The sequence below is a fragment of the Engystomops pustulosus genome, unplaced genomic scaffold (assembly GCF_040894005.1).
Source record: "Engystomops pustulosus unplaced genomic scaffold, aEngPut4.maternal MAT_SCAFFOLD_26, whole genome shotgun sequence".
In the NCBI taxonomy this organism is placed as follows: Eukaryota; Metazoa; Chordata; class Amphibia; order Anura; family Leptodactylidae; genus Engystomops; species Engystomops pustulosus.
Window position 1 is genome coordinate 234,014 of NW_027284962.1, and position 144,179 is coordinate 378,192.

At 45.5% G+C, this 144,179-nt stretch overlaps 2 protein-coding genes across 4 annotated transcripts; one reads left to right on the plus strand and one right to left on the minus strand.

The window, feature by feature from the left end:
* Positions 1–8,837: 8,837 nt before the first annotated feature.
* LOC140106869 (guanylate-binding protein 7-like) lies at positions 8,838–30,753 on the minus strand. 2 transcript variants are annotated; one of them, XM_072131494.1, is made up of 11 exons: positions 30,694–30,753; positions 23,601–23,787; positions 23,032–23,159; positions 21,625–21,734; positions 20,788–20,984; positions 20,342–20,584; positions 19,989–20,272; positions 18,290–18,502; positions 17,764–17,866; positions 10,153–10,346; positions 8,838–9,547 (listed from the first exon to the last, which is right to left on the minus strand). In XM_072131494.1, exons 2-11 carry the CDS (start codon positions 23,773–23,775, stop codon positions 9,377–9,379), a joined length of 1,818 nt encoding a protein of 605 aa, XP_071987595.1. In that variant the 5' UTR covers positions 23,776–23,787; positions 30,694–30,753; the 3' UTR covers positions 8,838–9,376. The 2 variants fall into 2 exon arrangements, with proteins under 2 accessions (XP_071987595.1, XP_071987594.1); XM_072131493.1 differs by lacking the exon at positions 30,694–30,753 and adding an exon at positions 29,155–29,246.
* On the plus strand, positions 29,354–83,406 carry LOC140106868 (guanylate-binding protein 7-like). 2 transcript variants are annotated; one of them, XM_072131491.1, is made up of 12 exons: positions 29,401–29,422; positions 56,772–56,820; positions 58,702–58,903; positions 59,691–59,818; positions 63,644–63,753; positions 66,171–66,358; positions 66,481–66,717; positions 73,864–74,147; positions 74,455–74,667; positions 75,842–75,944; positions 77,096–77,289; positions 83,020–83,406. In XM_072131491.1, coding segments are annotated over exons 1-12 (1,848 nt in total). In that variant the 5' UTR covers positions 29,401–29,420; the 3' UTR covers positions 83,158–83,406. The 2 variants fall into 2 exon arrangements, with proteins under 2 accessions (XP_071987593.1, XP_071987592.1); XM_072131492.1 differs by lacking the exon at positions 56,772–56,820 and having other exon boundaries at positions 29,354–29,422.
* Positions 83,407–144,179: the final 60,773 nt, after the last annotated feature.

The window sequence follows — 144,179 nt, forward strand, 5'->3', positions numbered from 1 at the left end:
GTCCATAAAAAGGAGGCCCTGGAGCTGGAGAGGGTTCAATGTAGAGCCACAAAAATGACAAGGGGTGCGGAGGGTCTTAGTTATCGGGAAAGATTAAAGCAACTAGATTTATTTAGTCTGGAAAAGAGATGACTACGAGGGAACATGATTAATTTATATAAATATATGAATGGTCCATACAAAAAATATGGTGGTAAGTTGTTTCAGATTAAATCAAATCAAAAGACGAGGGGGGCACTGTCTCTGTTTGGAGAAATCAAGGTTTAATCACCGGAGGCGACACCGAGGCTTCTATACTATGAGAACTGTCAATCTGTGGAATAGCCGAGCTCAGGCGCTGGTCACAGCAGGGACAGCAGAGAGCTCAGGCGCTGGACACAGCAGGGACAGCAGAGAGCTCAGGCGCTGGTCACAGCAGGGACAGCAGAGAGCTCAGGCGCTGGTCACAGCAGGGACAGCAGAGAGCTCAGGCGCTGGTCACAGCAGGGACAGCAGAGAGCTCAGGCGCTGGTCACAGCAGGGACAGCAGAGAGCTCAGGCGCTGGTCACAGCAGGGACAGCAGAGAGCTCAGGCGCTAGTCACAGCAGGGACAGCAGAGAGCTCAGGCGCTGGTCATAGCAGGGACAGCAGAGAGCTCAGGCGCTGGTCACAGCAGGGACAGCAGAGAGCTCAGGAGCAGAGCACAGCAGGGACAGCAGAGAGCTCAGGCGCTGGTCGCAGCAGGGACAGCAGAGAGCTCAGGCGCTGGTCACAGCAGGGACAGCAGAGAGCTCAGGCACTGGTCACAGCAGTGACAGCAGAGAGCTCAGGTGCTGGTCACAGCAGGGACAGCAGAGAGCTCAGGCGCTGGTCACAGCAGGGACAGCAGAGAGCTCAGGCGCTGGTCACAGCAGGGACGGCAGAGAGCTCAGGAGCAGAGCACAGCAGGGACAGCAGAGAGCTCAAGCGCTGGACACAGCAGGGACAGCAGAGAGCTCAGGCGCTGGTCACAGCAGAGACAGCAGAGAGCTCAGGCGCTGGTCACAGCAGGGACTGCAGAGAGCTCAGGCGCCGGTCACAGCAGGGACAGCAGAGAGCTCAGGCGCTGGTCACAGCAGGGACAGTAGAGAGCTCAGGAGCAGAGCGCAGTAGGGACAGCAGAGAGCTCAGGCGCTGGTCACAGCAGGGACAGCAGAGAGCTCAGGCGCTGGTCACAGCAGGGACAGCAGAGAGCTCAGGCGCTGGTCGCAGCAGGGACAGCAGAGAGCTCAGGCGCTGGTCACAGCAGGGACAGCAGAGAGCTCAGGCACTGGTCACAGCAGTGACAGCAGAGAGCTCAGGTGCTGGTCACAGCAGGGACAGCAGAGAGCTCAGGCGCTGGTCACAGCAGGGACAGCAGAGAGCTCAGGCGCTGGTCACAGCAGGGACGGCAGAGAGCTCAGGAGCAGAGCACAGCAGGGACAGCAGAGAGCTCAAGCGCTGGACACAGCAGGGACAGCAGAGAGCTCAGGCGCTGGTCACAGCAGAGACAGCAGAGAGCTCAGGCGCTGGTCACAGCAGGGACTGCAGAGAGCTCAGGCGCCGGTCAAAGCAGGGACAGCAGAGAGCTCAGGCGCTGGTCACAGCAGGGACAGTAGAGAGCTCAGGAGCAGAGCACAGTAGGGACAGCAGAGAGCTCAGGCGCTGGTCACAGCAGGGACAGCAGAGAGCTCAGGCGCTGGTCACAGCAGGGACAGCAGAGAGCTCAGGCGCTGGTCACAGCAGGGAAAGCAGAGAGCTCAGGCGCAGAGCACAGCAGGGACAGCAGAGAGCTCAGGCGCTGGTCACAGCAGGGACAGCAGAGAGCTCAGGCGCTGGTCACAGAAGGGACAGCAGAGAGCTCAGGCGCTGGTCACAGCAGGGACAGTAGAGACCTCAGGCGCTGGTCACAGCAGGGACAGCAGAGAGCTCAGGCGCTGGTAACAGCAGGGACAGCAGAGAGCTCAGGCGCTGGTCACAGCAGGGACAGTAGAGAGCTCAGGAGCAGAGCGCAGTAGGGACAGCAGAGAGCTCAGGCGCTGGTCACAGCAGGGACAGCAGAGAGCTCAGGTGCTGGTCACAGCAGGGAAAGCAGAGAGCTCAGGAGCAGAGCACAGCAGGGACAGCAGAGAGCTCAGGCGCTTGTCACAGCAGGGACAGCAGAGAGCTCAGGCGCTGGTCACAGCAGGGACAGCAGAGAGCTCAGGTGCTGGTCACAGCAGGGACAGTAGAGACCTCAGGCGCTGGTCACAGCAGGGACAGCAGAGAGCTCAGGAGCAGAGCACAGCAGGGACAGCAGAGAGCTCAGGCGCTGGTCACAGCAGGGACAGCAGAGAGCTCAGGCGCTGGTCACAGCGGGACAGCAGAGAGCTCAGGCGCTGGTCACAGCAGGGACAGCAGAGAGCTCAGGCGCTGACCACAGCAGGGACAGCAGAGAGCTCAGGCGCTGGTCACAGCAGGGACAGCAGAGAGCTTCAAGAAGGGTCTAGATGCCTTTTTACACCTAAATAACATTGATGGTTATGTTATATAGAATTGTTTCCCCTAAATCCCTTCCTCATCCAATCCCTACCCTTCCCTGGTTGAACTTGATGGACAAGTGTCTTTTTTCAACCGTATAAACTATGAAAGTTATGTATTACCCCATGATTCTCTGCCTCCCGGGGGTGTCCTAGTCCTTGGACTCCAGGCATCACAGTTCTGTATTACCCCATGATACTCTACATCCCAGGGGTGTCCTAGTCCTTGGACTCCAGGCATCACAGTTATGTATTACCCCATGATTCTCTGTCCCCTGGGGTGTCCTAGTCCTTGGGCTCCAGGTATCACAGTTATGTATTATCCCATGATTCCCTGTCCCCTGGGGTGTCCTAGTCCTTGGACTCCAGGCATTACAGTTATGTATTATCCCATGATACTCTACATCCCGGGGGTGTCCTAGTCCTTGGGCTCCAGGCATCACAGTTCTGTATTACCCCATGATACTCTACATCCCGGGGGTGTCCTAGTCCTTGGGCTCCAGGCATCACAGTTATGTATTATCCCATGATTCTCTGTCCCCTGGGGTGTCCTAGTCCTTGGACTCCAGGCATCACAGTTATGTATTACCCCATGATTCCCTGTCCCCTGGGGTGTCCTAGTCCTTGGACTCCAGGCATTACAGTTATGTATTATCCCATGATACTCTACATCCCGGGGGTGTCCTAGTCCTTTGACTCCAGGCATCACAGTTCTGTATTACCCCATGATTCTCTGTCCCCTGGGGTGTCCTAGTCCTTGGACTCCAGGCATCACAGTTATGTATTACCCCATGATTCTCTGCCTCCCTGGGGTGTCCTAGTCCTTGGACTCCAGGCATTACAGTTATGTATTATCCCATGATTCTCTGCATCCCGGGGGTGTCCTAGTCCTTGGACTCCAGGCATCACAGTTATGTATTACCCCATGATTCTCTGCCTCCCGGGGGTGTCCTAGTCCTTGGACTCCAGGCATCACAGTTATGTATTACCCCATGATTCTCTGCCTCCCTGGGGTGTCCTAGTCCTTGGGCTCCAGGCATTACAGTTATGTATTACCCCATGATACTCTACATCCCGGGGGTGTCCTAGTCCTTGGACTCCAGGCATTACAGTTATGTATTATCCCATGATTCTCTGCATCCCGGGGGTGTCCTGGTCCTTGGGCTCCAGGCATTACAGTTATGTATTATCCCATGATTCTCTGCATCCCGGGGGTGTCCTAGTCCTTGGGCTCCAGGCATCACAGTTCTGTATTACCCCATGATACTCTACATCCCGGGGGTGTCCTAGTCCTTGGGCTCCAGGCATCACAGTTATGTATTATCCCATGATTCTCTGTCCCCTGGGGTGTCCTAGTCCTTGGGCTCCAGGCATCACAGTTATGTATTATCCCATGATTCTATGTCCCCTGGGGTGTCCTAGTCCTTGGACTCCAGGCATCACAGTTATGTATTGCCCCATGATTCCCTGTCCCCTGGGGTGTCCTAGTCCTTGGGCTCAGGCATCACAGTTCTGTATTATCCCATGATTCTCTGCATCCCGGGGGTGTCCTAGTCCTTGGGCTCCAGGCATCACAGTTATGTATTACCCCATGATTCTCTGCCTTCCTGGGGTGTCCTAGTCCTTGGACTCCAGGCATCACAGTTATGTATTATCCCATGATTCTCTGCCTCCCGGGGTGTCCTAGTCCTTGGACTCCAGGCATCACAGTTCTGTATTACCCCATGATTCTCTGCATCCCCTGGGGTGTCCTAGTCCTTGGACTCCAGGCATCACAGTTATGTATTATCCCATGATTCTCTGCATCCCGGGGGTGTCCTAGTCCTTGGGCTCCAGGCATTACAGTTATGTATTACCCCATGATTCTCTGTCCCCTGGGGTGTCCTAGTCCTTGGACTCCAGGCATCACAGTTATGTATTACCCCATGATTCTCTGTCCCCTGGGGTGTCCTAGTCCTTGGGCTCCAGGCATCACAGTTATGTATTATCCCATGATTCTCTGCATCCCGGGGGTGTCCTAGTCCTTGGGCTCCAGGCATCACAGTTATGTATTATCCCATGATTCTCTGCATCCCGGGGGTGTCCTAGTCCTTGGACTCCAGGCATCACAGTTATGTATTACCCCATGATTCTCTGCCTCCCGGGGGTGTCCTAGTCCTTGGACTCCAGGTATCACAGTTATGTATTACCCCATGATTCTCTGTCCCCTGGGGTGTCCTAGTCCATGGACTCCAGGCATCACAGTTATGTATTATCCCATGATTCCCTGTCCCCTGGGGTGTCCTAGTCCTTGGACTCCAGGCATCAGTTATGTATAACCTTACGATCCCCCTAAGCCACACCCCCAATCACTCCCTGGCCACGCCCCAAATTTTAACCATATTATAATAATAAAAATCATCTCAATAAAAAAAAAAAAAAATTATCCTGACTGGGACTTGAACCTAAACAATTGTCCATGAACAATAATGACACAGCGCCCCAACCCACCGTGATATGACCTCTGTGACTATCTAGTTCTAGAATTTTGGCAGCTAAGCCCTGTGACTGCTACTGTTACACTGACACAGTTTTACTGCCTTGGTATATAGGGAGGGATCTTCTCAGAGATTATTGTAATTATTGCGACTATTATTATTATTATGGAGATGATTATTATTATTATTATGGAGATTATTATTATTATTATTATTATTGAGATGATTATTATTATTTTTACCATTATTAATAATCATCTCCATAATAATAAAAATAATAAAATTTATAATAATAATAATAATAGTCTCAATAATTACAATAATAACCTCTGAGAAGATCCCTTCCTATATATCAGTGCATTAGTCTGTGTCACAGTGTAACTGGCAGATAACACTTCTTAGTTACCAGAAATCCTCAGCTCTGTATCACTGGGCTTATAGCGCAGTTAGTTAAGCTCCTGTCTATGGTGCAGAGGGTCCCAGGTTTGAATCTCAGCCTGGCCAAAACTTTATTTAATTTAATTATATAAAGAGCTTGTGTCTGGGGAAGCCCTGGAGACCATATATGGACAGATGCTGATCTGACCTGATGACGTGGTCCCTGCTCTCCGCTAAGCCGACACTTCTCTGAAAAGGATTCCCTCCCGATGTCTGCTCTGGGGAACCCTAGGAGATGCAGTGACCATATATGGACAGATGCTGATCTGACCTGATGACGTGGTCCCTGCTCTCCGCTAAGCCGACACTTCTCTGAAAAGGATTCCCTGCCCGATGTCTGCTCTGGGGAACCCTAGGAGATGCAGTGACCATATATGGACAGATGCTGATCTGACCTGATGACGTGGTCCCTGCTCTCCGCTAAGCCCGACACTTCTCTGAAAAGGATTCCCTCCCGATGTCTGCTCTGGGGAACCCTAGGAGATGCAGTGACCATATATGGACAGATGCTGATCTGAACCTGATGACTTGGTCCCTGCTCTCCGCTAACCCGACACTTCTCTGAAAAGGATTCCCTGCCCGATGTCTGCTCTGGGGAACCCTAGGAGATGCAGTGACCATATATGGATAGAGATCTGAACCTGATGACGTGGTCCCTGCTCTCCGCTAACCCGACACTTCTCTGAAAAGGATTCCCTCCCGATGTCTGTAGAAGCCATTCTGTACTGTGAGTTCAGACTTTCAAAGTATTTACTATGCGGACACAGCGGGACCTGGGGGGAAAATCCGTGACAATCTGACAGCTGCCTGTGACGCGGGGCAGAGGTAAGAAAAACGGGACTTTCCCGGCAAAATCGGGACGGTTGGGAGCTATGCATATCTCGGGATGTCCCCGGGTGTTGCCATATTGTCAGGTCTGGGGACATTGTCCACCTCGTGGTCCATGTCTCACAGACTGAATACATTCTCCTCTATAGGCAGTGACTTGTATGAGATTTGGCTTTGAATGTTGAACAGACAAGTTGTACACATTGTATGATAGACGAGTCTTCTCAGGGCAGGAGGGTAATTACCATGAACAGGTCGGATCCCCCCCTCCCGGACGTCTGTTTTCCTTCTCCCAAAATTCCACATGTGACCTATAAGAATCGGCAAAGACAATTTCCCTAACGAGACAGAAACCCCCATTACCTGGCATTACCCGCCCCTCTCTGCGCTGATGAGGAGTGAAAGCCACGGAACAGACCTGTGTGGCTTCTATCCTGAATCCGATGTCATGACTCCAGGTCTCCTGAAAGTCGGCACTGACTTAGGGATTTACTGGTCTATAGGCGGCACTGGACTCATGGTCCATCAGACCCCATATGACATACACTGTGTAAAATATTAATATCATCAAAATGACTTTAGCATAGGGTGAGACCATATGATTACACGTCTATGATATTGTGTTATTCTTAAAAGTATTCATGTAGGATAAACATTCATTCAAGATGAACAAATATAAATTCATGATAGTATTATGTATTATTGTATGTATTATTATTGTATCAGTAGTAGAATGTAGGTTTATGTATAATATATAGATATGCTTTATATTGGGAATCATAGACATAATGAGTGAGATAGTTGGGGATATTCCATTGTACATAAAGGCAGATGGTATATGGTCAGTGCCTTTGGTAAAATGCTAATTCCTTTATTGTTGTGAACTATTGTCATTTATCTTGGCTTGTCATGGTACATTATGGTATCAGAGTTCGAATGGAATACTAGTATCTGCCAGACGAGACAACCTTTATACTAGCACATCTATATGGTAATAACATATGTATATATAAGTGAATTAGTTAAGTTTACATATTTATGAAGTAGAATGAGATCATCTATGATCCTCAGATGGTTTACGGACTAACATGAACCAATAGGGGATTGAGAATATTCACTCGGGAAATGTTAGTTTGTGTATAAAGAGTTACCATACTAGTGACTAAGGGAGACTGTGTGTGGGGGAGACTGTGTGTGGGGGAGACTGTGTGTGGGGGAGACTGTGTGTGGGGGAGACTGTGTGTGGGGGAGACTGTGTGTGGGGGAGACTGTGTGTGGGGGAGACTGTGTGTGGGGGAGACTGTGTGTGGGGGAGACTGTGTGTGAGGGGAGACTGTGTGTGAGGGGAGACTGTGTGTGAGGGGAGACTGTGTGTGAGGGGAGACTGTGTGTGAGGGGAGACTGTGTGTGAGGGGAGACTGTGTGTGAGGGGAGACTGTGTGTGAGGGGAGACTGTGTGTGAGGGGAGACTGTGTGTGAGGGGAGACTGTGTGTGAGGGGAGACTGTGTGTGAGGGGAGACTGTGTGTGAGGGGAGACTGTGTGTGAGGGGAGACTGTGTGTGAGGGGAGACTGTGTGTGAGGGGAGACTGTGTGTGAGGGGAGACTGTGTGTGAGGGGAGACTGTGTGTGAGGGGAGACTGTGTGTGGGGGAGACTGTGTGTGAGGGAGACTGTGTGTGGGGGAGACTGTGTGTGAGGGAGACTGTGTGTGAGGGAGACTGTGTGTGAGGGAGGCTGTGTGTGGGGGAGGCTGTGTGTGAGGGGAGACTGTGTGTGAGGGAGACTGTGTGTGGGGGAGACTGTGTGTGAGGGAGACTGTGTGTGAGGGAGACTGTGTGTGAGGGAGGCTGTGTGTGGGGGAGGCTGTGTGTGGGGGAGGCTGTGTGTGGGGGAGACTGTGTGTGAGGGAGACTGTGTGTGGGGGAGACTGTGTGTGAGGGAGACTGTGTGTGGGGGAGACTGTGTGTGAGGGAGACTGTGTGTGAGGGAGACTGTGTGTGAGGGAGGCTGTGTGTGGGGGAGGCTGTGTGTGGGGGAGGCTGTGTGTGGGGGAGACTGTGTGTGAGGGAGACTGTGTGTGGGGGAGACATCATTGGACATCACCATCAGTCTTTTGTCTCTACACAACAAAGACTCTTCACTCTCTCAAGCTTCGCTCCACACCAGGTTTCTTTAATTTCATCTTTATTTTACTTTTTGTAACTTTATTTTTATTTATATTTTTCATCCAATTGTATATTGTAACTTTATTTTTATTGAAGTCTATTAAATGCTTTTTACTTTACATCTGGAACGAATGATCGCTTCTGATTTTTTGAAACATTGCTCATCATCGTGGTTCCTAATTCTCAAATTAGGAATTGCAAGAAATATCTATTTATATTGATATTTAACACACTGTGGGGGTAACTACCTGCCACCCCCATCTCTATCACCGATGCAGCACAGGAGGGGGTGAATAGAGAGAGTCAGGGGGTGGGCACCAGTCATGTGACCAGAATCCCCCAGGATGGAAGTAAAGATAAAAATGTAAACATTACATAACAAACTATAAAACACAATAACAGTAATACACATTCTGTCAATAAACTTTATTGCAAGAACCTGAGAGAACATTACAATAGCAGGAAAGTTATTGACGCTACAGGAAGTCGATATAATAAATTTATGGCCCATCCCACAAAAGCCAAGACCAAAACAGTTCTAATACTGAAAATAATGTCTGCTGTTAGTAGCAGCAGGACTGTGAACACGGATTCTTTTTCCAGGACTGGACTAGGGTGTGTCCTCACACTGCTGTGCTCTCTATTTGGCTCCTCCCCTGACACTCCCCTTTGCTCTGAGTAAAAGATACTTTAGGAGTCCCTGAGAGACTATAGGCCCAGAGCACAGCAGTGTGAGGACAGATAATACGATGAGAGGATATAATACTGTAATGGGCGGTGCCGGGCCTCAAGGGGGCGGAGCATGACATGCTGTCAATCATCCTCAGGTCGCGCACAAGTTCTACGGATGCAGCAAAGTTTACCTTGACTTTTCATTGTCGCTCGCTGGGACATCACGTTGAGTCCAGTGAATCTTTGCTGCATCTTTAAGTTTCTTGGTTCCATTTCATTTATAAAAAGATTTTCTTGACGATTTTTCCCAGACGCCCGGGTAATAACGCCGTAACGATTTCTCCGAATAATGACTGGGGCTTATTGGTCTCTTCCCGGAGACGACCGATCTCCATCTCCAGCATCTGACACTTGTTCTTAAACCCTCCGTCCAACATTTCCTTCTGCTCCTTTATAAACAGAATCAAACGGATGATTATAATGTGCAGAGTAACTACAGGTAACACAGGTGCAACCTGTCCCCCCCCCCCCCATACACAGGTGCAACCTGCCCCCCCCATACACAGGCGCATTGCATACACAGGTGCAACCTGCCCCCCCCCCCATACACAGGCGCATTGCATACACAGGTGCAACCTGTGTCCCCCCCCCCCCATACACAGGTGCAACCTGCCCCCCCCCCATACACAGGCGCATTGCATACACAGGTGCAACCTGTCCCCCCCCCCCCCCATACACAGGTGCAACCTGCCCCCCCCATACACAGGCGCGCACTCCCCATACACAGGCGCGCACTCCCCATACACAGGCGCATTGCGTACACAGGCGCGCACTCCCCATACACAGGCGCGCACTCCCCATACACAGGCGCGCACTCCCCACCCCCCTCCTGGGGCCTGGAGACAGCCGGGGTCCAGAATACCGGAGTGGCTGGCAGGGCTAGGGCACACTGATGTCACGGTGCTTGATATGGGGACCCGGGTCAGCCCCCTCTCCCGGAGCCCTGGGTCAGCCCCCTCTCCCGGAGCCCTGGTCGGGGCGATGTGATCTGTACCTCGAGTTTCTCCTCTATCAGCCATGTGTTCTCCTGCCTCATCTTCTCCTGGTCCTCACACATTTTCTTCTCCAGCCTCTCCACGTGCATCCGGTAACTATCCTGCTCGTTCTGCAGACTCCTCTGCAGCTCCAGGTTGGTCTTCTCCAGGATCTCCCGGTCTCGTGCTGCAGCTTCTGCCTGGGATTTCTGCTCTGGAGGAGAAATGGCATCACATTATTAATGTATAGGTCCCGTAATATATATACACATATATATATATATATACACATATACATACACATACATACATACATATACATACTGTGGGTCCTGTATGTGTGTAGGAATATATACACTGTGCGGGTCCTGTATGTGTGTAGTAATATATACACTGTGCGGGTCCCGTATGTGTGTAGTATATATATATATATACACTGTGTGTCCTGTATGTGTGTAGTAATATATACACTGTGTGTCCTGTATGTGTGTAGTAATATATACACTGTGTGGTTCCTGTATGTGTGTAGTAATATATACACTGTGTGGTTCCTGTATGTGTGTAGTAATATATACACTGTGTGGTTCCTGTATGTGTGTAGTATATATACACTGTGGGTCCTGTATGTGTGTAGTATATATACACTGTGGGTCCTGTATGTGTGTAGTATATATACACTGTGGGTCCTGTATGAGTGTCCTGTATGTGTGTAGTATATATACTGTGGGTCCTGTACGTGTGTAGTATATATATATACACTGTGGGTCCTGTATGTGTGTAGTATATATACACTGTGGGTCCTGTATGAGTGTCCTGTATGTGTGTAGTATATATACACTGTGGGTCCTGTACATGTGTAGTATATATACACTGTGGGTCCTGTATGTGTGTAGTATATATACACTGTGGGTCCTGTATGAGTGTCCTGTATGAGTGTAGTATATATACTGTGGGTCCTGTATGTGTGTAGTATATATACACTGTGCGGGTCCTGTATGTGTGTAGTAATAAATACACTGTGTGGTTCCTGTATGTGTGTAGTAATATATACACTGTGTGGTTCCTGTATGTGTGTAGTAATATATACACTGTGTGGGTCCTGTATGTGTGTAGTATATATACACTGTGGGGGTCCTGTATGTGTGTAGTATAATATATATATACTGTGCGGGTCCTGTACGTGTATAGTATATATACACTGTGTGGGGGTCCTGTATGAGTGTCCTGTATGTGTGTAGTATATATACACTGTGTGGGTCCTGTATGTGTGTAGTATATATACACTGTGGGGGTCCTGTATGTGTGTAGTATATATATATATACTGTGCGGGTCCTGTACGTGTATAGTATATATACACTGTGTGGGGGTCCTGTATGAGTGTCCTGTATGTGTGTAGTATATAATAATAATAATAATAATAATCTTTATTTATATAGCGCCATCATATACAACTATATTACATTACAAAGAACAAACAGTCATATAGAACAATAGGAGTGATGGCCCTGCTCACAAGAGCTTACAGACTATGAGGATGAGGGGGTGACACAAGAGCTTACAGACTATGAGGATCAGGGGGTGACACAAGAGCTTACAGACTATGAGGATGAGGGGGGACACAAGAGCTTACAGACTATGAGGATGAGGGGAGGACACAAGAGCTCACAGACTATGAGGATGAGGGGAGGACACAAGAGGTTGTATAATGGTCCAGCCATTCTTTATAAGGGAACAATATAAAAATAATTTAATAAATAATTTACTAAACAACGATGTTGCTGCTTGAACCAGCCATCAGCCGCCATCTTATTTACAGGGTCCTAGGTGAAAAAGACTGCAGCCAAGGCTGGAGCTCGGTATATATCAGCTGTTTGCCAGATAACAGATAGGATAGTACATGGGATGGATTAGTAAAGGGAGAGTTGACATTTCATGCGGTTAGCGAGTGTGATAAGCTTGCCTAAAGAGATGGGTTTTAAGAGCACGTTTGAAGCTTTGGAGAGTGGGTATTAGTCTGAGAGTCTGGGGAAGAGCATTCCAGAGAATTGGTGCAACTCGGGAGAAGTCCTGGAGACGAGCATGAGAGGTTCGAATTAAGGTAGAGATTAATCTAATGTCACTGGCAGATCGAAGAGCACGGGAAGGGCGATAGACTGAGATGAGAGAAGAGAGATAGGGAGGTGCAGCATTATTCAGAGCTTTGTGGATGAGGGTTATTATTTTAAAGTGAATACGGAAGGAGACAGGCAGCCAGTGCAGTGATTGGCACAAACTGGAGGCATCTGTGTAGCGTTTGGCCTGAAAGACGAGCCTGGCTGCTGCATTAAGAATAGATTGAAGAGGAGAGAGTTTAGAGAGTGGAAGACCGATTAGTAGGGAGTTACAGGAGTCTAGTCGAGAGTGAATAAGTGCAACAATTAGCATTTTAGAAGTTTCAAATGACAGAAACGGACGGATTCTGGAGATGTTTCTGAGATGCATCCGGCAAGAGCGAGCAAGAGATTGAATATATGGTGAAAAAGAGAGGTCAGAGTCCAGCACAACCCCAAGACAACGGGCCAGCTGCCCCGGAGCTATAGTGATCCCACAGACCGAGATGGAGAGGTCAGAGTCCAGCACAACCCCAAGACAGCGTGCCTGCTGCCTCGGTGCTATAGTGATCCCACAGACCGAGATGGAGAGGTCAGAGTCCAGTATAACCCCAGGACAGCGGGCCTGCTGCCTCGGTGCTATAGTGATCCCACAGACCGAGATGGAGAGGTCAGAGTCCAGTATAACCCCAGGACAGCGGGCCTGTGCCCCGGAGCTATAGTGATCCCACAGACCGAGATGGAGAGGTCAGGGTTGGGTTGGTTAGTAGATGGTGGAAAGACAAGAAGTTCAGTCTTAGAAAGATTAAGTTTCAAGAAGAGAGAGGACATGATGTTAGAGACAGCAGAGAGACAGTCACTAGTGTTCTGGGGTAAGGCCGGGGTGATGTTACGTGCTGAGGTATACAGCTGGGTGTCATCAGCATAAAGATGATACTGGAAACCAAATCTGCTGATGGTTTGTCCAATGGGGGCAGTATAGAGAGAGAGTGTATATATATACACTGTGTGTGGTTCCTGTATGTGTGCAGTATATATATACACTGTGTGTGGGTCCTGTATGTGTGTAGTGTATATACACTGTGGGGGTCCTGTATGTGTGTAGTATATATACACTGTGGGTCCTGTATGTGTCTAGTATATATATATATATATATATACACACTGTGTGGGTCCCGTATGTGTGTAGTATATATACACTGTGGGTCCTGTATGAGTGTCCTGTATGTGTGTAGTATATATACTGTGGGTCCTGTACATGTGTAGTATATATATACACTGTGGGTCCTGTATGTGTGTAGTATATATATATACTGTGGGTCCTGTATGTGTGTAGTATATATACACTGTGGGTCCTGTATGTGTGTAGTATATATACACTGTGTGGTTCCTGTATGTGTGTAGTAATATATACACTGTGTGGTTCCTGTACGTGTGTAGTAATATATACACTGTGTGGTTCCTGTACGTGTGTAGTATATATATACACTGTGGGTCCTGTATGTGTGTAGTATATATACACTGTGCGGGTCCTGTATGTGTGTAGTAATATATACACTGTGCGGTTCCTGTATGTGTGTAGTAATATATACACTGTGTGGTTCCTGTATGTGTGTAGTAATATATACACTGTGTGGTTCCTGTATGTGTGTAGTAATATATACACTGTGCGGGTCCTGTATGTGTGTAGTATATATACTGTGGGTCCTGTACGTGTGTAGTATATATATACACTGTGGGTCCTGTATGTGTGTAGTATATATATACACTGTGTGTGGGTCCTGTATGTGTGTAGTGTATATACACTGTGGGGGTCCTGTATGTGTGTAGTATATATACACTGTGGGTCCCGTATGTGTGTAGTATATATACACTGTGGGTCCTGTATGAGTGTCCTGTATGTGTGTAGTATATATACTGTGGGTCCTGTACATGTGTAGTATATATATACACTGTGGGTCCTGTACGTGTGTAGTATATATATACTGTGGGTCCTGAACGTGTGTAGTATATATACACTGTGGGTCCTGTACGTGTGTAGTATATATACACTGTGGGTCCTGTACGTGTGTAGTATATATACACTGTGGGTCCTGTACGTGTGTAGTATATATATACTGTGGGTCCTGTATGTGTGTAGTATATATATACTGTGGGTCCTGTATGTGTGTAGTATATATATACTGTGGGTCCTGTATGTGTGTAGTATATATATACTGTGGGTCCTGTATGTGTGTAGTATATATTCACTGTGGGTCCTGTATGTGTGTAGTATATATACACTGTGGGTCCTGTATGAGTGTCCTGTATGTGTGTAGTATATATACTGTGGGTCCTGTACGTGTGTAGTATATATATACACTGTGGGTCCTGTATGTGTGTAGTATATATACACTGTGCGGGTCCTGTATGTGTGTAGTAATATATACACTGTGTGGGTCCTGTATGTGTGTAGTATATATACACTGTGTGGTTCCTGTATGTGTGTAGTAATATATACACTGTGTGGTTCCTGTATGTGTGTAGTAATATATACACTGTGCGGGTCCTGTATGTGTGTAGTATATATACACTGTGTGGGTCCTGTATGTGTGTAGTAATATATACACTGTGTGGGTCCTGTATGTGTGTAGTATATATACACTGTGGGGGTCCTGTATGTGTGTAGTATATATTTATATATACTGTGCGGGTCCTGTACGTGTGTAGTATATATACACTGTGTGGGGGTCCTGTATGAGTGTCCTGTATGTGTGTAGTATATATATACTGTGTGGTTCCTGTATGTGTGTAGTATATATATATACACTGTGTGTGGTTCCTGTATGTGTGCAGTATATATATACACTGTGTGTGGGTCCTGTATGTGTGTAGTGTATATACACTGTGGGGGTCCTGTATGTGTGTAGTATATATACACTGTGTGGGTCCTGTATGTGTCTAGTATATATATATATATATACACTGTGTGGGTCCTGTATGTGTGTAGTATATATATATATACACTGTGTGGGTCCTGTATGTGTGTAGTATATATATACACTGTGTGGGTCCCGTATGTGTGTAGTATATATACACTGTGGGTCCTGTATGAGTGTCCTGTATGTGTGTAGTATATATACTGTGGGTCCTGTACATGTGTAGTATATATATATATATACACTGTGGGTCCTGTATGTGTGTAGTATATATATACTGTGGGTCCTGTATGTGTGTAGTATATATACACTGTGGGTCCTGTACGTGTGTAGTATATATACACTGTGGGTCCTGTACGTGTGTAGTATATATACACTGTGGGTCCTGTACGTGTGTAGTATATATATACTGTGGGTCCTGTATGTGTGTAGTATATATACTGTGGGTCCTGTACGTGTGTAGTATATATATACACTGTGGGTCCTGTATGTGTGTAGTATATATACACTGTGCGGGTCCTGTATGTGTGTAGTATATATACACTGTGTGGGTCCTGTATGTGTGTAGTAATATATACACTGTGTGGGTCCTGTATGTGTGTAGTATATATACACTGTGGGGGTCCTGTATGTGTGTAGTATATATATATATACTGTGCGGGTCCTGTACGTGTTTAGTATATATACACTGTGTGGGGGTCCTGTATGAGTGTCCTGTATGTGTGTAGTATATATATACTGTGTGGTTCCTGTATGTGTGTAGTATATATATATACACTGTGTGTGGTTCCTGTATGTGTGTAGTATATATATACATTGTGTGTGGGTCCTGTATGTGTGTAGTGTATATACACTGTGGGGGTCCTGTATGTGTGTAGTATATATACACTGTGTGGGTCCTGTATGTGTGTAGTATATATATATATATATACACTGTGTGGGTCCTGTATGTGTGTAGTATATATATATATATATATATATATACACTGTGTGGGTCCTGTATTTGTGTAGTATATATATACACTGTGTGGGTCCCGTATGTGTGTAGTATATATACACTGTGGGTCCTGTATGAGTGTCCTGTATGTGTGTAGTATATACACTGTGGGTCCTGTATGTGTGTAGTATATGTGTAGTATATACACTGTGGGTCCTGTATGTGTGTAGTATATATATACTGTGGGTCCTGTACGTGTGTAGTATATATACACTGTGGGTCCTGTACGTGTGTAGTATATATATATATATACTGTGGGTCCTGTATGTGTGTAGTATATATACACTGTGGGTCCTGTATGTGTGTAATATATATATACACTGTGGGTCCTGTATGAGTGTCCTGTATGTGTGTAGTATATATACTGTGGGTCCTGTACGTGTGTAGTATATATATACACTGTGGGTCCTGTATGTGTGTAGTATATATACACTGTGCGGGTCCTGTATGTGTGTAGTATATATATACACACTGTGTGGGTCCTGTATGTGTGTAGTAATATATACACTGTGTGGGTCCTGTATGTGTGTAGTAATATATACACTGTGTGGGTCCTGTATGTGTGTAGTAATATATACACTGTGTGGGTCCTGTATGTGTGTAGTAATATATACACTGTGTGGGTCCTGTATGTGTGTAGTATATATACACTGTGGGGGTCCTGTATGTGTGTAGTATATATATATACACTGTGTGGGTCCCGTATGTGTGTAGTATATATACACTGTGGGTCCTGTATGAGTGTCCTGTATGTGTGTAGTATATATATACACTGTGTGGGTCCCGTATGTGTGTAGTATATATACACTGTGGGTCCTGTATGAGTGTCCTGTATGTGTGTAGTATATATATATACTGTGGGTCCTGTATGTGTGTAGTATATATACACTGTGGGTCCTGTATGTGTGTAGTATATATACACTGTGGGTCCTATATGAGTGTCCTATATATACACTGTGGGTCCTGTATGAGTGTCCTGTATGTGTGTAGTATATATACTGTGGGTCCTGTACGTGTGTAGTATATATATACACTGTGTGGGTCCTGTACGTGTGTAGTATATATATACTGTGGGTCCTGTATGTGTGTAGTATATATACACTGTGGGTCCTGTATGTGTGTAGTATATATATACTGTGGGTCCTGTATGTGTGTAGTATATATACACTGTGGGTCCTGTATGTGTGTAGTATATATACACTGTGGGTCCTGTATGTGTGTCCTGTATGTGTGTAGTATATATACTATGGGTCCTGTACGTGTGTAGTATATATACACTGTGGGTCCTGTACGTGTGTAGTATATATACACTGTGGGTCCTGTATATGTGTAGTATATATACACTGTGGGTCCTGTATATGTGTAGTATATATACACTGTGGGTCCTGTACGTGTGTAGTATATATACACTGTGGGTCCTGTATATGTGTAGTATATATATATATACACTGTGGGTCCTGTATGAGAGGTGGTGTTATCCATCACGTTACTTCACCTCACCAGTCAATGTTTGAGCAGAGGATCTTAGGCCGACCAGATACCTGACCACCTACTACAGGCAGTGATTGGCTCAGGGTATCAGTGGTTGGTTTATCGGTTTCATGACTCCTGCCCTGAGATCTTACCGGCCAACTTCTTCTCCTTTTCTTCCAGGGTTTTGTCAGCAATCAGGATGGAAGATTCCACGTTCTCCTTTTCTTTGAGGAACTGTTGGAGGACCTCCAGAGCCTGAAGTGACAGCAGATATCCACACAGATCAGTGATAGACGGAGGTACGGTGCAGAATAGGATCCTACGACGGGATCGGATCTATGTAATCTGGTAGATTATGGTCCTCTGGTTGTCTCACCCTATCTGTATACTATCCCACCAGAGTGCCCCAGGCTCTAACCAAGGATGGATCCCAGAGGTCCAGTAGAGGACAGCACAACATGGGGGCTATGAGGTCTACTTCTTATAGGGATGATCAGTTGGGATTAAAGGGGGAACCAGCACAACCCTGGATGTAGCTTTGCCACCCTAAACCTTCTCAGAGCACATCATATCTGACCTATCAGGACTGAGGACATCTCTTAGGTCTTTGTCTATTAATGATGATGACCAGACAGAAGACTTGTGGTGTGGCCTTAATCTTGGGACTCATCTACTTACCTTGACCCCCTTCCCTCCAGCCTTCAGATAATCGTCCACCAATGACTTCTTCTCTGCCATGAACCTCTTGTATCCCCCTGGCACAGAGAACTTCCCCTGCCTCACTCCTTCCTCCAGAGCAGCGCTCAGCTCCTGCAGTACGGCTCGGCACCTTCTGATAGACATCTCCTCATTCTTCCGCTGATAGACTTCCTTTCTGCCCGCCAGCTCTTCCTACAAGAGAGAACGGTTCCCAGGAAATATTTAGGAGTCTTGTCGGGAGTCGTGGGGCTCCCTCGCTCATGTTACTTATCTTCACCATCTTTTATGTAATAAACCTCCTCAAACATTAGAGCATTGCTAATACCCCAATTACCCCTGCCCCCTCATCAGACCAGACTTTGAGAAAATGTTCAGGTCCACCATATATTTTGCATTCTGACCTCCTTTGAGACAACCACCTCTACAGAAGACCAGTTGTACTGTTTGTGCAGCACATGGAATCACAGGATATCATGACCGGATTAGCTTCAACTTGAAGTTTGGTACAACCAGAAGCAGGAGGAGGAATGGGGTGAAATATGGGGAGACCTGATCCAACTCTTGGGACCCCTAAGAAGACCAATAATCCCACTCCAGAGAGAGGACACAGAAGAAGCAAGTCCTTGAGATACTCCAGCCTCTCCTGGGTGTTCCTACAAGGCTGTGGATTCCATAAGGCCAAACATGCTCCGCTGGTGATTCTGGGTAACAAATATGCAAATACGTTTTCCTGGGTTGGAAAAGAAAACTTTTCCTCATTACATAGGGCAGCGTTTTCCTGGAAATCTTATTTGTATATCACCCAAATTACATCCCATCAACAAGGAGAAGAGTCTTCATTAGTTTCTCCCTGTAAAGTTCCTGTTATTCTACATCTTAAGTGCAATGTTTTTCCCCAGGGAGGGATGTCCATGTGACCTTCCTCTGACGTGGGCAGCTGCACCATGTATGGTGGGTGGAGGAGGTGACCCGGCAGCTAAGGACTGAGCAGTGAGAACCGTCATGTCCAAGCTCAGCTATGGGAGCACCTAGCAGGATAATGATAGGAGGGCAGGGACCTGGTGGAGTGGCCACACGTCAAGCACCTAGTCATAGGCCGATTCCTCACAAGTTGACCCCATGAGTAATATGAGGTGGAGACCCACAGTGGCCCAGTACTATAGACATGTAGTCAACTTGCTCAACCCTTTTCAACTGCTTGAATACATCTCAAAGTGCAAGACAGCCCAGGAGAGTTCTGGGCCACCAGAATCGGGACCTGGTACTACAAGTCATGGCCTAAGACCATGCAGGGGAAGCTTTATTCCTAGACTCTTTAGCGACCTGTAAGAGCTGGGTCCCTGGCCTGGGCAGAGTTGAAGGAACCAGAGCTGGTACTGACGGCCATGGCTTGATGCAACCCAAATTTGGTGGAAGATCTTCTACCGCAGGATAAGGATCACTTTGAAGTTGTCACATGTATTCATTTAAAAAGATGAACTGCAACCACTTAAGTTTCCCTTCTACATAGTGCCGCAAGGCTTCACCACTGATCAGTAGATGCCACTAATTGTCCAGACACAGCGGTCATTGCCCTTTGAGTTCCATATAAAACCAAGCAGATATCAGGCCCACATGGCGCCAGATATGGTCATTCCCTACCACAACCCCAACACCAGCCGGATATCTCGTTACTTACCAGCAGTTTGAACTGAAATTCTTGATTCTCATCCTTGAAGGAAAGTTTCATGAAGACGTTCAATGCTTCAGAGTGGCTCTCCTTGTCCAGGTTCAGAAATTCCTCTTGTGTTTCTGTTGGAAATTTGCCTTCAGATTCTTTCATCATCTCCTCGTACTTAGATAAAGCTTCGTCTACGGCTCGAGAATTCTCAATTTTGGCCAAAGCAATAACGGCATTCTCCATGGAAGGTATGGAACCGCTACGGATTGCCTCGACGTAGGAGACTGCGACATCCCCGAGACCTAATAACAGAAGACCATCAGAAGGTGATGTAGAGAGATGCCATGTCCCACCCTAGAGGGAGGACTTACCTCTCCCAGTCATTGTGTAGCCGCCTGACAGGGTTTTCACTGGACTGTTCTCAAAAATGAATCGACAGAATTTTTTGGTCTGTTGTACAAATGAGGCTTCCAGCTGATTCTCCTCCACATTATCCAGGTCCTGGAGCTTCTCCTTAGATGCCGGGCGATCAAACACAAAACACTTGTGGGAATGGAAGTAATGGAGGAGACACTCACGAGGTAGGTTGTAATTCCGTACTGCTGGACTCAAACCTAGACATAGATCATAGGGTTAGAGAATTATTATATATGGGGCCACAAGGTTTCTGCCAACTCCAGCATCAGATCCTTGGTAAGATCAGATTTGCTTTTCTAAAAAACTAAGAAATGATCTCATTACAATCCAAAATCTCCGAAAACCCAGTGGCTCCGGCACCTTACATGATGGAAGTCACCCCATCAGTGTCACATCTTACCTGGCTTCAGCTTCAGGGCGTTCTTCAGATATTCGTCCTCACTGATGTCTTTCCCGTTGAGTTGCAGCTGAAGAGTGAAATCTCGGACACACCACACAAAGGACGGGAAAAATCTCTTAAACTCTGAAGTCTCGTCGACATCTTCCGACTGCTCAGAGGATTTCACTTTTATCTTCTCTGTAAGTTCTGTGACATAACTGGAAGAGGATAAGGAGTAATATCCACAACTCCAGAAGAACATCTACTCTCGAAACCCTACAGAGCTTTACAAAGGATGAGCATGAGCACCAGGAGGCGCCGTGCCCGAATCCATAAAAAACCACAGGGCTGACGCTGTAACACAGAAAAATATAGGGCATGTCCTATATTTCGCCATTCATGGTCATGTCGTGGTGAGACAACTCTTGCTTACCACCGTGACCAGGTGCCATAGGCGTCAACGGAGAACGATATGATGTGGACGGATCCCGATCCCCACTACATCTGTCCAGCCTAATAGACAGGCAGGAGGGAGTCTGATATAGAGGGTGTAATACTGTGAGTATAATAGACAGGTGGGTGCTGTGTAGGGGGGGGGGGGCGCTTCGTGCTGCAGAGGTTCCACTACTTACAGGAGACACCCAACCAACAGGAAACGCTGCTGCCTCCCCGACGTGAAAGGAAATACTGAACATCCTACAGAAAACATCACAGCGCGATCACACAGATATTATCTGACACCCCCGAGCGCTGACCTCCTGGATCCAGCAATTATTAGTGGATTGGTACAATTCGTCTGATAGATCTATAGGGACGACCGACACCTATAATGTCCCATGGGGCTGATGTGAAGGATACTGGAGCTGGTCCATGGCCTGCTGGTCTATCGTCCCTATAGTGTTAAACACCAGGGTGCTGCTGAGAAGAACAGCCAGGGCGAAGATCCACGAATCGTTCTCGCTGTTCCCCTGAAAAACAACCAAAAACTGTTACATTTAAAGTTCTTTATGTTTACAGCTCCTCTGCGGACTTATGTGTCCCAAGGGTTCCTACATCACGTCTTACACCATGTGTCCCCTGCTTCTCGCTCTCAAAAGAGTCAGGAAATTCTACATGACTGCAAGGTCTGACTACACAGTGTCTCCTCGTTGTCTGTCACTATGGAGACACAAGGGACACAAGCTTATATACTGTATCTTAATAACGTACTCCTGTAATCCTGCATCCAGGTGGCTTTCTGGAATTGGTTGGAGAGGGTCGGTCCAGAACTCTATATACCAGCTTCAAGCATGCAGGACCTGGGTCACCCCTTTTATCTCTGTGCTCAGCTATCCAGTGGTAATCCCAGGCTGCCACATACTAGCCAGAAAGAATGATAGTGCAAGCCTTTCATTCTGTTCTCCTCCTAAATAATTAATATATTTTATTTATCTTAAATGTATTAATTGCTGTAAAGACCTGAGGTAGTGCAGGCTGTTAATTGGCTAACACCCCAGAACAATCCAGAGGCTCTGCATAGATTTTGGAGATAAGAGACACCATGATGTGTGTGTGGCTAAAAACGTGCTGCAGTTGTAGAAGAGCCGATCTGAGTCAGAGGAGATTGATCCAGCCACACAAGGAGCGCCGGGAGCTGCACCAGCCACACAAGGAGCGCCGGGAGCTGCACCAGCCACACAAGGAGCGCCGGGAGCTGCACCAGCCACACAAGGAGCGCCGGGAGCTGCACCAGCCACACAAGGAGCGCCGGGAGCTGCACCAGCCACACAAGGAGCGCCGGGAGCTGCACCAGCCACACAAGGAGCGCCGGGAGCTGCACCAGCCACACAAGGAGCGCCGGGAGCTGCACCAGCCACACAAGGAGCGCCGGGAGCTGCACCAGCCACACAAGGAGCGCCGGGAGCTGCACCAGCCACACAAGGAGCGCCGGGAGCTGCACCAGCCACACAAGGAGCGCCGGGAGCTGCACCAGCCACACAAGGAGCGCCGGGAGCTGCACCAGCCACACAAGGAGCGCCGGGAGCTGCACCAGCCACACAAGGAGCGCCGGGAGCTGGACCAGGCACACAAGGAGCGCCGGGAGCTGGACCAGGCACACAAGGAGCGCCGGGAGCTGGACCAGGCACACAAGGAGCCCGTGAGCTGCCCCAGCCACACAAGAAGCCCGTGAGCTGCCAGGATTCCAGAGATTCCCATCCACATTCCAGGTGTGGGAGATCTGTAATGTTTATACTCTACAGGGAATGCAGGAGTGCTTCACCTCACCTTCTCCACGTCGCCCAGGCCTTCAGTGTCCAGCAGCACCAGGGTGTGCTCCCGCTTCTTAGGGTGAGGAACGCACCACATCCAGATACCTTTAGTCATAGACTGGACTGTGGATCCCAGTGAAAATCCTACGATGACAGATATACAGCAGGTCATAGACGGGAGAAGACATCTAACCCATAGCCAGGAGTCTATAGGTCCCTGTTCTGCTATAGCTTTATACTATACTGATGACCTGAAGATGTCAGGGTAGGGCCCCCTGATTTCTGGGGCTCCAAGTAATGAGCCCCTGGTATTACAGAAACAGGAGGCAAAGCAGCAGTGATGGATAACCCAAGGGTCAAGGCTAATGATACTAGACAGTTCCTCTGAGGATATACTGTACTGTATGGAGGGAAATGGATGTGGTCTATGCTGTATTGTTGGGGGACACTATAGAGTGGACAATGCAGGTAATGGACTATGCTCTAGGGCATCATCCTACCTGTAGACTAACAATGAACGACAACCAACACTAAGGACTTCAAGGACATTGATATCAGTAGGCGCCATAGATTCGCTCCTCTCACCATTTCTGTGTCCGGCCAGTTTGTTCATCAGGTAAGACTTCCCGGTGCGGTATTTTCCCACTATGGCCACCACCACCACCTTCTGAGTGTAGCGGGATAAGATCTTCAGGGCCTCCTGGTTCACTTGGATGGTTCCATCTTCATGGTTCTCTATGAAACACACTGGTCTCTCCATGATTGTAGAAATCTGATAAAATAAGAATAAAACCTCCAATATAGACAAAGGTCGGTCCAAAGAAACAGACACCAGAGGATTGAAGATGCAAAAACTTTCCGTTTATTTCAATTCCAATAAAAACATACTTGAAGGCAAGGTGCACACTCCCACAACATGGCATCCAGCAAACAACCTACGCGTTTCGCTCCTTACAGCTTAGTCATGGTCTTAGGCAAAGGTTGGTATAATGGAATCTACATATCGCTTATCAGTAGGGGGAGCCCTTCCAATAAAGTGAGCACACAGGGGCAGAATTATCAAGCTGTCTGGAAGTCTGAATATTTCTAGTTGCTCACTGCAACCAATCACAGCTCAGCTTTCATTTTACCAGTGCTCATGAATATTTTAAAGGAGAGCTGTGATTGGTTGCCATGGGCAACTATGAATATTCTGACTTACAGACCACTTGATAAATCTGCCCCACAGTGTCCAATTGATGAGATACTTCACAAACAGCAGCAAGTGTTTCATTCCCCCGAGAGCCCCCCCAACATCCCCCCCGAGAGCCCCCCCCGACATCCCCCCCAACATCCCCCAAAATACCTCCTCAACATTTGCAATGCCCCAAAGGTGTGGTCATTACGATTGTCATAGTCTGGGAATCTTGTTGTAGTGGAGCCAGTAGGACTGATCACCCACTGGCCTATGCAAACCGGATTCCCATGATCCTTTGCCCTAGTAAATTAAACGGGAAAACTGCATTGTGTAACGGCAGGACCATCTAGAGCTCCAAGTGGGTAACAGTTATCTGCAATGTGTAGTAAGTGTGCATGTCCCTGGCTAAGCAGCTACCCCCATTGGTAGGAGGCGGACCCCCCTCTTTATGCTTCACACTGCTGGTCCTGATGAGGCGTAACACGGAGCTACTGTGAGATGTATGTGTGTATACTCACCCCGCTGAGCACAACCGGTCTTTGTTATCAGCTGAGCTTAATGATTTATGTAAAGTGATGATATGGACCCCGGGGTTATGTGAGGAGTCACCGGTGCAGGATGTAGCCGGGTGCAGGGTGTGAGCCGCCGCTCCTGTGACAGTGCGGATGTCCTCAGGGTGACAGAGCATTGTCTACAATGAGATGGTGACAGACTGATGGACGCCCCATACGCGGAGGAGGTGACCCGGGTGTTACCTTCCTCCTCTCTACTCATCATACTAATGATAAATACACTGGCCACCGGAAGAATTATCTGTACAGAACATAAGACGGGACAGATCTGTTACTGCTTCTGCTCCAGTTTTCTGGTGACATTGTACTGATAGTACTGATTGTATGTGTCGCGGCTTCTCTGTGTCCGACAAGAGAACAAAGTACACAAAAAGGGACGCTGCCCAGGAGGGAGCACGCTGCCCAGGAGGGAGCACGCTGCCCAGGAGGGAGCACGCTGCACAAGAGAGAGGGGGGACGCTGCGCATAGTACAGACTGCACAGGAGGGAGGGCGCTGCACAGGAGGGAGGGCGCTGCACAGGAGGGAGGGCGCTGCACAGGAGGGAGGGCGCTGCACATAGTACAGACTGCACAGGAGAGAGGGCGCTGCACATAGTACAGACTGCACAGGAGAGAGGGCGCTGCACATAGTACAGACTGCACAGGAGAGAGGGCGCTGCACATAGTACAGACTGCACAGGAGAGAGGGCGCTGCACATAGTACAGACTGCACAGGAGAGAGAGCGCTGCACATAGTACAGACTGCACAGGAGAGAGGAGACTGCACATAGTACAGACTGCACAGGAGAGAGGAGACTGCACATAGTACAGACTGCACAGGAGGGAGGACACTGCACATAGTACAGACTGCACAGGAGGGAGGACACTGCACATAGTACAGACGGCACAGAAGGGAGGACGCTGCACATAGTACAGGCTGCACAGGAGGGAGGACGCTGCACATAGTACAGGCTGCACAGGAGGGAGGACGCTGCACATAGTACAGGCTGCACAGGAGGGAGGACGCTGCACATAGTACAGACTGCACAGAAGGGAGGACACTGCACATAGTACAGACTGCACAGAAGGGAGGACACTGCACATAGTACAGACTGCACAGGAGAGAGGACACTGCACATAGTACAGACTGCACAGGAGGGAGGACACTGCACATAGTACAGACTGCACAGGAGGGAGGACACTGCACATAGTACAGACTGCACAGGAGGGAGGACACTGCACATAGTACAGACTGCACAGAAGGGAGGACACTGCACATAGTACAGACTGCACAGAAGGGAGGACACTGCACATAGTACAAACTGCACAGGAGAGAGGACACTGCACATAGTACAGACTGCACAGGAGGGAGGACACTGCACATAGTACAGACTGCACAGAAGGGAGGACACTGCACACAGTACAGACTGCACAGGAGGGAGGACACTGCACATGGTACAGACCGCACAGGAGGGAGGACACTGCACATAGTACAGACTGCACAGGAGGGAGGAGACTGCACATAGTACAGACTACACAGGAGGGAGGACACTGCACATAGTACAGACTGCACAGGAGGGAGGACACTGCACATAGTACAGACTGCACAGGAGAGAGGACACTGCACACAGTACAGACTGCACAGGAGGGAGGACACTGCACATGGTACAGACCGCACAGGGGGGAGGACACTACACATAGTACAGACTGCACAGGAGGGAGGACACTGCACACAGTACAGACTGCACATGAGGGAGGACACTGCACATTACTAGTGATAAATCTGGGTCTACATGTAGAGGGTGGTCATTGGGCCTGGACTATGGAGATTTATTCTAATTACTTCTAAACATGTTACTGATTTTATATCTTGAGTATTTAGTGGACATTTGGAGAATAATAAAGTCCTGGACAACGCATGCGCACGTTATACAATGATCTATTAGCACTCGGATACAGTAATAAAACTAACTTGAGGTTCTTCGCTGCATCTGATCAGATTGCATCGGCCATTATCCATTTCAGCGAGTTCTTACACTACAGGGTGCCACATCAACACGGCACCAGCAGGGACCCAGCGGCCCAGCACCCACACTGCTGGTCATAGCCTCCACAGCTCCAGGTCTCCAGCACCCACACTGCTGGTCATAGCCTCCACAGCTCCAGGTCTCCAGCACCCACACTGGCAGGCATAGCCCCCACTGCTCCAGGTCCCCAGCACCCACACTGGCAGGCATAGCCCCCGCGGCTCCAGGTCCCTATCAGCACCCACACTGGCAGGCATAGCCCCCGCGGCTCCAGGTCCCTATCAGCACCCACACTGGCAGGCATAGCCCCCGCGGCTCCAGGTCCCTATCAGCACCCACACTGGCAGGCATAGCCCCCGCGGCTCCAGGTCCCTATCAGCACCCACACTGGCAGGCATAGCCCCCGCCGCTCCAGGTCCCTATCAGCACCCACACTGGCAGGCATAGCCCCCGCCGCTCCAGGTCCCTATCAGCACCCACACTGGCAGGCATAGCCCCCACTGCTCCAGGTCCCCAGCACCCACACTGGCAGGCATAACCCCCGCGGCTCCAGGTCCCCAGCACCCACACTGGCAGGCATAGCCCCCGCGGCTCCAGGTCCCTATCAGCACCCACACTGGCAGGCATAGCCCCCGCGGCTCCAGGTCCCTATCAGCACCCACACTGGCAGGAATAGCCCCCGCAGCTCCAGGTCCCTATCAGCACCCACACTGGCAGGCATAGCCCCCGCGGCTCCAGGTCCCTATCAGCACCCACACTGGCAGGCATAGCCCCCGTGGCTCCAGGTCCCTCTCAGCACCCACACTGGCAGGCATAGCCCCTCAGCTCCAGGTCCCCAGCACCCACACTGGCAGGCATAGCCCCCACGGCTCCAGGTCTCCAGCACCCACACTGGCAGGCATAGCCCCCGCGGCTCCAGGTCCCTACCAGCACCCACACTGGCAGGCATAGCCCCCGTGGCTCCAGGTCCCTACCAGCACCCACACTGGCAGGCATAGCCCCCGTGGCTCCAGGTCCCTATCAGCACCCACACTGGCAGGCATAGCCCCCGCGGCTCCAGGTCCCTATCAGCACCCACACTGGCAGGCATAGCCCCCGCGGCTCCAGGTCCCTATCAGCACCCACACTGGCAGGCATAGCCCCCGCGGCTCCAGGTCCCTATCAGCACCCACACTGGCAGGCATAGCCCCCGCGGCTCCAGGTCCCTATCAGCACCCACACTGGCAGGCATAGCCCCCGCGGCTCCAGGTCCCTACCAGCACCCACACTGGCAGGCATAGCCCCCGCGGCTCCAGGTCCCTACCAGCACCCACACTGGCAGGAATAGCCCTCGTGGCTCCAGGACCCTATCAGCATCCACACTGGCAGGCATAGCCCCCGCAGCTCCATTTCCCTATCAGCACCCACACTGGCAGGCATAGCCCCCGTGGCTCCAGGTCCCTATCAGCACCCACACTGGCAGGCATAGCCCCCGCAGCTCCAGGTCCCCAGCACCCACACTGGCAGGCATAGCCCCCACAACACCAGGTCCCCAGCACCCACACTGGCAGGCATAGCCCCCACGGCTCCAGGTCCCTATCAGCACCCACACTGGCAGGCATAGCCCCCGCGGCTCCAGGTCCCTATCAGCACCCACACTGGCAGGCATAGCCCCCGCGGCTCCAGGTCCCTATCAGCACCCACACTGGCAGGCATAACCCCCGCGGCTCCAGGTCCCTATCAGCACCCACACTGGCAGGCATAGCCCCCGCGGCTCCAGGTTCCTATCAGCACCCACACTGGCAGGCATAGCCCCCGCGGCTCCAGGTCCCTATCAGCACCCACACTGGCAGGCATAGCCCCCGCAGCTCCAGGTCCCCAGCACCCACACTGGCAGGCATAGCCCCCACAACACCAGGTCCCCAGCACCCACACTGGCAGGCATAGCCCCCACGGCTCCAGGTCCCTATCAGCACCCACACTGGCAGGCATAGCCCCCGCAGCTCCAGGTCCCTATCAGCACCCACACTGGCAGGCATAGCCCCCGCGGCTCCAGGTCCCTATCAGCACCCACACTGGCAGGTATAGCCCCTGCGGCTCCAGGTCCCCAGCACCCACACTGGCAGGCATAGCCCCCATGGCTCCAGCACCCACACTGGCAGGCATAGCCCCCGCGGCTCCAGGTCCCCCGCACCCACACTGACAGGCATAGCCCCCGTGGCTCCAGGTCCCTATCAGCACCCACACTGGCAGGTATAGCCCCTGCGGCTCCAGGTCCCCAGTACCCACACTGGCAGGCATAGCCCCCATGGCCCAGCACCCACACTGGCAGGCATAGCCCCCGCGGCTCCAGGTCCCCCGCACCCACACTGGCAGGCATAGCCCCCGTGGCTCTAGCACCCACACTGGCAGGCATAGCCCCCGTGGCTCCAGGTCCCCATCAGCACCGCAGCACAGAATCAGCAGGCGCCGAGCAGTACTGCGCAGTGTGAACACGTCTCATATACTCCCCATTCCATGTGTCTGAGAGGAGGCGGCTGCGGGTGGAGTCTCCTGCTAATTATACACCTGCTCCAAGAAGGCGGAGGCAAAACATTGAATAAATCCCTGCAGGGGGCAGCGGGGGCTCCTCTACAAGGAGGGGGCAGAGACTTATGCAATGTCATCAAAATGTAAGTAAAATCTTTCAGTTTGTTTTGTTTTGTTTATGTATCTGAGCGGCAAAATATCATTATACAAGGCGCGGCTGCACCTTCCAGGACCCTCTGCCCTCCAGACCCGGGCGTTATCCCCTGGGCGGCTTCACATGTGGGGCTTTAAAACTCATCAAAAATACAAGGAGGGGGTGTGGCCAAATCCTATAGACACAGGGGGAGCTGTTATACTGATACATCCTATAGACACAGGGGGAGCTGTTATACTGATACATCCTATAGACACAGGGGGAGCTGTTATACTGATACATCCTATAGACACAGGGGGAGCTGTTATACTGATACATCCTATAGACACAGGGGGAGCTGTTATACTGATGCATCCTATAGACACAGGGGGAGCTGTTATACTGATACATCCTATAGACACAGGGGGAGCTGTTATACTGATACATCCTATAGACACAGGGGGGGCTGTTATACTGATGCATCCTATAGACACAGGGGGAGCTGTTATACTGATGCATCCTATAGACACAGGGGGAGCTGTTATACTGATGCATCCTATAGACACAGGGGGAGCTGTTATACTGATGCATCCTATAGACACAGGGGGAGCTGTTATACTGATGCATCCTATAGACACAGGGGGAGCTGTTATACTGATGCATCCTATAGACACAGGGGGCGCTGTTATACTGATACATCCTATAGACACAGGGGGAGCTGTTATACTGATACATCCTATAGACACAGGGGGAGCTGTTATACTGATGCATCCTATAGACACAGGGGGAGCTGTTATACTGCTGCATCCTATAGACACAGGGGGAGCTGTTATACTGATGCATCCTATAGACACAGGAGGGGGCTGTTATACTGATGCATCCTATAGATACAGGGGGAGCTGTTATACTGATGCATCCTATAGATACAGGGGGAGCTGTTATACTGATGCATCCTATAGATACAGGGGGAGCTGTTATACTGATACATCCTATAGACACAGGGGGAGCTGTTATACTGATACATCCTATAGACACAGGGGGAGCTGTTATACTGCTGCATCCTATAGACACAGGGGGAGCTGTTATACTGCTGCATCCTATAGACACAGGGGGAGCTGTTATACTGATGCATCCTATAGACACAGGAGGGGGCTGTTATACTGATGCCATGTTATCCCCTTACATTCCCTTCCATCTTTATCCCACACTTAACCCCTTGTATCCTGAGTTGCCGCTCAGGAATCTCCTCTACATAAATAGTAAGTTATAGATTCTCCTCACCTCTCGCAGAAGGTTTCGCTCTCTGATTGGACTCGTCCTCCGCCGCTGCTTTTATATCCTGGAAACTGAAAGTGAAAGCAAAAATTCTGCAGATATTTATAACCCCAGACCAGACACGGAGTGTAAGGAGGGGCTTCTGTACCACGTATGAGCCATAACATGTGATAGGACGGTCTCAAGTCCTTATACCCAGTCACCGGGCGCTCTTGTCTCCTTGCACCCTATTGCCAGGCGCTCTCGCCTCCTAGTGCCCGGGCGCTCTCGCGAAAAAAATTTGGTACGGGTTTGGTAACAATTTTCCTTATGGAGAATTCCGGCCGCGTGTGGAGACTTATAGCCATTGATGCTCCACTAGGGGATTCTGGGAAATATGCAAATATGTTTTCTGAGGTGATAAATGGATAACCCCGCCTCCTTTTTCTACTTTGTAAGGCAGCTCCAAGCATGGCCTACAAGAATCCAGAAAGATCAGACTCCCAGCTGTAGACTGCGATGTACAATGGGGCAGATTTACTTGCCCGGCCCATTCGCGATCCAGCGGCGCGTTCTCTGCACAGGATTCGGTTCCGGACGGGATTTATGAAAGTTGTTCCTCCGCCGTCCACCAGGTGGCGCTGCTGCGCTGAAAAGCATCGGAACGCACTGGAATTCACCCAGCTGGACCAGGTGAAGGTGAGCGCTTCCCAAGCGACACATTTTCGGTTTTTAAATGCGGTGGTTTTTCCGAATACGTCAGGTTTTTGTTTGGCCACGCCCCCCGATTTCCGCCGCGCGCATGCCAGCGCCGATGCGCCACAATCCGATCGCGTGCGCCAAAATCCCGGGGCAATTCAGGTACAATCAGCGCAAATCGGAAATATTCGGGTAACACGTCGGGAAACCGCGAATCGGGCCCTTAGTAACTGACCCCCAATGTTTCGACCTGGTTGCATCTCTTCAGTACAGTGTAGGGAATAGATCTACTAGTTTGGCTTAATCCCACATCATGTTATTAGGCTTCTTGTAGGTCGTGATTGGTGTAAAGGGGGCGGCCTTACAAGGTAGCAAAAGGAGGCGTTTCCATTTCTCACCTTGGAAAACATATTTGCAAATTTCCCCAAATTTTAAGTTGAAAAATTGGTAGTAGATGTTCCGGGAATGCGGAACCACGTTGGGTGATATCGACGCTTTGTATCTTAATAAATGTTGGGTTGTCCACGTTGGTTGTAGAGAGGCGGATCCTCTTGTCAGTGGTGACACCTCTGGCGGTGCTGAATACGCGCTCTGACAGCACACGGGCCGTGGACAGCACCTGCAAGGCACAGAGGACGAGCTCAGGCCTCATCCTTCAGTATGGGGAGACGTGTGGACATGTCAGTCACATTCTGCCTCCTGGTACAACGTGCCCCATCCAATGGGTGGGGAGAAGTCAACGTGTCGTATTGTCTGCAAAGTGAAATATGGCCACATGTGCAGGTCCAGTGCGGTCCCTCTAGATGGGTCCTGGACCAGTCCATTGGGGCACATTTTCTTACCCGGTCCAGTCGCGATCCAGCGTTGGGTTCTCCGATGCTGATTCGGGTCCGGCCAGGATTCACTAAGGTCTTTGCACTTACATGCACCAGGAAGAAGAAGGTGAACTCCGGGGACCTGAGCGGGGAAGTGACACATGCAGGATATCGGGTGCAGGATCTTAGTGACTCCCCGCACAGCACATTATACACGGACAATGCACTTACATGCACCAGGAAGAAGAAGGTGAACTCCGGGGACCTGAGCGGGGAAGTGACACATGCAGGATATCGGGTGCAGGATCTTAGTGACTCCCCGCACAGCGCATTATACACGGACAATGCACTTACATGCACCAGGAAGAAGAAGGTGATCTCCGGGGACCTGAGCGGGGAAGTGATACATGCAGGATATCGGGTGCAGGATCTTAGTGACTCCCCGCACAGCGCATTATACACGGACAATGCACTTACATGCACCAGGAAGAAGAAGGTGAACTCCGGGGACCTGAGCGGGGAAGCGTCACATGCAGGATATCGGACGCAGGATCTTAGTGACTCCCCGCACAGCGCATTATACACAGACAATGCACTTACATGCAACAGGAAGAAGAAGGTGAACTCCTGAGACCTGAGCGGGGAAGTGACACATGCAGGATATTGGACGCAGGATCTTAGTGACTCCCTGCACAGCGCATTATACACGGACAATGCACTTACATGCACCAGGAAGAAGAAGGTGAACTCCAGGGACCTGAGCGGCGAAGTGACACATGCAGGATATCGGACGCAGGATCTTGGTGACTCCCCGCACAGCGCATTATACACGGACAATGCACTTACATGCACCAGGAAGAAGAAGGTGAACTCCGGGGACCTGAGCGGGGAAGCGACACATGCAGGATATCGGGTGCAGGATCTTAGTGACTCCCCGCACAGCACATTATACACGGACAATGCACTTACATGCACCAGGAAGAAGAAGGTGAACTCCGGGGACCTGAGCGGGGAAGTGACACATGCAGGATATCGGGTGCAGGATCTTAGTGACTCCCCGCACAGCGCATTATACACGGACAATGCACTTACATGCACCAGGAAGAAGAAGGTGATCTCCGGGGACCTGAGCGGGGAAGTGATACATGCAGGATATCGGGTGCAGGATCTTAGTGACTCCCCGCACAGCGCATTATACACGGACAATGCACTTACATGCACCAGGAAGAAGAAGGTGAACTCCGGGGACCTGAGCGGGGAAGCGTCACATGCAGGATATCGGACGCAGGATCTTAGTGACTCCCCGCACAGCGCATTATACACAGACAATGCACTTACATGCAACAGGAAGAAGAAGGTGAACTCCTGAGACCTGAGCGGGGAAGTGACACATGCAGGATATTGGACGCAGGATCTTAGTGACTCCCTGCACAGCGCATTATACACGGACAATGCACTTACATGCACCAGGAAGAAGAAGGTGAACTCCAGGGACCTGAGCGGCGAAGTGACACATGCAGGATATCGGACGCAGGATCTTGGTGACTCCCCGCACAGCGCATTATACACGGACAATGCACTTACATGCACCAGGAAGAAGAAGGTGAACTCCAGGGACCTGAGCGGGGAAGCGACACATGCAGGATATCGGGTGCAGGATCTTAGTGACTCCCCGCACAGCACATTATACACGGACAATGCACTTACATGCACCAGGAAGAAGAAGGTGAACTCCAGGGACCTGAGCGGGGAAGTGACACATGCAGGATATCGGGTGCAGGATCTTAGTGACTCCCCGCACAGCGCATTATACACGGACAATGCACTTACATGCACCAGGAAGAAGAAGGTGAACTCCAGGGACCTGAGCGGGGAAGTGACACATGCAGGATATCGGGTGCAGGATCTTAGTGACTCCCCGCACAGCGCATTATACACGGACAATGCACTTACATGCACCAGGAAGAAGAAGGTGAACTCCAGGGACCTGAGCGGGGAAGTGACACATGCAGGATATCGGGCGCAGGATCTTAGTGACTCCCCGTACAGCGCATTATACACGGACAATGCACTTTCTGTGACCTCTGCGGACAGGTAAGTAAATGTGCCCCAGTGTTTTAAAGGGTTAATCAATAGACGGCACATAAGTTGGCGCCGTCTTTATGATGATGTCACTTTTTACATGAACGCAGATTATGTAGAATGAAATTGAAAGCACCAACTGTTTCCTGGAAATCACTGCGTTTCCCATCCAGCACCCCCCCCCCACCCCCACACACTCCCCCGGAAACGCTGATCTCACACTGAAGCCCTTTCAGCAATGCAGGGATTTCATGTTTCCATCCAGCAAGAGATTTCTAATCAGATGATACTTTAGACCGTTAAAGGGACCGAATCCAAATCCCAAATCTGTATAACTGGTGATTCTAATATGTAACAAGCATAAACGGGTCAGGCCAAAGGTCAGGGCAGGCGACAGGTCATTAAGCAGCAGGAGCCCCATGCCCCCGGACCTCCCAACTTTTGGGCTCCCTTTTTCAGGATCCACCATCATTGTCCCACCCGAAAACATAGTATAATGTATAGTATAATTTCTGTGGAAGACGGAGGTGTAGAGGGAGAAGAGCAGGGGTCCCAGGACAGAGGTGTAGATGGAGAAGAGCAGGGGTCCCAGGACAGAGGTGTAGAGGGAGAAGAGCAGGGGTCCCAGGACAGAGGTGTAGAGGGAGAAGAGCAGGGGTCCCAGGACAGAGGTGTAGAGGGTGAAGAGCAGGGGTCCCAGGACAGAGGTGTAGAGGGTGAAGAGCAGGGGTCCCAGGACAGAGGTGTAGATGGAGAAGAGCAGGGGTCCCAGGACAGAGGTGTAGAGGGAGAAGAGCAGGGGTCCCAGGACAGAGGTGTAGAGGGAGAAGAGCAGGGGTCCCAGGACAGAGGTGTAGAGGGAGAAGAGCAGGGGTCCCAGGACAGAGGTGTAGAGGGTGAAGAGCAGGGGTCCCAGGACAGAGGTGTAGTTGGAGAAGAGCAGGGGTCCCAGGACAGAGGTGTAGATGGAGAAGAGCAGGGGTCCCAGGACAGAGGTGTAGAGGGTGAAGAGCAGGGGTCCCAGGACAGAGGTGTAGAGGGAGAAGAGCAGGGGTCCCAGGACAGAGGTGTAGAGGGAGAAGAGCGGGGGTCCCAGGACAGAGGTGTAGATGGGGAAGAGCAGGGGTCCCAGGACAGAGGTGTAGATGGAGAAGAGCAGGGGTCCCAGGACAGAGGTGTAGATGGAGAAGAGCAGGGGTCCCAGGACAGAGGTGTAGATGGAGAAGAGCAGGGGTCCCAGGACAGAGGTGTAGATGGAGAAGAGCAGGGGTCCCAGGACAGAGGTGTAGATGGAGAAGAGCAGGGGTCCCAGGACAGAGGTGTAGATGGAGAAGAGCAGGGGTCCCAGGACAGAGGTGTAGAGGGAGAAGAGCAGGGGTCCCAGGACAGAGGTGTAGATGGAGAAGAGTAGGGGTCCTAGGACAGAGGTGTAGATGGAGAAGAGCAGGGGTCCTAGGACAGAGGTGTAGATGGGGAAGAGCAGGGGTCCCAGGACAGAGGTGTAGAGTGAGAAGAGCAGGGGTCCCAGGACAGAGGTGTAGATGGGGAAGAGCAGGGGTCCTAGGACAGAGGTGTAGAGGGTGAAGAGCAGGGGTCCCAGGACAGAGGTGTAGATGGAGAAGAGCAGGGGTCCCAGGACAGAGGTGTAGATGGAGAAGAGCAGGGGTCCCAGGACAGAGGTGTAGAGGGAGAAGAGCAGGGGTCCCAGGACAGAGGTGTAGATGGAGAAGAGCAGGGGTCCCAGGACAGAGGTGTAGAGGGAGAAGAGCAGGGGTCCCAGGACAGAGGTGTAGAGGGGGAAGAGCAGGGGTCCCAGGACAGAGGTGTAGAGGGAGAAGAGCAGGGGTCACAGGACAGAGGTGTAGAGGGTGAAGAGCAGGGGTCCCAGGACAGAGGTGTAGATGGGGAAGAGCAGGGGTCCCAGGACAGAGGTGTAGAGGGTGAAGAGCAGGGGTCCCAGGACAGAGGTGTAGAGGGAGAAGAGCAGGGGTCCCAGGACAGAGGTGTAGAGGGTGAAGAGCAGGGGTCCCAGGACAGAGGTGTAGAGGGTGAAGAGCAGGGGTCCCAGGACAGAGGTGTAGAGGGTGAAGAGCAGGGGTCCCAGGACAGAGGTGTAGATGGAGAAGAGCAGGGGTCCCAGGACCGAGGTGTAGATGGAGAAGAGCAGGGGTCCCAGGACAGAGGTGTAGATAGAGAAGAGCAGGGGTCCCAGGACAGAGGTGTAGAGGGTGAAGAGCAGGGGTCCCAGGACAGAGGTGTAGATGGGGAAGAGCAGGGGTCCCAGGACAGAGGTGTAGAGGGTGAAGAGCAGGGGTCCCAGGACAGAGGTGTAGAGGGTGAAGAGCAGGGGTCCCAGGACAGAGGTGTAGATGGAGAAGAGCAGGGGTCCCAGGACCGAGGTGTAGATGGAGAAGAGCAGGGGTCCCAGGACAAAGGTGTAGAGGGTGAAGAGCAGGGGTCCCAGGACAGAGGTGTAGAGGGAGAAGAGCAGGGGTCCCAGGACAGAGGTGTAGAGTGAGAAGAGCAGGGGTCCCAGGACAGAGGTGTAGATGGTGAAGAGCAGGGGTCCCAGGACAGAGGTGTAGAGTGAGAAGAGCAGGGGTCCCAGGACAGAGGTGTAGATGGAGAAGAGCAGGGGTCCTAGGACAGAGGTGTAGATGGGGAAGAGCAGGGGTCCCAGGACAGAGGTGTAGATGGAGAAGAGCAGGGGTCCTAGGACAGAGGTGTAGATGGGGAAGAGCAGGGGTCCCAGGACAGAGATATAGATGGAGAAGAGCAGGGGTCCCAGGACAGAGGTGTAGATGGAGAAGAGCAGGGGTCCCAGGACAGAGGTGTAGAGGGAGAAGAGCAGGGGTCCCAGGACAGAGGTGTAGAGGGTGAGGAGCAGGGGTCCCAGGACAGAGGTGTAGATGGAGGAGAGCAGGGGTCCCAGGAAAGAGGTGTAGAGGGTGAGGAGCAGGGGTCCCAGGACAGAGGTGTAGATGGAGAAGAGCAGGGGTCCCAGGACAGAGGTGTAGAGGGAGAAGAGCAGGGGTCCTAGGACAGAGGTGTAGAGGGTGAAGAGCAGGGGTCCCAGGACAGAGGTGTAGATGGAGAAGAGCAGGAGTCCCAGGACAGAGGTGTAGATGGAGAAGAGCAGGGGTCCCAGGACAGAGGTGTAGAGGGAGAAGAGCAGGGGTCCCAGGACAGAGGTGTAGATGGAGAAGAGCAGGGGTCCCAGGACAGAGGTGTAGATGGAGAAGAGCAGGGGTCCTAGGATAGAGGTGTAGAGGGAGAAGAGCAGGGGTCCCAGGGGTGTAGATGGAGAAGAGCAGGGGTCCCAGGACAGAGGTGTAGATGGAGAAGAGCAGGGGTCCCAGGACAGAGGTGTAGAGGGTGAAGAGCAGGGGTCCCAGGACAGAGGTGTAGAGGGTGAGGAGCAGGGGTTCAAGGACAGAGGTGTAGAGGGTGAAGAGCAGGGGTCCCAGGACAGAGGTGTAGAGGGTGAAGAGCAGGGGTCCCAGGACAGAGGTGTAGATGGAGAAGAGCAGGGGTCCCAGGACAGAGGTGTAGAGGGTGAGGAGCAGGGGTCCCAGGACAGAGGTGTAGATGGAGAAGAGCAGGGGTCCCAGGACAGAGGTGTAGAGGGAGAAGAGCAGGGGTCCCAGGACAGAGGTGTAGAGGGAGAAGAGTAGGGGTCCCAGGACAGAGGTGTAGATGGAGAAGAGCAGGGGTCCCAGGACAGAGGTGTAGATGGAGAAGAGCAGGGGTCCCAGGACAGAGGTGTAGATGGAGAAGAGCAGGGGTCCCAGGACAGAGGTGTAGGGGGAGAAGAGCAGGGGTCCCAGGACAGAGGTGTAGAGGGTGAAGAGCAGGGGTCCCAGGACAGAGGTGTAGATGGAGAAGAGCAGGGGTCCCAGGACAGAGGTGTAGAGGGAGAAGAGCAAGGGTCCCAGGACAGAGGTGTAGAGGGTGAAGAGCAGGGGTCCCAGGACAGAGGTGTAGAGGGAGAAGAGCAGAGGTCCCAGGACAGAGGTGTAGGGGGAGAAGAGCAGGGGTCCCGGGACAGAGGTGTAGAGGGGGAAGAGCAGGGGTCCCAGGACAGAGGTGTAGATGGAGAAGAGCAGGGGTCCCAGGACAGAGGTGTAGAGGGAGAAGAGCAGGGGTCCCAGGACAGAGGTGTAGAGGGAGAAGAGCAGGGGTCCCAGGACAGAGGTGTAGAGGGAGAGGAGCAGGGGTCCCAGGACAGAGGTGTAGATGGAGAAGAGCAGGGATCCCAGAACAGAGGTGTAGAGGGAGAAGAGCAGGGGTCCCAGGACAGAGGTGTAGAGGGAGAAGAGCAGGGGTCCCAGGACAGAGGTGTAGAGGGAGAAGAGCAGGGGTCCCAGGACAGAGGTGTAGAGGGTGAAGAGCAGGGGTCCCAGGACAGAGGTGTAGAGGGGGAAGAGCAGGGGTCCCAGGACAGAGGTGTATAGGGAGAAGAGCAGGGGTCCCAGGACAGAGGTGTAGAGGGTGAGGAGCAGGGGTCCCAGGACAGAGGTGTAGATGGTGAAGAGCAGGGGTCCCAGGACAGAGGTGTAGATGGAGAAGAGCAGGGGTCCCAGGACAGAGGTGTAGAGGGAGAAGAGCAGGGGCCCCAGGACAGAGGTGTAGAGGGAGAAGAGCAGGGGTCCCAGGACAGAGGTGTAGAGGGTGAAGAGCAGGGGTCCCAGGACAGAGGTGTAGAGGGGGAAGAGCAGGGGTCCCAGGACAGAGGTGTAGAGGGTGAAGAGCAGGGGTCCCAGGACAGAGGTGTAGAGGGAGAAGAGCAGGGGTCCCAGGACAGAGGTGTAGATGGAGAAGAGCAGGGGTCCCAGGACAGAGGTGTAGAGGGAGAAGAGCAGGGGTCCCAGGACAGAGGTGTAGATGGAGAAGAGCAGGGGTCCCAGGACAGAGGTGTAGAGGGAGAAGAGGAGGGGTCCCAGGACAGAGGTGTAGAGGGAGAAGAGCAGGGGTCCCAGGACAGAGGTGTAGATGGAGAAGAGCAGGGGTCCCAGGACAGAGGTGTAGAGGGAGAAGAGCAGGGGTCCCAGGACAGAGGTGTAGATGGAGAAGAGCAGGGGTCCCAGGACAGAGGTGTAGAGGGTGAGGAGCAGGGGTCCCAGGACAGAGGTGTAGAGGGTGAGGAGCAGGGGTCCCAGGACAGAGGTGTAGATGGTGAAGAGCAGGGGTCCCAGGACAGAGGTGTAGAGGGAGAAGAGCAGGGGCCCCAGGACAGAGGTGTAGAGGGAGAAGAGCAGGGGTCCCAGGACAGAGGTGTAGATGGAGAAGAGCAGGGGTCCCAGGACAGAGGTGTAGAGGGAGAAGAGCAGGGGCCCCAGGACAGAGGTGTAGAGGGAGAAGAGCAGGGGTCCCAGGACAGAGGTGTAGATGGAGAAGAGCAGGGGTCCCAGGACAGAGGTGTAGAGGGAGAAGAGCAGGGGTCCCAGGACAGAGGTGTAGAGGGAGAAGAGCAGGGGTCCCAGGACAGAGGTGTAGAGGGAGAAGAGCAGGGGTACTAGGACAGAGGTGTAGAGGGAGAAGAGCAGGGGTCCCAGGACAGAGGTGTAGATGGAGAAGAGCAGGGGTCCCAGGACAGAGGTGTAGAGGGTGAGGAGCAGGGGTCCCAGGACAGAGGTGTAGATGGTGAAGAGTAGGGGTCCCAGGACAGAGGTGTATAGGGGGAGATCAGGGGTCCCAGGACAGAGGTGTAGATGGAGAAGAGTAGGGGTCCAAGGCCAGAGGTGTAGAGGGAGAAGAGCAGGGGTCCCAGGACAGAGGTGTAGAGGGTGAAGAGCAGGGGTCCCAGGACAGAGGTGTAGATGGTGAGGAGCAGGGGTCCCAGGACAGAGGTGTAGATGGAGAAGAGCAGGGGTCCCAGGACAGAGGTGTAGAGGGAGAAGAGCAGGGGTCCCAGGACAGAGGTGTAGAGGGTGAAGAGCAGGGGTCCCAGGACAGAGGTGTAGAGGGAGAAGAACAGGGGTCCCAGGACAGAGGTGTAGAGGGTGAGGAGCAGGGGTCCCAGGACAGAGGTGTAGATGGTGAGGAGCAGGGGTCCCAGGACAGAGGTGTAGAGGGAGAAGAGCAGGGGTCCCAGGACAGAGGTGTAGAGGGAGAAGAGCAGGGGTCCCAGGACAGAGGTGTAGAGGGTGAAGAGCAGGGGTCCCAGGACAGAGGTGTAGAGGGAGAAGAGCAGGGGTCCCAGGACAGAGGTGTAGGTGGAGAAGAGCAGGGGTCCCAGGACAGAGGTGTAGAGGGTGAAGAGCAGGGGTCCCAGGACAGAGGTGTAGAGGGAGAAGAGCAGGGGTCCCAGGACAGAGGTGTAGGTGGAGAAGAGCAGGGGTCCCAGGACAGAGGTGTAGAGGGTGAAGAGCAGGGGTCCCAGGACAGAGGTGTAGATAGAGAAGAGCAGGGGTCCCAGGACAGAGGTGTAGATAGAGAAGAGCAGGGGTCCCAGGACAGAGGTGTAGATGGAGAAGAGCAGGGGTCCCTGGACAGAGGTGTAGAGGGAGAAGAGCAGGGGTCCTAGGACAGAGGTGTAGAGGGAGAAGAGCAGGGGTCCTAGGACAGAGGTGTAGAGGGAGAAGAGCAGGGGTCCCAGGACAGAGGTGTAGAGGGTGAAGAGCAGGGGTCCCAGGACAGAGGTGTAGATGGAGAAGAGCAGGGGTCCCAGGACAGAGGTGTAGATGGAGAAGAGCAAGGGTCCCAGGACAGAGGTGTAGAGGGAGAAGAGCAGGGGTCCCAGGACAGAGGTGTAGATGGAGAAGAGCAGGGGTCCCAGGACAGAGGTGTAGATGGAGAAGAGCAGGGGTCCCAGGACAGAGGTGTAGATGGAGAAGAGTAGGGGTCCCAGGACAGAGGTGTAGAGGGTGAGGAGCAGGGGTCCCAGGACAGAGGTGTAGATGGAGAAGAGCAGGGGTCCCAGGACAGAGGTGTAGAGGGTGAGGAGCAGGGGTCCCAGGACAGAGGTGTAGAGGGAGAAGAACAGGGGTCCCAGGACAGAGGTGTAGAGGGAGAAGAACAGGGGTCCCAGGACAGAGGTGTAGAGGGAGAAGAGCTGGGGTCCCAGGACAGAGGTGTAGGTGGAGAAGAGTAGGGGTCAAAGGCCAGAGGTGTAGATAGAGAAGAGCAGGGGTCCCAGGACAGAGGTGTAGAGGGAGAAGAGCAGGGCTCCCAGGACAGAGGTGTAGATGGAGAAGAGCAGGGGTCCCAGGACAGAGGTGTAGAGGGAGAAGAACAGGGGTCCCAGGACAGAGGTGTAGAGGGAGAAGAACAGGGGTCCCAGGACAGAGGTGTAGGTGGAGAAGAGTAGGGGTCAAAGGCCAGAGGTGTAGATAGAGAAGAGCAGGGGTCCCAGGACAGAGGTGTAGATGGAGAAGAGCAGGGGTCCCAGGACAGAGGTGTAGAGGGAGAAGAGCAGGGGTCCCAGGACAGAGGTGTAGAGGGAGAAGAGCAGGAGTCCTAGGACAGAGGTGTAGAGGGAGAAGAGCAGGGGTCCCAGGACAGAGGTGTAGAGGGAGAAGAGCAGGGGTCCCAGGACAGAGGTGTAGATGGAGAAGAGCAGGGGTCCCTGGACAGAGGTGTAGAGGGAGAAGAGCAGGGGTCCTAGGACAGAGGTGTAGAGGGAGAAGAGCAGGGGTCCCAGGACAGAGGTGTAGATGGAGAATAGTAGGGGTCCCAGGACAGAGGTGTAGATGGAGAAGAGCAGGGGTCCCAGGACAGATGTGTAGAGGGAGAAGAGCAGGGGTCCTAGGACAGAGGTGTAGATAAAGAAGAGTAGGGGTCCCAGGACAGAGGTGTAGAGGGAGAAGAGCAGGGGTCCCAGGACAGAGGTGTAGATGGAGAAGAGAAGGGGTCCTAGGACAGAGGTGTAGATGGTGAGGAGCAGGGGTCCCAGGACAGAGGTGTAGAGGGAGAAGAGCAGGGGTCCCAGGACAGAGGTGTAGAGGTTGAGGAGCAGGGGTCCCAGGACAGAGGTGTAGAGGGAGAAGAACAGGGGTCCCAGGACAGAGGTGTAGAGGGAGAAGAGTAGGGGTCCCAGGACAGAGGTGTAGATGGTGAGGAGCAGGGGTCCCAGGACAGAGGTGTAGAGGGAGAAGAACAGGGGTTCCAGGACAGAGGTGTAGAGGGAGAAGAGTAGGGGTCCCAGGACAGAGGTGTAGAGGGTGAGGATAAGGGGTCCCAGGATAGAGGTGTAGAGGGAGAAGAACAGGGGTCCCAGGACAGAGGTGTAGAGGGTGAGGAGCAGGGGTCCCAGGACAGAGGTGTAGATGGTGAGGAGCAGGGGTACCAGGCCAGAGGTGTAGATGGAGAAGAGCAGGGGTCCCAGGACAGAGGTGTAGATGGAGAAGAGCAGGGGTCCCAGGACAGAGGTGTAGAGGGAGAAAAGTAGGGGTCCCAGGACAGAGGTGTAGAGGGTGAGGAGCAGGGGTCCCAGGACAGAGGTGTAGATGGAGAAGAGCAGGGGTCCCAGGACAGAGGTGTAGATGGAGAAGAGCAGGGGTCCCAGGACAGAGGTGTAGATGGAGAAGAGCAGGGGTCCCAGGACAGAGGTGTAGATGGAGAGGAGCAGGGGTCCCAGGACAGAGGTGTAGAGGGAGAAGAGCAGGTGTCCCAGGACAATGGTGTAGATGGAGAAGAGCAGGGGTCCCAGGACAGAGGTGTAGATGGAGAAGAGCAGGGGTCCCAGGGCAGAGGTGTAGATGGAGAAGAGCAGGGGTCCCAGGGCAGAGGTGTAGATGGAGAAGAGCAGGGGTCCCAGGACAGAGGTGTAGGTGGAGAAGAGCAGGGGTCCAAGGCCAGAGGTGTAGGTGGAGAAGAGTAGGGGTCCAAGGCCAGAGGTGTAGATGGAGAAGAGCAGGGGTCCCAGGACAGAGGTGTAGAGGGTGAGGAGCAGGGGTCCCAGGACAGAGGTGTAGATGGTGAAGAGCAGGGGTCCCAGGACAGAGGTGTAGAGGGAGAAGAGCAGGGGCCCCAGGACAGAGGTGTAGAGGGGGAAGAGCAGGGGTCCCAGGCCAGAGGTGTAGATGGTGAAGAGCAGGGGTCCCAGGACAGAGGTGTAGAGGGAGAAGAGCAGGGGTCCCAGGACAGAGGTGTAGATGGAGAAGAGCAGGGGCCCCAGGACAGAGGTGTAGAGGGGGAAGAGCAGGGGTCCCAGGCCAGAGGTGTAGATGGTGAAGAGCAGGGGTCCCAGGACAGAGGTGTAGAGGGGGAAGAGCAGGGGTCCCAGGCCAGAGGTGTAGATGGTGAAGAGCAGGGGTCCCAGGACAGAGGTGTAGAGGGAGAAGAGCAGGGGTCCCAGGACAGAGGTGTAGATGGAGAAGAGCAGGGGTCCCAGGACAGAGGTGTAGAGGGTGAAGAGCAGGGGTCCCAGGCCAGAGGTGTAGATGGTGAAGAGCAGGGGTCCCAGGACAGAGGTGTAGAGGGTGAAGAGCAGGGGTCCCAGGCCAGAGGTGTAGATGGAGAAGAGCAGGGGTCCCAGGACAGAGGTGTAGAGGGTGAGCAGCAGGGGTCCCAGGACAGAGGTGTAGGTGGAGAAGAGCAGGGGTCCCAGGACAGAGGTGTAGAGGGAGAAGAGCAGGGGTCCCAGGACAGAGGTGTAGATGGAGAAGAGCAGGGGTCCCAGGACAGAGGTGTAGAGGGTGAAGAGCAGGGGTCCCAGGACAGAGGTGTAGAGGGTGAAGAGCAGGGGTCCCAGGACAGAGGTGTAGAGGGGGAGAGCAGGGGTCCCAGGACAGAGGTGTAGATGGAGAAGAGCAGGGGTCCCAGGCCAGAGGTGTAGAGGGTGAAGAGCAGGGGTCCCAGGACAGAGGTGTAGATGGAGAAGAGCAGGGGTCCCAGGACAGAGGTGTAGAGGGAGAAGAGCAGGGGTCCCAGGACAGAGGTGTAGAGGGAGAAGAGCAGGGGTCCCAGGACAGAGGTGTAGAGGGAGAAGAACAGGGGTCCCAGGACAGAGGTGTAGAGGGAGAAGAGCGGGGGTCCCAGGACAGAGGTGTAGAGGGAGAAGAGCGGGGGTCCCAGGACAGAGGTGTAGAGGGGGAAGAGCAGGGGTCCCAGAACAGAGATGTAGAGAGAGAAGAGCAGGGGTCCCAGGACAGAGGTGTAGATGGAGAAGAGCAGGGGTCCCAGGACAGAGGTGTAGAGGGTGAAGAGCAGGGGTCCCAGGACAGAGGTGTAGAGGGTGAAGAGCAGGGGTCCCAGGACAGAGGTGTAGGTGGAGAAGAGTAGGGGTCAAAGGCCAGAGGTGTAGATGGAGAAGAGTAGGGGTCCAAGGCCAGAGGTGTAGATGGAGAAGAGTAGGGGTCCAAGGCCAGAGGTGTAGAGGGAGAAGAACAGGGGTCCCAGGACAGAGGTGTAGAGGGAGAAGAACAGGGGTCCCAGGACAGAGGTGTAGGTGGAGAAGAGTAGGGGTCCCAGGACAGAGGTATAGATGGAGAAGAGTAGGGGTCCAAGGCCAGAGGTGTAGATAGAGAAGAGCAGGGGTCCCAGGACATAGGTGTAGATGGAGAAGAGCAGGGGTCCCAGGACAGAGGTGTAGAGGGAGAAGAGCAGGAGTCCTAGGACAGAGGTGTAGGTGGAGAAGAGCAGGGGTCCAAGGACAGAGGTGTAGAGGGTGAAGAGCAGGGGTCCCAGGACAGAGGTGTAGATAGAGAAGAGCAGGGGTCCCAGGACAGAGGTGTAGATAGAGAAGAGCAGGGGTCCCAGGACAGAGGTGTAGATGGAGAAGAGCAGGGGTCCCTGGACAGAGGTGTAGAGGGAGAAGAGCAGGGGTCCTAGGACAGAGGTGTAGAGGGAGAAGAGCAGGGGTCCTAGGACAGAGGTGTAGAGGGAGAAGAGCAGGGGTCCCAGGACAGAGGTGTAGAGGGTGAAGAGCAGGGGTCCCAGGACAGAGGTGTAGATGGAGAAGAGCAGGGGTCCCAGGACAGAGGTGTAGATGGAGAAGAGCAAGGGTCCCAGGACAGAGGTGTAGAGGGAGAAGAGCAGGGGTCCCAGGACAGAGGTGTAGATGGAGAAGAGCAGGAGTCCCAGGACACAGGTGTAGATGGAGAAGAGCAGGGGTCCCAGGACAGAGGTGTAGATGGAGAAGAGCAGGGGTCCCAGGACAGAGGTGTAGATGGAGAAGAGCAGGGGTCCCAGGACAGAGGTGTAGATGGAGAAGAGTAGGGGTCCCAGGACAGAGGTGTAGAGGGTGAGGAGCAGGGGTCCCAGGACAGAGGTGTAGATGGAGAAGAGTAGGGGTCCCAGGACAGAGGTGTAGAGGGTGAGGAGCAGGGGTCCCAGGACAGAGGTGTAGATGGTGAAGAGCAGGGGTCCCTGGACAGAGGTGTAGAGGGAGAAGAGCAGGGGTCCCAGGACAGAGGTGTAGAGGGTGAAGAGCAGGGGTCCCAGGACAGAGGTGTAGATGGAGAAGAGCAGGGGTCCCAGGACAGAGGTGTAGAGGGTGAGGAGCAGGGGTCCCAGGACAGAGGTGTAGAGGGAGAAGAACAGGGGTCCCAGGACAGAGGTGTAGAGGGAGAAGAGCAGGGGTCCCAGGACAGAGGTGTAGGTGGAGAAGAGTAGGGGTCAAAGGCCAGAGGTGTAGATAGAGAAGAGCAGGGGTCCCAGGACAGAGGTGTAGAGGGAGAAGAACAGGGGTCCCAGGACAGAGGTGTAGAGGGAGAAGAACAGGGGTCCCAGGACAGAGGTGTAGGTGGAGAAGAGTAGGGGTCAAAGGCCAGAGGTGTAGATAGAGAAGAGCAGGGGTCCCAGGACAGAGGTGTAGATGGAGAAGAGCAGGGGTCCCAGGACAGAGGTGTAGAGGGAGAAGAGCAGGGGTCCCAGGACAGAGGTGTAGAGGGAGAAGAGCAGGGGTCCCAGGACAGAGGTGTAGATGGAGAAGAGCAGGGGTCCCAGGACAGAGGTGTAGAGGGTGAGGAGCAGGGGTCCCAGGACAGAGGTGTAGAGGGAGAAGAGCAGGGGTCCCAGGACAGAGGTGTAGATGGAGAAGAGCAGGGGTCCCAGGACAGAGGTGTAGAGGGAGAAGAGCAGGGGTCCCAGGACAGAGGTGTAGAGGGAGAAGAGCAGGGGTCCCAGGACAGAGGTGTAGAGGGAGAAGAGCAGGGGTCCCAGGACAGAGGTGTAGAGGGAGAAGAGCAGGAGTCCTAGGACAGAGGTGTAGGTGGAGAAGAGCAGGGGTCCCAGGACAGAGGTGTAGAGGGAGAAGAGCAGGGGTCCCAGGACAGAGGTGTAGATGGAGAAGAGCAGGGGTCCCTGGACAGAGGTGTAGAGGGAGAAGAGCAGGGGTCCTAGGACAGAGGTGTAGAGGGAGAAGAGCAGGGGTCCCAGGACAGAGGTGTAGATGGAGAATAGTAGGGGTCCCAGGACAGAGGTGTAGATGGAGAAGAGCAGGGGTCCCAGGACAGATGTGTAGAGGGAGAAGAGCAGGGGTCCTAGGACAGAGGTTTAGATAAAGAAGAGTAGGGGTCCCAGGACAGAGGTGTAGAGGGAGAAGAGCAGGGGTCCCAGGACAGAGGTGTAGATGGAGAAGAGAAGGGGTCCTAGGACAGAGGTGTAGATGGTGAGGAGCAGGGGTCCCAGGACAGAGGTGTAGAGGGAGAAGAGCAGGGGTCCCAGGACAGAGGTGTAGAGGTTGAGGAGCAGGGGTCCCAGGACAGAGGTGTAGAGGGAGAAGAACAGGGGTCCCAGGACAGAGGTGTAGAGGGAGAAGAGTAGGGGTCCCAGGACAGAGGTGTAGATGGTGAGGAGCAGGGGTCCCAGGACAGAGGTGTAGAGGGAGAAGAACAGGGGTCCCAGGACAGAGGTGTAGAGGGAGAAGAGCAGGGGTCCCAGGACAGAGGTGTAGAGGGTGAGGATAAGGGGTCCCAGGACAGAGGTGTAGAGGGAGAAGAACAGGGGTCCCAGGACAGAGGTGTAGAGGGTGAGGAGCAGGGGTCCCAGGACAGAGGTGTAGATGGTGAGGAGCAGGGGTCCCAGGACAGAGGTGTAGAGGGAGAAGAACAGGGGTCCCAGGACAGAGGTGTAGAGGGAGAAGAGCAGGGGTCCCAGGGCAGAGGTGTAGAGGGGGAAGAGCAGGGGTCCCAGGCCAGAGGTGTAGATGGAGAAGAGCAGGGGTCCCAGGACAGAGGTGTAGAGGGAGAAGAGCAGGGGTCCCAGGGCAGAGGTGTAGAGGGGGAAGAGCAGGGGTCCCAGGCCAGAGGTGTAGATGGAGAAGAGCAGGGGTCCCAGGACAGAGGTGTAGAGGGGGAAGAGCAGGGGTCCCAGGCCAGAGGTGTAGATGGAGAAGAGCAGGGGTCCCAGGACAGAGGTGTAGAGGGAGAAGAGCAGGGGTCCCAGGACAGAGGTGTAGAGGGAGAAAAGTAGGGGTCCCAGGACAGAGGTGTAGAGGGTGAGGAGCAGGGGTCCCAGGACAGAGGTGTAGATGGAGAAGAGCAGGGGTCCCAGGACAGAGGTGTAGATGGAGAAGAGCAGGAGTCCCAGGACAGAGGTGTAGAGGGAGAAGAGCAGGGGTCCCAGGACAGAGGTGTAGATGGAGAAGAGCAGGGGTCCCAGGACAGAGGTGTAGATGGAGAAGAGCAGGGGTCCCAGGGCAGAGGTGTAGATGGAGAAGAGCAGGGGTCCCAGGACAGAGGTGTAGATGGAGAGGAGCAGGGGTCCCAGGACAGAGGTGTAGAGGGAGAAGAGCAGGTGTCCCAGGACAATGGTGTAGATGGAGAAGAGCAGGGGTCCCAGGACAGAGGTGTAGATGGAGAAGAGCAGGGGTCCCAGGGCAGAGGTGTAGATGGAGAAGAGCAGGGGTCCCAGGGCAGAGGTGTAGATGGAGAAGAGCAGGGGTCCCGGGACAGAGGTGTAGAGGGAGAAGAGCAGGGGTCCCAGGACAGAGGTGTAGGTGGAGAAGAGCAGGGGTCCAAGGCCAGAGGTGTAGGTGGAGAAGAGTAGGGGTCCAAGGCCAGAGGTGTAGATGGAGAAGAGCAGGGGTCCCAGGACAGAGGTGTAGAGGGTGAGGAGCAGGGGTCCCAGGACAGAGGTGTAGGTGGAGAAGAGTAGGAGTCCCAGGACAGAGGTGTAGATGGGAAAGAGTAGGAGTCCCAGGACAGAGGTGTAGATGGAGAAGAGCAGGGGTCCCAGGACAGAGGTGTAGATGGGGAAGAGTAGGAGTCCCAGGACAGAGGTGTAGATGGAGAAGAGCAGGGGTCCCAGGACAGAGGTGTAGAGGGTGAGGAGCAGGGGTCCCAGGACAGAGGTGTAGAGGGTGAAGAGCAGGGGTCCCAGGACAGAGGTGTAGATGGTGAAGAGCAGGGGTCCCAGGACAGAGGTGTAGATGGTGAAGAGCAGGGGTCCCAGGACCGAGGTGTAGATGGAGAAGAGCAGGGGTCCCAGGACAGAGGTGTAGATGGGGAAGAGTAGGAGTCCCAGGACAGAGGTGTAGAGGGAGAAGAGTAGGGGTCCCAGGACAGAGGTGTAGATGGGGAAGAGCAGGGGTCCCAGGACAGAGGTGTAGATGGTGAAGAGCAGGGGTCCCAGGACAGAGGTGTAGATGGAGAAGAGCAGGGGACCCAGGACAGAGGTGTAGATGGAGAAAAGCAGGGGTCCTAGGCCAGAGGTGTAGATGGGGAAGAGTAGGAGTCCCAGGACAGAGGTGTAGAGGGAGAAGAGCAGGGGTCCCAGGACAGAGGTGTAGAGGGGGAAGAGCAGGGGTCCCAGGACAGAGGTGTAGATGGGGAAGAGTAGGAGTCCCAGGACAGAGGTGTAGAGGGGGAAGAGCAGGGGTCCCAGGCCAGAGGTGTAGATGGAGAAGAGCAGGGGTCCCAGGACAGAGGTGTAGATGGTGAGGAGCAGGGGTCCCTGGACAGAGGTGTAGAGGGTGAAGAGCAGGGGTCCCAGGACAGAGGTGTAGATGGTGAAGAGCAGGGGTCCCAGGACAGAGGTGTAGATGGTGAAGAGCAGGGGTCCCAGGACCGAGGTGTAGATGGAGAAGAGCAGGGGTCCCAGGACAGAGGTGTAGATGGGGAAGAGTAGGAGTCCCAGGACAGAGGTGTAGAGGGAGAAGAGTAGGGGTCCCAGGACAGAGGTGTAGATGGGGAAGAGCAGGGGTCCCAGGACAGAGGTGTAGATGGTGAAGAGCAGGGGTCCCAGGACAGAGGTGTAGATGGAGAAGAGCAGGGGACCCAGGACAGAGGTGTAGATGGAGAAAAGCAGGGGTCCTAGGCCAGAGGTGTAGATGGGGAAGAGTAGGAGTCCCAGGACAGAGGTGTAGAGGGAGAAGAGCAGGGGTCCCAGGACAGAGGTGTAGAGGGGGAAGAGCAGGGGTCCCAGGACAGAGGTGTAGATGGGGAAGAGTAGGAGTCCCAGGACAGAGGTGTAGATGGAGAAGAGCAGGGGTCCCAGGACAGAGGTGTAGAGGGAGAAGAGCAGGGGTCCCAGGACAGAGGTGTAGATGGAGAAGAGCAGGAGTCCCAGGACACAGGTGTAGATGGAGAAGAGCAGGGGACCCAGGACAGAGGTGTAGATGGAGAAAAGCAGGGGTCCTAGGCCAGAGGTGTAGATGGGGAAGAGTAGGAGTCCCAGGACAGAGGTGTAGAGGGAGAAGAGCAGGGGTCCCAGGACAGAGGTGTAGAGGGGGAAGAGCAGGGGTCCCAGGACAGAGGTGTAGATGGGGAAGAGTAGGAGTCCCAGGACAGAGGTGTAGATGGAGAAGAGCAGGGGTCCCAGGACAGAGGTGTAGATGGGGAAGAGTAGGAGTCCCAGGACAGAGGTGTAGAGGGAGAAGAGCAGGGGTCCCAGGACAGAGGTGTAGATGGGGAAGAGTAGGGGTCCCAGGACAGAGGTGTAGATGGAGAAGAGCAGGGGTCCCAGGACAGAGGTGTAGATGGGGAAGAGTAGGGGTCCCAGGACAGAGGTGTAGAGGGAGAAGAGTAGGGGTCCCAGGACAGAGGTGTAGATGGGGAAGAGTAGGAGTCCTAGGACAGATCTTTAGTGCTTGGTTTCCGTGTCTTTTATCACATTCTTGTAGGTTTAATTTGGTTTTATAACTTTTTGCCGCATTCTGAGTCTCAGGACTTTCTCGTACTTTGGTGCGCGGAGCGATACGGCGCCGGTTTTTGTGGGATGTGATGACATTTACATTGATTTCCGCTGTACGACCTTTTCTTTGCTTTTTATTTACGTTTTCATGAGTTGCAAAGTAACAAAAAAGTTGTGTTTTGGACATTTTCCTCTCTGGGATAATAATTTCTTGTTGATCCTTTTGGGATCTTTCAGATTTTTATTGTTTGTTTGTTTTTATATCAATTCTAGGGAAAGGGGGGGGTTTGTATACAGGGGGGGGGGGGGTAGAATATAGATGTATACAGGGTGGGGGATAGTATATACTTGTATACAGGGTGGGGGGTAGTATATACTTGTATACAGGGTGGGGGGTAGTATATACTTGTATACGGGGGGTAGTATACACTTGTATACGGGGGGTAGTATACACTTGTATACGGGGGGTAGTATGCACTTGTATACGGGGGGTAGTATGCACTTGTATACGGGGGGTAGTATGCACTTGTATACGGGGGGTAGTATACACTTGTATACGGGGGGTTGTATACACTTGTATACGGGGGGTAGTATACACTTGTATACGGGGGGTAGTATACACTTGTATACGGGGGGTAGTATATACTTATATACGGGGGTAGTATATAGTTGTATATAGGTAGGTTTAGTATATAGTTGTATACGGGGTAGTAAATACTGTAGATGTATAGAGGGTCTGGTGTCCGTTTTCCTCCTCTTCCAGGTTACATGACGTGTGTGCGTGCGTGCGTGCGTGCGTGTGTATTGTGGGGAATTGCTCTGGTAGTTGACAGGTAGCAGTGCAGGAAGCAGTGACACACGCAGGTTTAAAAGTCCAACTTAGGTGTTTATTCACACTTGCAAAACAGAACACAAATTCAGCCTTGGCTTAGGCACATGCAAAAACATTATAAAAGTAATTCCTGCCCGGCTAGGCGCTGTCTAATACACTTTGAGGACCCTAGCTATCCGGGTACCAGGCTGCCTGGCACACGCTCTTGGCCAGCAGCAAGACAGGAGACCCTCAGTTACCTTTGCTGTGAGAATGCAATCTCGCTTTCAGCTCTCCAGGTAGGGCCTCTCCTACTGCTTCTGGCCTGCAGACTAAATCAGACCCTAACGAGGCCTGTGACCTGCACCTGTGGGCTATACAAAAGCCCAGGACCGAAGCCCGGGTGGAGTATGAGTCCCACTACCAGCCTCCCCCTACTCCATAATAAGCAGGCCCAGTACGGACATTACCAATGTGTCTGTGTTAGCTAGGCCAACACAGACAAAACAGACTATTCCTGCTTATCATGTCTGCATTAACCCTTGGGTTACTGCAGACAAACCCAGGGCTTTTACCACCAGCATTTCATCTGCCTGTAGGACAGATAGCGGTTTTCCCACACAACACCTCTCACTTTCTCACATCCCCTCCCCCTCAGTTCAGACCCACCGGGGCGAACTCCTGACATTAAGCAATGCGTTCGGGACAAGGCATCCGCATTGCCCTGTAGCTTCCCGGCTCTGTGCTCCACCATGAAACTGAAATTTGGGAGGGACAAGAACCACCTAGTGACCCTGGCATTCTTCTCCTTAGTTCTATTCATCCACTTGAGAGGAGAGTGGTCAGTTATGAGACGGAACTGTCGTCCCAGCAAGTAGTACCGTAGGGACTCTAATGCCCACTTTATCGCCAGACATTCCTTCTCTACGATACTGTAATTTTTCTCTGCTGGCGTGAGCTTCCTGCTCAGGTAAGTAATGGGGTGTTCCTCGCCATTCACCTCCTGAGAGAGGACAGCTCCCAGTCCTACATCTGACGTGTCCGTCTGCACAATAAACTCTTTCTTGAAGTTTGGCGCAATGAGGACGGGAGATCCACACAACGCAGACTTCAAGGCCTGAAAAGCACCTTCTACTTGTTCATTCCACCGCACCATGACAGGCCTTTTACCCTTCAGCAGGTCTGTCAGGGGAGCGGACATGGTGGCAAAGTTTGGTATAAACCGTCTGTAGTACCCTACAATGCCCAGGAATGCCCTGACTTGCTTTGTGCTCACTGGTTGAGGCCAACCCTGTATAGCGTCAATCTTGTTGACCTGAGGTTTAATTATACCTCGACCGATCACATACCCCAAATAGTGTCTCCTCCATTCCCAGCGCACACTTCTTGGGGTTTGCAGTCAGGCCCGCTGCCCTTAGAGAGTTCACTACGGCCTGTACCTTGGCCAAGTGACTCGCCCAGTCTTGGCTGTAGATGATAATGTCATCTAGATAGGCGGAGGCGTATCTCCTATGTGGCTTTATCACTACATCCATTAACCGTTGAAAGGTAGCGGGGGCCCCATGAAGCCCAAACGGTAATACAACATAGTGAAAAAGGCCCTCAGGGGTGATAAAGGCTGTCTTTTCTTTAGCCCTATCTGTCAGGGGTACCTGCCAATATCCTTTAGTTAGATCCAGGGTGGTGAAGTACCGAGCACCCCCTAGCCTCTCAATAAGCTCGTCCACCCGGGGCATGGGATAGGCATCAAACTTAGACACCTCATTCAATTTTCTAAAATCGTTGCAAAATCGCAACGTCCCATCCGGTTTGGGAATTAGAACAATTGGACTGGCCCAATCACTTTTGGACTCCTCAATAACCCCTAGCTTCAGCATCTTCTGAACTTCTTCTGATATGGCTTGTCTACGAGCTTCAGGGACTCGGTACGGCCTTAATCTTACCCTTACCCCTGGCTCAGTGACAATATCATGTTTAATTACAGATGTGTAGCCTGGCAACTCTAAGAACACATCTGTATTTCTTGCTACAAACTCTCGAGCCTCTCGCTGTTGCTCTTTGGTAAGGGTATCGGCTATTCGCAGTTCTGCATCCGGCACTGGCTTATCTGCAGCCTGTGAGGGTAGCGCAGGAGGTGGACTGGCCAGGACCATCTCTGTATGCAGACTCTCTCTGTCTTTCCAGGCCTTCAACAGATTTACATGATAAGTCTGCTCGGGTTTTCTCCGTCCGGGCTGACGTATCCTGTAGTTCACCTCTCCTATTTTCTCTAGCACCTCATACGGTCCTTGCCATTTAGCGAGAAACTTACTTTCTACAGTGGGGACTAGCACCAACACACGATCACCGGGACTAAAGCTCCTTACTTTTGCTGACCTGTTATAAACCCGGCTTTGAGTTCTTTGTGCCTCCTCCATATGCTCTTTGACAATGGGCATGACGGCTGCCACCCTGTCCTGCATATCTGCGATATGGTCTATTACACTTTTGTGGGGGGTGGGCTCTTGTTCCCATGTCTCCTTGGCTATGTCCAGGAGACCCCTGGGATGTCTGCCATACACTAACTCAAACGGTGAGAACCCAGTAGAGGCTTGTGGGACCTCTCGGATGGCGAACATTAAATATGGCAATAGTACATCCCAGTCCTTCCCATCCTTGTTTACCACCTTTTTTAGCATACTCTTTAAAGTTTTGTTGAACCGTTCTACCAATCCATCCGTCTGAGGATGGTACACAGAGGTGCGTAACTGTTTAATATTAAAGAGCCGACATAGCTCCTTGGTGACTTTTGACATAAAAGGAGTCCCCTGATCTGTGAGGATCTCCTTGGGAAGTCCCACCCGACAGAACATGGCAAACAACTCTTTAGCAATTAGTTTCGCAGAGGTGTGCCGCAGTGGGATGGCCTCAGGATATCGGGTAGCATAGTCCATGACTACCAGGATATGCTGATGCCCCCGAGCAGATTTAACTAAAGGACCGACCAAATCCATGGCGACCCTTTCAAAGGGTACCTTAATAATGGGCAGAGGTACCAACGGACTTCGAAAGTGTACCATGGGAGCATGCAATTGACAATCAGGGCAAGTTTCACAATACCTTTTTACCCTATCATATACTCCTGGCCAGTAAAAACGCTGCAAGATGCGTTCCAGAGTTTTTGTGGTACCTAGGTGCCCTCCCATCACATGCTTATGTGCAAGGTCTAACACCATCTGACGATATGGCTGAGGCACCATTAACTGCTCCCGGGTTTCACCGTGGACCTTATCAATGCGGTACAATAACTCCTGATTTACCACCACACGAGGGAACAACTTATCCGCACCTGGGTGCTGAGGTACGCCATTAATTTCTTCCACATTTTCTCTGGCGCGGACCAGAGTGGGGTCCTGGAGTTGGGCAGTACCAAAGTTGTCACGGGATACCTCCAAATCAGACAACTGCGGTCCTGTCACTACCTCCTCAGTTTCGCCTGTCATAACATCTAGGGGAAACATTACACTTCCATCTTCTGTGGCGGTCACCCCTACGGCAGGAACTCCAGAGTCTGGGTCATCAGGCTCGGCTTCAGAGATCTGACCAGACAACACAGGAGAACAACCCCCCAACTCTTGGTTTCCCCGCCATAGAGTCCAGAACATGGGGAAGTCCCGTCCCAAGATAAGGTCATGGGGCAAGTTCTTGACAACCGCTGCCTCATGTAGTGTCTCTCCACAAGAGGTCTGGAAGTTAATAACTGTGGTGGGGTAGTCCTTTACGTCCCCATGGATGCACAGGACTCCAATTGTGCGCCCTGTGACTGCCTTGGGGTCTGTGAGGGACCCATTAATCAAGGTCACCCGACTGCCTGAGTCCAGCAGGGCCAACGCTGGATGCCCTGCCACAGTCACCCGGCACAGGTGGCGCTCATCAGCAGAGTCGGGGCTAGTAGCTGTGTAGACAGGGGCAGCATAGAGAGAAACCCTTCTGGCGGAACTGCAGTCCATGGGCTCTGAGGAATTGGGGCAATGGGCTGCAATATGACCTGGCTCATGGCAGGTCCAACAGGTGGGAGCCTCCCCCCTCCTCCTCCCCTGGGGTACTTCCCGGACATTGGGCGTTGTCCTGCCCCGGGAATTTGTGGGTGACAAGACCTTCCGTGCCTTAAGGCCTGTCTTGGTATAAGGGGCTTTCTTTGTTAGGGCGTGAGTGGCACAAAACCTCTCCACCAACCCCACCAGCGCATCGGCATCAGACAGGTCCCCGTGTCCCACCCATTGTTGGATCTCACCCGGCAAGGCCCTCAGGAAACGGTCCAAAACAACCTTCTCGACCATCTGGGCTGGGGTGGATGTCTCCGGCTGAAGCCACTTGCGGACCAAGTGAACAAGTTGGTGCGTCTGTCCCCTCGGTGGTAGCGCCTCCTGGTATCTCCAGCTATTCACTCTTTGAGCGCGTAGATGCTGATCCACTCCTAGTCGGGCCAAGATCTCTGCCTTTACCTTGGAGAAGTCCCGGGCATCCTCCTCGCTCAGGTCGTAGTATGCCTGCTGGGGATCAGCGACGAGGAAGGGGGCCAACACCTCTGCCCAGTGTTGCTGTGGCAACCTCTCTCGGGTGGCCACCCTCTCAAAGCCTGTCAGATAGGCCTCCACATCATCCTCGGCGGTCATCTTGGTCATAGCTTTGCGGACCTCTTTCCTGGCGTCCTTCACCGTCATTGCTGGGACAGTCCTTTGCTGAGCAGCGGTCAGGGCTGTTATCTGCTGGAGCAGCAATCTGTTTGTCTCTTGCTGCTGCACGTTGGACTGGACAAGCTGCTTGATTAACTCCTCAATGGCTGTGGATTGCAGCTTCAGTGCTGTCAACTTCCAGGACATGCACTAGTGTATACTTCACTGCACTTTGCCCGCTCCAATCCACCATATGTGAGGAATTGCTCTGGTAGTTGACAGGTAGCAGTGCAGGAAGCAGTGACACACGCAGGTTTAAAAGTCCAACTTAAGTGTTTATTCACACTTGCAAAACAGAACACAAATTCAGCCTTGGCTTAGGCACATGCAAAAACATTATAAAAGTAATTCCTGCCCGGCTAGGCGCTGTCTAATACATTTTGAGGACCCTAGCTATCCGGGTACCAGGCTGCCTGGCACACGCTCTTGGCCAGCAGCAAGACAGGAGACCCTCAGTTACCTTTGCTGTGAGAATGCAATCTCGCTTTCAGCTCTCCAGGTAGGGCCTCTCCTACTGCTTCTGGCCTGCAGACTAAATCAGACCCTAACGAGGCCTGTGACCTGCACCTGTGGGCTATACAAAAGCCCAGGACCGAAGCCCGGGTGGAGTAGGAGTCCCACTACCAGCCTACCCCTACTCCATAATAAGCAGGCCCAGTACGGACATTACAGATGTGTCTGTGTTAGCTAGGCCAACACAGACAAAACAGACTATTCCTGCTTATCATGTCTGCATTAACCCTTGGGTTACTGCAGACAAACCCAGGGCTTTTACCACCAGCATTTCATCTGCCTGTAAGACAGATAGCGGTTTTCCCACACAACACCTCTCACTTTCTCACAGTGTATATATATATATATTCTGCCCCCGCTGCTGGTCAGGAAATGGTTACAGGTCTCCGGGTGCAGGAGCCGCGGCTCAATCTCCTTTCACTTTCACTTCTGACAATAATATTTGTCCTGAAGGAGAATCTTCTCAGACGCAGCCGAGGACGAGGGAAAACGTCTGCCGCAGGTAACGGGGCGAGTATCATCAGACTAAGGGGGAGGGGGAGGATAATGGGGGTGATGATCCTCTATACAGGATCTACAGGGGGACGGAAAGTATTCACACCCCGCTACATATTTCACTCTGTTTCATTGCAGCCCAATGGACCTCCCATTCCTCTCTCTATGTACTTACCTATAGACCCGCCTCCATCCTTCCCTTGCCCCTCCCTTTCTTCTCTCTATGTACTTACCTATAGACTCGCCTCCATCCTTCCCATGCCCCTCCCTTTCTTCTCTATGTACTTACCTATAGACCCGCCTCCATCCTTCCCTTGCCCCTCCCTTTCTTCTCTCTATGTACTTACCTATAGACCCGCCTCCGTCCTTCCCATGCCCCTCCCTTTCTTCTCTCTATGTACTTACCTATAGACCCGCCTCTGTCCTTCCCATGCCCCTCCCTTTCTTCTCTCTATGTACTTACCTATAGACCCGCCTCCATCCTTCCCATGCCCCTCCCTTTCTTCTCTCTATGTACTTACCTATAGACCCGCCTCTGTCCTTCCCTTGCCCCTCCCTTTCTTCTCTCTATGTACTTACCTATAGACCCGCCTCCATCCTTCCCATGCCCCTCCCTTTCTTCTCTCTATGTACTTACCTATAGACCCGCCTCCATCCTTCCCATGCCCCTCCCTTTCTTCTCTCTATGTACTTACCTATAGACCCGCCTCCGTCCTTCCCATGCCCCTCCCTTTCTTCTCTCTATGTACTTACCTATAGACCCGCCTCTGTCCTTCCCTTGCCCCTCCCTTTCTTCTCTCTATGTACTTACCTATAGACCCGCCTCCATCCTTCCCATGCCCCTCCCTTTCTTCTCTCTATGTACTTACCTATAGACCCGCCTCTGTCCTTCCCTTGCCCCTCCCTTTCTTCTCTCTATGTACTTACCTATAGACCCGCCTCCATCCTTCCCATGCCCCTCCCTTTCTTCTCTCTATGTACTTACCTATAGACCCGCCTCCATCCTTCCCATGCCCCTCCCTTTCTTCTCTCTATGTACTTACCTATAGACCCGCCTCCATCCTTCCCTTGCCCCTCCCTTTCTTCTCTCTATGTACTTACCTATAGACCCGCCTCCGTCCTTCCCTTGCCCCTCCCTTTCTTCTCTCTATGTACTTGCCTATAGACCCGCCTCTGTCCTTCCCTTGCCCCTCCCTTTCTTCTCTCTATGTACTTGCCTATAGACCCGCCTCCGTCCTTCCCTTGCCCCTCCCTTTCTTCTCTCTATGTACTTACCTATAGACCCGCCTCCGTCCTTCCCATGCCCCTCCCTTTCTTCTCTCTATGTACTTACCTATAGACCCGCCTCTATCCTTCCCTTGCCCCTCCCTTTCTTCTCTCTATGTACTTGCCTATAGACCCACCTCCATCCTTCCCTTGCCCCTCCCTTTCTTCTCTCTATGTACTTGCCTATAGACCCGCCTCCATCCTTCCCATGCCCCTCCCTTTCTTCTCTCTATGTACTTGCCTATAGACCCACCTCCATCCTTCCCTTGCCCCTCCCTTTCTTCTCTCTATGTACTTGCCTATACACTGAGAGACCACATGTCCTTCCTGTGTAGTGTGCACGAGGTCTTACATGTACAGAACATCCGTGTCCGGGGTGTCTCCGCCTTCTCCGGGGCTTTTCGGCTCATGTGGTTGTTCCTATCCTATAGGTGGATAGGGGGAGTTGGTAGTCAGACTACGGTAACCTTTCACTGCGGCATCTGAGAGGTTACTCCTCTTCATCCCATGCTGCTCCAGCATGGCTGCGGCTCTCCTGATGTCTGGAGCAGTCTGGAGGGTGGATGATTGGGGTCTTCACACATGGAGTTACCGATGACCCATCTCCTTCTCATCCCTACAGATCCCGCTCAGGATGCCGCCCGTGCTGTCCATGCCGCGACCCTTGTGTCTGATAGAGAATGATGGGAGTGATCTGCGGGTCAATGAAGAAGCCAAGAACATCCTCTGCCGGATCAGTGAGCCGGTGACGGTGGTGGCCATTGTGGGGAAGTACAGGACCGGAAAGTCCTTCCTAATGAACCGACTGGCGGGAAGCAACAGCGGTGAGAGACCTCCAGCAATCCCACCGGCGGCCTGAGGCCAAGGGGGCGCTGCTCGTGTCATTGGCGGAGAACCCCCCGGCCAGAGCTCAGGGGGACATCCCCCCCCCCGGCCAGAGCTCAGGGGGACATCCCCCCCCCCCCCCGGCCAGAGCTCAGGGGGACATCCCCCCCCCCCCCGGCCAGAGCTCAGGGGGACATCCCCCCCCCCCCCCCGGCCAGAGCTCAGGGGGACATCCCCCCCCCCCCCGGCCAGAGCTCAGGGGGACATCCCCCCCCCCCGGCCAGAGCTCAGGGGGACATTTCCCCCCCCCCCCCCGGCCAGAGCTCAGGGGGACATCCCCTCCCCCCCCGGCCAGAGCTCAGGGGGACATCCCCCCCCCCCGCCAGAGCTCAGGGGGACATCCCCCCCCCCCCCGCCAGAGCTCAGGGGGACATCCCCCCCCCCCCGGCCAGAGCTCAGGGGGACATCCCCCCCCCCGGCCAGAGCTCAAGGGGACATCCCCCCCCCCGCCAGTGCTCAGGGGGACATCCCCTCCCCCCCCGCCAGAGCTCAGGGGGACATCCCCTCCCCCCCCGGCCAGAGCTCAGGGGGACATCCCCCCCCCCCGCCAGAGCTCAGGGGGACATCCCCCCCCCCCCCCCGCCAGAGCTCAGGGGGACATCCCCCCCCCCCCGGCCAGAGCTCAGGGGGACATCCCCCCCCCCGGCCAGAGCTCAAGGGGACATCCCCCCCCCCCGGCCAGAGCTCAGGGGAACGTAAATCTAATCCACCACTTCCGTCCTGTAGGTTTTCCTCTGGGATCCAGTGTCCAATCCAAGACCAAAGGCATCTGGATGTGGTGCCGGCCGCACCCCCGGACCCCCGGGCACGTTCTGGTCCTGCTGGACACCGAGGGACTGGGGGACGTGGAGAAGGTGAGATCCAGGACCTGGGGGTCCGCACGCTGTATATAAGACCCTCACTCCTCTGTACTGCAGGGGTCCGCACGCTGTATATAAGACCCTCTCTCCTCTGTACTGCAGGGGTCCGCACGCTGTATATAAGACCCTCACTCCTCTGTACTGCAGGGGTCCGCACGCTGTATATAAGACCCTCTCTCCTCTGTACTGCAGGGGTCCGCACGCTGTATATAAGACCCTCACTCCTCTGTACTGCGGGGGTCCGCACGCTGTATATAAGACCCTCTCTCCTCTGTACTGCAGGGGTCCGCACGCTGTATATAAGACCCTCTCTCCTCTGTACTGCAGGGGTCCGCACGCTGTATATAAGACCCTCTCTCCTCTGTACTGCAGGGGTCCGCACGCTGTATATAAGACCCCCTCTCCTCTCTCTGCAGGGGTCCGCACGCTGTATATAAGACCCTCTCTCCTCTGTACTGCAGGGGTCCGCACGCTGTATATAAGACCCTCTCTCTCTCTGCAGGGGTCCGCACGCTGTATATAAGACCCTCTCTCCTCTGTACTGCAGGGGTCCGCACGCTGTATATAAGACCCTCTCTCCTCTGTACTGCAGGGGTCCGCACGCTGTATATAAGACCCTCTCTCCTCTGTACTGCAGGGGTCCGCACGCTGTATATAAGACCCTCTCTCCTCTGTACTGCAGGGGTCCGCACGCTGTATATAAGACCCCCTCTCCTCTGTACTGCAGGGGTCCGCACGCTGTATATAAGACCCTCTCTCCTCTGTACTGCAGGGGTCCGCACGCTGTATATAAGACCCTCTCTCCTCTGTACTGCAGGGGTCCGCACGCTGTATATAAGACCCTCACTCCTCTGTACTGCAGGGGTCCGCACGCTGTATATAAGACCCTCTCTCCTCTGTACTGCAGGGGTCCGCACGCTGTATATAAGACCCTCACTCCTCTGTACTGCGGGGGTCCGCACGCTGTATATAAGACCCTCTCTCCTCTGTACTGCAGGGGTCCGCACAATGTATATAAGACCCTCTCTCCTCTGTACTGCAGGGGTCCGCACGCTGTATATAAGACCCTCTCTCCTCTGTACTGCAGTGGTCCGCACGCTGTATATAAGACCCTCACTCCTCTGTACTGCAGGGGTCCGCACGCTGTATATAAGATCCTCTCTCCTCTGTACTGCAGGGGTCCGCACGCTGTATATAAGACCCTCACTCCTCTGTACTGCAGGGGTCTGCACGCTGTATATAAGACCCCCTCTCCTTTGTACTGCAGTGGTCCGCACGCTGTATATAAGACCCTCTCTCCTCTGTACTGCAGGGGTCCGCACGCTGTATATAAGACCCTCTCTCCTCTGTACTGCAGGGGTCCGCACGCTGTATATAAGACCCTCTCTCCTCTGTACTGCAGTGGTCCGCACGCTGTATATAAGACCCTCACTCCTCTGTACTGCAGGGGTCCGCACGCTGTATATAAGATCCTCTCTCCTCTGTACTGCAGGGGTCCGCACGCTGTATATAAGACCCTCTCTCCTCTGTACTGCAGGGGTCCGCACACTGTATATAAGACCCCCTCTCCTCTGTACTGCAGGGGTCCGCACGCTGTATATAAGACCCTCTCTCCTCTGTACTGCAGGGGTCCGCACGCTGTATATAAGACCCCCTCTCCTCTCTGCAGGGGTCCGCACGCTGTATATAAGACCCTCACTCCTCTGTACTGCAGGGGTCCGCACGCTGTATGTAAGACCCTCTCTCCTCTGTACTGCAGGGGTCCGCACGCTGTATATAAGACCCTCTCTCCTCTGTACTGCAGGGGTCCGCACGCTGTATATAAGACCCTCTCTCCTCTGTACTGCAGTGGTCCGCACGCTGTATGTAAGACCCTCACTCCTCTGTACTGCAGGGGTCTGCACGCTGTATATAAGACCCCCTCTCCTTTGTACTGCAGTGGTCCGCACGCTGTATATAAGACCCTCTCTCCTCTGTACTGCAGGGGTCCGCACGCTGTATATAAGACCCTCTCTCCTCTGTACTGCAGGGGTCCGCACGCTGTATATAAGACCCTCTCTCCTCTGTACTGCAGTGGTCCGCACGCTGTATATAAGACCCTCTCTCCTCTGTACTGCAGGGGTCCGCACGCTGTATATAAGACCCTCTCTCCTCTGTACTGCAGGGGTCCGCACGCTGTATATAAGACCCTCTCTCCTCTGTACTGCAGTGGTCCGCACGCTGTATGTAAGACCCTCTCTCCTCTGTACTGCAGGGGTCCGCACGCTGTATATAAGACCCTCTCTCCTCTGTACTGCAGGGGTCCGCACGCTGTATATAAGACCCTCACTCCTCTCTGCAGGGGTCCGCACGCTGTATATAAGACCCTCACTCCTCTGTACTGCAGGGGTCCGCACGCTGTATATAAGACCCTCACTCCTCTGTACTGCAGGGGTCCGCACGCTGTATATAAGACCCTCTCTCCTCTGTACTGCAGGGGTCCGCACGCTGTATATAAGACCCTCTCTCCTCTGTACTGCAGGGGTCCGCACGCTGTATATAAGACCCTCTCTCCTCTGTACTGCAGGGGTCCGCACGCTGTATATAAGACCCTCTCTCCGCTGTACTGCAGGGGTCCGCACGCTGTATATAAGACCCTCTCTCCGCTGTACTGCAGGGGTCCGCACGCTGTATGTAAGACCCTCACTCCTCTGTACTGCAGGGGTCCGCACGCTGTATGTAAGACCCTCTCTCCTCTGTACTGCAGGGGTCCGCACGCTGTATATAAGACCCTCACTCCTCTGTACTGCAGGGGTCCGCACGCTGTATATAAGACCCTCTCTCCTCTGTACTGCAGGGGTCCGCACGCTGTATATAAGACCCTCTCTCCTCTGTACTGTAGGGGTCCGCACGCTGTATATAAGACCCTCTCTCCTCTGTACTGCAGGGGTCCGCACGCTGTATATAAGACCCCCTCTCCTCTGTACTGCAGGGGTCCGCACGCTGTATATAAGACCCTCTCTCCTCTGTACTGCAGGGGTCCGCACGCTGTATATAAGACCCCCTCTCCTCTGTACTGCAGGGGTCCGCACGCTGTATATAAGACCCCCTCTCCTCTGTACTGCAGGGGTCCGCACGCTGTATATAAGACCCTCTCTCCTCTGTACTGCAGGGGTCCGAACGCTGTATATAAGACCCCCTCTACTCTGTACTGCAGGGGTCCGCACGCTGTATATAAGACCCTCTCTCCTCTGTACTGCAGGGGTCCGCACGCTGTATATAAGACCCTCACTCCTCAGTACTGCAGGGGTCCGCACGCTGTATATAAGACCCTCTCTCCTCTGTACTGCAGGGGTCCGAACGCTGTATATAAGACCCCCTCTACTCTGTACTGCAGGGGTCCGCACGCTGTATATAAGACCCTCTCTCCTCTGTACTGCAGGGGTCCGCACGCTGTATATAAGACCCTCACTCCTCTCTGCAGGGGTCCGCACGCTGTATATAAGACCCTCACTCCTCTGTACTGCAGGGGTCCGCACGCTGTATATAAGACCCTCACTCCTCTGTACTGCAGGGGTCCGAACACTGTATATAAGACCCCCTCTACTCTGTACTGCAGGGGTCCGCACGCTGTATATAAGACCCTCTCTCCTCTGTACTGCAGGGGTCCGCACGCTGTATATAAGACCCTCACTCCTCAGTACTGCAGGGGTCCGCACGCTGTATATAAGACCCTCTCTCCTCTGTACTGCAGGGGTCCGCACGCTGTATATAAGACCCTCTCTCCTATGTACTGCAGGGGTCCGCACGCTGTATATAAGACCCTCTCTCTCTCTGCAGGGGGACGGCAGGAATGACTCGTGGATCTTCTGCTTGGCCGTTCTGCTCTGTAGTTCTCTGGTCTATAACAGTTTTGGGACCATCGACCAACAAGCCATCGAGCAGCTGCAGTATCCGGATACTATGGGGGGCCCAGGGACCCCAATACTTTATACGCTGCTAACTACACAACAGGTGATGACCTGATGTCTCATCCCCCCCCCCCCCCCCCGAAATAAAAATGCAATAATTTCACCATCCGGTCACAGCAGCCATTTTATTAACAGAAGGTCCTTGAAGCTACAAAAACCTCACCCAATAATTCCCCCACTACCACAGGTCGAGAGCCCCCGGATCCCCCTGCAGATATCACTGTCCCCCACTGCCCGGGTCAGCACCCATGAGCCCCAATATCTGTACCATCACCTGTGCCCATTTACAGCAGCACCACCAACTCCTAGGACCCCCCAATAGCTGCCGCAACGCCAACTCCCTAAAAAGCCTCCGTCCCCATGTAACTCCCTCCACCCCTTAACCCTTCGATGGCCGGGCAGATTCTCCGCCTCAGTCCCTCTTATTCCTCCCCTTAGTTATCTGCCTCAGTATTCACAATGTGAACCACGTTTATTTCTGCAGGTCCGATATCATTGTGGCGCTCGCCTGTTATACTGAGTGCCCCAGAAAAGACCTGCAGCACCCGGGTCATGCACTATGGGCACCTGCAGGGGGCGGCAGATTCATGTAGACCGAGCACCGATGCAATCTGCAGGAAGGGGACTGCACGTAGCACGCACATCACTGGTCGCCCCATCGCCCTGTTACACACGTGGTTTCCTCACTATCCTACACTGGATTAAGACTGGTGGAATGAATGACTAACCCCCTCTAAGCATCTATAACTTAAACCGGCACTTTAGAAAACAGCATTCAATCAGCCCGTAGTAAACCCAAATAACATTGACATTGAGGCTCATGTTGGGTGGTGGAAAACCGGTCACAGCATTTATTAACAATTATTCTTTAACAATCTCAAACATTGAAAACATTAGGCACTTTAGGTGAAAGAAATCCCAGATGGCAAGTCGGCCAGACGAGCAAAGTACCCATCTCAAATCTCCATTTTCCGCCTGCTGTGACTTCAGAACTAGAGAAAAACACAAATATACAAAACAGTAAAAAATTAAACAACCAATAAATTAGTGAGGGAGGGAGGGACTGCTTCCTTGAGTGCTGCAATCCAGAGAGGAAGGGGGAGGAGACTCGCTCCCCTTATATACAAAACAAGAGGGGAGGAGGAAAGTGCTCAGCAGCAAACCTACTCCCCTTAAAGTGCACTTACAATTATTAACCCTTGCGCCTCCACAAAATCCTCCACCAGTCCAGGTGTACCCTACATAACCTGTCGGGCGTACACCGCATGAACACGGGAGCGCGGTCTTCATGAATGTGGCGCACGCTGCCTGCGTCCAAGGTGCATGACCTCAGTGCAGCAGTTTATTTCTGAGACAATTATGTGTGACTTTGCACATACATGCGGCTGCCGGTGCAAATGTCCCCTGGAAATTCCCGATATTGTATCGCAGGGCTACACAATACTGACGCAGACACATCACAAACCATCAGACCAGAATCTTACTGCAGACTCCAGCCTGCACAGGAGGGAGGAGACTGCACATAGTACAGACTGCACAGGAGGGAGGACACCGCACATAGTACAGACTGCACAGGAGGGAGGACACTGCACATAGTACAGACTGCACTGGAGGGAGGACACTGCACATAGTACAGACTGCACAGGAGGGAGGACACTGCACACAGTACAGACTGCACAGGAGGGAGGACACTGCACATAGTACAGACTGCACAGGAGGGAGGACACTGCACATAGTACAGACTGCACAGGAGAGAGGACACTGCACATAGTACAGACTGCACAGGAGAGACTGCACATAGTACAGACTGCACAGGAGAGAGGAGACTGCACATGGTACAGACTGCACAGGAGGGAGCACACTGCACATAGTACAGACTGCACAGGAGGGAGGAGACTGCACACAGCCCAGACTGCGCAGGGGGGAGGAGACTGCACACAGCCCAGACTGCGCAGGGGGGAGGAGACTGCACACAGCCCAGACTGCGCAGGGGGGAGGAGACTGCACACAGCCCAGACTGCGCAGGGGGGAGGAGACTGCACACAGCCCAGACTGCGCAGGGGGGAGGAGACTGCACACAGCCCAGACTGCGCAGGGGGGAGGAGACTGCACACAGCCCAGACTGCGCAGGGGGGAGGAGACTGCACACAGCCCAGACTGCGCAGGGGGGAGGAGACTGCACACAGCCCAGACTGCGCAGGGGGGAGGAGACTGCACACAGCCCAGACTGCGCAGGGGGGAGGAGACTGCACACAGCCCAGACTGGGCAGGGGGGAGGAGACTGCACACAGCCCAGACTGGGCAGGGGGGAGGAGACTGCACACAGCCCAGACTGGGCAGGAGAGAGTATGATGACGTATTTGGATTCGACGCCAATTTCCTTATCCAGATCTCAGCTATGTAACTGAACTGACAAAAGTGATAACCCTGAAGTCCTCGGACACCAGGGATGCGGCTGCGGAGAGGAAAAGCGTCCTCCCATCCTTCACCTGGTGCGTCCGAGACTTCTCCTTGTTGCTGGAAAGGGACGGCCGGAAGATCACGGAGGACGAATACCTTATGATGAGCCTGGAACTCAGACCAGGTAACCGCCATAGTCTAACCCAGAATCGGTCATTTCTATTGTTTGACTGCATAGCCCCGCCCCCAGGACTCCTGAGCTCTGGTCCTGATTATATAAGGATCTTTATCTTCATATCTTGATAGGAGAAGATTTCACAGTCTACAACCTCCCCCGTCGCTGCATCCGCAGCTTCTTTCACTCTCACAAATGCTTCGTATTTGACCGTCCAACCTCCAAGAAGAATCTGCACCGACTGGATGAGGTGACAGAGAACGAACTGGAACCCGACTTTCTGGGAGAAGCAGAAAAATTCTGTAATTATATACTAAGAAGCAGCGGGACCAAGACACTGACAGGGGGCATCACAGTCACCGGAGCAAGTAAGTGAGACCACCAACAAAACTCACTACATACAGATTATACACCACCACTAGGGAGAGATCACTACATACACATTATACACCACCACTAGGAGGAGATCACTACATACACATTATACACCACCACTAGGGGGAGATCACTACATACACATTATACACCACCACTAGGGGGAGATCACTACATACAGATTATACACCACCACTAGGGGGAGATCACTACATACAGATTATACACCACCACTAGGGGGAGATTACTACATACACATTATACACCACCACTAGGGAGAGATCACTACATACACATTATACACCACCACTAGGGGGAGATCACTACATACACATTATACACCACCACTAGGGGGAGCTCACTACATACAGATTATACACCACCACTAGGGGGAGATCACTACATACAGATTATACACCACCACCAGGAGGAGATCACTACATACAGATTATACACCACCACTAGGAGGAGATCACTACATACAGATTATACACCACCACTAGAGGGAAATCACTACATACAGATTATACACCACCACTAGGAGGAGATCACTACATACAGATTATACACCACCACTAGGGGGAGATCACTACATACAGATTATACACCACCACTAGGAGGAGATCACTACATACAGATTATACACCACCACTAGGGGGAGATCACTACATACAGATTATACACCACCACTAGGAGGAGATCACTGCATACAGATTATACACCACCACTAGGGGGAGATCACTACATACAGATTATACACCACCACTAGGAGGAGATCACTACATACAGATTATACACCACCACTAGGGGGAGATCACTACATACAGATTATACACCACCACTAGGAGGAGCTCACTACATACACATTATACACCACCACTAGGGGGAGATCCCTACATACAGATTATACACCACCACTAGGGGGAGATCACTACATACAGATTATACACCACCACTAGGGGGAGATCACTACATACAGATTATACACCACCACTAGGGGGAGATCACTACATACAGATTATACACCACCACTAGGAGGAGATCACTACATACAGATTATACACCACCACTAGGAGGAGATTACTACATACACATTATACACCACCACTAGGGGGAGCTTTCTACATACACATTATACACCACCACTAGGAGGAGCTCACTACATACACATTATACACCACCACTAGGAGGAGATCACTACATACAGATTATACACCACCACTAGGGGGAGATCACTACATACAGATTATACACCACCACTAGAGGGAAATCGCTACATACAGATGATACATCACCACTAGGAGGGGATCACTACATACACATTATACACCACCACTAGGAGGAGATCACTACATACACATTATACACCACCACTAGGAGGAGATCACTACATACAGATTATACACCACCACTAGGGGGAGATCACTACATACAGATTATACATCACCACTAGGAGGAGATTACTACATACACATTATACACCACCACTAGGGGGAGATCACTACATACACATTATACACCACCACTAGGGGGAGATCACTACATACAGATTATACACCACCACTAGGAGGAGATTACTACATACAGATTATACACCACCACTAGGAGGAGATCACTACATACACATTATACACCACCACTAGGAGGAGATCACTACATACAGATTATACACCACCACTAGGGGGAGATCACTACATACACATTATACACCACCACTAGGGGGAGATCACTACATACACATTATACACCACCACTAGGAGGAGATCACTACATACACATTATACACCACCACTAGGGGGAGATCACTACATACAGATTATACACCACCACTAGGGGGAGATCACTACATACAGATTATACACCACCACTAGGAGGAGATCACTACATACAGATTATACACCACCACTAGGAGGAGATCACTACATACAGATTATACACCACCACTAGGAGGAGATCACTACATATACATTATACACCACCACTAGGAGGAGATCACTACATACAGATTATACACCACCACTAGGGGGAGATCACTACATACACATTATACATCACCACTAGGAGGAGATCACTACATACAGATTATACACCACCACTAGGGGGAGATCACTACATACAGATTATACACCACCACTAGGAGGAGATCACTACATACAGATTATACACCACCACTAGGAGGAGATCACTATATACAGATTATACACCACCACTAGGAGGAGATCACTACATATACATTATACACCACCACTAGGAGGAGATCACTACATACAGATTATACACCACCACTAGGGGGAGATCACTACATACACATTATACACCACCACTAGGAGGAGATCACTACATACACATTATACACCACCACTAGGAGGAGATCACTACATACACATTATACACCACCACTAGGAGGAGATTACTACATACACATTATACACCACCACTAGGAGGAGATCACTACATACACATTATACACCACCACTAGGGGGAGATCACTACATACACATTATACACCACCACTAGGCGGAGATCACTACATACAGATTATACACCACCACTAGGGGGAGATCACTACATACAGATTATACACCACCACTAGGGGGAGATCACTACATACACATTATACACCACCACTAGGGGAAGATCACTACATACACATTATACACCACCACTAGGCGGAGATCACTACATACAGATTATACACCACCACTAGTGGGAGATCACTACTTACAGATTATACACCACCACTAGGGGGAGATCACTACATACACATTATACACCACCACTAGGGGGAGCTCACTACATACAGATTATACACCACCACTAGGGGGAGATCACTACATACAGATTATACACCACCACTAGGAGGAGATCACTACATACAGATTATACACCACCACTAGGGGGAGATCACTACATACAGATTATACACCACCACTAGGAGGAGATCACCATATACAGATTATACACCACCACCAGGAGGAGATCACTACATACAGATTATACACCACCACTAGGAGGAGATCACTACATACAGATTATACACCACCACTAGAGGGAAATCACTACATACAGATTATACACCACCACTAGGAGGAGATCACTACATACAGATTATACACCACCACTAGGGGGAGATCACTACATACAGATTATACACCACCACTAGGAGGAGATCACTACATACAGATTATACACCACCACTAGGGGGAGATCACTACATACAGATTATACACCACCACTAGGAGGAGATCACTGCATACAGATTATACACCACCACTAGGGGGAGATCACTACATACAGATTATACACCACCACTAGGAGGAGATCACTACATACAGATTATACACCACCACTAGGGGGAGATCACTACATACAGATTATACACCACCACTAGGAGGAGCTCACTACATACACATTATACACCACCACTAGGGGGAGATCACTACATACACATTATACACCACCACTAGGGGGAGATCACTACATACAGATTATACACCACCACAAGGGGGAGATCACTACATACAGATTATACACCACCACTAGGGGGAGCACACTACATACAGATTATACACCACCACTAGGAGGAGATCACTACATACAGATTATACACCACCACTAGGAGGAGATTACTACATACACATTATACACCACCACTAGGGGGAGATCACTACATACAGATTATACACCACCACTAGGGGGAGCTCACTACATACAGATTATACACCACCACTAGGGGGAGATCACTACATACAGATTATACACCACCACTAGAGGGAGCTCACTACATACACATTATACACCACCACTAGGGGGAGATCACTACATACAGATTATACACCACCACTAGGGGGAGATCACTACATACACATTATACACCACCACTAGGGGGAGATCACTACATACAGATTAAACACCACCACTAGGAGGAGATCACTACATACACATTATACACCACCACTAGGGGGAGATCACTACATACACATTATACACCACCACTAGGGGGAGATCACTACATACAGATTATACACCACCACTAGGGGGAGATCACTATATACACATTATACACCACCACTAGGAGGAGATCACTACATACACATTATACATCACCACTAGGGGGAGATCACTACATACAGATTATACACCACCACTAGGAGGAGATCACTACATACACATTATACACCACCACTAGGAGGAGATCACTACATACAAATTATACACTACCACTAGGGGGAGATCACTACATACAGATTATACACCACCACTAGGGAGAGATCACTACATACAGATTATACACCACCCCTAGGGGGAGCTCACCACATATAGATTATACACCACCGCTAGGGGGAGATCACTGCATACAGATTATACACCACCACTAGGGGGAGCTCACCACATATAGATTATACATCACCACTAGGAGGAGATCACTACATACACATTATACACCACCACTAGGGAGAGATCACTACATACAGATTATACACCACCCCTAGGGGGAGCTCACCACATATAGATTATACACCACCGCTAGGGAGAGATCACTACATACAGATTATACATCACCACTAGGAGGAGATCACTACATACACATTATACACCACCACTAGGGAGAGATCACTACATACACATTATACACCACCACTAGGGAGAGATCACTACATACAGATTATACACCACCACTAGGGGGAGCTCACCACATATAGATTATACACCACCGCTAGGGGGAGATCACTGCATACAGATTATACACCACCACTAGGGGGAGCTCACCACATATAGATTATACATCACCACTAGGAGGAGATCACTACATACACATTATACACCACCACTAGGAGGAGATCACTACATACAGATTATACACCACCACTAGGGAGAGATCACTACATACAGATTATACACCACCACTAGGGGGAGCTCACCACATATAGATTATACACCACCGCTAGGGAGAGATCACTACATACAGATTATACATCACCACTAGGAGGAGATCACTACATACACATTATACACCACCACTAGGGAGAGATCACTACATACACATTATACACCACCACTAGGAGGGGATCACTACATACACATTATACACCACCACTAGGGGGAGATCACTACATACACATTATACACCACCACTAGGGGGAGCTCTCTACATACAGATTATACACCACCACTAGGGGGAGATCACTACATACACATTATACACCACCACTAGGGGGAGATCACTACATACAGATTAAACACCACCACTAGGAGGAGATCACTACATACACATTATACACCACCACTAGGGGGAGATCACTACATACACATTATACACCACCACTAGGGGGAGATCACTACATACAGATTATACACCACCACTAGGGGGAGATCACTACATACACATTATACACCACCACTAGGGGGAGATCACTACATACAGATTATACACCACCACTAGGGGGAGATCACTACATACACATTATACACCACCACTAGGAGGAGATCACTACATACACATTATACACCACCACTAGGGGGAGATCACTACATACACATTATACACCACCACTAGGGGGAGATCACTACATACAGATTATACACCACCACTAGGGGGAGATCACTACATACACATTATACACCACCACTAGGGGAGATCACTACATACAGAATATACACCACCACTAGGGGGAGATCACTACATACAGATTATACACCACCACTAGGGGGTGATCACTACATACAGATTATACACCACCACTAGGGGGAGATCACTACATACAGATTATACACCACCACTAGGGGGAGATCACTACATACACATTATACACCACCACTAGGGGGAGATCACTACATACACATTATACACCACCACTAGGGGAGATCACTACATACAGATTAAATACCACCACTAGGGGGAGATCACTACATACAGATTATACATCACCACTAGGAGGAGATCACTACATACAGATTATACACCACCACTAGGAGGAGATCACTACATACACATTATACACCACCACTAGGGGGAGATCACTACATACACATTATACACCACCACTAGGGGGAGATCACTACATACAGATTATACACCACCACTAGGAGGAGATCACTACATACACATTATACACCACCACTAGGGGGAGATCACTACATACAGATTATACACCACCACTAGGGGGAGATCACTACATACACATTATACACCACCACTAGGGGGAGATCACTACATACAGATTATACACCACCACTAGGAGGAGATCACTACATACAGATTATACACCACCACTAGGGGGAGATCACTACATACAGATTATACACCACCACTAGGGGGAGATCACTACATACTGATTATACACCACCACTAGGAGGAGATCACTACATACAGATTATACACCACCACTAGGAGGAGATCACTACATACACATTATACAACACCACTAGGAGGAGATCACTACATACAGATTATACACCACCACTAGGGGGAGATCACTACATACAGATTATACACCACCACTAGGGGGAGATCACTACATACAGATTATACACCACCACTAGGGGGAGCTCACTACATACAGATTATACACCACCACTAGGGGGAGATCACTACATACAGATTATACACCACCACTAGGGGGAGATCACTACATACAGATTATACACCACCACTAGGAGGAGATCACTACATACATATTATACATCACCACTAGGGGGAGATCACTACATACAGATTATACACCACCACTAGGAGGAGATCACTACATACAGATTATACACCACCACTAGGGGGAGATCACTACATACAGATTATACACCACCACTAGGGGGAGATCACTACATACAGATTATACACCACCACTAGGGGGAGATCACTACATACACATTATACACCACCACTAGGAGGAGATTGTTACATACTTGTTATACTGTCACGTGTAGGGGGATCTTATGTAAGTCATTTCTGGACTCTCTCCCCATGGGGCACATTTTTTTCAATGTATTATAATATTATTAGCTATTAGGAAAGTGTCAGGGGGACATCAGGGCACATGGTGGTTGGGGGTCAGTTTTACATTGGGGTCCAGAAGCTCAGGGACTTCTGTAAATGGTGATTTGCAGCACAGATCCTCCTTCATGCTGCCTCTCCTCTGCAGTGTTGGGTCATCTCTCATCCTTGTATGTGGACACCATCCGGAGCGGATCGGTCCCCTCTATGGATAACGCAGTCCTTGCTTTGGCCGAGATCGAAAACAAAGGAGCTTTAGAAGACGCCTTGTCCCGATATGAGTGTGAGATGGCAGCACACAGCCACACGTTCCCTACAGAGACGGAGCTGGAGTTCTACCTCATGCACTGGAAGTGTAGGAGAGGCGCCATCATGGTCTTCAAGGCGCGGTCACTCAATGATCCGGATCAGAGATATCTACGGGAGCTGAAGGTCAGGCGTCCAATCTAATGGAAACCTAAAGTGCATTGGGAGATTGTGTGCACCAGATTCCATGTCCCTCATCAGTGTGTGACTGAGGTGCAGAGGAGGGCTTTGGTGGCATGTTGTCCTTACTTAGGGGCCACCAGACTCTTATAATGTCACTGAATGGGTCACCAGAGGATCACGGATGAACAGGCACTTGGGGATAGTCGCGATACATCCACCTCAGATCTGCTGCCTGATTAGATACGTTCTTAGAGTCTTCTCCGTGGCTGATCCCATCCGAGCCGTTATCCTGCTCTTACTTTTCCTTCAGAATCAGATCCGAAAGCGGAAGGAAGAATTTATGAAGAAGAATGAAGATCTATCGAGAGAAGTCTGTGCCGACCTCCTGAGCTGCCTCAGCATCAGCCTGCAGGACGGGATCCTGGAGGGACGCTACTCCCCACCGCAAGGACAGAAGCGCTTCCTGAGGGACAAGCTCCAGCTCTTGGAGATCTATAACGGTCTCCCAGGAAAGGGCGTGAAGGTAACTCTCCCAAATCGGGGTGGGGGTGAAGGTAACTCTCCCAAATCTGGGGGTGGGGCGGGTGTTACGTCTATGGATCAGTTTCTCAATATATAAGAATTTTCCAGACAATAAATATTGAAAGAAATCAAAGCCCTGGATATGGATCGGACTGGTGCCGGTCAATTCCTTAATGTTAGCCCCTTTATGGATCTGTAAGGGCTCCTGACATAACTTGGCACAAGCTCCGTCCCTGTGGTGGCCATATTCACTCTGTTGTAGATCTCTTTGCTGGACTGGACTGCTGCGTTTAGTCGGGTTTGGGTCACTAAACGTTACAAAAAGGACTGAAGTTCTTGGCCCAAATGTGGTCGTGTGCAATTGCTCTTAGATGGACTTCACTTACAAGTCCTTAGACCACTAAGAAGAACTGTGAGAGACTGCAGGGACCATGTTACTCCGCCTTGTTCTCTCTCATCTGTCATGGTGGCACATTACTGAGGCTTAAGACCCGTCACCTGTAATGAGATGTCAGTGTCGTATGTTTAACCTCTGGAAGACCCCTCCTCCCTGTAGACAGAAGGTCATTGTTCTCAACCTGATACTAGAACGTGGAGTAACCTCATGACCGAGCGTCTTGAGGTTCATTGTTATGACTTGTAGATGTTAGAAGCTGCAGATAACTTGGCATCACCTGTAATGGACCACAGTCTGAGAGATCCTGGTCCTCCCCAGAGACCTGGGTGAAGTAGGTAGAACTTATCTGCAGGTCACATGATGTCTATAGGTGTAGATGTGGCTCCTAGAGGTTGTGTAGGTTTCTCTAGGTCAGTGATGGCGAACCTTTTAGACACCGAGTGCCCAAACTACAAGAAAGACCCATTTATTTATCACAAAGCGCCAACACAGAAATTTAATTTGTGATTTATACTCCCCTCTCTAGTCCCAGGTTGAGCTGTCACATTAAAATAGCTCTGTGCACAGCAAGTCCTGGGCTGTCTGGGACTGCAGGAAGATACCTGGAGTCCTGCCTGGTGATGGCCTGAGTGCCCACAGAAAGGGCTCCGAGTGCCACCTCTGGCACCAGTGCCATAGGTTAGCCATCACTGCTCTAGGTGGTTGTGTCACTGGACACGTGGTATTCTCCCTGATAATAGATTCTACACGTTCAGAATTTTCTTTAATTCCTTTGAAGTCTCTGGAGGCGCTGGAGAACTTCTTACATCAACACCGGAGCACAGAGGCCGTCATCCTGCGCGCGGCGGAGAGGACCACCCAGGCCGAGAGGCAGATGGCAGGTAGGTGCGATCTCTCTCCAACTACATGTATGGAACGTACAAGACCAAGGTCCATGTCTCCAGAAACCCCCAACTATCAGAGTATCCCGAGGGTAAGTGACCCGACCCCCTGGAGACCAGCGCTGCTCCTCACATCCTCCTGTGGCACCTGAGGAGAGATCTGGGGGCGTCTAGTACAGGAAGCCCCATAACATGACCATGGATGACGCCACAGACACAGATAGACCATGGGGCTCATTTACGAAGGTCCTTGCGCCAGTTTTCTGTTGTATTACGCACATTCTTTTTGGTGCAAACTGCTTGTACTGGTATATAAGACGTGTCTGTGACCGTTTTGTGGCACAGCTGCACTAGTCGTCATGCAACACAAAGTTCTGCACTGAAGGGGACATCCGATGCTCAGCCGTACCGCACACCGGATTTATCCAGGCACGCCCCATGGTAAAGGTGCACCAAAAAAGTGGTGCCATCTGTCGGCGCAGTGCAGGGGGCGCCAGATTCATGCAGAAGGTGCACCAGAAATCCTGAATCTGGCGCCCCCTGCACTATACACAGGTAACTGCACATAGTACACCCTGCACCTAGTACACACGCTACACAGGTAACTGCACATAGTACACCCTGCACCTAGTACACACGCTACACAGGTAACTGCACATAGTACACAGGAAACTGCTTATAGTGCACCCCGCACGCTACACAGGACACTGAAATAGCTAATTGTTTACAGTAATAATTTCCCATAAAAAATGCTCTAAAAATATATTTTAGTCACCGAGGTGTGAGCCGGGTGGCAGGAGGTCCTATCCTGCAGCAGGACCATGTGCAGGGGTCATAGCAGTCACAGGGTCCATGTCCTGCCCTCAGATCCTTCTGACAATGACCCCGTTCAGTACTCACCATGACAGTAAGTGCATCCCTGTATGAAGACTTAGAAGTGCAGTTCAGCCGGTCACCCTCCTTGTCCACCCTCATGCAACTTTGTGACACAAATTATTCAAGGTGTTAAAGGTTCAGTCCTGCCCCTTTTCTTCCTCCCCCTCCCCTCTCCACAGACTTCTGTTATTATGTATCACACTTGTTATTATGTATCATTTGTATCTGATGCTTCTGGTTAACCCCTTAGAGATTCTTCTGATTTCATCACATAGAGAGCCAGTACCGGGCCGTGCAGGCAGAGCTGCGGAGACGAGCTGCGGAGCAGCAGAGCAGAGATCTGCGGAGGTCCATGATCACGCAGAGCGCCGCTCATCAGCAGGAGATCAGCTCCATAGCAGGAAGGATGGAGGAGAACCGGAGGAGGACGGCTCAGGAGACCCGATCACTGCTATCTCACAGACTTCAGGTATGAGGTCACCCCTCAAAATACAGAACCCCTCCCACCCGGCTCCCATCAGGGGCAACTGCAGCCTGTTCTGCACCTCACCAGCCCTAGATGTAGGTGGAGCGCATACTAATCTACCTAATCAGGTGCAAAGGTCAATATAAGCCGCAGCAGTGTGACCTCGTGGTGGTCAGATATACAGGAGGTCTTCAGCCTGTGACCCTGTGGTGGTCAGATACACCGGAGGTCTGCAGCGTGTGACCCCGTGTGACCCTGTGGTGGTCAGATACACCGGAGGTCTGCAGCGTGTGACCCTGTGGTGGTCAGATACACAGGAGGTCTGCAGCGTGTGACCCCGTGTGACCCTGTGGTGGTCAGATACACAGGAGGTCTGCAGCGTGTGACCCTGTGGTGGTCAGATACACCGGAGGTCTGCAGCGTGTGACCCTGTGGTGGTCGGATACACAGGAGGTCTGCAGCGTGTGACCCTGTGGTGGTCAGATACACAGGAGGTCTGCAGCGTGTGACCCTGTGGTGGTCAGATACACCGCAGGTCTGCAGCGTGTGACCCTGTGTGACCCTGTGGTGGTCAGATACACAGGAGGTCTGCAGCGTGTGACCCTGTGTGACCCTGTGGTGGTCAAATACACAGGAGGTCTGCAGCGTGTGACCCTGTGGTGGTCAGATACACAGGAGGTCTGCAGCGTGTGACCCTGTGTGACCCTGTGGTGGTCAGATACAAAGGAGGTCTGCAGCGTGTGACCCTGTGGTGGTCAGATACACAGGAGGTCTGCAGCGTGTGACCCCGTGTGACCCTGTGGTGGTCAGATACACAGGAGGTCTGCAGCGTGTGAGCCTGTGGTGGTCAGATACAAAGGAGGTCTGCAGCGTGTGACCCTGTGGTGGTCGGATACACCGGAGGTCTGCAGCGTGTGACCCTGTGGTGATCGGATACACCGGAGGTCTGCAGCGTGTGACCCTGTGGTGATCGGATACACCGGAGGTCTGCAGCGTTTGACCCTGTGGTGGTCGGATACACAGGAGGTCTGCAGCGTGTGACCCCGCGGTGGTCGGATACACAGGAGGTCTGCAGCGTGTGACCCTGTGGTGGTCAGATACACAGGAGGTCTGCAGCGTGTGACCCTGTGGTGGTCGGATACACAGGAGGTCTGCAGCGTGTGACCCTGTGGTGGTCAGATACACCGGAGGTCTGCAGCGTGTGACCCTGTGGTGATCGGATACACCGGAGGTCTGCAGCGTGTGACCCTGTGGTGGTCGGATACACCGGAGGTCTGCAGCGTGTGACCCTGTGGTGGTCGGATACACCGGAGGTCTGCAGCGTGTGACCCTGTGGTGGTCGGATACGCAGGAGGTCTGCAGCGTGTGACCCTATGGTGGTCGGATACACAGGAGGTCTGCAGCGTGTGACCCTGTGGTGGTCAGATACACCGGAGGTCTGCAGCGTGTGACCCTGTGGTGGTCGGATACGCAGGAGGTCTGCAGCGTGTGACCCTTTGGTGGTCGGATACACAGGAGGTCTGCAGCGTGTGACCCTGTGGTGGTCAGATACACCGGAGGTCTGCAGCGTGTGACCCCGTGTGACCCTGTGGTGGTCGGATACACAGGAGGTCTGCAGCGTGTGACCCTGTGGTGGTCGGATACACAGGAGATCTGCAGCGTGTGACCCTGTGGTGGTCGGATACACAGGAGGTCTGCAGCGTGTGACCCTGTGGTGGTCGGATACACAGGAGGTCTGCAGCGTGTGACCCTGTGGTGGTCGGATACACAGGAGGTCTGCAGCGTGTGACCCTGTGGTGGTCGGATACACAGGAGGTCTGCAGCGTGTGACCCTGTGGTGGTCGGATACACAGGAGGTCTGCAGCGTGTGACCCTGTGGTGGTCGGATACACAGGAGGTCTGCAGCGTGTGACCCTGTGGTGGTCGGATACACAGGAGGTCTGCAGCGTGTGACCCCGTTTGACCCTGTGGTGGTCGGATACACAGGAGGTCTGCAGCGTGTGACCCTGTGGTGGTCGGATACACAGGAGGTCTGCAGCGTGTGACCCTGTGGTGGTCAGATACACAGGAGGTCTGCAGCGTGTGACCCTGTGGTGGTCAGATACACCGGAGGTCTGCAGCGTGTGACCCAGTGGTGGTCAGATACACCGGGGGTCTGCAGCGTGTGACCCTGTGGTGGTCGGATACACAGGAGGTCTGCAGCGTGTGACCCTGTGGTGGTCGGATACACAGGAGGTCTGCAGCGTGTGACCCTGTGGTGGTCGGATACACAGGAGGTCTGCAGCGTGTGACCCTGTGGTGGTCAGATACACCGGAGGTCTGCAGCGTGTGACCCTGTGGTGGTCGGATACACAAGAGGTCTGCAGCGTGTGACCCTGTGGTGGTCAGATACACAGGAGGTCTGCAGCGTGTGACCCTGTGGTGGTCAGATACACCGCAGGTCTGCAGCGTGTGACCCTGTGTGACCCTGTGGTGGTCAGATACACAGGAGGTCTGCAGCGTGTGACCCTGTGTGACCCTGTGGTGGTCAAATACACAGGAGGCCTGCAGCGTGTGACCCTGTGGTGGTCAGATACACAGGAGGTCTGCAGCGTGTGACCCTGTGTGACCCTGTGGTGGTCAGATACACAGGAGGTCTGCAGCGTGTGACCCTGTGGTGGTCAGATACACAGGAGGTCTGCAGCGTGTGACCCCGTGTGACCCTGTGGTGGTCAGATACACAGGAGGTCTGCAGCATGTGAGCCTGTGGTGGTCAGATACAAAGGAAGTCTGCAGCGTGTGACCCTGTGGTGGTCGGATACACCGGAGGTCTGCAGCGTGTGACCCTGTGGTGATCCGATACACCGGAGGTCTGCAGCGTGTGACCCTGTGGTGATCGGATACACCGGAGGTCTGCAGCGTTTGACCCTGTGGTGGTCGGATACACCGGAGGTCTGCAGCGTGTGACCCCGCGGTGGTCAGATACACCGGAGGTCTGCAGCGTGTGACCCTGTGGTGGTCGGATACACAGGAGGTCTGCAGCGTGTGACCCTGTGGTGGTCGGATACACCGGAGGTCTGCAGCGTGTGACCCTGTGGTGGTCAGATACACCGGAGGTCTGCAGCGTGTGACCCTGTGGTGATCGGATACACCGGAGGTCTGCAGCGTGTGACCCTGTGGTGGTCGGATACACCGGAGGTCTGCAGCGTGTGACCCTGTGGTGGTCGGATACACCGGAGGTCTGCAGCGTGTGACCCTGTGGTGGTCGGATACGCAGGAGGTCTGCAGCGTGTGACCCTGTGGTGGTCGGATACGCAGGAGGTCTGCAGCGTGTGACCCCGTGTGACCCTGTGGTGGTCGGATACGCAGGAGGTCTGCAGCGTGTGACCCTTTGGTGGTCGGATACACAGGAGGTCTGCAGCGTGTGACCCTGTGGTGGTCAGATACACCGGAGGTCTGCAGCGTGTGACCCCGTGTGACCCTGTGGTGGTCGGATACACAGGAGGTCAGCAGCGTGTGACCCTGTGGTGGTCGGATACACAGGAGGTCTGCAGCGTGTGACCCTGTGGTGGTAAGATACACCGGAGGTCTGCAGCGTGTGAGCCCGTGTGACCCTGTGGTGGTCGGATACACAGGAGGTCTGCAGCGTGTGACCCTGTGGTGGTCGGATACACAGGAGGTCTGCAGCGTGTGACCCTGTGATGGTCAGATACACAGGAGGTCTGCAGCGTGTGACCCTGTGATGGTCAGATACACAGGAGGTCTGCAGCGTGTGACCCTGTGGTGGTCGGATACACAGGAGGTCTGCAGCGTGTGACCCTGTGGTGGTCAGATACACAGGAGGTCTGCAGCGTGTGACCCTGTGGTGGTCGGATACACAGGAGGTCTGCAGCGTGTGACCCTGTGGTGGTCGGATACACAGGAGGTCTGCAGCGTGTGACCCTGTGGTGGTCGGATACACAGGAGGTCTGCAGCGTGTGACCCTGTGGTGGTCGGATACACAGGAGGTCTGCAGCGTGTGACCCTGTGGTGGTCGGATACACAGGAGGTCTGCAGCGTGTGACCCCGTTTGACCCTGTGGTGGTCGGATACACAGGAGGTCTGCAGCGTGTGACCCTGTGGTGGTCGGATACACAGGAGGTCTGCAGCGTGTGACCCTGTGGTGGTCAGATACACAGGAGGTCTGCAGCGTGTGACCCTGTGGTGGTCAGATACACCGGAGGTCTGCAGCGTGTGACCCAGTGGTGGTCAGATACACCGGGGGTCTGCAGCGTGTGACCCTGTGGTGGTCGGATACACAGGAGGTCTGCAGCGTGTGACCCTGTGGTGGTCGGATACACAGGAGGTCTGCAGCGTGTGACCCTGTGGTGGTCGGATACACAGGAGGTCTGCAGCGTGTGACCCTGTGGTGGTCGGATACACCGGAGGTCTGCAGCGTGTGACCCCGTGTGACCCTGTGGTGGTCGGATACACCGGAGGTCTGCAGCGTGTGACCCTGTGGTGGTCGGATACACCGGAGGTCTGCAGCGTGTGACCCTGTGGTGGTCGGATACACCGGAGGTCTGCAGCGTGTGACCCTGTGGTGGTCGGATACACCGGAGGTCTGCAGCGTGTGACCCTGTGGTGGTCAGATACACAGGAGGTCTGCAGCGTGTGACCCCGTGTGACCCTGTGGTGGTCAGATACACCGGAGGTCTGCAGCGTGTGACCCTGTGGTGGTCAGATACACCGGAGAGCTGCAGCGTGTGACCCTGTGGTGGTCAGATACACCGGAGGTCTGCAGCGTGTGACCCTGTGGTGGTCGGATACACAGGAGGTCTGCAGCGTGTGACCCTGTGGTGGTCAGATACACAGGAAGTCTGCAGCCTGTGACCCTGTGGTGGTCAGATACACCGAGGGTCTGCAGCGTGTGACCCTGTGGTGGTCGGATACACAGGAGGTCTGCAGCGTGTGACCCTGTGGTGGTCAGATACACAGGAAGTCTGCAGCGTGTGACCCTGTGGTGGTCAGATACACCGGAGGTCTGCAGCGTGTGACCCTGTGGTGGTCAGATACACAGGAGGTCTGCAGCGTGTGACCCCGTGTGATCCTGTGTGACCCTGTGGTGGTCAGATACACCGGAGGTCTGCAGCGTGTGACCCTGTGGTGGTCAGATACACAGGAGGTCTGCAGCGTGTGACCCTGTGGTGGTCAGATACACAGGAGGTCTGCAGCGTGTGACCCTGTGGTGGTCAGATACACAGGAGGTCTGCAGCGTGTGACCCTGTGGTGGTCAGATACACAGGAGGTCTGCAGCGTGTGACCACTATGTGGACTATGCAGGGGAATATACTTACCTGACTGTTCTTCCTGGTTCAGCCAGGACCACCATGACTTCTCCTGCCATCTTCACCAGTCACTACAGCAATTCATATAAAGGGCCAGACCCCCAAATCATCTAGTCCCAGGAACCTCTCGGCCTCACCACTAAGTAGATTGAGACCTGAGCCAAGATCGCTAAATAATTCTGAATCTGAGCCTCAGGACTAGACGTCATTTCATGAGTGTAACATGGTACGATCCAACATGGCGGCTCTAAGCATTGGGCCCCCCCCCCCCTTACATGGATCCAGACCTCTGACCAGGCCCCAAAATTATTCAGATGTCAAACTAGACCCTAAAATGAATCCACACCTCCTAGTACTTTACCCCCCTGGATCGGCGTGACCCCAGTCGTGACCCCGGATGTCGTGACATTGTGCTTTCTACTTTCAGGCGCAGGAGTCGCGGCTCAGCTCCTCGTATCAGCAATCACTGGATCATCTGCAAAGCCGGATCGAGGAATTGAGAAGACAGAACCGGAGGACAGAACCGGACAACCCGGGCGCCGGAGGGGGATGTGTTCTGTGTTAGAGACGATGAATACTGAGACGTGTCTGGCCACTTTTGCCTTAAAGGAGAAAATGCCCCCCGCTCACTGCAGCGACGGGACACTGGGGGGCCCCCACCCCGCTCACTGCAGCGACGGGACACTGGGGGGCGCCCCCCCCGCTCACTGCAGCGACGGGACACTGGGGGGCCCCCACCCCGCTCACTGCAGCGACGGGACACTGGGGGGCCCCCACCCCGCTCACTGCAGCGACGGGACACTGCCCCCCCCCCCCCCCACTGCAGCGACGGGACACTGCCCCCCCCCCCCCCCCCCCGCTCACTGCACCAATAGAATTGATGTCCGCCATCATTTTATTGGATATCAATACTCTGGCCCCTCCCCCAATGTTGACCGTGCGTCAGAGTAGAAGAGACCAATGTAGGCGACGGCTCCGCAATCATCTGCTCCCCGGGAGACGGGAGGGTCCCGGGACCACGACAGCAACAGACATAAGTGTGGGATAAGGAGTGCAGTATACACCTGGTGCTGTGTCCAGCACGGATGATGGGGGTACTACTACTATCAGAGACATGGGAGATACACCTGGTGCTGTGTCCTGCACGGATGATGGGGGTACTACTACTATCAGAGACATGGGAGATACACCTGGTGCTGTGTCCTCTGTGTCCTGCACAGATGATGGGGGTACTACTACTATCAGAGACATGGGAGATACACCTGGTGCTGTGTCCTGCACGGATGATGGGGGTACTACTACTATCAGAGACATGGGAGATACACCTGGTGCCTGAAATGAATAAAATTTGCAGTGAAAAGTTTCTTTGTTGTAGTTTGAGAACGTTTCAGACACTTTTACCTCCAGAGGAACTTTGTTCAAATCTAACAAAATCAGTGTCAAATGTTAGTGCTGCTTTTGTTTTGAAGATATTAACTAAATTGTAAAGGTGAAAAAGTCAGCCAGCGCCCCACACACACATTAACCGAATCAAACAAAAGTGGTGTCAAATGTTTGTGCAGCAAAAATGTAAATTTGTGCTGCTATCATTTTAGATGTTTACATAAGTTAAGGTGTTTAGGATTTTATTATTATTTTTCGGATGAACTGCTAAAAAAACAAACCTAGTGACACTTCTCTGTCTTGATCACCAGGGGGCGATGGCAAACACATTGGGGCACCTTTACTTACCCAATGTCGCGTGAAAGCTGGCACAATTGCGCCAAAATCCGATTGCATGCGCCAAAATCCCAGCGGAATTCGGCGCAAAACAAAAAAAGTCAGGAAACCCCACAAAAGTGCGGCCGCGGAGCCCATAGTAAATGAGCCCCATTGTACTTAGGAAGGAATAAACTCTGCTGACCACTGGAAAAAAATGATCCATACATTAAAAATTATCATTTCAATTTCGTTAATATCGTGAAAACAAAAGCAGCACAAACTCAGCAGAATCAATAGGCACCAGTTTTGCTTGATTTGGGTAATGTAGGGGGGGGGGCTGGTTGACCTCTGATGTCCTCTGGAAACTTATTAATATCTTAAACACGATAGCGGCACACATTAAAATTTCTGCTGCACTAATGTTTAACACCAATTTTGTTACATTTGAACACATAACTGTAGGGAAGGAGTCCCTGCACCCTGAAAATAGAAGGAGTCCCCGCACCCTGGAAGAACTACTAGTCCCCGCACCCTGGAAGAACTTCTAGTCCCTGCACCCTGGAAGAACTTCTAGTCCCTGCACCCTGGAAGAACTACTAGTCCCCGCACCCTGGAAGAACTTCTAGTCCCTGCACCCTGGAAGCAGAAGGAGTCCCCGCACCATGGAAGAACTACTAGTCCCCGCACCCTGGAAGAACTACTAGTCCCCGCACCCTGGAAGAACTACTAGTCCCCGCAGCCTGGAAGAACTTCTAGTCCCCGTACCCTGGAAGAACTTCTAGTCCCCGCACCCTGGAAAAACTACTGGTCCCCGCAGCCTGGAAGAACTACTGGTCCCTGCAGCCTGGAAGAACTTCTAGTCCCCGCAGCCTGGAAGAACTTCTGGTCCCCGCAACCTGGAAGAACTTCTGGTCCCCACACCCTGGAAGAACTTCTAGTCCCCGCACCCTGGAAGAACTACTGGTCCCCGCAGCCTGGAAGAACTTCTAGTCCCCGCAGCCTGGAAGAACTACTAGTCCCTGCACCCTGGAAGAACTTCTAGTCCCTGCACCCTGGAAGCAGAAGGAGTCCCCGCAGCCTGGAAGAACTACTTGTCCCAGCACCCTGGAAGAACTTCTAGTCCCTGCACCCTGGAAGAACTTCTAGTCCCTGCACCCTGGAAGAACTACTAGTCCCCGCACCCTGGAAGAACTTCTAGTCCCTGCACCCTGGAAGCAGAAGGAGTCCCCGCACCATGGAAGAACTACTAGTCCCCGCACCCTGGAAGAACTACTAGTCCCCGCAGCCTGGAAGAACTTCTAGTCCCCGCAGCCTGGAAGAACTACTAGTCCCCGCAGCCTGGAAGAACTACTGGTCCCCGCAGCCTGGAAGAACTACTGGTCCCCGCAGCCTGGAAGAACTTCTAGTCCCCGCAGCCTGGAAGAACTTCTGGTCCCCGCACCCTGGAAGAACTTCTGGTCCCCGCAGCCTGGAAGAACTTCTAGTCCCCGTACCCTGGAAGAACTTCTAGTCCCCGTACCCTGGAAGAACTTCTAGTCCCCGCACCCTGGAAAAACTTCTAGTCCCGGCACCCTGGAAGAACTTCTGGTCCCCGCACCCTGGAAGAACTTCTGGTCCCCGCACCCTGGAAGAACTACTAGTTCCCGCACCCTGGAAGAACTACTAGTCCCCGCACCCTGGAAGAACTACTGGTCCCTGCACCCTGGAAGAACTACTGGTCCCTGCACCCTGGAAGAACTACTAGTCCCCGCACCCTGGAAGAACTACTGGTCCCCGCACCCTGGAAGAACTACTGGTCCCTGCACCCTGGAAGAACTACTAGTCCCCGCACCCTGGAAGAACTACTAGTCCCCGCACCCTGGAAGAACTACTAGTCCCCGCAGCCTGGAAGAACTTCTAGTCCCCGTACCCTGGAAGAACTTCTAGTCCCCGCACCCTGGAAAAACTACTGGTCCCCGCAGCCTGGAAGAACTACTGGTCCCTGCAGCCTGGAAGAACTTCTAGTCCCCGCAGCCTGGAAGAACTTCTGGTCCCCACACCCTGGAAGAACTTCTAGTCCCCGCACCCTGGAAGAACTACTGGTCCCCGCAGCCTGGAAGAACTTCTAGTCCCCGCAGCCTGGAAGAACTACTAGTCCCTGCACCCTGGAAGAACTTCTAGTCCCTGCACCCTGGAAGCAGAAGGAGTCCCCGCACCCTGGAAGAACTACTAGTCCCCGCACCCTGGAAGAACTACTAGTCCCAGCACCCTGGAAGAACTTCTAGTCCCTGCACCCTGGAAGAACTACTAGTCCCCGCACCCTGGAAGAACTTCTAGTCCCTGCACCCTGAAAGCAGAAGGAGTCCCCGCACCATGGAAGAACTACTAGTCCCCGCACCCTGGAAGAACTACTAGTCCCCGCAGCCTGGAAGAACTTCTAGTCCCCGCAGCCTGGAAGAACTACTGGTCCCCGCAGCCTGGAAGAACTACTGGTCCCCGCAGCCTGGAAGAACTTCTAGTCCCCGCAGCCTGGAAGAACTTCTGGTCCCCGCACCCTGGAAGAACTTCTGGTCCCCGCACCCTGGAAGAACTTCTGGTCCCCGCACCCTGGAAGAACTTCTGGTCCCCGCAGCCTGGAAGAACTTCTAGTCCCGGCACCCTGGAAGAACTTCTGGTCCCCGCACCCTGGAAGAACTTCTGGTCCCCGCACCCTGGAAGAACTTCTGGTCCCCGCACCCTGGAAGAACTTCTGGTCCCCGCACCCTGGAAGAACTTCTGGTCCCCGCACCCTGGAAGAACTTCTGGTCCCCGCACCCTGGAAGAACTTCTGGTCCCCGCAGCCTGGAAAAACTACTGGTCCCTGCGCCTCGGAAGCAGTAGAAGTCCTTGTACCCTGGGATAAATATTGAGGGAGTGCTCTGTGTCTTAGTTGTATTAGGCCCAGGTCACATCTGGATTATTTTATCTGTTACTTCCGTCAGTTATTTTGAGCTCTATACTACATATTATATAATGAGGTGCTGCTGTACTACGTGTTGTGTAATGAGGAGGTGCTGCTGTACTATATATTATATAATGAGGAGGTGCTGCTGTACTATATATTACATAATGAGGAGGTGCTGCTGTACTACGTGTTGTGTAATGAGGAGGTGCTGCTGTACTACATGTTGTGTAATGAGGAGGTGCTGCTGTACTACGTGTTGTGTAATGAGGAGGTGCTGCTGTACTATATATTATATAATGAAGAGGTGCTGCTGTACTATATATTATATAATGAGGAGGTGCTGCTGTACTATATATTATATAATGAAGAGGTGCTGCTGTACTATATATTATATAATGAGGAGGTGCGACTGTACTATATATTATATAATGAGGAGGTGCTGCTGTACTATATATTATATAATGAGGAGGTGCTGCTGTACTACATATTATGTAATGAGAAGGTGTGGCTGTACTATATATTATGTAATGGGGAGGTGCGGCTGTACTACGTGTTGTGTAATGGGGAGGTGCTGCTGTACTACGTGTTGTGTAATGGGGAGGTGCTGCTGTACTACATGTTGTGTAATGGGGAGGTGCTGCTGTACTACATGTTGTGTAATGAGGAGGTGCGGCTGTACTACATGTTGTGTAATGAGGAGGTGCGGCTGTACTACATGTTGTGTAATGAGGAGGTGCTGCTGTACTGCATGTTGTGTAATGAGGAGGTGCGGCTGTACTACATGTTGTGTAATGAGGAGGTGCGGCTGTACTACATGTTGTGTAATGAGGAGGTGCTGCTGTACTACGTGTTGTGTAATGAGGAGGTGCGGCTGTACTACATGTTGTGTAATGGGGAGGTGCTGCTGTACTACATGTTGTATAATGAGGAGGTGCGGCTGTACTACATGTTGTGTAATGAGGAGGTGCGGCTGTACTACATGTTGTGTAATGAGGAGGTGCTGCTGTACTGCATGTTGTGTAATGAGGAGGTGCGGCTGTACTACATGTTGTGTAATGAGGAGGTGCGGCTGTATTACATGTTGTGTAATGAGGAGGTGCGGCTGTACTACATGTTGTGTAATGGGGAGGTGCTGCTGTACTACATGTTGTGTAATGAGGAGGTGCGGCTGTACTACATGTTGTGTAATGGGGATGTGCGGCTGTACTACATGTTGTGTAATGAGGAGGTGCGGCTGTACTACGTGTTGTGTAATGAGGAGGTGCGGCTGTACTACATGTTGTGTAATGAGGAGGTGCTGCTGTACTGCATGTTGTGTAATGAGGAGGTGCGGCTGTACTACGTGTTGTGTAATGAGGAGGTGCGGCTGTACTACGTGTTGTGTAATGAGGAGGTGCGGCTGTACTACATGTTGTGTAATGAGGAGGTGCGGCTGTACTACATGTTGTGTAATGAGGAGGTGCGGCTGTACTACATGTTGTGTAATGAGGAGGTGCGGCTGTACTACATGTTGTGTAATGGGGAGGTGCTGCTGTACTACATGTTGTGTAATGAGGAGGTGCGGCTGTACTACGTGTTGTGTAATGAGGAGGTGCTGCTGTACTACGTGTTGTGTAATGGGGAGGTGCTGCTGTACTACATGTTGTGTAATGAGGATGTGCCGCTGTACTACATGTTGTGTAATGAGGAGGTGCCGCTGTACTACATGTTGTATAATAAGGTGCTGCTGTACTACATATTATATGATGAGGAGGTGCGGCTGTACCACATGAAGTACAGCAGCATCTCTTCATTACACTACATGTTGTATAATGGGAATGTGCGGCTGTACTACATATTATATAATGAGGAGGTGCGGCTGTACCACATGAAGTACAGCAGCACCTCCCCATTACACAACATGTAGTACAGCAGCATCTCTTCATTACACTACATGTTGTATAATGGGAATGTGCGGCTGTACTACATGTTGTGTAATGAGAAGGTGCTGCTGTACTATATATTATATAATGAGAAGAAGGTGCTGCTGTACTACATGTTGTATAATGGGAATGTGCTGCTGTACTACATGTTGTGTAATGAGGAGGTGCTGCTGTACTACATGTTGTAAGGTATAGAAAGGCGGACAAGGAGAGAACAAAAAGCGCTCATAGAGTAGTAAGGTCGTAGGCTGTGGTGCTGTTTAGGAGAGGTGGAGAGAGGCTCACCGGATTTGGTTGTGCTGTATTAGGCACAACTCTAATGAAGGTGAAAGGGTTGATATTTCCTGGTGCTGCCTGTAGACAAGGGTCGTCGAGACATGGTTGCCAAACCGGTCTAAAAGCGTAGTCAGTAGTACAGGAAGGGTACTTGTCTTACGTCGGCGCACACAGATACGTCAAATGCACAAGATGGATCCAATAAAAGGGGGGGTATTTTTATTCGGTATCTTAGGAACACAACGCGTTTCGGAGTCTAGTATGACTCCTTTATCAAGTGGGTAGATACTGGGGGAATAAAAGAGAGTACTTGGGGAAAAGAAAACATATACATAGATATATCCATATATACAGGAGGGGGTATGGTAATATTAATCATGTAGTAACAGATAAAAGTAAGTAAAACATAAAGATATATATACACACACATACACGAATATATAGCATATATCGTGACCTTTTATGGGACACGTGTAAAAATTAATTAATACAAATGCATAAAAACATCCATAGTATAGGGGCAATCAGACTGGTTAAAAGCTAGTATCCAAAATAAATCACTGAATGAATCGATTGGTACATAGATTAATAAATGCATAAGATGGATAGTTCAATAAATAAATAAATAAGTGGTTTGATCAAGAATAAAAAATACCGATAGAGGTAGGATGAAGTGGCTTACCTGCAGCGCGGGTGAAAATAGGATTCCCCGGAGCTGTCAGGTAGCGCTGGCTCGGCTTGTTAAATAAGTGCCGACTAGTGGGAGCGGCGCGCGCCACAAGTGGATTGTGGCGCATGCGCAGGTGGATTGTGGCGCATGCGCACAGTGGAGTATAACCAAGAATATGTCTGCCATCTAGTGGGGCGACATAATCATGCAGTGTGCTGACATTGGAGGGACGATCAGTGTGTAACAACATGCAGTGTACTGGCATGGGAGGGACAGAATATGTGAGAGATAGTGGCTAATACATAAATGGGGGGAGATAGTTAATGAGTAGATGATAAAGCATATAAATAACTGATGTAAATGTTTAAAAGATTAATTGAGAAATAATCTAATAGATTACATCGGTGGTAATACATAGTATAAATGTTAACAATTAATAAGCTGTGGATTAATGGTTTATTAATGAATAGTTAGTAATTTTAATCTTAATATTAGTATGGATATAAAAGAATATATATAGGTTATTATTAATCTTGATCTTGGATGTAAAGAATATGTTGGTTTTAAAATGGGGATGGGTAGGGGTGGCTTGGGAGGGGGAGTTTTGGGGGGGGGGGGAGAGAACATATAATGTGGGGGATTGGTATCTTGAGGGTGAAACAATAAAAAGGTCTTATTAAAAATTGCTTTCTAGCGATTCATTTAGGCCACTGGGGGTGAGACAATTCATTTTAAAAATCCAAAACATTTCTCTCTTGCGTAGGAGATTAAAGCGATCGTTCCCATCAGGGATATGTTCGATTGGGGTAACAGAAAAGACTGAGAAATCCTTTTGGTGGTGTGTGAAGCCATGTCTCGAAATGCTATGTTTAATGTATCCGTTTGTTGTATTACACCTGTGGCTGTTCATTCTTGTCTTAAGTTGTTGAGTTGTGCGGCCCACGTATTGAAGGCCGCATGGGCATTCCATTAGATAGATGACAAAGACTGAGGAGCAATTCATGAAGCTTTTAATTGTAAAGACTTCGTTGGTCGTATTGCTTCTGAAGGATTTGGCTCTATGTGTAATGTTGGAACAACATTTGCAACTAGAGTTGCCACATTTGAAGCTTCCGGTGATTTCCGGGAATATTGAGTTCCTTGGATTGTTTTTAAAGGGGTTTCGGAGCTCGCTGGGGGCTAAATTGTTTTTTAGTGTTCTTGCTCTCCTGAAGATAATGCTGGGTTTCTTTGGGAGGTTCTTGGATAGGTATGGATCATTAAGAAGGATGGGCCAGTGTTTGTCCAGGATCTTTCTAATGTGTTGGTGTTCGCTGTTAAATCTTGTGATAAAGTTTATACTGGTGTTTCTCTCTGAGGGTTTTGATTGGGTATCTTTGTTCTTGGAGGATAGCAGGCAATCCTCTTGGGTCAGTTTACCGGCTCTTTCTATGGCGGAGTTGATGATGTTCTTGGGAAAACCTTTGTTCAGAAATCTTTTGGAGAGTATTTGGCTTTGTTCGAGGAAGGTCTGTGTCTTCGAGCAGTTCTTCCTAATGCGTCGGAATTGGCAGAACGGGATATTATTCTTCCATTTTCTATGATGGCTACTTTTGTAGTGTAAGAAACTGTTTGTGTCTACTTTCTTAACCCCTTATCACCGACACTAGTTTTCAGCTCAATGACCAGACTCGATTTTTCAAATCTGACATGTCTCACGATAATTGGTTATAACTTCGGAACGCTTTAACATATCCTGGTGATTTTGAGAATGTTTTCTCGTGACACATTGTACTTCATGTTAGTTATAAAATTTAAGTGATAAGTTTTGCGTTTCGTTCTGAAAAAAAGTGAAAATTTGGCAAAAGTTTGTAAAAATTCTTCATTTTCCAAGTTTGAAATGTTCTGGTTTCCAGACAGGAAGTAAAACTACCCAAAAAGTTTGATAATTAACATTTACAGAATATCTGCTTTATGTTGAGATGATATTTTATGCGTCCTGTCATTTTTCTAGGATGTTATGAGGCGCAGAACTTTAGGTGCGATTTTTCTTATTTTCATGAAAATTGCCATAACTCACATTTTGAGGGACAACTCGGCTTCCAAGTGACTTTGAGAGGCCTAAATAATAGTAAAACCTCATAAATTACCCCACTATAGAAACTTCACCCCTCAACGTATGTAAAACAACTTCTATTAAGTCCATTAACCCTTTAAGTGTTTCACATGGGTTAAAAAATATGGACCTGCGATTTAGAAACTATGGAATTTTTTTGGAAATACATTCATTTAGGCCAAAACTGACATTTTCAGAATAAATTAAATGATGAAACGCACTGCAACGCTTGATGCCCAATTCCTCCCGAGTGTACTGATACCCCATATGTGGTGGTAAACTGCTGTACGGGCGCACGGCCGAGCATAGAATGAATGGAGGCGCCATTCACTGCAGATTTGTATTGTCACATTGTACGACCTATAAATTTTTATTTTTTTTGGTGATGCGATCATATGAGGGCTTATTTTTTATGGGATGAGATACAATGTATAAATAATTTATTTTGGGAGTCTAAAGCTTATTCACGAGATTTTATTAACTATTTCAAGGGGGACACAAACAAAATCATCAATTTTTATTTTGGATTGTGAGCATTTCCCCCCCCCCGCTCACCGTAACGTAAAAATAATATTTTATCTTTATTCTCTGGTTCACTACGATTGCGGTGATACCTCATTTATATAGTTTTTCTTATTTTGCTCAATTTTCCTGAGCAAAACCAATATTGGAGAAAATCGCATTGTTTTTACTATTGACAACTTTTCAGGGCCATAACTTCTGTATTTTTCTGTTGTCAGATCTGGTTGAGGGCTTATTTTTTGCGAAAACAGTTGTTCTTTTCAGTCGTATCATATTAGGTACCGTAACTTTTTTTGATCACTTTTTAGAACATTTTTTGTGATGGTGTTTGATGAAAAATTGTATATTATGGGAAGTTTTTCGAGTTTTTTTTTTACGTAGTTCACCGAGCGGGTTCAATATTGATTTAGATATATTGTACAGATTAATACGGACGCGGTGATACCTCATTTATATAGTTTTTCTTATTTTGCTCAATTTTCCTGAGCAAAACCAATATTGGAGAAAATCGCATTGTTTTTACTATTGACAAATTTTCAGGGCCATAACTTCTGTATTTTTCTGTTGTCAGATCTGGTTGAGGGCTTATTTTTTGCGAAAACAGTTGTTCTTTTCAGTCGTATCATATTAGGTACCGTAACTTTTTTTGATCACTTTTTAGAACATTTTTTGTGATGGTGTTTGATGAAAAATTGTATATTATGGGAAGTTTTTCGAGTTTTTTTTTTACCTAGTTCACCGAGCGGGTTCAATATTGATTTAGATTTATTGTACAGATTAATACGGACGCGGTGATACCAAATATGTACGTGTTTTGTGTTTTATATACTTTATTTGCATTTTATGTGTTACTGGGGAGATTATGGGACTTTTATTTTATTTATTTATTTAATTATATTATAAAAAGATTTAATTTTTTTTTTTTAACTTTTTTACATTTTCTACTTCTTGGCTTGAATAAGCGATCATCCGATCGCTTATTCAAGCCTTTACACTGCAATACACTTGTATTGCAGTGTATAGTGAAAGTAACTGAGCATGCCGCGCATGCTCAGTTACTTACAGCCGGGTCCTGCCAGGAAGGCAGGACCCGGTGAGAAGAGGAGCCGACAGCCCCGGGTCACTCGTCGGAACCCGGGGCAGCGGCAGGAGGGATCGGATCCCCCGGTAAGCACACCGGGGGGGTCCGATCCACGGGGGACACACTTGCACGCCGCGGTCATGCTTGACCGCGGCGTGCAAGGGGTTAAACGCCCGGGATCGGAGTTTTTCCGATCCCGGGTGTTAGTGCCGGGTCTGGGCTGTGATATCACAGCCCGACACCGGCACGATAATAACCCGGTGTCCCGAAAACTTCTTCTGATGCGCCGCCGTAGAAAGGCGTCGCATCAGAAGAAGTACCCTTAATGACCGCCGTAAAAACCCGATAGGGCGGTCATTAAGGGGTTAAAGAAGGTCTTCGTTTGGATTTTCTCTTCTGTTGCACTTAGGTGTAGATCAAGGAACTCGATGTAGTCGGGTGAGTGTTGGAGGGTGAACTTCAGACCCCAATTGTTAGAGTTAATGGTCGTTACAAATGAATATAATTCTTCTTCCCCTCCATCCCAGATGAGTAGAAGATCGTCTATATACCTCTTGTATAGGACAATGTTCTTCTTCCATAGGGGATTGTTCTGGATAAATTCCTGTTCGAATTCGCCCATACAGGCAGTCCCCGGGTTACATACAAGATAGGGTCTGGAGGTTTGTTCTTAAGTTGAATTTGTATGTAAGTCGGAACTGTATATTTTATAATGGAAGTTCTAGACAATTTTTTTTCTTTTGCCCCAGTGACAATTGGAGTTTCAAAATTTTTGGTTTAATTGGACCAAGAATTATCAATAAAGCTTCATTACAGACACCTTACAGCTGATCATTGCAGTCTGGGACTGTAGTAAAGCATCCAGAGAGCTTCACCAGAGGTCACAGTGGGCAGAGGGGTCCGTCTGTAACTATGGGTTGTCTGTAAGTCGGGTGTCCTTAAGTAGGGGACCGCCTGTATAGATATTCGCGAAGCTTGGGGCAAACCGTGTCCCCATTGCGGTTCCGTGTACTTGTTTATAAACTTTATTCTGAAATGTGAATACATTGTGAGTAAGAATGAAGTGGATGGAATCAAGGATAAATTGTTTCTGTTTGGTTGGTAGCGATGTGTCACGACTTAGACAGAGGTTTATCATGTCGATCCCTTTGGTATGGGGGATGTTGGAGTATAAGGCTGATACATCTAGTGTGACCCAACGGTAAGAGGGTCTCCATACTATGTTCTTGAGTGTTATAATGACACTTGTTGAGTCACGGAGATAAGAGTCCAGTTGTGTAACATATCTTTGCAGGTGTGTATCGACATAGTGAGACAGATTACAGGATATAGAGGATATACCTCATATAATGGGTCTCCCCGGTGGGTTGGTGGCATCTTTGTGTATTTTTGGAAGGTGGTAAAAAATTGGGGTCTTGGGATTGGTGACCCATATGTAGTCCTTTTCAGGTTTTGAAATAATGTTGTTACTGTAGGCGTCATCAAGCAGTATTTTTAGTTCTTGTCTATGGTCTTCCATAGGGTTGGTTTTCAGGGTTTCATAGTAGACAGTGTCCGAAAGTATGTTCAAGGCCTCTGCTAGGTATACTTCACGGTCTTGGATGACAACTCCTCCTCCCTTATCCGCGTAATAAGACCTTTTTATTGTTTCACCCTCAAGATACCAATCCCCCACATTATATGTTCTCTCCCCCCCCCAAAAAAAACTCCCCCTCCCAAGCCACCCCTACCCATCCCCATTTTAAAACCAACATATTCTTTACATCCAAGATCAAGATTAATAATAACCTATATATATTCTTTTATATCCATACTAATATTAAGATTAAAATTACTAACTATTCATTAATAAACCATTAATCCACAGCTTATTAATTGTTAACATTTATACTATGTATTACCACCGATGTAATCTATTAGATTATTTCTCAATTAATCTTTTAAACATTTACATCAGTTATTTATATGCTTTATCATCTACTCATTAACTATCTCCCCCCATTTATGTATTAGCCACTATCTCTCACATATTCTGTCCCTCCCATGCCAGTACACTGCATGTTGTTACACACTGATCGTCCCTCCAATGTCAGCACACTGCATGATTATGTCGCCCCACTAGATGGCAGACATATTCTTGGTTATACTCCACTGTGCGCATGCGCCACAATCCACCTGCGCATGCGCCACAATCCACTTGTGGCGCGCGCCGCTCCCACTAGTCGGCACTTATTTAACAAGCCGAGCCAGCGCTACCTGACAGCTCCGGGGAATCCTATTTTCACCCGCGCTGCAGGTAAGCCACTTCATCCTACCTCTATCGGTATTTTTTATTCTTGATCAAACCACTTATTTATTTATTTATTGAACTATCCATCTTATGCATTTATTAATCTATGTACCAATCGATTCATTCAGTGATTTATTTTGGATACTAGCTTTTAACCAGTCTGATTGCCCCTATACTATGGATGTTTTTATGCATTTGTATTAATTAATTTTTACACGTGTCCCATAAAAGGTCACGATATATGCTATATATTCGTGTATGTGTGTGTATATATATCTTTATGTTTTACTTACTTTTATCTGTTACTACATGATTAATATTACCATACCCCCTCCTGTATATATGGATATATCTATGTATATGTTTTCTTTTCCCCAAGTACTCTCTTTTATTCCCCCAGTATCTACCCACTTGATAAAGGAGTCATACTAGACTCCGAAACGCGTTGTGTTCCTAAGATACCGAATAAAAATACCCCCCCTTTTATTGGATCCATCTTGTGCATTTGACGTATCTGTGTGCGCCGACGTAAGACAAGTACCCTTCCTGTACTACTGACTACATGTTGTGTAATGGGGAGGTGCTGCTGTACTACGTGTTGTGTAATGGGGAGGTGCTGCTGTACTACGTGTTGTGTAATGGGGAGGTGCTGCTGTACTACGTGTTGTGTAATGGGGAGGTGCTGCTGTACTACATGTTGTGTAATGGGGAGGCGCTGCTGTACTACATGTTGTGTAATGGGGAGGTGCTGCTGTACTACATATTATATATAGGGAGGTGCTGATACTTGTAGTCCCTCTGCCATGTAGCTGTATGAGAGGTCCAACTCCTGCCGCAGAAAACATTCCCCAAATCACGACACTTCCTCCACCACCTGTCACTGAATTCTCTCCACACTTTGGGTTCAGTCTTTCTCCGGGTTGTCCATGAACATAATGGAAAAGTAGTGCAGCCTGTATTAGTTGCCTGTGGGTTGTGCAGCACATTACTGAATACTGGAGCAGGGTCTTCAGTAATGTGGCGCCCCCTGCACTGCTTCTGAACTGTGCACCAACTATTTTTTGTTGCAACTTTAACATAGAGCATGTGAGACAATTCTTTTGAGTTGCAGTAATAAATGTGGTGCGCAGTCTGACCCTCTAAAGGACATCTACCACCAGGATGAAGGATTGTAAACCAAGCACTGACATACTGGTGTCTGGTGGACTCTGACTCTTTTAGCCTTTTCTCTCCTGGTTTTTACAAAAAGCTTTTAAAATTATGCAAATGATTGGCTGCGGGCAACATTGGTGTTAATGGAGCCTGGAGCCCCTCAGCTTCATTTTCATAATTAAAAGCCTTTTTATCTTAAAAACCAGGACATATGAAGCTAAAATAAGAGCAGATCTTGCCAGAGGGAGGACACGCCAGTACGTCAGTGCATGGTTTACAATCCTTCATCCTGGTGGTACATTTCCTTCAATAAACGTGGTCTGTGGACCCGTGGAGACTTATCCGGTGTCCACACAAGCCGCTCAGCAGTAAAGCCGAGCCTAAGCTTTTGATTCTTGCTGCTAATGAGAGGTTTGGTCTCTGCAGAGTCGGCTTTTATTCCAAATGCAGAGACCGATCCTCACCCTGAGGGTGATGTCACACATCAATCTGAAAATGAACTAAAAACGGCCTAAAAAAGGCATGTGTGACATCACTCTGAACTGGGGACAATTCCAGCTGCAGTGATGAAAAGATTACCCATGGAGATTCTCCGCATTATCCTGTCCTCTCTTGTATTTATTAATAATTCCTGTATTTATATAGCGCACACAGATACCGCAGCGCTGCACAGAACTTACCAAATCAGTCTCTGTCCCCAATGGGGCTCACAATCAAATCAACATACCAATATGTTTTGGAGTGTGGGAGGAAACCTGAGGACCTGGGGGAAACCCACACAACCACGGACAGAACATACAAACTCTTTGCAGATGTTGACCTGGATGGAACTTTAACTCAGGACCTCGGCACTGCAAGGCTGTAGTGCCACCCACTGAGCCACCGTGCTGCCCCTTGGACTTTAGGGGGTGAACGGTCTTCTTGGAGGACTGGAAGAGTTTGTAAATATGAAATATTCTAGGAACCACAGACTTGGAGCATCTTCTCTTTGTATTTGGACGACCTTCTGCTGGAGGGTTCAGTCACTGAGGGACGACACAAGATGCAGGGTACGCCTGACTAAATAAGGAAGGTGCCCCTGGACTGGTGGCTGCTCTTGGTTTTATATAATTCAAGTTCAAGGTCAGGGTTTGGCACTTTAATTAAGGGGGTGGATTATGGCTTATCTCCACCCCTGCTACCTCATAATTATTCACGCCTTCAGGCATGTGGATTTAAGCCGTACCAGAGGGGTGGTCCTTCCCTATTCTTGTCAAGCCGGCAAGGAAGCAGTCCCTCCCTCCCGCCCCTTTTTTGTGTTTTTGTTGTTAAATAACAAAAAGAACAATAAATTAAGTCACAGCTGGCGGAAAGTGAGCGATGGATGTGAAGGCTCGGTTGGCCGACTTGGCAGCTGGGAATCCAGCTGGCATACAGCGGCCGGGCCGACAGAACGATTTACATGTGCCTTTACAAGTTAAAATTTGAATTGTTAATTAAATAAAGCTGTGACCATCTTTTATACCCAGGCTCGGACTATTTTGCAGAGGCCCCGGCCTGGCGCTGCAATAGCGCCAATGACAATCTGTTCGGCGCCACCATGGGCCCCGGCCGACACCCAGTAGTAAGGCAGGGGCCTCTGTCCATCCGGACCGGAAGCTCCTGCCCGCGATACTATAGTGCTCACTGCGGCCATTTCTGGCCGCACAAGCACTATTACTAGAGCGATGTGGCCGGAAGACAACCCCGGCGCACATCGCTCTTTGAACTTGGATGCGCGGCCGCGTGATGACGTCACCACGCGGCCGCGCACCCTTTCCTGTCCGGCAGCGGCAAGAAGAATGAAGATGCAGGAGCCAGAGGTGAGTACAAGATTTTTTTATTTTAACAGCAGTAAAAGATGGTGGGGCCCGGGGGCCAAATACCTTATATACTCGAGTATAACCCTAGTTTTTCAGCACAAAAAATGTGCTGAAAAACCCAAGCTCGGCTTATACTCAAGTCAAAAAAATAAATATATCTAAACTCACCTTTCCGGCGACCCCTGTATATCTTCTGTGCAATCTGTCCGGCAGCAGGCTATATACACTGGGGCAGGGTCAGGCAGGCTATATACACTGGGGCAGGGTCTGGCAGGCTATATACACTGGGGCAGGGTCTGGCAAGCTATATACACTGGGGCAGGGTCTGGCAGGCTATATACACTGGGGCAGGGTCTGGCTGGCTATATACACTGGGGCAGGGTCTGGCAGGCTATATTCACTGGGGCAGGGTCTGGCTGGCTATATACACTGGGGCAGGGTCTGGCAGGCTATATACACTGGGGCAGGGTCTGGCAAGCTATATACACTGGGGCAGGGTCTGGCAGGCTATATACACTGGGGCAGGGTCTGGCTGGCTATATACACTGGGGCAGGGTCTGGCAGGCTATAAACACTGGGGCAGGGTCTGGCAGGCTATATTCACTGGGGCAGGGTCTGGCTGGCTATATACACTGGGGCAGGGTCTGGCAGGCTATATACACTGGGGCAGGGTCTGGCTGGCTATATACACTGGGGCAGGGTCTGGCAGGCTATATACACTGGGGCAGGGTCTGGCAAGCTATATACACTGGGGCAGGGTCTGGCAGGCTATATACACTGGGGCAGGGTCTGGCTGGCTATATTCACTGGGGCAGTGTCTGGCTGGCTATATACACTGGGGCAAGGGGCTGGCTGGCTATATACACTGGGGCAAGGGGCTGGCTGGCTATATACACTGGGGCAAGGGGCTGGCTGGCTATATACACTGGGGCAAGGGGCTGGCTGGCTATATACACTGGGGCTGGGGCTGGCAGGCTATATACACTGGGGCAGGGTCTGGCAGGCTATATACACTGGGGCAGGGGCTGGCAGGCTGTATACACTGGGGCAGGGTCTGGCTGGCTATATACTGGGGAGGCTATGACCAATGCATTTCCCACCCTCGGCTTATACTCGAGTCAATAGGTTTTCCCAGTATTTTGTGGTAAAATTAGGGGCCTCGGCTTATACTCGGTCGGCTTATACTCGAGTATATACGGTATATACAATAATTGAGGGAGCGGGCAGCATATTCATTCATTGTGGGGGCAGTATATACAATAATTTATTATGGGGGCAGTATATTTAATAATGTATTATGGGGGACAGTATATTTAATAATGTATTATGGGGGACAGTATATTTAATAATGTATTATGGGGACAGTATATTTAATAATGGGGGGCAGTATATTTAATAATGTATTATGGGGGGCAGTATATTTAATAATGTATTATGGGGGACAGTATATTTAATAATGTATTTTGGGGGCAATATATTTAATAATATATTATTGGGGGCAGTATATTTAATAATGTAATATGGGGGGAAGTATATTTAATAATTTATTATGGGGGACAGTATATTTAATAATGTATTTTGGGGGCAATATATTTAATAATATATTATTGGGGGCAGTATATTTAATAATGTATTATGGGGGGCAGTATATTTAATAATTTATTATGGGGGACAGTATATTTAATAATGTATTATGGGGGCAGTATATTTAATAATTTATTATGGGGGCAGTATATTTAATAATTTATTATGGGGGACAGTATATTTAATAATGGGGGGCAGTATATTTAATAATGTTTTATGGGGGGCAGTATATTTAATAATGTATTATGGGGACAGTATATTTAATAATTTATTATGGGGACAGTATATTCAATAATTTATTATGGGGGCAGTATATTTAATAATGTATTATGGGGGCAGTATATTTAATAATTAAATATGGGGGCAGTATATTTAATAATGTATTATGGGGGGCAGTATATTTAATAATTTATTATGGGGGACAGTATATTTAATAATTTATTATGGGGGCAGTATATTTAATAATGGGGGGCAGTATATTTAATAATTTATTATGGGGGACAGTATATTTAATAATGGGGGGCAGTATATTTAATAATGTATTATGGGGGGCAGTATATTTAATAATGGGGGGCAGTATATTTAATAATGTATTATGGGGGGCAGTATATTTAATAATGGGGGGCAGTATATTTAATAATGTATTATGGGGGCAGTATATTTAATAATTAATTATGGGGGCAGTATATTTAATAATGTATTATGGGGGCAGAATATTTAATAATTAATTATGGGGGCAGTATATTTAATAATTTATTATGGGGGCAGTATATTTAATAATGTATTATGTGGGCAGTATATTTAATAATGTATTATGGGGGCAGTATAATCAATAATTTATTATGGGGGCAGTATATTTAATAATGTATTATGGGGGCAGTATATTTAATAATTAATTATGGGGGCAGTATATTTAATAATGTATTATGGGGGCAGTATATTTAATAATGTATTATGGGGGCAGTATATTTAATAATGTAATATGGGGGGAAGTATATTTAATAATGTATTTTGGGGGCAATATATTTAATAATATATTATTGGGGGCAGTATATTTAATGTATTATGGGGGGCAGTATATTTAATAATTTATTATGGGGGACAGTATATTTAATAATGTATTATGGGGGCAGTATATTTAATAATTTATTATGGGGGCAGTATATTTAATAATTTATTATGGGGGACAGTATATTTAATAATGGGGGGCAGTATATTTAATAATGTATTATGGGGGGCAGTATATTTAATAATGGGGGGCAGTATATTTAATAATGTTTTATGGGGGGCAGTATATTTAATAATGTATTATGGGGACAGTATATTTAATAATTTATTATGGGGACAGTATATTCAATAATTTATTATGGGGGCAGTATATTTAATAATGTATTATGGGGGCAGTATATTCAATAATTTATTATGGGGGCAGTATATTTAATAATGTATTATGGGGGCAGTATATTTAATAATTTATTATGGGGGCAGTATATTTAATAATGGGGGGCAGTATATTTAATAATTTATTATGGGGGACAGTATATTTAATAATGGGGGGCAGTATATTTAATAATGTATTATGGGGGGCAGTATATTTAATAATGGGGGGCAGTATATTTAATAATGTATTATGGGGGGCAGTATATTTAATAATGGGGGGCAATATATTTAATAATGTATTATGGGGGCAGTATATTTAATAATTAATTATGGGGGCAGTATATTTAATAATGTATTATGGGGGCAGCATATTTAATAATTAATTATGGGGGCAGTATATTTAATAATGGGGGGCAGTATATTTAATAATGTATTATGGGGGCAGTATATTTAATAATGTATTATGGGGGACAGTATATTTAATAATGTATTATGGGGGGCAGTATATTTAATAATCTATTATGGGGACAGTATATTTAATAATTTATTATGGGGGCAGTATATTTAATAATGTATTATGTGGGCAGTATATTTAATAATGTATTATGGGGGCAGTATAATCAATAATTTATTATGGGGGCAGTATATTTAATAATGTATTATGGGGGACAGTATATTTAATAATGTATTATGGGGGCAGTATATTTAATAATGTATTATGGGGGGCAGTATATTTAATAATGTATTATGGGGACAGTATATTTAATAATGTATTATGGGGGCAGTATATTTAATAATGTATTATGGGGGGCAGTATATTTAATAATGTATTATGGGGGCAGTATATTTAATAATGTATTATGGGGGCAGTATATTTAATAATGTATTATGGGGGGCAGTATATTTAATAATGTATTATGTGGGCAGTATATTTAATAATGTATTATGTGGGCAGTATATTTAATAATGTATTATGGGGGCAGTATATTTAATAATGTATTATGGGGACAGTATATTTAATAATTTATTATGGGGGGCAGTATATTTAATAATGTATTATGGGGACAGTATATTTAATAATGTATTATGGGGGCAGTATATTTAATAATGTATTATGGGGGCAGTATATTTAATAATGTATTATGGGGACAGTATATTCAATAATTTATTATGGGGGCAGTATATTTAATAATGTATTATGGGGACAGTATATTCAATAATTTATTATGGGGGCAGTATATTTAATAATGTATTATGGGGGCAGAATATTTAATAATTAATTATGGGGGCAGTATATTTAATAATGTATTATGGGGGCAGTATATTTAATAATGTATTATGGGGGACAGTATATTTAATAATGTATTATGGGGGGCAGTATATTTAATAATGTATTATGGGGACAGTATATTTAATAATTTATTATGGGGGCAGTATATTCAATAATTTATTATGGGGGCAGTATATTTAATAATGTATTATGTGGGCAGTATATTTAATAATGTATTATGGGGGCAGTATAATCAATAATTTATTATGGGGGCAGTATATTTAATAATGTATTATGGGGGCAGTATATTCAATAATGTATTATGAGGGGCAGTATATTTAATAATGTATTATGGGGGCAGTATATTTAATCATTTATTATGGGGGACAGTATATTTAATAAAGTATTATGGGGACAGTATATTTAATAATGGGGGGCAGTATATTTAATAATGTATTATGGGGACAGTATATTTAATAATGGGGGGCAGTATATTTAATAATGTATTATGGGGGGCAGTATATTTAATAATGTATTATGGGGGGCAGTATATTTAATAATGTATTATGGGGACAGTATATTTAATAATTTATTATGGGGACAGTATATTCAATAATTTATTATGGGGGCAGTATATTTAATAATCAATTATGGGGGCAGTATATTTAATAATGTATTATGGGGGCAGTATATTTAATAATTTATTATGGGGGACAGTATATTTAATAATGTATTATGGGGGCAGTATATTTAATAATTTATTATGGGGGGCAGTATATTTAATAATTTATTATGGGGGCAGTATATTTAATAATGGGGGGCAGTATATTTAATAATTTATTATGGGGGACAGTATATTTAATAATGGGGGGCAGTATATTTAATAATGTATTATGGGTGGCAGTATATTTAATAATGTATTATGGGGGCAGTATATTTAATAATTAATTATGGGGGACAGTATATTTAATAATTTATTATGGGGGCAGAATATTTAATAATTTATTATGGGGGCAGTATATTTAATAATGTATTATGGGGGCAGTATATTTAATAATGTATTATGGGGGACAGTATATTTAATAATGTATTATGGGGGGCAGTATATTTAATAATGTATTATGGGGACAGTATATTTAATAATTTATTATGGGGGCAGTATATTTAATAATGTATTATGGGGGCAGTATATTTAATAATGTATTATGGGGGACAGTATATTTAATAATGTATTATGGGGGGCAGTATATTTAATAATGTATTATGGGGGGCAGTATATTTAATAATGTATTATGGGGACAGTATATTCAATAATTTATTATGGGGGCAGTATATTTAATAATGTATTATGGGGACAGTATATTTAATAATGTATTATGGGGGCAGTATATTTAATAATGTATTATGGGGACAGTATATTTAATAATGTATTATGGGGGACAGTATATTTAATAATGTATTATGTGGGCAGTATATTTAATAATTTATTATGGGGACAGTATATTTAATAATGTATTATGGGGGCAGTATATTTAATAATGTATTATGTGGGCAGTATATTTAATAATTTATTATGGGGACAGTATATTTAATAATGTATTATGGGGGCAGTATATTTAATAATTTATTATGGGGACAGTATATTTAATAATGTATTATGGGGGACAGTATATTTAATAATGTATTATGGGGGGCAGTATATTTAATAATGTATTATGGGGGCAGTATATTTAATAATTTATTAATGGGACAGTATATTTAATAATGTATTATGTGGGCAGTATATTTAATAATGTATTATGGGGGACAGTATATTTAATAATGTATTATGGGGACAGTATATTTAATAATGTATTATGGGGGCAGTATATTTAATAATGTATTATGGGGGCAGTATATTTAATAATGTATTATGGGGGCAGTATATTTAATAATGTATTATGGGGGACAGTATATTTAATAATGTATTATGGGGGGCAGTATATTTAATAATGTATTATGGGGGGCAGTATATTTAATAATGTATTATGGGGACAGTATATTCAAAAATTTATTATGGGGGCAGTATATTTAATAATGTATTATGTGGGCAGTATATTTAATAATGTATTATGGGGGCAGTATAATCAATAATTTATTATGGGGGCAGTATATTTAATGTATTATGGGGGCAGTATATTCAATAATGTATTATGGGGGGCAGTATATTTAATAATGGGGGGCAGTATATTTAATAATGTATTATGGGGACAGTATATTTAATAATTTATTATGGGGGGCAGTATATTTAATAATTAGAGATGAGCGAACATGCTCGTCCGAGCTTGATGCTCGGTCGAGCATTAGGGTACTCGAAACTGCTCGTTACTCGGACGAATACTTCGCCCGCTCGAGAAAATGGCAGCTCCCGCCGTTTTGCTTTTTGGCGGCCAGAAACAGAGCCAATCACAAGCCAGGAGACTCTGCACTCCACCCAGCATGACGTGGTACCCTTACACGTCGATAGCAGTGGTTGGCTGGCCAGATCAGGTGACCCTGGGATAGACTAGCCGCTGGCCGCGCTGCTCGGATCATTCTGTGTCTGGATGCCGCTAGGGAGAGAGCTGCTGCTGGTCAGGGAAAGCGTTAGGGTGTTCTATTAGCTTACTGTTAGGCAGGAGTGATTCTACAAGAACCCAACAGCCCTTCTTAGGGCTACAATAACGTTATACTTTTTTTATTTTAATTTGCATCTTTTACCATTTTGTGAGGAATTAGCAGGGGGACTTGCTACCGTTGTGTTTAGCTCTTAGTGGCACACATATCCATAGCAAAGACCGAAGTGGGAAAATTCAGTAGGGGTTGGATTTCTATTAGGCAATAACTCAGTGTCATCTCATCTGGCATAGTAGTGTGCTTCCTTTGATACTTGGCTAGAAAATAGCCATAGGAGAATACAAACAGCTTCTTGAAGCCTACAGTAGCGTTCTATATATTTGATTTCTGGTTGATCTGCTGGTGGCTTTAGTTTCTGCAGTGCATGTACTTGCCAATTCTGAGCAATTTGTAGTGAGACTTGCGACCGCTGTGTTCTGCGCTTAGTGGCGCACATATCCATAGCAAAGGCTGAAGTGGGAAAATTCAGTAGGGGTTGGATTTCTATTAGGCACTAACTCAGTGTCATCTCATCTGGCATAGTAGTGTGCTTCCTTTGATACTTGGCTAGAAAATAGCCATAGGAGAATACAAACAGCTTCTTGAAGCCTACAGTAGCGTTCTATATATTTGATTTCTGGTTGATCTGCTGGTGGCTTTAGTTTCTGCAGTGCATGTACTTGCCAATTCTGAGCAATTTGTAGTGAGACTTGCGACCGCTGTGTTCTGCGCTTAGTGGCGCACATATCCATAGCAAAGGCTGAAGTGGGAAAATTCAGTAGGGGTTGGATTTCTATTAGGCACTAACTCAGTGTCATCTCATCTGGCATAGTAGTGTGCTTCCTTTGATACTTGGCTAGAAAATAGCCATAGGAGAATACAAACAGCTTCTTGAAGCCTACAGTAGCGTTCTATATATTTGATTTCTGGTTGATCTGCTGGTGGCTTTAGTTTCTGCAGTGCATGTACTTGCCAATTCTGAGCAATTTGTAGTGAGACTTGCGACCGCTGTGTTCTGCGCTTAGTGGCGCACATATCCATAGCAAAGGCCGAAGTGGGAAAATTCAGTAGGGGTTGGATTTCTATTAGGCAATAACTCAGTGTCATCTCATCTGGCATAGTAGTGTGCTTCCTTTGATACTTGGCTAGAAAATAGCCATAGGAGAATACAAACAGCTTCTTGAAGCCTACAGTAGCGTTCTATATATTTGATTTCTGGTTGATCTGCTGGTGGCTGTAGTTTCTGCAGTGCATGTACTTGCCAATTCTGAGCAATTTGTAGTGAGACTTGCGACCGCTGTGTTCTGCGCTTAGTGGCGCACATATCCATAGCAAAGGCTGAAGTGGGAAAATTCAGTAGGGGTTGGATTTCTATTAGGCACTAACTCAGTGTCATCTCATCTGGCATAGTAGTGTGCTTCCTTTGATACTTGGCTAGAAAATAGCCATAGCAATAGGATAGGATTGTTTGGTTCTAAAAACTCAAAAAAAAAAAAAAAACACAAAAAAAAACAAAAAACACAAAAAAACACAAAAAAAACAAAAAAAAGTAAAAAAAAAAAAAAAGTTATAACTCTCATTTTAAAAATGTTTAACCCCAGGGCTAGGGGTAGAGGACGAGGGCGGGGACGTGGGCGTCCAACTACTGCAGGGGTCAGAGGCCGTGGTCCTGGGCGGGGTGAGACACCACCTGCTGATGAGGGAGCAGGGGAACGCCGCAGAGCTACACTCCCTAGGTTCATGTCTGAAGTTACTGGGACTCGTGGTAGAGCACTGTTGAGGCCAGAACAGTGCGAACAGGTGATGTCGTGGATTGCTGACAATGCTTCGAGCAATTTGTCCACCACCAGTCAGTCTTCCACGCAGTCCACCCATGTCACCGAAATCCCCACTCCTCCAGCTCCTGCACCTCAGCCTCCTCCCCCCCAGTCTGCCCCCTCCCAGGAAAATTTGCCATTTGAACCGGCATACTCTGAGGAACTGTTTTCTGGACCCTTCCCACAGTCACAAACCACTTGTCCGGTTGCTGCTGAGCAATTTTCCGATGCCCAGGTTTTCCACCAGTCACAGTCTGTGGGTGATGATGACCTTCTTGACGTAGTGGAAGTGTGTAAAGAGGTGTCCGACGATGAGGAGACACGGTTGTCAGACAGTGGGGAAGTTGTTGTCAGGGCAGGAAGTCCGAGGGGGGAGCAGACTGAGGGATCGGAGGATGATGAGGTGACAGACCCAAGCTGGGTTGAGAGGCCGGGTGAACACAGTGCTTCTGAGACGGAGGAGAGTCCTCGACCTGAACAGGTTGGAAGAGGCAGTGGTGGGGCCAGACGGAGAGGCAGGGCCAGAGCTGGTGCATCAGCGCCACTGTCAACTAGTGAAGCTCCCGTGGTGAGGGCTCTTGCGGCGAGGGCTAGATCTTCAGAAGTGTGGAGGTTCTTTAAGGAAACACCGGATGACCGACGGACTGTGGTGTGCAACATTTGCCAAACCAGGCTCAGCAGGGGTTCCACCACTACTAGCTTAACTACCACCAGTATGCGCAGGCATATGAATGCTAAGCACCCCACTCAGTGGCAACAAGCCCGTTCACCTCCGGCCGTGCACACCACTGCTCCTTCCCCTGTGTCAGCTGCTAGTCAGCCCCCTGCCCAGGACCCTGGCCCAAAAACCCCATCGTCGCCTCCACGATCCTCCACAGCATCCACCAGCGTTCAGCTCTCCATACCCCAGACGCTGGAGCGGAAACGCAAATATAGTGCAACCCACCCGCACGCCCAAGCCCTTAATGTGCACATCTCCAGATTGCTTAGCCTGGAGATGCTGCCCTATAGGCTAGTAGAGACCGAGGCCTTTCGCAACCTCATGGCGGCGGCCGCCCCTCGGTATTCGGTCCCCAGCCGCCACTACTTTTCCCGATGTGCCGTCCCAGCCCTGCACCAGCACGTGTCAGACAACATCATCCGTGCCCTGACCAACGCCGTTTCTGACAAGGTCCACCTGACCACGGACACGTGGACGAGTGCTGCCGGGCAGGGCCACTATATATCGCTGACGGCACATTGGGTTAACTTGGTGGAGGCTGGGACCGAGACTGACCCTGGGGCTGCTCATATACTGCCGACGCCGAGGATTGCGGGGCCTACCTCGGTCCAGGTGTTTCAGGCCTACTATGCCTCCTCCTCCTCCCACCCCTCCTCCACCTCCTCCTCCGAACTACCATCCGTGGGCACGGCGCCATCAGTCGGTAGCTCTAGGCACAGCAGCAGTGCCGTCGCTAAGCGACAGCAGGCGGTGCTCAAACTGCTGAGCCTAGGCGACAAAAGGCACACCGCCCAAGAGCTATTACAGGGCATCACGGCGCAGACTGATCTGTGGCTGGCACCGCTGAACCTCAAGCCGGGAATGGTTGTGTGTGACAACGGCCGTAACCTGGTGGCGGCTCTGCAACTCGGCAGACTGACACATGTGCCATGCCTGGCCCATGTGTTAAATCTGATAGTGCAGCGTTTCCTCAAGACATACCCCAATCTGTCTGATTTGCTCACGAAGGTGCGCCGCATCTGTGCGCATTTCAGGAAGTCCAGCCCAGATGCTGCCACTCTCAGGGCAGCGCAGCGCCGCCTCCAACTGCCCGCTCACCGACTGTTGTGCGACGTGCCCACGAGGTGGAATTCAACACTGACCATGTTATCCAGAGTTTACCAGCAGCGCAGAGCGATTGTAGACTGCCAGATGTCAACTTCCACCAGAACTGGTAGTCAGGTCAGTCAGCTTCCTCAAGTCTACAATGAGGAGTGGACGTGGATGTCTGATATCTGTCAGGTGCTGAGTAACTTTGAGGAGTCAACACAGATGGTCAGTGGCGATGCCGCCATCATCAGCCTCACCATCCCGCTGCTTGGCCTGTTGAAAAACTCTCTGGTCAGCATGAAGTCGGAAGCTTTGCGCTCGTCACAAGAGACGGGGGAAGAATATTCCCTTGTTGATAGCCAAAGCACCCTGAGGTCTGTTTCTCAGCGCATATCGGAGGAGGTGGAGGTGGAGGAGGATGAGGAGGAAGAGGAGGAGAATGTTGGCGAGACACAAGAGGGGACCATTGTTGAGTCCTTCACTGTTCAGCGTGTATGGGCAGAAGAAGAGGAGTTGGAGGAGTTGGAGGAGGAGGAAATGGACAGTCAGGCCAGTGAGGGGAGTGAATTCTTACGCGTTGGTACTCTGGCGCATATGGCAGATTTCATGCTAGGCTGCCTATCCCGTGACCCTCACGTTCAAATAATTTATTCCAGCACCGATTACTGGGTGTTCACTCTCCTGGACCCACGGTACAAGCAAAATCTTGCCACTCTCATCCCTGCAGAGGAAAGGAGTGTGAGAATGCATGAATACCAGCAGGCCCTGGTGCACAAGCTGAAACAGTATTTCCCTTCTGACAGCGCTAGCGGCAGAGTGCGTAGTTCTGCGGGACAAGTAGCGAGGGAGAGTAGGCGAGCAGGCAGCTTGTCCAGCACTGGCAAGGGTACGCTTTACAAGGCTTTTGCCAGCTTTATGTCACCCCAGCAAGACACTGTCACCTGTCCCCAGTCTCGGCAGAGTAGGGCTGATCTTTACAGAAAGATGGTGAGGGAGTACGTAGCTGACCATACCATCGTCCTAAATGATCACACAGCTCCCTACAACTACTGGGTTTCAAAGCTGGACATGTGGCACGAACTGGCGCTGTACGCCTTGGAGGTTCTTGCCTGCCCTGCCGCTAGCGTCTTGTCCGAGCGGGTTTTCAGTGCAGCTGGTGGCATCATCACCGATAAGCGTACACGCCTGTCGACTGACAGCGCTGACAGGCTGACGCTTATTAAAATGAATAAAGGCTGGATTTCTCAGAATTTCCAATCTCCACCAGGTGAAGGAAGCTCAACCTGAATAATTGATCCACTCCTCCTCCTCCTCCTCATTTTCCTCCTTCTCCTCCTCTTTGTACAGTAAAGCAGAGGAAAATGGCTATTTTTTGACAGGGCCCACTGGCTCTTGCTATACTTCATGCATTTAATTTTTCTGGAGGGCCACCTACCCGGTCCTCTGTTTGAAACAATTTTTGTGAGTGCCACATACAGGCACTCAATCTATTCCATTTTTCTGGAGGGCCACCTACCCGGTCCTCTGGTTTGAACAATTTTTGGGACTGCCACATACAGGCACTCAATCTATTCCATTTTACTGGAGGGCCACCTACCTGCTCCTCTGGTTTGAAGAATTTTTGGGACTGCCACATACAGGCACTCAATCTATTCCATTTTACTGCAGGGCCACCTACCTGCTCCTCTGGTTTGAAACATTTTTGGGACTGCCACATACAGGCACTCAATCTATTCCATTTTACTGGAGGGCCACCTACCTGCTCCTCTGGTTTGAAAAATTTTTGGGACTGCCACATACAGGCACTCAATCTATTCCATTTTACTGGAGGGCCACCTACCTGCTCCTCTGGTTTGAAGAATTTTTGGGACTGCCACATACAGGCACTCAATCTATTCCATTTTACTGGAGGGCCACCTACCTGCTCCTCTGGTTTGAAGAATTTTTGGGACTGCCACATACAGGCACTCAATCTATTCCATTTTACTGGAGGGCCACCTACCTGCTCCTCTGGTTTGAAGAATTTTTGGGACTGCCACATACAGGCACTCAATCTATTCCATTTTACTGGAGGGCCACCTACCTGCTCCTCTGGTTTGAAGAATTTTTGGGACTGCCACATACAGGCACTCAATCTATTCCATTTTACTGGAGGGCCACCTACCTGCTCCTCTGGTTTGAAAAATTTTTGGGACTGCCACATACAGGCACTCAATCTATTCCATTTTACTGGAGGGCCACCTACCTGCTCCTCTGGTTTGAAGAATTTTTGGGACTGCCACATACAGGCACTCAATCTATTCCATTTTACTGGAGGGCCACCTACCTGCTCCTCTGGTTTGAAGAATTTTTGGGACTGCCACATACAGGCACTCAATCTATTCCATTTTACTGGAGGGCCACCTACCTGCTCCTCTGGTTTGAACAATTTTTGGGACTGCCACATACAGGCACTCAATCTATTCCATTTTACTGGAGGGCCACCTACCTGCTCCTCTGGTTTGAACAATTTTTGGGACTGCCACATACAGGCACTCAATCTATTCCATTTTACTGGAGGGCCACCTACCTGCTCCTCTGGTTTGAAAAATGTTTGGGACTGCCACATACAGGCACTATCCAAATTAAATTGTCTCCATAGCAGCCTCCACACGTTGTCTCCATTGCTACCTCCAAAAGTCGTCCATATAGCTGCCTCCATACATCGTCCCTTTATCAAACGAGGTGTGTCAGGCAGAAATTTGGGTTGTTTTCATGGATTCCACATCAAAGTTGTTAACTTTGTCGCCACCCTGCTGTGTTATCCACAAAATATACTGGCAAACTTTTACCATTTAGGGATATTATTTCAGCGCTTCTTGCGCATCTGTTTACATTCCCCTCACCCGGCATATCCTAAACTTATAAGAACGCTACTACACTTGATCTTATACAAAAGGTTCTTAGAAGTGCTGTTTGGGGAGTAGCCTAGAGACAGGGGCTTGGATTGGCGAAAGCTCGCCTGGCAGCGGAACGCCAGCTCCATGCGCATCATGCGCTTCTTGCGCATCTGTTTACATTCCCCTAACACGCCATATCCAAAACTTATAAGAACGCTACTACACTTAACTTGGTGCAGGCTGGGACCGAGTCTGACCCTGGGGCTGGTCATATACTGCCGACGCAGAGAATTGCGGGGCCTACCTCGGTCCAGGTCTCAAAGGCCTACTATACCTCCTCCCACCCCTCCTCCACCTCCTCCTCCTCTGAATTACCATCCGTGGGCATGGCGCCATCAGTCGGTAGCTCTAGGCACAGCAGCAGTGCCGTCGCTAAGCGACAGCAGGCGGTGCTGAAACTGCTGAGCCTAGGCGATAAAAGGCACACCGCCCAAGAGCTATTACAGGGCATTCCACATCAAAGTTGTTAACTTTGTCGCCACCCTGCTGTGTAAGCCACAAAATATACTGGAAAACTTTTACCATTTAGGGATATTATTTCAGCGCTTCTTGCGCATCTGTTTACATTCCCCTCACCCGCCATATCCTAAACTTATAAGAACGCTACTACACTTGATCTTATACAAAAGTGCTGTTTGGGGAGTAGCCTAGAGACAGGGGCTTGGATTTGCGAAAGCTCGCCTGGCAGCGGAGCGCCAGCTCCATGCGCATCATGCGCTTCTTGCGCATCTGTTTACATTCCCCTCACCCGGCATATCCTAAACTTATAAGAACGCTACTACACTTGATCTTATACAAAAGTGCTGTTTGGGGAGTAGCCTAGAGACAGGGGCTTGGATTGGCGAAAGCTCGTCTGGCAGCGGAGCGCCAGCTCCATGCCAAGATCCAACTAACATAGTTTTAACTGCAGCACCTTTAATCTACTACTAGTTCACTGCCTCCATACATGGTCCCCTTATCAAACGAGCTGTGTCAGGCAGAATTTTGGGTTGTTTTCATGGCTTCCATGTTAACTTTGTCGCCACCCTGCTGTGTAATCCACAAAATATACTGGCAAACTTTTATCATGTACCGATATTATTTGAGCACTTCTTGCTCACCTCCTTTGGTTCCTCTCTGCCACCCATTGGTTTGAAGCCTGAGTCCATTTAGGGTATGTCGCCATGACACTCTCTAGCCTGCTGCCGCTGCCTCTGCATGCCGTCCCCTATAGTGTCAGGGTCAATTATTGCATGTTTTAGATACTATCTAGCTTCATTCTGTCACTCTGTCATGGCCATGCTGTTGCCCATAATTTTGGCATAATGGTGCGTTTAAGCAGCCTCAGAGGCATCCATGCATGCTGCCCCTGCTGTTTCCTGTCCATTTCCGTGGTGTTTCCATCCTTTTCTGAGGTTCCCAGGTGTTTGGCCAAGCTTCCCTGTGCAGAGCCTTGGTCCCCTTGAAAAATGCTCGAGTCTCCCATTGACTTCAATGGGGTTCGTTATTCGAGACGAGCACTCGAGCATCGGGAAAAGTTCGTCTCGAATAACGAGTACCCGAGCATTTTAGTGTTCGCTCATCTCTATTAATAATTTATTATGGGGGCAGTATATTTAATAATGGGGGGCAGTATATTTAATAATTTATTATGGGGGACAGTATATTTAATAATGGGGGGCAGTATATTTAATAATGTATTATGGGGGGCAGTATATTTAATAATGGGGGGCAGTATATTTAATAATGTATTATGGGGGCAGTATATTTAATAATTAATTATGGGGGCAGTATATTTAATAATTTATTATGGGGGCAGAATATTTAATAATTAATTATGGGGGCAGTATATTTAATAATGTATTATGGGGGCAGTATATTTAATAATGTATTATGGGGGACAGTATATTTAATAATGTATTATGGGGGGCAGTATATTTAATAATGTATTATGGGGACAGTATATTTAATAATGTATTATGGGGGGCAGTATATTTAATAATGTATTATGGGGGCAGTATATTTAATAATTTATTAATGGGACAGTATATTTAATAATGTATTATGGGGGCAGTATATTTAATAATGTATTATGGGGGCAGTATATTTAATAATGTATTATGTGGGCAGTATATTTAATAATGTATTATGGGGGACAGTATATTTAATAATGTATTATGGGGGCAGTATATTTAATAATGCATTATGGGGGCAGTATATTTAATAATGTATTATGTGGGCAGTATATTTAATAATGTATTATGGGGGCAGTATATTTAATAATGTATTATGGGGGCAGAATATTTAATAATTAATTATGGGGGCAGTATATTTAATAATGTATTATGGGGGCAGTATATTTAATAATGTATTATGGGGGACAGTATATTTAATAATGTATTATGGGGGGCAGTATATTTAATAATGTATTATGGGGACAGTATATTTAATAATTTATTATGGGGACAGTATATTCAAAAATTTATTATGGGGGCAGTATATTTAATAATGTATTATGGGGGCAGTATATTTAATAATGTATTATGTGGGCAGTATATTTAATAATGTATTATGGGGGCAGTATAATCAATAATTTATTATGGGGGCAGTATATTTAATGTATTATGGGGGCAGTATATTCAATAATGTATTATGGGGGGCAGTATATTTAATAATGGGGGGCAGTATATTTAATAATGTATTATGGGGACAGTATATTTAATAATGGGGGGCAGTATATTTAATAATGTATTATGGGGGGCAGTATATTTAATAATGTATTATGGGGACAGTATATTTAATAATTTATTATGGGGACAGTATATTTAATAATTTATTATGGGGGCAGTATATTTAATAATTAATTATGGGGGCAGTATATTTAATAATGTATTATGGGGGGCAGTATATTTAATAATTTATTATGGGGGACAGTATATTTAATAATGTATTATGGGGGCAGTATATTTAATAATTTATTATGGGGGGCAGTATATTTAATAATTTATTATGGGGGCAGTATATTTAATAATGGGGGGCAGTATATTTAATAATTTATTATGGGGGACAGTATATTTAATAATGGGGGGCAGTATATTTAATAATGTATTATGGGGGGCAGTATATTTAATAATGGGGGGCAGTATATTTAATAATGTATTATGGGGGCAGTATATTTAATAATGTATTATGGGGGCAGAATATTTAATAATTAATTATGGGGGCAGTATATTTAATAATGTATTATGGGGGCAGTATATTTAATAATGTATTATGGGGACAGTATATTTAATAATGGGGGCAGTATATTTAATAATGTATTATGGGGACAGTATATTTAATAATTTATTATGGGGGGCAGTATATTTAATAATGTATTATGGGGGCAGTATATTTAATAATGCATTATGGGGGCAGTATATTTAATAATGCATTATGGGGGCAGTATATTTAATAATGTATTATGTGGGCAGTATATTTAATAATGTATTATGGGGGCAGTATATTTAATAATTAATTATGGGGGCAGTATATTTAATAATGTATTATGGGGGCAGAATATTTAATAATTAATTATGGGGGCAGTATATTTAATAATGTATTATGGGGGCAGTATATTTAATGTATTATGGGGGACAGTATATTTAATAATGTATTATGGGGGGCAGTATATTTAATAATGTATTATGGGGACAGTATATTTAATAATTTATTATGGGGACAGTATATTCAATAATTTATTATGGGGGACAGTATATTTAATAATGTATTATGTGGGCAGTATATTTAATAATGTATTATGGGGGCAGTATAATCAATAATTTATTATGGGGGCAGTATATTTAATGTATTATGGGGGCAGTATATTCAATAATGTATTATGGGGGGCAGTATATTTAATAATGTATTATGGGGGCAGTATATTTAATCATTTATTATGGGGGACAGTATATTTAATAAAGTATTATGGGGGCAGTATATTTAATAATGTATTATGGGAACAGTATATTTAATAATGGGGGGCAGTATATTTAATAATGTATTATGGGGGGCAGTATATTTAATAATGTATTATGGGGGCAGTATATTTAATAATTTATTATGGGGACAGTATATTTAATAATGTATTATGGGGGCAGTATATTTAATAATGTATTATGGGGGCAGTATATTTAATAATGCATTATGGGGGCAGTATATTTAATAATGTATTATGTGGGCAGTATATTTAATAATGTATTATGGGGGGCAGTATATTTAATAATGTATTATGGGGGCAGTATATTTAATAATTAATTATGGGGGCAGTATATTTAATAATGTATTATGGGGGCAGAATATTTAATAATTAATTATGGGAGCAGTATATTTAATAATGTATTATGGGGGACAGTATATTTAATAATGTATTATGGGGGCAGTATATTTAATAATGTATTATGGGGGGCAGTATATTTAATAACGTATTATGGGGGCAGTATATTTAATAATGGGGGGCAGTATATTTAATAATGTATTATGGGGGGCAGTATATTTAATAATGGGGGGCAGTATATTTAATAATTTATTATGGGGGCAGTATATTTAATAATGTATGATGGGGACAGTATATTTAATAATTTATTATGGGGACAGTATATTCAATAATTTATTATGGGGGCAGTATATTTAATAATGTATTATGGGGACAGTATATTCAATAATTTATTAATGGGGGCAGTATATTTAATAATTTATTATGGGGGCAGTATATTTAATAATGGGGGGCAGTATATTTAATAATTTATTATGGGGGACAGTATATTTAATAATGGGGGGCAGTATATTTAATAATGTATTATGGGGGGCAGTATATTTAATAATGGGGGGCAGTATATTTAATAATGTATTATGGGGGCAGTATATTTAATAATTAATTATGGGGGCAGTATATTTAATAATTTATTATGGGGGCAGAATATTTAATAATTAATTATGGGGGCAGTATATTTAATAATGTATTATGGGGGCAGTATATTTAATAATGTATTATGGGGGACAGTATATTTAATAATGTATTATGGGGGGCAGTATATTTAATAATGTATTATGGGGACAGTATATTTAATAATGTATTATGGGGGACAGTATATTTAATAATGTATTATGGGGGGCAGTATATTTAATAATGTATTATGGGGACAGTATATTTAATAATTTATTATGGGGACAGTATATTCAATAATTAATTATGGGGGCAGTATATTTAATAATGTATTATGTGGGACAGTATATTTAATAATGTATTATGGGGGCAGTATATTTAATAATTTATTATGGGGGCAGTATATTTAATAATTTATTATGGGGGGCAGTATATTTAATAATGTATTATGGGGGCAGTATATTTAATAATTTATTATGGGGGACAGTATATTTAATAATTTATTATGGGGGACAGTATATTTAATAATTTATTATGGGGACAGTATATTTAATAATGTATTATGGGGGGCAGTATATTTAATAATGTATTATGGGGGACAGTATATTTAATAATGTATTTTGGGGGCAATATATTTAAAAATATATTATTGGGGGCAGTATATTTAATCATGTAATATGGGGGGAAGTATATTTAATAATTTATTATGGGGGACAGTATATTTAATAATGTATTATGGGGGGCAGTATATTTAATAATTTATTATGGGGGACAGTATATTTAATAATGTATTATGGGGGCAGTATATTTAATAATTTATTATGGGGGCAGTATATTTAATAATTAATTATGGGGGCAGTATATTTAATAATGTATTATGGGGGCAGTATATTTAATAATTTATTATGGGGGACAGTATATTTAATAATGTATTATGGGGGGCAGTATATTTAATAATGTATTATGGGGACAGTATATTTAATAATTTATTATGGGGACAGTATATTCAATAATTAATTATGGGGGCAGTATATTTAATAATGTATTATGTGGGACAGTATATTTAATAATGTATTATGGGGGCAGTATATTTAATAATTTATTATGGGGGCAGTATATTTAATAATTTATTATGGGGGGCAGTATATTTAATAATGTATTATGGGGGCAGTATATTTAATAATTTATTATGGGGGACAGTATATTTAATAATTTATTATGGGGGACAGTATATTTAATAATTTATTATGGGGACAGTATATTTAATAATGTATTATGGGGGGCAGTATATTTAATAATGTATTATGGGGGACAGTATATTTAATAATGTATTTTGGGGGCAATATATTTAAAAATATATTATTGGGGGCAGTATATTTAATCATGTAATATGGGGGGAAGTATATTTAATAATTTATTATGGGGGACAGTATATTTAATAATGTATTATGGGGGGCAGTATATTTAATAATTTATTATGGGGGACAGTATATTTAATAATGTATTATGGGGGCAGTATATTTAATAATTTATTATGGGGGCAGTATATTTAATAATTTATTATGGGGGACAGTATATTTAATAATGGGGGGCAGTATATTTAATAATGTATTATGGGGGGCAGTATATTTAATAATGGGGGGCAGTATATTTAATAATGTTTTATGGGGGCAGTATATTTAATAATGTATTATGGGGACAGTATATTTAATAATTTATTATGGGGACAGTATATTCAATAATTTATTATGGGGGCAGTATATTTAATAATGTATTATGGGGGCAGTATATTTAATAATTAATTATGGGGGCAGTATATTTAATAATGTATTATGGGGGGCAGTATATTTAATAATGTATTATGGGGGACAGTATATTTAATAATGTATTATGGGGGGCAGTATATTTAATAATGTATTATGGGGACAGTATATTTAATAATGTATTATGGGGGACAGTATATTTAATAATGTATTATGGGGGGCAGTATATTTAATAATGTATTATGGGGGGCAGTATATTTAATAATGTATTATGGGGACAGTATATTTAATAATTTATTATGGGGACAGTATATTCAATAATTTATTATGGGGGCAGTATATTTAATAATGTATTATGTGGGCAGTATATTTAATAATTTATTATGGGGACAGTATATTTAATAATGTATTATGGGGGCAGTATATTTAATAATTTATTATGGGGACAGTATATTTAATAATGTATTATGGGGGACAGTATATTTAATAATGTATTATGGGGGGCAGTATATTTAATAATGTATTATGGGGGCAGTATATTTAATAATTTATTAATGGGACAGTATATTTAATAATGTATTATGGGGGCAGTATATTTAATAATTTATTATGGGGACAGTATATTTAATAATGTATTATGGGGGACAGTATATTTAATAATGTATTATGGGGACAGTATATTTAATAATGTATTATGTGGGCAGTATATTTAATAATGTATTATGGGGGCAGTATATTTAATAATGTATTATGGGGGCAGAATATTTAATAATTAATTATGGGGGCAGTATATTTAATAATGTATTATGGGGGCAGTATATTTAATAATGTATTATGGGGGACAGTATATTTAATAATGTATTATGGGGGGCAGTATATTTAATAATGTATTATGGGGGGCAGTATATTTAATAATGTATTATGGGGACAGTATATTCAAAAATTTATTATGGGGGCAGTATATTTAATAATGTATTATGGGGGCAGTATATTTAATAATGTATTATGTGGGCAGTATATTTAATAATGTATTATGGGGGCAGTATAATCAATAATTTATTATGGGGGCAGTATATTTAATAATGGGGGGCAGTATATTTAATAATGTATTATGGGGACAGTATATTTAATAATGGGGGGCAGTATATTTAATAATGTATTATGGGGGGCAGTATATTTAATAATGTATTATGGGGACAGTATATTTAATAATTTATTATGGGGACAGTATATTCAATAATTTATTATGGGGGCAGTATATTTAATAATTAATTATGGGGGCAGTATATTTAATAATGTATTATGGGGGGCAGTATATTTAATAATGTATTATGGGGACAGTATATTCAAAAATTTATTATGGGGGCAGTATATTTAATAATGTATTATGGGGGCAGTATATTTAATAATGTATTATGTGGGCAGTATATTTAATAATGTATTATGGGGGCAGTATAATCAATAATTTATTATGGGGGCAGTATATTTAATAATGGGGGGCAGTATATTTAATAATGTATTATGGGGACAGTATATTTAATAATGGGGGGCAGTATATTTAATAATGTATTATGGGGGGCAGTATATTTAATAATGTATTATGGGGACAGTATATTTAATAATTTATTATGGGGACAGTATATTCAATAATTTATTATGGGGGCAGTATATTTAATAATTAATTATGGGGGCAGTATATTTAATAATGTATTATGGGGGGCAGTATATTTAATAATTTATTATGGGGGACAGTATATTTAATAATGTATTATGGGGGCAGTATATTTAATAATTTATTATGGGGGGCAGTATATTTAATAATCTATTATGGGGACAGTATATTCAATAATTTATTATGGGGGCAGTATATTTAATAATGTATTATGTGGGCAGTATATTTAATAATGTATTATGGGGGCAGTATAATCAATAATTTATTATGGGGCAGTATATTTAATAATGTATTATGGGGGACAGTATATTTAATAATGTATTATGGGGGGCAGTATATTTAATAATGTATTATGGGGGCAGTATATTTAATAATTAATTATGGGGGCAGTATATTTAATAATGTATTATGGGGGCAGAATATTTAATAATTAATTATGGGGGCAGTATATTTAATAATGTATTATGGGGGCAGTATATTTAATAATGTATTATGGGGGACAGTATATTTAATAATGTATTATGGGGGGCAGTATATTTAATAATGTATTATGGGGACAGTATATTTAATAATTTATTATGGGGACAGTATATTTAATAATTTATTATGGGGGCAGTATATTTAATAATGTATTATGGGGGCAGTATATTTAATAATGTATTATGGGGGCAATATATTTAATAATGTATTATGTGGGCAGTATATTTAATAATGTATTATGGGGGCAGTATAATCAATAATTTATTATGGGGGCAGTATATTTAATAATGTATTATGGGGGCAGTATATTCAATAATGTATTATGGGGGGCAGTATATTTAATAATGTATTATGGGGGCAGTATATTTAATCATTTATTATGGGGGACAGTATATTTAATAAAGTATTATGGGGACAGTATATTTAATAATGGGGGGCAGTATATTTAATAATGTATTATGGGGACAGTATATTTAATAATGGGGGGCAGTATATTTAATAATGTATTATGGGGGGCAGTGTATTTAATAATGTATTATGGGGACAGTATATTTAATAATTTATTATGGGGACAGTATATTCAATAATTTATTATGGGGGCAGTATATTTAATAATTAATTATGGGGGCAGTATATTTAATAATGTATTATGGGGGCAGTATATTTAATAATTTATTATGGGGGGCAGTATATTTAATAATTTATTATGGGGGCAGTATATTTAATAATGGGGGGCAGTATATTTAATAATTTATTATGGGGGACAGTATATTTAATAATGGGGGGCAGTATATTTAATAATGTATTATGGGTGGCAGTATATTTAATAATGGGGGGCAGTATATTTAATAATGTATTATGGGGGCAGTATATTTAATAATTAATTATGGGGGCAGTATATTTAATAATTTATTATGGGGGCAGAATATTTAATAATTAATTATGGGGGCAGTATATTTAATAATGTATTATGGGGGCAGTATATTTAATAATGTATTATGGGGGACAGTATATTTAATAATGTATTATGGGGGGCAGTATATTTAATAATGTATTATGGGGGGCAGTATATTTAATAATGTATTATGGGGACAGTATATTCAAAAATTTATTATGGGGGCAGTATATTTAATAATGTATTATGGGGGCAGTATATTTAATAATGTATTATGTGGGCAGTATATTTAATAATGTATTATGGGGGCAGTATAATCAATAATTTATTATGGGGGCAGTATATTTAATGTATTATGGGGGCAGTATATTCAATAATGTATTATGGGGGGCAGTATATTTAATAATGGGGGGCAGTATATTTAATAATGTATTATGGGGACAGTATATTTAATAATGGGGGGCAGTATATTTAATAATGTATTATGGGGGGCAGTATATTTAATAATGTATTATGGGGACAGTATATTTAATAATTTATTATGGGGACAGTATATTCAATAATTTATTATGGGGGCAGTATATTTAATAATTAATTATGGGGGCAGTATATTTAATAATGTATTATGGGGGGCAGTATATTTAATAATTTATTATGGGGGACAGTATATTTAATAATGTATTATGGGGGCAGTATATTTAATAATTTATTATGGGGGGCAGTATATTTAATAATTTATTATGGGGGCAGTATATTTAATAATGGGGGGCAGTATATTTAATAATTTATTATGGGGGACAGTATATTTAATAATGGGGGGCAGTATATTTAATAATGTATTATGGGGGGCAGTATATTTAATAATGGGGGGCAGTATATTTAATAATGTATTATGGGGGGCAGTATATTTAATAATGTATTATGGGGGGCAGTATATTTAATAATGGGGGGCAGTATATTTAATAATGTATTATGGGGGCAGTATATTTAATAATTAATTATGGGGGCAGTATATTTAATAATGTATTATGGGGGCAGAATATTTAATAATTAATTATGGGGGCAGTATATTTAATAATGGGGGGCAGTATATTTAATAATGTATTATGGGGGCAGTATATTTAATAATGTATTATGGGGGACAGTATATTTAATAATGTATTATGGGGGGCAGTATATTTAATAATCTATTATGGGGACAGTATATTTAATAATTTATTATGGGGACAGTATATTCAATAATTTATTATGGGGGCAGTATATTTAATAATGTATTATGTGGGCAGTATATTTAATAATGTATTATGGGGGCAGTATAATCAATAATTTATTATGGGGGCAGTATATTTAATAATGTATTATGGGGGACAGTATATTTAATAATGTATTATGGGGGGCAGTATATTTAATAATGTATTATGGGGGCAGTATAATTAATAATTAATTATGGGGGCAGTATATTTAATAATGTATTATGGGGGCAGAATATTTAATAATTAATTATGGGGGCAGTATATTTAATAATGTATTATGGGGGCAGTATATTTAATAATGTATTATGGGGGACAGTATATTTAATAATGTATTATGGGGGGCAGTATATTTAATAATGTATTATGGGGACAGTATATTTAATAATTTATTATGGGGACAGTATATTCAATAATTTATTATGGGGGCAGTATATTTAATAATGTATTATGGGGGCAGTATATTTAATAATGTATTATGTGGGCAGTATATTTAATAATGTATTATGGGGGCAGTATAATCAATAATTTATTATGGGGGCAGTATATTTAATAATGTATTATGGGGGCAGTATATTCAATAATGTATTATGGGGGGCAGTATATTTAATAATGTATTATGGGGACAGTATATTTAATAATGGGGGGCAGTATATTTAATAATGTATTATGGGGGGCAGTATATTTAATAATGTATTATGGGGACAGTATATTTAATAATTTATTATGGGGACAGTATATTCAATAATTTATTATGGGGGCAGTATATTTAATAATTAATTATGGGGGCAGTATATTTAATAATGTATTATGGGGGGCAGTATATTTAATAATTTATTATGGGGGACAGTATATTTAATAATGTATTATGGGGGCAGTATATTTAATAATTTATTATGGGGGGCAGTATATTTAATAATTTATTATGGGGGACAGTATATTTAATAATGGGGGGCAGTATATTTAATAATGTATTATGGGGGGCAGTATATTTAATAATGGGGGGCAGTATATTTAATAATGTATTATGGGGGCAGTATATTTAATAATGTATTATGGGGGCAGAATATTTAATAATTAATTATGGGGGCAGTATATTTAATAATGTATTATGGGGGCAGTATATTTAATAATGTATTATGGGGACAGTATATTTAATAATGGGGGCAGTATATTTAATAATGTATTATGGGGACAGTATATTTAATAATTTATTATGGGGGGCAGTATATTTAATAATGTATTATGGGGGCAGTATATTTAATAATGCATTATGGGGGCAGTATATTTAATAATGTATTATGGGGGCAGTATATTTAATAATTAATTATGGGGGCAGTAAATTTAATAATGTATTATGGGGGCAGAATATTTAATAATTAATTATGGGGGCAGTATATTTAATAATGTATTATGGGGGCAGTATATTTAATAATGTATTATGGGGGACAGTATATTTAATAATGTATTATGGGGGGCAGTATATTTAATAATGTATTATGGGGACAGTATATTTAATAATTTATTATGGGGACAGTATATTCAATAATTTATTATGGGGGCAGTATATTTAATAATGTATTATGTGGGCAGTATATTTAATAATGTATTATGGGGGCAGTATAATCAATAATTTATTATGGGGGCAGTATATTTAATGTATTATGGGGGCAGTATATTTAATGTATTATGGGGACAGTATATTTAATAATGTATTATGGGGACAGTATATTTAATAATGTATTATGGGGGGCAGTATATTCAATAATGTATTATGGGGGGCAGTATATTTAATAATGTATTATGGGGGCAGTATATTTAATCATTTATTATGGGGGCAGTATATTTAATAATGGGGGGCAGTATATTTAATAATGTATTATGGGGACAGTATATTTAATAATGGGGGGCAGTATATTTAATAATGTATTATGGGGGGCAGTATATTTAATAATGTATTATGGGGACAGTATATTTAATAATTTATTATGGGGACAGTATATTCAATAATTTATTATGGGGGCAGTATATTTAATAATTAATTATGGGGGCAGTATATTTAATAATGTATTATGGGGGGCAGTATATTTAATAATTTATTATGGGGGACAGTATATTTAATAATGTATTATGGGGGCAGTATATTTAATAATTTATTATGGGGACAGTATATTCAATAATTTATTATGGGGGCAGTATAATCAATAATTTATTATGGGGACAGTATATTCAATAATTTATTATGGGGGCAGTATATTTAATAATGTATTATGGGGGCAGTATATTTAATAATGTATTATGTGGGCAGTATATTTAATAATGTATTATGGGGGCAGTATAATCAATAATTTATTATGGGGGCAGTATATTTAATAATGTATTATGGGGGCAGTATATTCAATAATGTATTATGGGGGGCAGTATATTTAATAATGTATTATGGGGGCAGTATATTTAATCATTTATTATGGGGGACAGTATATTTAATAATGTATTATGGGGGCAGTATATTTAATAAAGTATTATGGGGACAGTATATTTAATAATGGGGGGCAGTATATTTAATAATGTATTATGGGGGGCAGTATATTTAATAATGTATTATGGGGACAGTATAATTAATAATTTATTATGGGGACAGTATATTCAATAATTTATTATGGGGGCAGTATATTTAATAATCAATTATGGGGGCAGTATATTTAATAATGTATTATGGGGGCAGTATATTTAATAATTTATTATGGGGACAGTATATTTAATAATGTATTATGGGGGCAGTATATTTAATAATGCATTATGGGGGCAGTATATTTAATAATGTATTATGTAGGCAGTATATTTAATAATGTATTATGGGGGCAGTATATTCAATAATGTATTATGGGGGGCAGTATATTTAATAATGGGGGGCAGTATATTTAATAATGTATTATGGGGACAGTATATTTAATAATGGGGGGCAGTATATTTAATAATGTATTATGGGGGGCAGAATATTTAATAATGTATTATGGGGACAGTATATTCAATAATTTATTATGGGGGCAGTATATTTAATAATTAATTATGGGGGCAGTATATTTAATAATGTATTATGGGGGGCAGTATATTTAATAATTTATTATGGGGGACAGTATATTTAATAATGTATTATGGGGGCAGTATATTTAATAATGTATTATGGGGACAGTATATTTAATAATGGGGGCAGTATATTTAATAATGTATTATGGGGACAGTATATTTAATAATTTATTATGGGGGGCAGTATATTTAATAATGTATTATGGGGGCAGTATATTTAATAATGCATTATGGGGGCAGTATATTTAATAATGCATTATGGGGGCAGTATATTTAATAATTAATTATGGGGGCAGTATATTTAATAATGTATTATGGGGGCAGTATATTTAATAATGTATTATGGGGGACAGTATATTTAATAATGTATTATGGGGGGCAGTATATTTAATAATGTATTATGGGGGCAGTATAATCAATAATTTATTATGGGGGCAGTATATTTAATGTATTATGGGGGCAGTATATTCAATAATGTATTATGGGGGGCAGTATATTTAATAATGTATTATGGGGGCAGTATATTTAATCATTTATTATGGGGGACAGTATATTTAATAAAGTATTATGGGGGCAGTATATTTAATCATTTATTATGGGGGACAGTATATTTAATAATGTATTATGGGGGCAGTATATTTAATAATGCATTATGGGAGCAGTATATTTAATAATGTATTATGTGGGCAGTATATTTAATAATGTATTATGGGGGGCAGTATATTTAATAATGTATTATGGGGGCAGTATATTTAATAATTAATTATGGGGGCAGTATATTTAATAAGGTATTATGGGGGCAGAATATTTAATAATTAATTATGGGAGCAGTATATTTAATAATGTATTATGGGGGACAGTATATTTAATAATGTATTATGGGGGCAGTATATTTAATAATGTATTATGGGGGGCAGTATATTTAATAACGTATTATGGGGGCAGTATATTTAATAATGGGGGGCAGTATATTTAATAATGTATTATGGGGGGCAGTATATTTAATAATGGGGGGCAGTATATTTAATAATTTATTATGGGGGCAGTATATTTAATAATGTATTATGGGGACAGTATATTTAATAATTTATTATGGGGACAGTATATTCAATAATTTATTATGGGGGCAGTATATTTAATAATGTATTATGGGGACAGTATATTCAATAATTTATTAATGGGGGCAGTATATTTAATAATTTATTATGGGGCAGTATATTTAATAATGGGGGGCAGTATATTTAATAATTTATTATGGGGGACAGTATATTTAATAATGGGGGGCAGTATATTTAATAATGTATTATGGGGGGCAGTATATTTAATAATGGGGGGCAGTATATTTAATAATGTATTATGGGGGCAGTATATTTAATAATTAATTATGGGGGCAGTATATTTAATAATTTATTATGGGGGCAGAATATTTAATAATTAATTATGGGGGCAGTATATTTAATAATGTATTATGGGGGCAGTATATTTAATAATTTATTATGGGGGACAGTATATTTAATAATGGGGGGCAGTATATTTAATAATGTATTATGGGGGGCAGTATATTTAATAATGGGGGGCAGTATATTTAATAATGTATTATGGGGGGCAGTATATTTAATAATGTACTATGGGGACAGTATATTTAATAATTTATTATGGGGACAGTATATTCAATAATTTATTATGGGGGCAGTATATTTAATAATGTATTATGGGGGCAGTATATTTAATAATTAATTATGGGGGCAGTATATTTAATAATTAATTATGGGAGCAGTATATTTAATAATGTATTATGGGGGACAGTATATTTAATAATGTATTATGGGGGCAGTATATTTAATAATGTATTATGGGGGGCAGTATATTTAATAACGTATTATGGGGGCAGTATATTTAATAATGGGGGGCAGTATATTTAATAATGTATTATGGGGGGCAGTATATTTAATAATGGGGGGCAGTATATTTAATAATTTATTATGGGGGACAGTATATTTAATAATGGGGGGCAGTATATTTAATAATGTATTATGGGGGGCAGTATATTTAATAATGGGGGGCAGTATATTTAATAATTTATTATGGGGGACAGTATATTTAATAATTTATTATGGGGGGCAGTATATTTAATAATGTACTATGGGGACAGTATATTTAATAATTTATTATGGGGACAGTATATTTAATAATTTATTATGGGGGACAGTATATTTAATCATGTATTATGGGGGCAGTATATTTAATAATTTATTATGGGGGCAGTATATTTAATAATTTATTATGGGGGACAGTATATTTAATAATGGGGGGCAGTATATTTAATAATGTATTATGGGGGGCAGTATATTTAATAATGGGGGGCAGTATATTTAATAATGTTTTATGGGGGGCAGTATATTTAATAATGTATTATGGGGACAGTATATTTAATAATTTATTATGGGGACAGTATATTCAATAATTTATTATGGGGGCAGTATATTTAATAATGTATTATGGGGGCAGTATATTTAATAATTAATTATGGGGGCAGTATATTTAATAATGTATTATGGGGACAGTATATTTAATAATTTATTATGGGGGGCAGTATATTTAATAATGTATTATGGGGACAGTATATTTAATAATTTATTATGGGGACAGTATATTCAATAATTTATTATGGGGGCAGTATATTTAATAATGTATTATGGGGGCAGTATATTTAATAATTAATTATGGGGGCAGTATATTTAATAATGTATTATGGGGGCAGTATATTTAATAATTAATTATGGGGACAGTATATTCAATAATGTATTATGGGGGCAGTATATTTAATAATGTATTATGGGGGGCAGTATATTTAATAATGGGGGGCAGTATATTTAATAATTTATTATGGGGACAGTATATTTAATAATGTATTATGGGGACAGTATATTTAATAATTTATTATGGGGACATTATATTCAATAATTTATTATGGGGGCAGTATATTTAATAATTTATTATGGGGGGCAGTATATTTAATAATGTATTATGGGGACAGTATATTTAATAATTTATTATGGGGACAGTATATTCAATAATTTATTATGGGGGCAGTATATTTAATAATGTATTATGGGGGCAGTATATTTAATAATTAATTATGGGGGCAGTATATTTAATAATGTATTATGGGGGCAGTATATTTAATAATTAATTATGGGGACAGTATATTCAATAATGTATTATGGGGGCAGTATATTTAATAATGTATTATGGGGGGCAGTATATTTAATAATGGGGGGCAGTATATTTAATAATTTATTATGGGGACAGTATATTTAATAATGTATTATGGGGACAGTATATTTAATAATTTATTATGGGGACATTATATTCAATAATTTATTATGGGGGCAGTATATTTAATAATTTATTATGGGGGCAGTATATTTAATAATTTATTATGGGGGACAGTATATTTAATAATGGGGGGCAGTATATTTAATAATGTATTATGGGGGGCAGTATATTTAATAATGGGGGGCAGTATATTTAATAATGTTTTATGGGGGGCAGTATATTTAATAATGTATTATGGGGACAGTATATTTAATAATTTATTATGGGGACAGTATATTCAATAATTTATTATGGGGGCAGTATATTTAATAATGTATTATGGGGGCAGTATATTTAATAATTAATTATGGGGGCAGTATATTTAATAATGTATTATGGGGGCAGTATATTTAATAATTAATTATGGGGACAGTATATTTAATAATGTATTATGGGGGCAGTATATTTAATAATGTATTATGGGGGGCAGTATATTTAATAATGGGGGGCAGTATATTTAATAATTTATTATGGGGACAGTATATTTAATAATGTATTTTGGGGGCAATATATTTAATAATATATTATTGGGGGCAGTATATTTGATAATGTATTATGGGGGCAGTATATTTAATCATTTATTATGGGGGACAGTATATTTAATAATGTATTTTGGGGGCAATATATTTAATAATATATTATTGGGGGCAGTATATTTGATAATGTATTATGGGGGGCAGTATATTTAATAATTTATTATGGGGGACAGTATATTTAATAATGTATTATGGGGGCAGTATATTTAATAATTTATTATGGGGGCAGTATATTTAATAATTTATTATGGGGGACAGTATATTTAATAATGGGGGGCAGTATATTTAATAATGTATTATGGGGGGCAGTATATTTAATAATGGGGGGCAGTATATTTAATAATGTTTTATGGGGGGCAGTATATTTAATAATTTATTATGGGGGACAGTATATTTAATAATGGGGGGCAGTATATTTAATAATGTATTATGGGGGGCAGTATATTTAATAATGGGGGGCAGTATATTTAATAATGTTTTATGGGGGGCAGTATATTTAATAATGTATTATGGGGACAGTATATTTAATAATTTATTATGGGGACAGTATATTCAATAATTTATTATGGGGGCAGTATATTTAATAATGTATTATGGGGGCAGTATATTTAATAATTAATTATGGGGGCAGTATATTTAATAATGTATTATGGGGGGCAGTATATTTAATAATTTATTATGGGGGACATTATATTTAATAATGTATTATGGGGGCAGTATATTTAATAATTATTATGGGGGGCAGTATATTTAAAAATTTATTATGGGGGCAGTATATTTAATAATGGGGGGCAGTATATTTAATAATTTATTATGGGGGACAGTATATTTAATAATTTATTATGGGGGGCAGTATATTTAATAATGTACTATGGGGACAGTATATTTAATAATTTATTATGGGGACAGTATATTCAATAATTTATTATGGGGGCAGTATATTTAATAATGCATTATGGGGGCAGTATATTTAATAATGTATTATGTGGGCAGTATATTTAAAAATGTATTATGGGGGCAGTATATTTAATAATTAATTATGGGGGCAGTATATTTAATAATGTATTATGGGGGCAGTATATTTAATAATTAATTATGGGGGCAGTATATTTAATAATGTATTATGGGGGCAGAATATTTAATAATTAATTATGGGGGCAGTATATTTAATAATGGGGGGCAGTATATTTAATAATTTATTATGGGGGACAGTATATTTAATAATGGGGGCAGTATATTTAATAATGTATTATGGGGGGCAGTATATTTAATAATGGGGGGCAGTATATTTAATAATGTATTATGGGGGGCAGTATATTTAATAATTTATTATGGGGGCAGTATATTTAATAATGTATTATGGGGGCAGTATATTTAATAATTTATTATGGGGGACAGTATATTTAATAATTTATTATGGGGACAGTATATTTAATAATGTATTATGGGGGGCAGTATATTTAATAATGTATTATGGGGGACAGTATATTTAATAATGTATTTTGGGGGCAATATATTTAATAATATATTATTGGGGGCAGTATATTTAATAATGTATTATGGGGGGCAGTATATTTAATAATGGGGGGCAGTATATTTAATAATATTTTATGGGGGGCAGTATATTTAATAATGTATTATGGGGACAGTATATTTAATAATTTATTATGGGGACAGTATATTCAATAATTTATTATGGGGGCAGTATATTTAATAATGTATTATGGGGGCAGTATATTTAATAATTAATTATGGGGGCAGTATATTTAATAATGTATTATGGGGGGCAGTATATTTAATAATTTATTATGGGGGACATTATATTTAATAATGTATTATGGGGGCAGTATATTTAATAATTTATTATGGGGGGCAGTATATTTAAAAATGTATTATGGGGGCAGTATATTTAATAATGGGGGGCAGTATATTTAATAATTTATTATGGGGGACAGTATATTTAAAAATTTATTATGGGGGCAGTATATTTAATAATGGGGGGCAGTATATTTAATAATTTATTATGGGGGACAGTATATTTAATAATTTATTATGGGGGGCAGTATATTTAATAATGTACTATGGGGACAGTATATTTAATAATTTATTATGGGGACAGTATATTTAATAATTTATTATGGGGGACAGTATATTTAATCATGTATTATGGGGGCAGTATATTTAATAATTAATTATGGGGGCAGTATATTTAATAATGTATTATGGGGGGCAGTATATTTAATAATGTTTTATGGGGGGCAGTATATTTAATAATGTATTATGGGGACAGTATATTTAATAATTTATTATGGGGACAGTATATTCAATAATTTATTATGGGGGCAGTATATTTAATAATGTATTATGGGGGCAGTATATTTAATAATTAATTATGGGGGCAGTATATTTAATAATGTATTATGGGGGGCAGTATATTTAATAATTTATTATGGGGGACATTATATTTAATAATGTATTATGGGGGCAGTATATTTAATAATTTATTATGGGGGGCAGTATATTTAAAAATTTATTATGGGGGCAGTATATTTAATAATGGGGGGCAGTATATTTAATAATTTATTATGGGGGACAGTATATTTAATAATTTATTATGGGGGGCAGTATATTTAATAATGTACTATGGGGACAGTATATTTAATAATTTATTATGGGGACAGTATATTCAATAATTTATTATGGGGGCAGTATATTTAATAATGTATTATGGGGGTAGTATATTTAATAATTAATTATGGGGGCTGTATATTTAATAATGTATTATGGGGGCAGAATATTTAATAATTAATTATGGGGGCAGTATATTTAATAATTTATTATGGGGGCAGTATATTTAATAATGTATTATGGGGGGCAGTATATTTGATAATGTATTATGGGGGACAGTATATTTAATAATGTATTTTGGGGGCAATATATTTAATAATATATTATTGGGGGCAGTATATTTAATAATGTATTATGGGGGGCAGTATATTTAATAATGGGGGGCAGTATATTTAATAATGTTTTATGGGGGGCAGTATATTTAATAATGTATTATGGGGACAGTATAATTAATAATTTATTATGGGGACAGTATATTCAATAATTTATTATGGGGGCAGTATATTTAATAATGTATTATGGGGGCAGTATATTTAATAATTAATTATGGGGGCAGTATATTTAATAATGTATTATGGGGGGCAGTATATTTAATAATGTATTATGGGGGACAGTATATTTAATAATGTATTTTGGGGGCAATATATTTAATAATATATTATTGGGGGCAGTATATTTAATAATGTATTATGGGGGGCAGTATATTTAATAATGGGGGGCAGTATATTTAATAATGTTTTATGGGGGGCAGTATATTTAATAATGTATTATGGGGACAGTATATTTAATAATTTATTATGGGGACAGTATATTCAAAAATTTATTATGGGGGCAGTATATTTAATAATGTATTATGGGGGCAGTATATTTAATAATTAATTATGGGGGCAGTATATTTAATAATGTATTATGGGGGGCAGTATATTTAATAATTTATTATGGGGGACATTATATTTAATAATGTATTATGGGGGCAGTATATTTAATAATTTATTATGGGGGGCAGTATATTTAAAAATGTATTATGGGGGCAGTATATTTAATAATGGGGGGCAGTATACTTAATAATTTATTATGGGGGACAGTATATTTAAAAATTTATTATGGGGGCAGTATATTTAATAATGGGGGGCAGTATATTTAATAATTTATTATGGGGGACAGTATATTTAATAATTTATTATGGGGGGCAGTATATTTAATAATGTACTATGGGGACAGTATATTTAATAATTTATTATGGGGACAGTATATTTAATAATTTATTATGGGGGACAGTATATTTAATCATGTATTATGGGGGCAGTATATTTAATAATTTATTATGGGGGCAGTATATTTAATAATTTATTATGGGGGACAGTATATTTAATAATGGGGGGCAGTATATTTAATAATGTATTATGGGGGGCAGTATATTTAATAATGTTTTATGGGGGGCAGTATATTTAATAATGTATTATGGGGACAGTATATTTAATAATTTATTATGGGGACAGTATATTCAATAATTTATTATGGGGGCAGTATATTTAATAATGTATTAGGGGGGCAGTATATTTAATAATTAATTATGGGGGCAGTATATTTAATAATGTATTATGGGGGGCAGTATATTTAATAATTTATTATGGGGGCAGTATATTTAATAATGTATTATGGGGGCAGTATATTTAATAATTTATTATGGGGACAGTATATTCAATAATTTATTATGGGGGCAGTATATTTAATAATGTATTAGGGGGGCAGTATATTTAATAATTAATTATGGGGGCAGTATATTTAATAATGTATTATGGGGGCAGAATATTTAATAATTAATTATGGGGGCAGTATATTTAATAATTTATTATGGGGGCAGTATATTTAATAATGTATTATGGGGGGCAGTATATTTAATAATGTATTATGGGGGCAGTATATTTAATAATTAATTATGGGGACAGTATATTCAATAATTTATTATGGGGGCAGTATATTTAATAATGTATTATGGGGGGCAGTATATTTAATAATTTATTATGGGGGACATTATATTTAATAATGTATTATGGGGGCAGTATATTTAATAATTATTATGGGGGGCAGTATATTTAAAAATTTATTATGGGGGCAGTATATTTAATAATGGGGGGCAGTATATTTAATAATTTATTATGGGGGACAGTATATTTAATAATTTATTATGGGGGGCAGTATATTTAATAATGTACTATGGGGACAGTATATTTAATAATTTATTATGGGGACAGTATATTCAATAATTTATTATGGGGGCAGTATATTTAATAATGCATTATGGGGGCAGTATATTTAATAATGTATTATGTGGGCAGTATATTTAATAATGTATTATGGGGGCAGTATATTTAATAATTAATTATGGGGGCAGTATATTTAATAATGTATTATGGGGGCAGTATATTTAATAATTAATTATGGGGGCAGTATATTTAATAATGTATTATGGGGGCAGAATATTTAATAATTAATTATGGGGGCAGTATATTTAATAATGGGGGGCAGTATATTTAATAATTTATTATGGGGGACAGTATATTTAATAATGGGGGCAGTATATTTAATAATGTATTATGGGGGGCAGTATATTTAATAATTTATTATGGGGGCAGTATATTTAATAATGTATTATGTGGGCAGTATATTTAATAATGTATTATGGGGGCAGTATATTTAATAATTTATTATGGGGGCAGTATATTTAATAATGTATTATGGGGGCAGTATATTTAATAATTTATTATGGGGGACAGTATATTTAATAATTTATTATGGGGACAGTATATTTAATAATGTATTATGGGGGGCAGTATATTTAATAATGTATTATGGGGGACAGTATATTTAATAATGTATTTTGGGGGCAATATATTTAATAATATATTATTGGGGGCAGTATATTTAATAATGTATTATGGGGGGCAGTATATTTAATAATGGGGGGCAGTATATTTAATAATGTTTTATGGGGGGCAGTATATTTAATAATGTATTATGGGGACAGTATATTTAATAATTTATTATGGGGACAGTATATTCAATAATTTATTATGGGGGCAGTATATTTAATAATGTATTATGGGGGCAGTATATTTAATAATTAATTATGGGGGCAGTATATTTAATAATGTATTATGGGGGGCAGTATATTTAATAATTTATTATGGGGGACATTATATTTAATAATGTATTATGGGGGCAGTATATTTAATAATTTATTATGGGGGGCAGTATATTTAAAAATGTATTATGGGGGCAGTATATTTAATAATGGGGGGCAGTATATTTAATAATTTATTATGGGGGACAGTATATTTAATAATGTACTATGGGGACAGTATATTTAATAATTTATTATGGGGACAGTATATTCAATAATTTATTATGGGGGCAGTATATTTAATAATGTATTATGGGGGTAGTATATTTAATAATTAATTATGGGGGCTGTATATTTAATAATGTATTATGGGGGCAGAATATTTAATAATTAATTATGGGGGCAGTATATTTAATAATTTATTATGGGGGCAGTATATTTAATAATGTATTATGGGGGGCAGTATATTTAATAATGTATTATGGGGGACAGTATATTTAATAATGTATTTTGGGGGCAATATATTTAATAATATATTATTGGGGGCAGTATATTTAATAATGTATTATGGGGGGCAGTATATTTAATAATGGGGGGCAGTATATTTAATAATGTTTTATGGGGGGCAGTATATTTAATAATGTATTATGGGGATAGTATAATTAATAATTTATTATGGGGACAGTATATTCAATAATTTATTATGGGGGCAGTATATTTAATAATGTATTATGGGGGCAGTATATTTAATAATTAATTATGGGGGCAGTATATTTAATAATGTATTATGGGGGGCAGTATATTTAATAATGGGGGGCAGTATATTTAATAATGTATTATGGGGGGCAGTATATTTAATAATTTATTATGGGGGCAGTATATTTAATAATGTATTATGGGGGCAGTATATTTAATAATTTATTATGGGGGACAGTATATTTAATAATTTATTATGGGGACAGCATATTTAATAATGTATTATGGGGGGCAGTATATTTAATAATGTATTATGGGGGACAGTATATTTAATAATGTATTTTGGGGGCAATATATTTAATAATATATTATTGGGGGCAGTATATTTAATAATGTATTATGGGGGGCAGTATATTTAATAATGTTTTATGGGGGGCAGTATATTTAATAATGTATTATGGGGACAGTATATTTAATAATTTATTATGGGGACAGTATATTCAAAAATTTATTATGGGGGCAGTATATTTAATAATGTATTATGGGGGCAGTATATTTAATAATTAATTATGGGGGCAGTATATTTAATAATGTATTATGGGGGGCAGTATATTTAATAATTTATTATGGGGGATATTATATTTAATAATGTATTATGGGGGCAGTATATTTAATAATTTATTATGGGGGGCAGTATATTTAAAAATGTATTATGGGGGCAGTATATTTAATAATGGGGGGCAGTATACTTAATAATTTATTATGGGGGACAGTATATTTAAAAATTTATTATGGGGGCAGTATATTTAATAATGGGGGGCAGTATATTTAATAATTTATTATGGGGGACAGTATATTTAATAATTTATTATGGGGGGCAGTATATTTAATAATGTACTATGGGGACAGTATATTTAATAATTTATTATGGGGACAGTATATTTAATAATTTATTATGGGGGACAGTATATTTAATCATGTATTATGGGGGCAGTATATTTAATAATTTATTATGGGGGCAGTATATTTAATAATTTATTATGGGGGACAGTATATTTAATAATGGGGGGCAGTATATTTAATAATGTATTATGGGGGGCAGTATATTTAATAATGTTTTATGGGGGGCAGTATATTTAATAATGTATTATGGGGACAGTATATTTAATAATTTATTATGGGGACAGTATATTCAATAATTTATTATGGGGGCAGTATATTTAATAATGTATTAGGGGGGCAGTATATTTAATAATTAATTATGGGGGCAGTATATTTAATAATGTATTATGGGGGGCAGTATATTTAATAATTTATTATGGGGGACATTATATTTAATAATGTATTATGGGGGCAGTATATTTAATAATTTATTATGGGGGGCAGTATATTTAAAAATTTATTATGGGGGCAGTATATTTAATAATGGGGGGCAGTATATTTAATAATTTATTATGGGGGACAGTATATTTAATAATTTATTATGGGGGGCAGTATATTTAATAATGTACTATGGGGACAGTATATTTAATAATTTATTATGTGGACAGTATATTCAATAATTTATTATGGGGGCAGTATATTTAATAATGTATTATGGGGGTAGTATATTTAATAATTAATTATGGGGGCTGTATATTTAATAATGTATTATGGGGGCAGAATATTTAATAATTAATTATGGGGGCAGTATATTTAATAATTTATTATGGGGGCAGTATATTTAATAATGTATTATGGGGGGCAGTATATTTAATAATGTATTATGGGGGACAGTATATTTAATAATGTATTTTGGGGGCAATATATTTAATAATATATTATTGGGGGCAGTATATTTAATAATGTATTATGGGGGGCAGTATATTTAATAATGGGGGGCAGTATATTTAATAATGTTTTATGGGGGGCAGTATATTTAATAATGTATTATGGGGACAGTATAATTAATAATTTATTATGGGGACAGTATATTCAATAATTTATTATGGGGGCAGTATATTTAATAATGTATTATGGGGGCAGTATATTTAATAATTAATTATGGGGGCAGTATATTTAATAATGTATTATGGGGGGCAGTATATTTAATAATTTATTATGGGGGACATTATATTTAATAATGTATTATGGGGGCAGTATATTTAATAATTTATTATGGGGGGCAGTATATTTAAAAATGTATTATGGGGGCAGTATATTTAATAATGGGGGGCAGTATATTTAATAATTTATTATGGGGGACAGTATATTTAAAAATTTATTATGGGGGCAGTATATTTAATAATGGGGGGCAGTATATTTAATAATGTATTATGGGGGGCAGTATATTTAATAATGGGGGGCAGTATATTTAATAATGTATTATGGGGGGCAGTATATTTAATAATTTATTATGGGGGCAGTATATTTAATAATGTATTATGGGGGCAGTATATTTAATAATTTATTATGGGGGACAGTATATTTAATAATTTATTATGGGGACAGTATATTTAATAATGTATTATGGGGGGCAGTATATTTAATAATGTATTATGGGGGACAGTATATTTAATAATGTATTTTGGGGGCAATATATTTAATAATATATTATTGGGGGCAGTATATTTAATAATGTATTATGGGGGGCAGTATATTTAATAATGGGGGGCAGTATATTTAATAATGTTTTATGGGGGGCAGTATATTTAATAATGTATTATGGGGACAGTATATTTAATAATTTATTATGGGGACAGTATATTCAATAATTTATTATGGGGGCAGTATATTTAATAATGTATTATGGGGGCAGTATATTTAATAATTAATTATGGGGGCAGTATATTTAATAATGTATTATGGGGGGCAGTATATTTAATAATTTATTATGGGGGACATTATATTTAATAATGTATTATGGGGGCAGTATATTTAATAATTTATTATGGGGGGCAGTATATTTAAAAATGTATTATGGGGGCAGTATATTTAATAATGGGGGGCAGTATATTTAATAATTTATTATGGGGGACAGTATATTTAAAAATTTATTATGGGGGCAGTATATTTAATAATGGGGGGCAGTATATTTAATAATTTATTATGGGGGACAGTATATTTAATAATTTATTATGGGGGGCAGTATATTTAATAATGTACTATGGGGACAGTATATTTAATAATTTATTATGGGGACAGTATATTTAATAATTTATTATGGGGGACAGTATATTTAATCATGTATTATGGGGGCAGTATATTTAATAATTTATTATGGGGGCAGTATATTTAATAATTTATTATGGGGGACAGTATATTTAATAATGTATTATGGGGACAGTATATTTAATAATTTATTATGGGGACAGTATATTCAATAATTTATTATGGGGGCAGTATATTTAATAATGTATTATGGGGGCAGTATATTTAATAATTAATTATGGGGGCAGTATATTTAATAATGTATTATGGGGGGCAGTATATTTAATAATTTATTATGGGGGACATTATATTTAATAATGTATTATGGGGGCAGTATATTTAATAATTTATTATGGGGGGCAGTATATTTAAAAATTTATTATGGGGGCAGTATATTTAATAATGGGGGGCAGTATATTTAATAATTTATTATGGGGGACAGTATATTTAATAATTTATTATGGGGGGCAGTATATTTAATAATGTACTATGGGGACAGTATATTTAATAATTTATTATGGGGACAGTATATTTAATAATGTATTATGGGGGTAGTATATTTAATAATTAATTATGGGGGCTGTATATTTAATAATGTATTATGGGGGCAGAATATTTAATAATTAATTATGGGGGCAGTATATTTAATAATTTATTATGGGGGCAGTATATTTAATAATGTATTATGGGGGGCAGTATATTTAATAATGTATTATGGGGGACAGTATATTTAATAATGTATTTTGGGGGCAATATATTTAATAATATATTATTGGGGGCAGTATATTTAATAATGTATTATGGGGGGCAGTATATTTAATAATGGGGGGCAGTATATTTAATAATGTTTTATGGGGGGCAGTATATTTAATAATGTATTATGGGGACAGTATAATTAATAATTTATTATGGGGACAGTATATTCAATAATTTATTATGGGGGCAGTATATTTAATAATGTATTATGGGGGCAGTATATTTAATAATTAATTATGGGGGCAGTATATTTAATAATGTATTATGGGGGGCAGTATATTTAATAATTTATTATGGGGGACATTATATTTAATAATGTATTATGGGGGCAGTATATTTAATAATTTATTATGGGGGGCAGTATATTTAAAAATGTATTATGGGGGCAGTATATTTAATAATGGGGGGCAGTATATTTAATAATTTATTATGGGGGACAGTATATTTAAAAATTTATTATGGGGGCAGTATATTTAATAATGGGGGGCAGTATATTTAATAATGTATTATGGGGGGCAGTATATTTAATAATGGGGGGCAGTATATTTAATAATGTATTATGGGGGGCAGTATATTTAATAATTTATTATGGGGGCAGTATATTTAATAATGTATTATGGGGGCAGTATATTTAATAATTTATTATGGGGGACAGTATATTTAATAATTTATTATGGGGACAGTATATTTAATAATGTATTATGGGGGGCAGTATATTTAATAATGTATTATGGGGGACAGTATATTTAATAATGTATTTTGGGGGCAATATATTTAATAATATATTATTGGGGGCAGTATATTTAATAATGTATTATGGGGGGCAGTATATTTAATAATGGGGGGCAGTATATTTAATAATGTTTTATGGGGGCAGTATATTTAATAATGTATTATGGGGACAGTATATTTAATAATTTATTATGGGGACAGTATATTCAATAATTTATTATGGGGGCAGTATATTTAATAATGTATTATGGGGGCAGTATATTTAATAATTAATTATGGGGGCAGTATATTTAATAATGTATTATGGGGGGCAGTATATTTAATAATTTATTATGGGGGACATTATATTTAATAATGTATTATGGGGGCAGTATATTTAATAATTTATTATGGGGGGCAGTATATTTAAAAATGTATTATGGGGGCAGTATATTTAATAATGGGGGGCAGTATATTTAATAATTTATTATGGGGGACAGTATATTTAAAAATTTATTATGGGGGCAGTATATTTAATAATGGGGGGCAGTATATTTAATAATTTATTATGGGGGACAGTATATTTAATAATTTATTATGGGGGGCAGTATATTTAATAATGTACTATGGGGACAGTATATTTAATAATTTATTATGGGGACAGTATATTTAATAATTTATTATGGGGGACAGTATATTTAATCATGTATTATGGGGGCAGTATATTTAATAATTTATTATGGGGGCAGTATATTTAATAATTTATTATGGGGGACAGTATATTTAATAATGTATTATGGGGACAGTATATTTAATAATTTATTATGGGGACAGTATATTCAATAATTTATTATGGGGGCAGTATATTTAATAATGTATTATGGGGGCAGTATATTTAATAATTAATTATAGGGGCAGTATATTTAATAATGTATTATGGGGGGCAGTATATTTAATAATTTATTATGGGGGACATTATATTTAATAATGTATTATGGGGGCAGTATATTTAATAATTTATTATGGGGGGCAGTATATTTAAAAATTTATTATGGGGGCAGTATATTTAATAATGGGGGGCAGTATATTTAATAATTTATTATGGGGGACAGTATATTTAATAATTTATTATGGGGGGCAGTATATTTAATAATGTACTATGGGGACAGTATATTTAATAATTTATTATGGGGACAGTATATTCAATAATTTATTATGGGGGCAGTATATTTAATAATGTATTATGGGGGTAGTATATTTAATAATTAATTATGGGGGCTGTATATTTAATAATGTATTATGGGGGCAGAATATTTAATAATTAATTATGGGGGCAGTATATTTAATAATTTATTATGGGGGCAGTATATTTAATAATGTATTATGGGGGGCAGTATATTTAATAATGTATTATGGGGGACAGTATATTTAATAATGTATTTTGGGGGCAATATATTTAATAATATATTATTGGGGGCAGTATATTTAATAATGTATTATGGGGGGCAGTATATTTAATAATGGGGGGCAGTATATTTAATAATGTTTTATGGGGGGCAGTATATTTAATAATGTATTATGGGGACAGTATAATTAATAATTTATTATGGGGACAGTATATTCAATAATTTATTATGGGGGCAGTATATTTAATAATGTATTATGGGGGCAGTATATTTAATAATTAATTATGGGGGCAGTATATTTAATAATGTACTATGGGGACAGTATATTTAATAATTTATTATGGGGACAGTATATTTAATAATTTATTATGGGGGACAGTATATTTAATCATGTATTATGGGGGCAGTATATTTAATAATTTATTATGGGGGCAGTATATTTAATAATTTATTATGGGGGACAGTATATTTAATAATGGGGGGCAGTATATTTAATAATGTATTATGGGGGGCAGTATATTTAATAATGTTTTATGGGGGGCAGTATATTTAATAATGTATTATGGGGACAGTATATTTAATAATTTATTATGGGGGACAGTATATTTAATAATTTATTATGGGGGGCAGTATATTTAATAATGTACTATGGGGACAGTATATTTAATAATTTATTATGGGGACAGTATATTCAATAATTTATTATGGGGGCAGTATATTTAATAATGTATTATGGGGGTAGTATATTTAATAATGTTTTATGGGGGGCAGTATATTTAATAATGTATTATGGGGACAGTATATTTAATAATTTATTATGGGGAACAGTATATTTAATAATGTATTTTGGGGGCAATATATTTAATAATATATTATTGGGGGCAGTATATTTAATAATGTATTATGGGGGACAGTATATTTAATAATGTATTTTGGGGGCAATATATTTAATAATATATTATTGGGGGCAGTATATTTGATAATGTATTATGGGGGGCAGTATATTTAATAATTTATTATGGGGGACAGTATATTTAATAATGGGGGGCAGTATATTTAATAATGGGGGGCAGTATATTTAATAATGTTTTATGGGGGGCAGTATATTTAATAATGTATTATGGGGACAGTATATTTAATAATTTATTATGGGGACAGTATATTCAATAATTTATTATGGGGGCAGTATATTTAATAATGTATTAT

Excerpts from the sequence above, each read along its gene's own strand:
- LOC140106869 (XM_072131493.1), bottom strand. Across the intron at positions 21,735-23,031 it reads GCCTGGGCGACGTGGAGAAG|GGGAACAGCGAGAACGATTC; the intron begins GTGAGGTGAAGC and ends GTTGTTTTTCAG. Across the intron at positions 20,585-20,787 it reads CGCCCTGAAGCTGAAGCCAG|GTTTGAGTCCAGCAGTACGG; the intron begins GTAAGATGTGAC and ends ATCTATGTCTAG.
- LOC140106868 (XM_072131491.1), top strand. Across the intron at positions 63,754-66,170 it reads CAAGCCATCGAGCAGCTGCA|CTATGTAACTGAACTGACAA; the intron begins GTATCCGGATAC and ends TCCAGATCTCAG. Across the intron at positions 66,359-66,480 it reads GAGCCTGGAACTCAGACCAG|GAGAAGATTTCACAGTCTAC; the intron begins GTAACCGCCATA and ends ATATCTTGATAG.